This window comes from Choloepus didactylus, chromosome 3 (assembly GCF_015220235.1).
Source record: "Choloepus didactylus isolate mChoDid1 chromosome 3, mChoDid1.pri, whole genome shotgun sequence".
Lineage (NCBI taxonomy): Eukaryota > Metazoa > Chordata > Mammalia > Pilosa > Megalonychidae > Choloepus > Choloepus didactylus.
Genome location: NC_051309.1, coordinates 47,390,375 through 47,534,553, shown reverse-complemented (window position 1 = coordinate 47,534,553; position 144,179 = coordinate 47,390,375).

The following is a 144,179-nucleotide window of genomic DNA, read 5'->3' as shown; positions in this document are numbered from 1 at the left end:
TTAGTAGTGGAATAAGAACTTCAATTTAATAGTTGTGTAATATCATTATAATGGCAAAGGCTGTGAGCAAGACATGTTCATTATTTCACATGCAGAACAAATAGCCTTGAATTTCTTATAGCATGTTTCCATGTGATTTAATTAACATACTCCCCTCAATATGAATGAGCTGCGGTGTGCAGATAAGTCAGTTCTTTATAAATAGGAAAGAATGCCCAATTAAAACAGCCTTATGATTAAGAACTCAATTAGATTACTTTATTTGAAATAGTTTTACTATGGTTAAAATGCAGTTTCAAAGTCACAAACAAAGGTAACCCAAGAAAGGAGATTTTCTTCATTTCTCCAAAATGGAATGTAATTCCTATCTCACAATCAATTACATTCTGCATGCTAGCAGGAAAAAATAATCTAGTAAATCTGGTAGATGTCACATCTTATACGTCACTTTGGGGTTTTATAAGTAATTTCAGGTTTAAACAAAGTCAAATCTTGACTCCCCAGAAGCCATGAGAAAATTTCACTTACTCTATGGCATTTTGCTAGAATCTGCAGGGGGCTTGGGGCTTTCATCAGACCTTCTTCCCCTCACTACGTCTTGCATAGACTTCTCTCCTCTTATGCAGAGGGGAGCTGTTAGGGTTAGGCTTAACATGAAACTACAGCCACCTCCCGTAGTTCTAGCAGTATATACTACACTCAGGACTTTTCTATGTGGCTTGTTATTTTCCCTGGCCTCCTCCCAGAAAACTAGGCAAAGCTTTTCTAGTCTCTTAGATGGCTCCCCAAACTTGATTTTGGTAGGGGGTTAAGGTGTATGGCCCACAATTACATCCAAATATCTGTGTCTGCCTTTACAACTCTTTTCTCCTTTTCCTTCTCCAAGAAATCTTATTTAGTTTGGGGTTGGGGCTGGGTAGATAAGCCTAGTAAACCCCAGTAATATCTCTCATTTTTCTCTCTTACATAAATTTATGCTTTTGGTTAAAAATGTAAAAACATGATATTATTTTCCAGTTATACTGTATTACCCCTTCCTTGGGATCATACAGACTCTGAATGAATGTAAGTTAGGAGGAGGGTCTCTGCGCAACAAAGAGATTATCAAGATTGAAAAGCAAAACCAATATCATAATATTTGCTCCTCCATTCATCTATGGGTTGGCAATTGAGGAGTGGGTATTTGCTTTGTATTTGGCAGCAAGAATTTTGTAATGGAAGGATTCTGGGCTTCAGAGTCTTTGCATCCGAATTTGGCATTTCTAAAATTCGTTGTCACAGTTTTCTATACTTGAACTTACTGAATGATTTCTAAATATTTACCTTCAGGATTGTATATAAATTATTAGCATGGTGATTTAACATACAAACTGTGGACACTATAACTATTGTTAAGAGCATGTGAACTATTTGTTATACAATGAAGTTCAATATTTTTTTCTACCTAAATCTCCTTTGGCTTCTTGAAAAGACTATTTCTAATGTCCTCTTTTTGCTGTTTTAAAGTCTCAATTTTTCTATTATCAAGGATCAGATGGAGTTAAGTAAATTTCCTTGAACTCAATTTCCTTTCCATCAATTTTTTTCTATTATTCTCATTTCACTTTCTGAAAGCTATACTCTTATGGTCTAGGATAGTTAAGTAGATTTATAAAGCCCAATTTTCTTTTCACCAACATAGAAGTACATTTGAATTCTATGAAGCAATCTTTCCTCTTACTATTTGTTTTAGTCTTTTCCTTTCTGCTTCATATGATAATCTACAAAAATGATTTTTCATGGACTTTGAAAATAGTTATTACTCTGAAGTGGTATGAAGTAGTAGATAAAGATTAAAATAAAATAAGGTGACACTGGATCTAACTTCTAATCTGTCACAATTGGTTGTGTAACTTTGGACAAGTCACATCATAACCTTGGGCATCAATTGCCTGTTAAATAACTAAGTTGAATTAAATTATCTCCAGTAGTTTCCTTGCAGATCCAAATTGGGTTCTTTAACCTGTATTTTAGGAAGATAGAATCTAACGGTTTATTAAGCATGTCTGTTTTTAGGTATTATGATCAACATTTCATATGCGTTACCTTGTTTATTACTCACAACAGCCCTAAGATGTAGGTGGTAGCATCTGTATTTTACAGATTAGGAAACTAAGCATCAGTGAAGTTAAGTGACTTGTACAGGGTAATGCAACTAATAAGTGGTACAGTTTTCACTTGAAACCAGGTGTTTCTGACTCTAAAATGGTTTTACATTTACTTACTATTTCCAAGGTGCTTATAAAGGGAGATTGGGTATGTTAGAAGATGAGCACAAGTGCCTGGTTTAGTCATGCAAGTTCCCTGATATTCTCTATTATTCCCTGAAAATAACTGCATATGGAATTAACTAAATGACTGATTTTTTTCATTATTTTCATGAGGATTACATATAAATCAGAGCAATAATTACAATTTTAACAGAAGTATCAAATTATGTTCTATAATAACCTTTCCTAGAAAACTCAATTTTATTCACTATTTAATTTCCTAGGCTGCTCAAAGTAATATCAAGAAACAGATTGGCTTAACCAGTGGGAATACATTTGCCTACAGTTAGGGTCCAGGAAAATGTCCATCCAAATCAAGGCATCATCAGGGCAATGCTTTCTTCCTGAAGACTGGTTGCCAGTGATCCGTGGCTCCTCTGCCACAAGGCAAGGCATGTAGCAGTGTCTGTTGGTCTCTTCCTTCTCATCATGGTTTCATCGATTTCAGATTCTTGCTTCTGTGGCTTTCTCTCTTTGCTCTCTTTCTGTACTCATTCTGTTAATGAAGGACTCCAGTAAGAGGAATAAGACCCAACCTGAGTGAGATGTGTCACATCTTAACTGAAGTAGCCTTGTCAAAAGGTCCTACTTAAAATGGGTCCAAAACTGCAAGAATGGATTAACTTTAAGAGAATGTCTTTCTGGGGTACATACAGCTTCACACTATCACATGTACTATTAACAAACTATGCTTAAGAAAGTTTAAGGAAACTAAGAAGTTAACTATAAAACTTTTAGTTAATACTAAGCGGTGTGTTTTAGGGTGAAGTTGGCAGTGGGTGTGGGGGAAGGTTTGGAAGCAGAGTAATATAAAATAGTGCAATTCTACAAATTTTAACAAAAATCTGGAAAATGGTCTTCATTAAAAATTCTCTGGTGCAAGTAGCCTGGATACCTTTGTACAGATAATTTGTCCTGTTTGTATATTATGTTACCTGATTTCTGGAAGAAACAAACTTAGTTTAGGTGAGTATAAGATGTAACTTCCTGTTAAATCTTCTCAATGTACAAGAGAAGTGGTAGAAGGGAAATGACCACAGAACTGCATAAACAACAACCAAATACACACACAAGAAAAGAAAGGCAAAAACCAGTGAAAAACTTATCTGAAAGGTCACAACTACAGTGGGCTAATGTGTTTGTTTGTTAATTCATTAGTAAACAAGTATATAGGTAGAGATGTTTAGGTAAAGTTATAAAATAAAATGAAATAATTCTTGTCTATCTATTAATATAGCACCTACCATATAATTAGCTTTGATTATTGCTAGTTGTTGAAGATACTGTTGAAAGCAAAGGGAGACAAAAGAGGCAACGCTATTTCTTAGAGCATATGGAGCAACAAATGATAGAAAAATAGAGAAACTACATAACATCAATTTAGTTTCTGTCCTCCCATGAAAAAGAACGTTTTCAAAACTGTAAAGAACAAAGTTACCAATAAAGAGGGCTTTGAAGCCAGTGATCAATGAGGAGCTAATAAAATGGTCAATGACCTCTTTTGGGGCCATCTTCTCCCTTTGTCACAACTTTGGGTTTCACCATCTCTCATCTGACTTATTGTAATTACCACCTGGTCTCTAGTTTCTCAATGATTCCAATGTTCCATTTATGCTACCAACAATCACCAAATGAGAAACCCTCCACAGATCTTATCACAGCATTCTCTTTTTAAAGTTTATAGGATAGACTTGGAATAGAATTCATGTCTCTTAACTAACTGCACCCTATTTAAATATCTAGCCTCATTTTCCTCTATCCTACTTCTGACAGTTTTTCATCATACACTTAGTTAACTATGCACTGTTGCTCTAATTTTATTTCCTTTTTATGTCTAGAGTGCATTTCCTATCCCTTTTTCATGTGATAAAAAATTTGTTTATCCCTTAAAGTTCAGTTTAAATATTACCTGTTTGAAACCTTACTTAAACCTCCAAGGCTTTGTTAATTTAAACTTAATTAATTTAAACTATAATTCTATTATGGCACTCATATTGCATTTGCTCAAAATCTATCTCCTTCCAAATATTTTGAATTCCTCAGGGATAGGGACCATATCTTACATTGATTAATTTTTAATGCAATTTTACTGAGATGTATTTACACACCATATAATCCATCCAAAGTATACAATCAATGGCTCATAGTATCATCATATAGTTGATATAATCCATCCAAAGTATACAATCAATGGCTCATAGTATCATCATATAGTTGTGCATTCATCAGCACAATCAATTTTAAGATGTTTTCATTACTCCAAAAAAAAAAAAAAGGAAAAAAAGAAAAATAAAGAAAGAACGTCCTAAACATCCCATGCTCCTTATACCTCTCTGTTATTTATTAGTTTATTTTTCCTGTATTTTATTATTCATCTGCCCATATACTGGATAAAGGGAGTGTCAGTCACACAGCTTTCACACACACACGGTCATATGATAAAAGTTATACAGTTATACAATCATTATCAAGAATCAAATCCACTGGATTGCAGTTCCAGGTATTTCCTTCTAGCTATTCTAATACACTAGAAACTAAAAAGGAATATCTATATAATGCATAAGAATAACCTCCAGAATGACTTCTCGACTCTTTGAAATCTCTTACCCACTGAAGCTTTATTTTGTTTCATTATTTCCCTCTTTTGGTCAAGATGGCATTCTCAATCCCATGATGCCAGGGCCAGGTTCATCTCTGGAAGACATGTCCCCCATTGCCAGGGAGACTTATACCCCTGGGAGTCAAGTCGCATATAATGGGGAGAGTAGTGTTAATTTGCAGAGTTGGCTGAGCAACAAAAGAGGTTCTTTGGGGGTGATTCTTAAGTATAATTGTAAATAGGCTTAACTTCTCCTTTGCAGGAATACATTTCAGAAGGGTAAGCATCAAGATTGAGGGCTTGACTTATTAAACTGGGAGTCCCTAATGCTTGTGAGAATATCAGGAATTCCACCAGTGGGAAAGTTTAATATTTCCATATTTTTTCCTCAGTCCCTCAAGGGGACTTTGCAAATACTTTTAATTTTCTGCCTGCCCCTGATACTCTGGGATGTATAGGGGTATTACATTAACCTATGCAGAAAAACAAGATCTCATTCCCTATTTTAGGTTCTATGTAATTATGTTGTTTAAATAAACTCACCATACACATTAAATTAGATAGTGTGTTACAAAAAGTATAAATTTTGTACCAAATAAACATTTCATAAATAACAGTTAAAACTGTAAGAGCTTACAATCTAGGAACCTTTATAATAAGTCTTACTGAACATACTGTACTCCTTCATCATCGATTGCCCAGTGTAAATACAGATTTCCAAGCTTTTTCTGTCAAGATTCTTGTTAATTAAGGCCTATAAGTTAAGGCTATTAGGTGAGACTTTTGAACCTTGATTCTGTCCCCTAAAATTTTATCTTCCCTTGCCAGCATTATGTCACTTATAAATTTGACAAAAGTCCCTTCATCCAACTCACTAATGATTTATTAAAATTTATAAGGCTAAATAGAAAATCTTATGACATGTCAGAGGATACCTTTCTCCAAGGTGACAACCATTTATTAAACAACACTTTGGGGTAGGTATGTATTTATTGAGCTGCTCTATCACTTCACATAAATTTCTATAATTTATCTACAACCATGTTATACCCAAGATAATTTATCAAATGCTTTACTAGAATTCTGATAAATTCTCAGTAATATTTCTTTTTCCTCACAGACATATAGATATTCGTGGTAAACCAGAGGATATTTGTTGAGTATTTAAGCTTTCAAATTGCTTTATCTCATTTATGACCACCTTGTGAGATGACGTTTCTATCCCCCAACAAATATGGATAAAAAGCGCAGGGAAGTCAGAGATTCATGATATCACAAAAGTAGAAGACAAGGGCTCTAAATGCTTTTCCAAATCTCACCAATTACTAGCCCGGTGACATTAAGTAAGTCTCTTAATATCTCTGTATGGTCAGATTTGAAGGCCTTACTTCACAATAATCAGTTATACCCTGAAATTTGTTACCTAATTCACAGTAAAAATAACAGAGAACATAAATAAAAATAATGTAAAAGATGATGTTCTAGTTTGCTAATGCTGCCAGAATGTAAAACACCAGAGACGGATTGGCTTCCATAAAAGGTGGTTTATTTGGTTACACCATTACAGTCTTAAGGCCATAAAGTGTCCAAGGTAACATCAGCAATTGGGTACCTTCACTGGAGGATGGCCAATGGTGTCCAGAAAACCTCTGTTAGCTGGGAAGGCATGTGGATGGCGTCTGCTCCAAAGTTCTGGTTTCAAAATGGCTTTCTCCCAGGACGTTCCTCTCTAGGCTGCAGTTCCTCAAAAATGTCACTCTTAATTGCACTTGGGGTATTTGTCCTCTCTCAGCTTCTCCAGAACAAGAGTCTGCTTTCAGCGGCTGTCTTCAAACCCTCTCTCATCTGCGTTTCCTGTGCTTTCTTCAAAGCATCCCTCTTGGCTGTAGCTCCACTTCAAAATGTCACTCACAGCTGTACTGCACTGAGTTCCCTCTGCCCCTCAGCTCATTTATATGGCTCCACTGATCAAGGCCCACCCAGAATGGATGGGGCCACGCCTCCATTGAAATATCTCATCAGAATTGTCACCTTCAGTTGAGTGGGGCGCATTTCCATGCAAAAAACCTAATCCGAAAGTTCCAACTTAATGCCTACTAATATGTATGCCCCACAAGATTGCATCAAAGAATATGGCTTTTTTGGGGGGACATAATACATTCAAACCAGCACAGATGAATGGAGAAATGGGGTCAAAAATTAAATTAAAAATGGGTGGTGGGGGGGGATGGGATGTTTTGGGTGTTCTTTTTTACTTTTATTCTTTTTTTGGAGTAGTGGAAATGTTCAAAACTTGATTGTGGTGATGAATGCACAGCTATATGATGGTACTGTGAACAGCTGATTGTAGTCTCTGGATAATTGTATGGTATGAGAATATATCTCAATAAAATTGAATAAAAAATTTGTTACCAAAAAACAAAAGTGACTTAAAAGATGATAGAAATTTCCTTGTCTCTTAAAAGTTGAATAAAGGTAATCTGAAGCTAATTTAGGTTCTTTGTGCTACACAGTTTGCAATAAACTAGATTCTTTCTATCTTGTTTCTTCACCATGCATGTCCTCCAATCTTAAAACCTGTTTATAGATAGAACCACTGTCCACAATGGCTGCTCCAGTTCCAATATTAAATTCACATTTTAGAAAGAACAAAGACTGTACAATTGGATTACACATTTTGTTTTAGGAACAGATCCTGGAAGCTGCTGCATGATACAATCCACTGATATCTCATTGTCTAAAAGTTAGTCGTACGGCCACATCCAGATGCAAAGAGAGCTAGAAAGTGCATTCTTCATTGTGTTCATCTATGTGCTCAATAAAAAATCAGGCATTCTACTACAGTGGAATAAAGAGAATGGATTTGGGTAGACAACCAGGAGTCTCTGCTACAAGCACACTATAAATACAGGAAAAAAATGTTTGGTTTAATATACTTGTTTTTAGTGAACACCTACTAATCCCTAAAATTTGAACCTCTGTGCTGCTTAAAATACATTCTAGAAATGTTCTAAAACTTAACAGACTCATTTATTCATTTATTATTCAGTCAACAGACATTCACGAAGTGTCCCAGATCCCCACCGACACTGGTGGTTCACGAATCAATGTAGGAGATGTGGCAAGATGGCGGTGTGGGGAGGTGTGGAATTTAGTTAGTCCTCTAGAGCAGCTAGTAAACAGTCATGAACAATTAGTAAATAGTCTGGAACAACTATTTGGGGGAGAATTATGAGAGGACACACATCATACACGTCTGGAATGAGTGAAAGGTCTGAAAATCAGTGTAGAACTGTAAGCAAAGCACCCTCCCAAATGCAGAGGTGGTGCCCCTCCCCCACTGGCATGGCACGCTCATTTGAAACACTTCCCTGTGGGAAAAAGAAGCAGTCTCTGCTGGGAGAAAGGGAAGGTAGCTCAACCTGATTTCAATCTTGCTTTTATTAACAACTTTGGATTATTGAAGACAAGCTACAAGCACAGATAAATCTGGAGCAAGCTGGAAAGTAACCCTGAAGTCTCCATCATCAGAGAGGAGGTGGGGCTGACACAAATAAAATAAAATAAACAAATAAAAACAGATCCTTTTGCAGTTGACCAAGCTCAGAATACTGCAAAAGGGCTGTGCCCCAAAAAAGGGATAAATAAAGCCAGGCAAAAACTCTGGCTTTTGATTGGCAAATCTTGGGGGCTGGGGACTGGCACTGAAAAGGGGATCTTTTCTGTCTTTTTTTCAAAAAAACTATTCTCAGTAGCTCATTAGAGAGAGCCTCAGGCTCATTTTGTTGAAATTATTCAAGCAGAGGCTAGAATACCATCTTCAAAAATGACCTCTCATTCTCTCATTACGGTATGATTTTATTAGATGATACCTAGTGTTTCTTCTTTTTTGTAAACCCTTAGAGTCTTCTAGCTTTTTTATGTTGCTTCCACTCACTCATTGATAGGTAACCCAGGATATCTATACTAGTATTAAAAACAAACCAACAACAAAAAATAACACTTTACTTCTAACAACCCAGTAATTTAGAATTCAGAATGTCCAGTTGAACATAACCTTAAAATTCTCCTAAAATTTCGATGACAGTATCTCTAGATTTGGGGGGAAATATTACACTTGTATTGTTCTTAAAACCTGTTTAGAGATAGAACCACTGGTAAAAGATGTGGTCAGCATTTTCCAAGGAATTCTACAGTGTGAGCACTAGCACTGAAAACAGATGTGGCATGTCCAGTTCCACAAGGGGTGAAATTATTGATTTTTTTAAGCTTTTTCTTTTGATATCTTCAAGACATGCAGAATCTATCTTACTATATCATCTTATGATTGTATTTATTGCCCGTGGAATAAGCTCTAAGTTCAAATTTTTATCATTATTTTTGAAATCAATTAATTTCTTGAAATGTTATATTTCAACAGAACTCCTAAGCTATTAATTTTTCTGATATAAGGGAAACAATATTTGTAGATGATAAATCCCAAAGTGATTTAATACTGTTGGATACCAATTTAATGTATTAAGTATTCAGCAAATAATCATAAAAATATTTATTTTTAAAATCTGTCAATTAATTGAACAGAGTATGTGCACTATAAGTATCTCCTAAATATACAGATGCTAAGCCCCAGAACTTACATTGCTTATTATATAGTTGGAAAGAGAAAAGCTAAGTGACACAATTTGTACATATAAATTATTATACTCCAATAAGTATAGATCATTAATGTATATTAATGAGTTTAAAAATGGTTGTTAAGCAGTAAGTAATAACGAGTAAGTAAGCAAAGTTTGAACTTCTGAATCAGATTTAGCAACTGTTTTTGTTTTGGGGTGGGATGTTGTTAGATTGAACTATATACCCCAGAAAAACATGTTCTCAATGTTAATCCCTTTCTGTGGGTGTTAATTCATTGTAAACAGGACCTTTTGAAGATTTTTAGTTAAGTGTCGCAACTAAATCAGGATGGGTGTTAATCCTAATACTGGAGGCCTTATAGAGAAGGCCACTGGGAGAAAGATACTGCGTTGGAGTAGAAGCTGGAAGTAGGGGAAACCCAGAAAGTAAAGGAGAGAACACCACGATAGTCATTGCCATGTGACGGAGAAATAGAGGATTCAAAGTTTGCTAGCAGGCAGCTCCAGAACACCACAGTCTTCGAGGAGAAAGCATTGCTTTGCTGATGCCTCAATTTGGATTTCTCCTAGCCCCAAAACCATGAGCCAATGAATCCCCATTGTTGAAACCAACCTTTTCTGTGCTATATTTTAATGCAGTGGGGAAACTAAGACAGGGGGATAGTGGGAAATCCTCCAGAAACTTGAAATTAAGTAAATAAGACTAGAAATTTAAAATACGAAAATTGCCACTGATGGATTACAAGCACAGTCTTGCAAAAAAAAAAAAAAAAGAAAGAAAAAAAGAAAAATCACCTCTTAGAGACAGAATGGTTTCCTGTCTTGGAAGATTTGCTATAACCTGATTAATGCATTACAATATCTAAAGAAAGATTATGTCATCTAGGAGAAAGGCTGGCTGGCTATGGAGACCTTCCTGGAAAAGGAAGGTCCCAGAGGCAAAGACTGCTGAAGTACATACACACCCTGTCTTGAGGGTGAAAGGGGATGTGATCCACAGAATGATCTAGTCTGGAGCAGGGACATGAATGCCTCAGCCAAGGCATTGGATCATATTTACTTTTAATCATATTACAAGCAATTTTTACTTTTTCATTTTTTTTAAAGATACGTGCACAAAAGCCAGTTATCTATACAAGGTCCTTTAGAAAAGACAACAATATCTTCTCTGCCCTACTCACAGCCAAATTTTTGCATAATTTTCTCCTTGTCTCCATCTCATCCCACTTTCCGAGCTGGTTCCTTTAGCATTTATATCTACATTAGCTCACAATTCTATTTCTTTTTTGCAGATTTATATGTTATATGTTAACTTCCTCATAAAGATGATGCTGATTTAACTCTCTTAACATACACTTTCCTCTCCCATCCTCCAGTAAAATTATGATTTTTCTTTATATAATATTCAGTACTTGTTATGATATGAAAATATTAACAGCAGAGAAATTAATAATAATAATATTAACAAACCCTTCTTTAGCATTTACTCTGTGCAAGAGTGATTTTCATTTCCTTTCCTCTACATCTTTTTCCTTGAGTTCAAAATTTGTCTCTTACTCTGTTTTGTCATGTCAGCTATTACAGTAAATCTGTCCCTAATTTATCCCCCAAATGTGAGTCTCATTTCACTATATTAAAGAAAAAAATCAAGTGCACTACCAATTTCATTTTTTTCTTGGCTATCACTTCTGGAATCTTCCTTGGAATCTTCCTTCCATCTGTTCCAATCTGAATGTTATCTGGATCCATGTAGCAGCATCATCTTGGTATCCACCTTCATAATCATCCTGGAGATTCTTTTCACAACTCTTCTTGCTAGCATCCCTCTTATGTTAGGGAGCCTACATTATCCTTTTTTTCTTGGTTAAGTTCTTCATTTTGCTAGAGCATATCCTTAAGAAGGGGAATATTTTTGTTCTTAAATGTTGTTAAAATATTTTTATTCTACTCTCATGCTTAAGAATTTTATGATGCATAGAATTCTAGGATGAAATTAGTATTGCCAGAAATTTGATGTTGATTGTTTCAGTTTGCTAAATCTGCCAGAATGCAAAATACCAGAAATGGATTTGCTTTTATAAAGGGGTAACAAATTTACAGTTCTAAGGCCAAAAATGTGTCCAAACTAAGGCATCAACAAGAGGATACCTTCACTGAGGAAAGGCTGATGGCATCTGGAACACCTCTGTTATCTGAGAAGGTACATGGCTGGCATCTGCTGGTCTTTCACTGCTGGGTTGCATTGCTTTCAGCCTCTAATTCCAGTGGCTTTCTCTTTAAGCATCTGTAGGTTCTCACTTAGCTTTCCAGAGCAAACTCTGGGCTTTGTCTCTTAGTTTAGCATCTCCAAACATCTGGTTTCAATGGCTGTCTCCAAAATGTCTCTGGGTGTTTTCTCTCTAAGCCTCTCTAAGGACTAATTAAGTAAGTAAACTAATTAAGACCCACCAGGAATGGCTGGGGTCATACCTCCATGGAAATAATCTAATCGAAATGTGTCAATCACAATAGGTCTGCCCCACAAGATTGTATTAAAGAACATGGCTTTTAAGGAGGTACATAACAGATTCAAACCAGCACAGTGATACTCCATTTGTCTTCTGGCTTCCAGAGTTGCGACTGAGAAGTCCAACTTTCTGAACACTGGTGTATTCTTTTTTTTTTTTTGCTATTTTTTTTTTAAACCAAGTATTCTCAAATTCCATTAAGTAATTTGATCTGGATTTTTTCCCATCTGTTGTTCTGGGCACTCAAAACTCCCTTTACATCTGGAAGCTAAATTCCTTTGGTTCTGTGATATTTTGTTGTTTATTATTTATTTGATAGTTTCTATTTATTTCTTCTGTTTTGTTTTAAAATTCTTATTAATTTAATATTGTACCTCTTGCTAATCTTTTCTATTTTGTCTGTTAATGTGTTTTCTGGGAAATTTCCTTAAATTTTCCATTTTACCCTTTTAAAAAAGTTCATATTACATTTTTAATTTCTAAAACATCTGCTCTCAGAATACTCCTCCCTTAATAGCCTTCTGTGCTTATTTCAGAGTGACAATACCTTCTCATTTTCCCCTCAGATTATTAAATAAGCCTTTAGGAGTCTTATCCTCTCTGCCCTACCCATGGTTCCTCTGGCTTCCCTTTTACTGTTTGTTTTTGTCTATGTTTTTCATGTTAAAGATTTCCTGAACTGTCTACTGATACTTGGTGTGACATGTATGTTTATGACTGATCCGCTAAATCCTTAATCAGAAGTGTTGTGTGTGTTTTGGGAAACAGGAGACTTGTTACCAGATGGGATTAATAGAAAGGTAAGCTGGTAGGGACCCAACATTTCTGGGGAGATCCACATAACTCAGGCTTTTCTCTTGGGAGAGTTTTTATTGATAATGAAGACATCTTTTCTCCTATCTGGAAAGTATACACTTGGCTGCCAAGATAAAGCTGACTGAGGGAAGATGGCTTGGATGGCTGGACTTTCAATATGGTGCATTCTTCCCTCATCTGTTCTGGTGTTCTCAAAGTCTAGTCATTCTAGATCAATGCTTCCAGAAAGGGAATCCTGGAATCCAAGAACTACTCATGTAGACTTTAAACACCCCTCTTATTTTAAACTTTGCTGTCATTCTACTTTCAGTTTCCTCTAATTCCTTAATATTTCTGGATTTATAAAGGTGAACAGCTTGCTTCTTGCTTCTTGTTTTGCTTACTGGGGTTTCAGCTTTATCAAGGCTGACACATTAGTTACCATTTTTCTTTTTTACTTTTCTCACATTTTCTCTTTGCCCTCATGGTTTTGCCTTTCTCTGTAGTTTTAGTAGCATTTTGAAAGTAGACAATGTGAACCAGTCTTCAAAACCATATATCAGAGGAAGTGCTAATCAATTTTATTTCAAGGTTGGCAAAATTAACTCCACCACCCCATCCCGGCTGGAAGATATAATTTTTTATAAAAGGAACCATTGCTAATTCTTTTAAATTTTAAAGTGAGAGCCATTGCCATTGGCTGTGATTGCATTTATGTAGTAAAACCAGAACTTGGACATAGTCAAATGCTAACTTATGCAAGTATTCTATGAATATTGGTGTTGAAAGGGATGGTTAAAGTTAAGAGACTGTAACAATGATTTTACTGGTCATCCTGCATGTATGAAAGGAACACCTTCAAGTAGAAACTAAGAGCTCTGCCATGCTTTGGTTTGTATTCCCATGGAGATCTTTCTTTAAGGCAGGAAATGGATTGCCTGGGGATGCAAGTGTGGTGGGTTCAGATGTTGTCATCACTGTAAACTAATTCATTAACTTTCTGGATTCCCAGTTCAGTTGTTATGAGCCTTACTTTTAAGTCCATACATGATAAACAGAGGCACTCTTGGTGGGCTGAAAAATCAGGTTTTAAATATGTAAATTTGAAGGCCAGAATTTGGGCCAACACAGTTTGAACAAGGTAAATGCAGTGTTGAATCTTCCTGGGAGGCAGCCCATCAGCATTATCAGGCTAGCATATTCTCTCAGCTTCATCTGGTGCCTGTCATCATGTTTTAAAATACAAGAATGACCTCAGCTATGATTTCCTGAGGGCCAACTGTGTGGTGTAGCTCTGAGAACACCTTGACTAGCCTAAGACTAAGCCTAAGAGGAAGCTCCAGTATAAATATTGCCTACAGGGGAGTCTCACGTTGGGCAGGTCTGGCTACATCCTAGCACCCTTACCATGTGGAGTCACTGCCTCAGGCCTGCCCTGCAAAAGAGAGGCCTTGACTCAGTGGCTCTCAGCTAGCTGCAATCCTTGCAACTGGCTGGTAAGTTCTTCCTTAAAGGGAGATTCTAGAAGTTCACATCTATGGCTAACACTCAATGGCTCCTGGTCTCATTTCTGCATAAGCCAATGTTCTTAATTTCAAGCATCAGAAATGATCTTTAGGAGATTTTTTGCTAAAAGAAACTTATTGGCAGAATATTGGGTCACCCCAGAACTGCTTAGAGGGTTGGAAAACAAGGTTCAGAAAATGGATTAGAGATAAGGGAAGTTAGGCAACCAGTATCTCAAACACAGAAATGGTCCAGTGAGGAAACAGAAGCCATTGACATAGCATCAATGGAGAGTGAAGAACAGTACTTATTACCACTGTAGCTCCTGGAAGCTTGGCATGTCAGTCAGGATCCAGTTAGGAAAAGACCCCATATGAGGTAGCCCAATAAAAGTTCTCTATGTTGCATACAGGGGACTCAGTACAAAAGTTTTGGAAGAGTCTGAAAGCCAGACAGGGTTTCAGTGAAACAACTGGGGGTTAGCCACTGCCATCCCCAGGGCAGGAGGGACAAAGGGAGAAAGTGGTTACCAGAGTCTAAGAGCTGGGGCTGCCTGGCAGGAGCTGAAACTAAAACCACAGAGGGGGGAATCCACCACTGCAGTCTCCAGTAGAAGTTTCTAGTTTTTCCTTTCCTACTCTCCTCCAATATCTCACCAATGCATACCATTTGCTGACCCTAACTGGAAGCCTATTGTCATAAGTTCCTAAAATATAAATTTCAGGACCACATTAAGGGTGGTTAATAAAAGCGAATAGATGAAAATCTGGCACTCAGTATGTAGGTGCTCTCTCCATAGGTATTTTATCTATAAGTCCAACAAATAAGCACTGGAGTTGTTGAGAACAGACACACTGACTTTATTGGGTCATTTTGAATATCTGGATATTAATGGCCTCCTCTGAAGTGGAATCTTTGAATATTCATGTGGGCTGAATTATCCCCATGCTTGGGACCATTTTACATATTCTCCACAACTTATTGCACCCAGAACTCTAATCTTGCTCCTGAAAATTTAGAAAAGTTATTAGTCATTGTCTAGAAATTAGTGTATATCTTTATTCAGGCTATGTTTCTGTCATGTAAAAGAGACAACAGTATTTATTTCTGAAACTTTATCCAGTGGGAAGATATCAACTTTTCTCTGCCCTTTTTCTACTCTGTGGATTTGTAACAGTTCCATATCTGGAACAGCTACAATCAGAGGCCCCACTTAATTAAGCTTACAATGATATAGTCATTCTCAGAGACCCATCTATCTTTAAAAGTGGTCAAACCTTAGAGTTCGATGGCTTGTATTATAAATAATCTCTCCTGCATCTTTTGATTTTTTTGATGGTGGTACTTTTTTCTGTGATTGTTCCAGTGCTACAGTATTGCTTTTTATTTACTATTTTGTTGGAAAGGATGGGCTATAACAGCTTGGCTCATCATTTTACAATAACCTTTAATCAGGATTCTGCCAACTGCAGATATTTATTCCAGGAACCATATGCTCTGGAACTGAGAAAGTCAATGACAGGGTGAATTCAGTGTTCCCCTGGGCATACTCTGAGGTGGGTATAGGTCAAAATTGCATTCTTTATTTGATCCTTAACAGCCCATTTTCTGTTTACCCAAAAACTAGTATCAGCTCAAAACCAGTGTCCAAAAGTAGATTTTGCAGCATCTTTCAGAGAAGGCCAAGGGGTTCGTTCATAGTATTTATTTGTGATTTTATTATAGTGTCTTTCTCTGTGAACATCTGACTTCATCTGAATTCAAGAGTACCAAATCCATGAAGGAATTTAGTACTGGAAATTCAATGAGGAATTATGACTCTCCATGGGGGTGACATACTTCACCTCATTTGGACTTTCTTTTTTCAGATGTACAAATCAAGTATGACCCTAGTACACATTCTATATTAACGTTAAGGTCAAGGAGCTTGACAAAAAGTCACTGGGGGCCAAATATCAACAACTGCAATGCTCTGCTGCTTACAATGGTTACCACTGCAAATTTGCTTCTGGTATTTATGCCTTGTCTTTGACTCACCCCACCCTGGTAACTTCCTGCCCCATTGAAATCAGGAAGTTAATTTCAATTGCAGTTTCCAAGCATTTTTCACCAGCATCCCAGCACACAAAATCACATTCACTTAAATGCTTTTAAAACTACTGGTGCTTCCAGCACCCATGCATATCCCAAGGTCTCAGTAAAATATTTATCTTTTGGGAAATAGGAAATATTTCGGCAGAAGTGATAAATTCACTCAAACAAGCTTTTCTGTTTCACAGAGCACGTGGAATCTTTCCTCTACATCGTAACAAGTTGTTTCTCTGGCATCTCAACTCTTTTTAGTAATACCATGTTTTAGTAAAGATTTCTGTTATCCAATCAGGAAAGCCATTGGAAACATTCTCAAATTCTCACAGTAACACATTGTTTCTCAGAGTGTAGTAAGTGCACTCGTATCACACCCATATTAAAAATGTGTAGCTTGACCTAACATTTTTCCCTTTTTCTGCTGGTCTTAAATTAATTTTCCCTCTAATGGCTCAAATTTTGTTGCTATAAAATAGCTAAGTTTTACATTTCTCGGCTTGTACCTCTTGGCTTCCCTTGAGTTGATTTTTTAACTGTCTCCTCGCCACAAAGGAGTAGGCTGTGATATGATTGATTATGAGTCTGGAGATAACAGAGAGGGCAAAGATAGAGCATGGGGAGAAAGGCTTTCTCTTGTATGATGATGGGATCTTCTGCATGTGCTCTAGAGAAACGGGAGACAGGGCTGTTTTGGATGGTTGGATTTGTGGGTACAGAGAACACTGAACCCTCTGAATTTCCCCATACCTAACCTATCCCAATTCTGGATTCCTCCTTCCCTATCAGTGCCATAGTCTTCACATAAAAACCCTGAAAAGCAGTGAATTCATCTGATGTTGAACTTTCTCATTCTGTAGAATCAGACTATCTTTTGTTAATTGTCTTGTGATCTTGAAAATTTAGCAATTCTTCTAACATAGTCATACTCTCAAGGCTTCCACCTATACCTTTAGCCAAAATGGTAGACATTTTGCCAATTTTAGCTTGCCATTCTCTTTACATAAGATATTCAGTGCTGCTAGAGGCAGCTAAAGCTCTGGATGCTGATTGGCTCCCACCAAAACAGTTCACCCATATGAGATTTGGAAATCCAGAATGAGACAGAGGGCATCTTCCTGATTTTTTGACTGTTTCCTGCTGGTAGGCAAGGTCATGGAGATATTAAGTTTTCTGCAACAGTATTCAAGTTTCTCTTCTTCAGCTTCCTGGTTGGTGAGAGGCAGTTACCATGTTCCAGGATTCAGGGATCAGTGTTTCTTTGTGCGTGCTGGGAGGCCTCAGTGGTAGTGGCAGCTCCTTGACTCTGGATTCCTGGTACCTGGATTATGATGAAAGCAATATGATCTTTGTCTCAATAGTTCCAGTGGTGGCTTCAATTGTAGTAGCTCCCTCTGCAGGTCAGCTCTGAGCAGTCATTCCTTCATCCTAAGTGACAAGTTAAACTTATGTTTAACATTTTATTTTTTTAAATCTATCAATATTGATAAATTTCCTTTGAGATGATAATGTAAATAGACATTTTACATGGCTTTTTAATCCTTTAACTTCTTTAAATAACAAAAAAAAGGTCTTGACTTTTTCTAATATTGTATCTGATATTTTTACATGTATGCAAATAAAGTTTTCTTTGTGTTAGCATTATCAGTTAATTACCTGAGTTGAATTCTGAGTATGGCTCTGAAAAAGATACCATTATGCTTAAATAGGAGCAAAGAGCTCTTGGGACTAAACGGTATACATAAATGTATTTTATAGACTTGTAATTAGTAAGATGCTAGGAACAGCTGTATGTTTACCTTTCTTTTCTTCTACTAGAAAAATATGCATTTGAGTAACAGAAGTTGATGCAGTGTCTCTCACCTTCTCACTGAGAATGTTATGTCAAGAGTGTGGAGTTTCTACTCTCTACAGTCAATGGAATTAGTCTTATATAAACATGCCCAATGATATTTGTGGGGATTTTTGGTTAGTTTGTTTTGTTTTATTTTGGGTTTGTCTTCCTATCTTTGATCTCCTTTCCATGAATGTGAATTCCTGAAGTCCCAGACTAAAGCCCACTCTTTCAACACTTCCAATGATTTTTAATCACTTATTTCTTTATATGAAATCTTTCTGAATAAATATATAGTCTATTAAAATTTTCTATTTCTTTCCAAGTACCTTGACTGACCGAGCATTTTAAAATAATTTTACTTGTTCATTTCAGTCCCCCCCCCATGAATCACAGAACCCAACAAAATGTAGGGAGCTCAATTTGAAGATGGACACAAGAGAGGTAGCTAGTCAGATATAATCTATCAGAAGAAATTGCCTTTGCCTGAACCATGACTTCCTTTAGAAAAACTAGGCTTAGAAACAGACAGTGTGGAAGAGAGCATATAGAACAGAATAAACTCTTCATGTCTTCCCTCAAGCCATTAGTTGGAAAAATCAACATCCTATCTCTCTGGCCTTCAACCTCGACCCCTAAATGTTAATCTTTCATTATCTTATTCCTGTGACTCTTACATCTTGATTTGAAAATTGGGGCAATAAGAAATCTAATGTATAGTGATAGGATTCCTTTAAATTTCCAAAAAGATATGGAAATTAGAGATTGGAAAATATATCCATCAGTCTGATTTTCTAGTTAGACTCCACTATATATATATATATATATATATATATATATATAGAGAGAGAGAGAGAGAGAGAGAGAGAGAGAGAGTCAAATGCTGTATTTAGATTATTATGCTACACTCAGATTAAGTGAACTCCATTTCTCAGAGATGACTGGACTTTTACTAAATGATACAGCAAAACATTGTGACAGTTTCCATATATACTTTTTTTTTTCATTTACAATAATTTTATGGAGGTGGTAATTAGTGAATTACTTACTTTACCAAAATATCTTCCCAGTAATTTGGAGTTCATAATTTACAATTAGGAACACTGGGAGCCCTAAAACGTGTGCCATTTAATAAAAATTAAAACGTTGGATTGCCAGAGTATTATACATGATGAAATGTTGTTTGAAGGAAATCCATTTTGCTAGGGATAAATAAACACTGGTGCTAAATAAATCTCTATTTCAGATTGCAAATGCAGCTGTTTACAATATTAAGGGTAAAAAACAAATGAGGTAAATGAATTTGTATATGCATTCCATGATTTTCCAGTGTTATTATAATTAAGACTATAAAACATTGCCTTTAGCAAACAGCTATTGTGGGAATTCTTTCACATAGCTTTATGCACGACTGCCACATTTTGTTTGTCTTGATTTCCTCTGACAACAATTGCAATTGTCTTCTAAGAGAAGGAAAAATGCAATTTTTATATAGAATTATTTACAAGTAAGAAAAATGTTATCAAGATTAGCTCACTCTGATTTGCTTCTGAGAAATAGGGACGCTTTATGGATTAAAATATAAGATTTCATTCATAGACCAGTATATTAGTCAGAGTTCTTTAGGGAAACAGTCAGGATATGTGTACAAATATAAATAATATAAGTATTATGAGTTTTTTTTTTTTTTTTTTTTACTAGGAATTAGCTCATGTGACCGTGGGGGTGGGCGAGACCAAATTCCATAGGACAGGCCACAAGTTGAGAATGCTGATGAAAATTTTCGTTGAATTCCCCGGAAGAAGCTGGCTGGCTAAAGTAAAGATGGAAATTCTCCCTTGACTGCTGAAATTATCAGTTCTCCCTTTAAGGCCTTCAACTGGCTGGATAAGACTATTCTTATTATTGAAGGGAAGTTCCTCAGTTATTATAGATCTACTCAGCCATAGATGCAATCAACTTATGATTTAAATCCATGAAATATCCTTACAGTAAATTCAGACCAGTGCTCACCTGACCAAACAACTGGACACCATAACCTCGCAAAGTTGACATATGAACTTAGCCATCACAACCAGAGAAACAGCATTGCTTTGTGTTCAAGGGAACCAGTAGGCCCTGGTGGCCACTGGTCAGTCTCAGGGTATCATAAATCCTAAGCAGAATTGTACAAATTCTAAGATGCATCAATGGGATTGAGTCCCTATTTTGTCAATATCAGTATATTCTATTTTATACCTAATGAGATTGTATTTACCTCTTCTTTAGCCAAAAGATAGAGTGCACCTACATCTTATTCCAACATTAACACCCTGTGTCTATCTCTTAATGTAGTAAGAGCCAACTTCCAGAAGCCTGTGGATGTATTCCCTACCAGATCTGCATTTCCTCCTATCTCACTAACTGCTCCTTCTGTCTCTTTTTTTTTTTTTTGACTCCTCCCCTATTTTCTGATATTTAACAATTGTCATTTTCCATTGCGCCCTCCTTATGCCTCTTTTTTGTTTCATCTGCACTCATTGCTTGGATAATTTTATTCAAGACCTTGGCTGTAAATCCCATCTCTATGCTTATGATCACCAAATCAATATCCCCAACCCCAATCTTGCCTTTGATTCTGGACTTCTTTGTTAATTTCCTACTTACCATAGGGGTCAAAATTATAACATGTCCAAAAAAGAACTCCTGATTTCTCCTACAATCTTTCTTTCTTCCCTAAGACTTCACTATTACTTTTCAGCAGTTTCTCAGGACAAAACTTTAGGAAACATAATTTCCCTCCACAATCCTCATTCAATCCATAAACACAGTATGTTATAATACAACAAAATATGCCTAGAATCTATCCACCTTGAACACCTCCATTATAATTCTGCACAAGTTGCATCATGTCTCACCTGAACTACTGAAGCTTCTGCCAACTGGTCTCACTGCTTTTACTCCCTTGCTGCCACTCCCATCCTCAAATCTATTCTCCATAGAGTTTTTTTTTAATGCAATTTTATTGAGATGTATTCACACACCATAAAATCATCCAAAGTGTACAATCAGTTGTTCACAGGATCATCATATAGTTGTGCCTTCATCACCACAATCAATTTTTTGAACATTTTCATTACTCCAAAAAATAAAACTAAAAATTAGAATAAAAATAAAATTAAAAGTAAAAAAGAGCACCCAAACATCTCAAACTCCTATTTCCTCCCTATTATTCATTTACTTTTTGTCCCCATTTTTCTACTCATCTGTCCATACATTGCATAAAGGGAGTGTGAGCCAGAAGGTTTTCGCAATCACACAGTCATGCCATAAAAGCTATATAGTTATATGATCGTCTTAAAGAATCAAGGATACTGGATTGCAGTTCAACAGTTTCAGGTATTTCCTTCAAGCTATTCTAATACACTAAAAACTGTAAAGAGTTATCTACATAGTGCATAAAAGTAACCTCCAGAATGACCTCTCAACTCCATTTGAGATCTCTCAGCCACTGAAATCTTATTTTGTTTCATTTCTCTTCCCTCTTTTGGTCAGGAAGGCTTTCTCAATCACATGATTCTGGGTCCAGGCTCATCCCTGGGAGTCATGGCCCATGTTGGGGAAAGGGCAGTGAGTTTACCTGCTAAATGGGCTTAGAGAGAGAGGCAACATCTGAGCAACAAAGAGATTCTTTGGGGGTGACTGTTAGGGGCAATTATAAGTAGGCTTAGCCTCTCCCCTGCAGCAACAAGCCTCAAAAGGGCAAGTGCCAAGATCGAGGACTCTGCCCACCACAATATTGGTCCCTAATGCCCACAAGAACACCAGGAACTCCCCAGGTGGGGAAGTTGCAACATTTCCACATCTTCCCCAGGCCCTCAAGAGGGCCTTGCAAACACTCTTTTTTTCTCTGCCCAAATTACTCTGGGATGTATCAAGGCCCCATGCAAACTTGTACAAACCAACCAGATCTCACCCCCTACTCAAGGTTCCGTGTAATCATAGTGTCCAAACCAACTGACCATTTAAGTTAACTTACATAATGCACTACAGAAAATACAGATTTTGCACCAAATAAACATCTCTTCCTTTTGATCTCACACAGAAGCCAAGGTTCTAAAACAGAGTCAATATCCCTTTCCCTTTAGTCTGGTTTACCTTAGTTCGAATCAAGTCCATTTCATTTATATCTCTAACTGAAGTCTGATCTCCCCATTCAGCTTCTTGAACATTTGCTGTATGGGGTAAAGCTGACATTTGTAGCTGCTGAACTCTGGCTCTGAGTCTCAGGCATCACACAGACACCTGAAGTTCCAGGGCCCAATCAGGCCATACACAAGCAGCTCAGCATCTCAGAATTTAGAGACAGCTTTTACAACTCATGAATAGATGTGACTGCTATAAGAGCTTACAGTCTAGGAACCTTTGCCATAAGTCTTTCCCTGATTACCTATGCTCTCAGAATCAATTCTCAGAGTTTGCACATTATGGTTAGTCCATATGAGTGAGGTTCTATAATGTTTGACTTTTCAGTTCTGGCTTATTTCATTCAATATAATGTCCTTAAGGTCCATTCACCTAGTTGCATACCACACAACTTCATTTCTTCTTGCCACCACTCAGTATTCCATGGCATGTATACACCACAGTTCACCATTCTGTTTATCAGTCGATTTGCCCTTAGGACACTTCCAACCATTGAGAATCGTGAACTCTGCTGCCATAAACACCAGTGTGCAATGTCTAGTCCCATCGCTGCTCTCAGTTCTTCCAAGTATATAACCAATAACAGGGCTGCAGGACCATATGGCAACCCCATAGTTAGCTTTGCGTGAACCACCACACTGCTCTCCAGCTGGGCTGTGCCATTCTACCTCCCTACCAACAGGGAATAGGTACATCCCTCTCTCCACATTTTCTCCAGCACTTGTATCCCTCTGTTTATTTTTTAAACAGTTTTATTCCCACACCATACAATCCACCCTAAGTAAACAATCAGTGATTCCCAGTACAATTACATAATTACACATTCACTAAGACAATCTATATGAGGACATTTCCATTTCTTCCCCAAAGAAAGAGGTAAAGGAGAAAAAATGAAGAATAAAAATACAAAAGATAAAATAAAAATAAAAATAAAATGCAATGAAAAGGTCAGACAACACCACCACCACCAAGAATCCCATATAACTCCTTTTTTATCCCCCTCTTATAGATTCTCTTGCTCCTGGCAAGGACTGTTTCTTTTTCCCGCAGTGAAGTTTTCCAACTCAGCCTGCTGTGCCTATGTGGGAAGGGCACCAGCTCCACAGTTTGGGGAGCTTTAATTACAGTTCTGTGCTGCAATCTCAGGCGTTCCACGCATTCCAGACTGGTATTTGATGTGTGCTCGGTAACAATGTCCCCTTATCAGTTATTCCAGACTATTTTCTAGTTATTCCTGGCTATTCAGTAATTGTCCTAGGGGACTAGCTAAATTCCACAACTCCCTATGCTGCCATGTGTTTATCTGATCACATTAAAGTAAAACCCCTTTAATGGCTTCCATAGACTTTTTTTTTTTAAATACATGTTTCATTGTCAAATTTGACATGTATACAGAACAGTGATAACTTTCAAAGTATGATTTAAGAAGTTGTTAGAAAGCAAATTTCAAAGAATGTTATGGGTTACAGTTCCACAAGTGTATATATATGTATGTAAAGATTCACTTTATCTGATCACATTAAACTCAAATCCCCTCAATGACTTCCATAGACTTTTGAATAATCCAAAGTCTTTTCCCTGGCCTGAAATACCCCATATGATCAGTCACCTAGCTATCTGAGTGGCCTGGGCTACTATGAGTACTACTGGCTCATTCACTTACAGTCCTACTGGATTTTTTTACTGTTTCATGAATACCAAACTTGTTTTGGAGTCTTTACATGTGCTTTTCATTCCCAGTGTCATTTTTTCAAGGAGATAATTCCTGATTATCCTATCCAAAATAGAATATGAAATATTTATACTGTTTTTTACTCTGCTTTCTTTGTCTTCATATCACTTAGTAATTCTTCTTCAGAAGGACTTTTTAATTTAATACTTTCTTTTTTATGTATGAATTTGTTCACTTGTCTCTCTCCCCCAATTTAATATAAGTATTGTAGGTCCATATTATTTGTTTTGTGTACCACCATATCTTCAGTGTCTAGGCTGCAGCCTGACATATAGAAGATGCCCAAACGTTATTTATTAAATAAATAAATAATCCCTTTCATCCAGTCTAGGCCTGCCTCTTATGACTATGCTGAAATCAGCACCTGACTCAATTCACTCTTGTCACACATTTTTGGTACAGCTTACTTAATTCAGTATATTCCACTCTACCTGGAAAACCATGACAGTTTTTTTTGTGTCCTCTAGCATCAGTTTCCTCTCAGATTCCATATTCAACAGTTCAAAAGAGAAGTGCACAAATAGCTTAGTAAATAACTGCTAGTCACTTTGGGGAACTATCAGGGGAATTTTTATTACATATGTTTCTGACAAGCTCTGTGTCTGGGAACTGGCCTAGATATTTTAATTGAGTAAGGCACCACTGTTTTTCTTTGTAATAGCTGATGTTAGCTAGCCCTCAAGGGTTTTTTATGTGTATGTCCATGTGTGTAAGTCAGGACACAACCTAGTCTACTGTCTATAACCACAGCTTCCTGTGGAGCAAGTCTTCCTTATTGTGTCCTAACTTGATTTCTCATTATGATAATTATTACTACTTAAGCTCTGATGATTAAGCGTGGCCACTTTGTTTTTTTGCATTTTGGACACTGTCATCTCCACTGACACTAAAGAGCCCCACTCCATGGCAGTAATTCCTATTCCTACAAACTTAGCCTGCAGAAGAGAATCATTCCTGAGCTTTGCATTAAGACTGCCCTCCCTACACTAGTGAATTCCTTATTGTCTTACTGAATTCCATGTGCCCAAGATCTCTGAGGAACCATAATCAGGGGCAAATTATCTAAATTCATTTTAACATTTCTATCTCCCTGAGTCATCTGAACCCTTCCTCAGTACTATGCCAAGGTAATTCTGGAAACCTTCATTTGCTTTCAGAAATATTTGCATCTAAAACTTATAATAGCATCATGGCTGTGTTCTAGCCTACCTATAGATTTAATTATGAGGATGTTGAACCACAAGTCATAAGTGATCCATGTCAATAATTCTCCCCTACACATCTTTTATTCCACCTCTGTGTTTTAATGTGCTGCAGTTCCTGCTGGTATATATCAGCCAAATCTTCAAATCTTAGGTATATAAGATATTTTATCCTAGACCAGTTACTACATCTTTCTCAAGTCTGTAATGACACAGGACTCTGGTTTTTGTTAATAGGGCATGTATTAACATTCTACTGATGCATAACAATTTACCACAAACTTAGTGGATTAAGAACAACCCCATTTATCAACTCACAGTTCTGAAGTCAGATGTCTGGGCACAGATTGGCTAAGTTCTCTGCTAAGGTTATCATCAGACTAAAATCAAGATGCCACCTGACTGCATTCTCATCTGGAGCTTGAGTCCTCTTCCAACATTATGCAAGTTGTTGGAAGAATTCAGTTCATTGTACCTGTACTACTGAATCTCACCCAAGAGATCCCTCTCCAGATGTTAGATCTCTTTCCTTATCAAGGCCCTGACATTGACTATATGTTCAATCTCCTTTGCAGCTCTGCCACCCTTACAAATAAATCCTGACCTGATTATTAGTAGTATTCTCTGTGTTGTTCTTATAGGAAGTTAGGCTTTCTTGTTTTCATTGATGATCTCTGGCTTTCACAGCCTTCCTTGAGTTAAGAACTATATGATCAAAGATGTATTCTTTATTCAAGGTTTCAAATGTAGTTAAAAAACCTAGTGAACTCCATAATATTCACAATTGCCACTGCTTCCATTCCTCTCAGATGCTACAGCTACTGTGTAACCCAACACTTAACTTTCAACTTGTGCTTCATTCTCATCTCATCCAAATGAGGGTTTTAATTGTGCAGGTGTTACCTGTCTTAATCACTCATTGTTGGGTGATTAAGACAAAAAAAAAAAAAAAAAGAAAAGAAAAAAGAAAACATACTTCAGGTCTGCTTTCTGGTGTTACCGTTGGTATCAACTTTCTTAGAATGGATATCCTTGTAACAATAGACATAAGCAAAGATTTGCATCCAAAGGGTTTATTTGAGAATATGATCCCAGGGAGCAGGAATGGAAGGAGGGAAAGACTGTATAAAAATGAGACTGTATAAACTTTCTGAGGATATTTATGAAATTCTTCTCATAACCATCTTTCTTGAGGACAAAAAGAAGAAATTCTTGGATATTGGTTACCATACCCATTACACAAGGGAGGCCCCATAGGTATTAATCCCCCCTCACTTCTGGTTGTCAATATGTAGTAATCAAGGGATTTCCATCAGTGTCTCATGCTGTGGATCAGAGAAGAAAAGCATATGTGATAAGGCCCTGAGGTAAGGGGCTGTGGGTAGTATGGGCATGGAGCTGGGAAAACCCTGGTATAACTCCCCATCCAGCAGTGATGTAGGTAGGAGTGGTGTAGGTGGCTTAGAAGGATTTGAGGTTCATTTCTATAAGTTTCCATCTTCACAGCTGAGAAAACTGAGAAACTGAGAGGGTAAAAAAGCTTGTCCAAAGTTTTACAGAAGGAGGCAGAGCACACTGTTGGTTTAATTTAACCTACTAAAGTGTTTCTACTCAACAAGTATTATTTTCTATTCTCAGAAAAAAAGGTTTCCAAGACTTAAGAAAAAGGTCTAAGAACAAAAGCTTGAGCAGCAAAAAAAAAAAAAAAAAAAAAAAAAAAAAAAAAAAAAAAAAATTGGATAAATGGTACTTCATCAAAATTAGAAACTTTTTGCACCCAAGGACTTTCTAATGAAAGTTTAAAAAAAAATGAGCCTGCAGAATGGGAGAAAATATTCAGAAGTATTTGGAAAGCACACACCTGATAAGGGTTTAATATCCAGAATATGTAAAGAAGTATTACAACTCAACAAAAAAAGGACAAAAACCTACCTAAAAAATTGGGGAAAGGACTTCAATAGACATTTCTCCAAAAAACATAAATGTACAAATGGCCATAGCACATGAAAAGATGTTCAACATTGTGAACCATTAGGGAAGTGCAAATCAAAACCACAATGAGATACCACCTTACAGACAATAGCATGACTACTAGTTTTAAAAAAAGTGTTGTAGAGAATGTGGGGAAATAGGAACACTTGTTATTTGTTGGGGGGGGGGTGTAAAATGGTGCAGACACTATGGAAAACAGTTTGGCATGTTCTCAGAAAGCTAAGTATAGAATTATCACATGACCTGACAATCCTATTTCTAGGTATATGCCCAAGAATTGAAAGCTGGGATACATAACAATATTATTTATGATAGAAGCAACCCAAGTGCCCATCAACAGATGATGGTGTATTAGTTAGGGCTCTCCAGGGAAACAGAATCAAGAAGAGATATCTGTAAATATAAGATTTTATAAAACTGTCTCATGCAACTGTGGGGATGCACAAGCCCAAATTCGATAGGGCAGGCCACAAACTGGCAACTCCAATGAAGATGTTCAGTGTACTCCTCAGGAAACACTTTTATGGCTAGTGGAAGAAGTGAAGATCTTCTCTCTTCCTTAAATTCTTCAACTGATTGGATTAAATCTAGCTGATTCAATTCTCTCATTATGGAAGACACACCCTTCATTGATGTAATCAGTCACAAGTGCAGCCAATTGACTAATGACTTAATAAACCAGCCTTCTGGTATATTAACCAGCCACAAATGTCCATGCAGTAATGGTTAGGACAGAGCTTACTCAACCAGACACCTGGACACCATCACCTAGCCAAGTTGGCACATAAACCTAACCATCACAGTCCACCCCTTGTCACCTTGGCAGTTATACACATCACCTTAAACCATAATTTATCTCCAAGTGGAACATAATAACAGACATATATTTCACCAAACAATACTTAGCTGTCCTGTGTACAAACAGAAATGCACTAAGTCTCTCCAGAACAGGGTGTAAGTCCTTGGGTGACATTGACTCTTAAACTTGATTTCCTTTAACTTAAATATCATTACAAAAAAAAAACTAGGATGAAATATTCATGCCATCATAGTCTTTGTTTCTGTAACTGGCCATGTGGTTCATATTTATCACTACCTTCTTCCATTATCTATTCCATGTTCCCTTTACCCTCAGCAAGCACTTCAGCTGGTCATGGTTCTTTGGCTGGTGGGGTGACCCAAACCTTCATTCCTGAAGTTTTTTGGCCATTGGTAGTCCTGCCTGGATTGGGTTGTTGCAGTTTTTCATTGACTTTAATCACAGGGCATGGTAGTACCAAGAGATGTCCTAGGGGGTCTCCTGTGTTCCAGGAAAACTCTTCTTTACCTCCGTTGTGTAGTTGCAGTGCTATTTCCCCTTGATAGGCTCAATCAACCCAGCCAGTATAGTAATCCCCTTCCTTGCCAGTTTATTCAGAGGCATGAAAAGCCCAAATTGGCCAGGTGGCAGTCTTAACTTCCAGTTCAATGCAATTATTGTTGTGTCTCCTGGTGAAAGCACTTCTTCTTTTGGAACTAAGACTTGTAGACCAGCAGAACTTAAAGTCACAGGGACAGGAAGCAAAAATTTTCCTAGTGGATCACTAGGAGTGATAGTGAGTGGTACCACTCCTATTTCTACCCCTTGATTCCTGGACTGGTGAATCCTGGCTATGGAAGAAAAAGCCCCATACAGTGGATGCTGATTTAGAGCATACACGACCTCCTGGAGAACACTGCACCACCTCTGTGAGGTATTGCCACCTAGTTGGCACCATAATTGAGCTTCAACAGGCCATTCCGTCACTCTGTCAACAAAGCTGCCTCTGGATGATGGGGTAAGACCAGAGAATTCCATGAGCATGTTCCCATTTCCTCACTTCATTTGCTGTGAAGTGGATTTCTTGGTCAGAAGAAATGCTGTGTGGAATACCATGACAGTGGATAAGCCATGCAGAAGCACTGCATGCAGGGAAGGCAAATGCATACCTGGAGTATGTGTTTATCCCATTGAGAAGAAATCACTGTCCCTTGCATGATGTAAGTGGTCCAACATAATCAATCTGACAACAGGTAGCAGACTGATCACTTCAGGGAATGGTGCCATTTCAGGGACAGAATGTGGGTCTCTGCTGCTTGCAGATTGTGCACTCAGCAGTGGCTGTGGCCAGGTCAGCCTTGGTGAATGGAAGTCCATGTTGCAGAGCCCAAGCATAACCTCCATCCCTACCACCATGACCACTTTGTCCATGAGCACATTGGGCAATGAAAGGAGTGTTTGGGGAAAGATGCTGACTGGTATCCATGAAAGAGGTCACCTTATCCACTTGATTATTGAAATCTTCTGCTGAAGTCAACCTCTGGTGTACATTCACATGGGACAAAAATATTCATGTCTATGGCCCACTCAGAAAGGTCTATACACATACCTCTTCCCCAGAATTCATCACCAATTTTCCAATAATTTCCTTGAAGCCCCTGACCACCTAGCTAAACCATTAGCAACAGCCCATAAATCAGTATACAAATGCACCTCTGACAAGTTCTCCTTCCAAGAAAAATGAGCAGCCAGGTGCACTGCTTGACGTTCTGCCCATTGGGAGGATTTCTCCTCACCACTGTCCTTCAGGAACATCCCAGAAAGAGACTGCAATGCCACAGCTATCCACTTTTGGGTGATACCTGCATATGGTGCAGAGCCATCTGTAAGCCAGGCCTGAGTTTTCTCATCCTCAGTCAACTGATTGTAAGGAACTCCCCAAGATGCCATAGCTGTGGGCTGGGAAAGAGAATGTAGGAGGGGAGGAGTGGGGGCCACAGGCATTTGGGTCACTTCCTCATGTAATTTGTGCCTTTAGAACCTGCTTAAGCCCTATCTTATATGATACCACTTCCATTTTATGATGGAGTGCTTCTGTGCATGCCTAACTTTATGGCTTGGTGAGTCAGACAATACCCAGCTCATGATAGGTAACTCAGGTCCATGGTTAAGCATTCTGTCTCTACTAGGGCCCAATGGCAGGTGGACCATGGTTAAATGTTGTCTCTACTAGGGCCCAATAGCAGGCCAAAAGCTGTTTCTCAAATGGAGAGTACTTATCTGCAGAGGGTGGTAAGGATTTACTCCAAAATCCTAAGGGCCTGCATTGTGATTCGCCTACAGGAGCCTGCCAAAGTTTCCAAACAGCACCTCTATTTGCCACTGACACTCCCAGCACCATTGGATCAGCTGGATCACAGGGTCCAAGTGGCACAGCAGCTTGCACAGCAGCCTGGACCTGTTGCAGAGCCTCACCTTGTTCCAGTCCCCACTCAAAACTAGAAGCTTTTCTGGTCACTAGGTAAATGGGCCAGAGTAGCACACCCAAATGAGGAATAGGTTTACTCCAAAATCCTAAGAGGACAACCTCTTTTTTGGTCATAGGAGGGGCCAGGTGCAACAGCTTATCCTTCATCTTAGAAGGAGTACCTCAACATGCGCCACATCACTGGACACCCAGAAATTTTACTGAGGTGGAAGACCCCTGTAGTTTTGTTGAATTTATCTCCCATCCTCTGACATGCAAATATCTTATCAACAAATCTAGAGTAGTTGCTACTTCTTGCTCACTAGGTCCAATCAACATGATATCATCAATGTAATGGACCAGTGTGATGTCTTGTAGGAAGGAAAAATGATCAGGATCCCTGTGGACAATATTATGACATAGGGCTGGAGAGTTGATATACCCCTGAGGTAGCACAGTGAATGTATACTGCTGGCCTGGCCAGTTGAATGCAAACTGTTTCTGGTGGTCCTTACTAATAGCTATTGTGAAAAAAGCATTTGCCAGATAAATAGCTGCATATCACATACCAGGGCATGTGTTTATTTGCTTAAGCAATGTTACCACATCTGGAACAGCAGCTGCAATTGGAGCCATCACCTGGTAAAGTTTATGACAATCCTCTGTCATCCTCCAAGACCCATCTGTTTTATGCACAGGCCAAATAGTAGAGTTGAATGGGGATGTGGTGGGAATCACCACCCCTGCATCCTTCATGTCCTTAAGAGTGGCATTAATCTTGGCAATCCCTCTGGGAATCTGGTATTGCTTCTGCTTTACAATTTTGCTAGGCAGGGGTAGTTCTAGCAGCTTCCATTTGGCCTTTCCTACCACAGTAGTCCGCACTCCATGATTCAGGGAACCAATGTGAGGATTCTGCCAGTTGCTGAGTATATCTATTCCAATTATGCATTCCAGAACTAGGTAAACAACCACAGAAAGGGTCTAGGGACCCAGTGAACCCACTGTGAGATGAACCTGAGCTAAAACTCTATTGATCACCTGACATCCATAAGCCACAACTCTGACTGGTGGACCAGAGAGACATTTTGAGTCTCCAGGAATTAATGTCACTTCTGAACCAGTGTCTAATAATCCTCCAAATATCTGATCGTTTTCTTTTCCCCAATGCACAGTTACCCTCATAAAAGGCCATAGGTCCCCCTGGGGAAGGCTGGAAGGAAGAATAACAGTATACATTTTTTGGCAGTTTAACAGGGTCCTTCCCCAAGGGTACCTGGCCTTCTCCTTATTCAAGGGGCTCTGGGTCTGTAAACTGTCTCAAGTCTGGGAATTTATTAAGGGGCTATGATTCTATGTTTTTGTAATTCAAGGTAGACATTTGTTCACTTGACCTAGAATTCTTCTGCTTATACAGATCAAACAAGAATGTAGTAGACTGCCCATCTATTTTACTTCTAGGTACTCCATGATCTACTAGCCAACACCAGTGAGGTCTCTGTGAGGCATTAGTTTGACTGTGCTTTGAGCCTGTTTTCCATTATGGTAGCCACACTCACCTTGTTTTTGGTGATTAACTGCTGCCAAGTGGCATCTGCTGACTCAGGATCCGATTATCCACATTGTGTTTAAGGATTCAAGCTCAGTAACAGCAGTTCCCACAGTAATATCTGACCTACAGAGAAGGGCAACTACAGACCTCTTCAGGGATGATGGAGCTAGTCTCACAAATTTATTCCTCACAGTCCTGGTAAAAGGTGTCTCTTCCGGACATTCCAGGGATGTGTGAGCAGGTCTTCCATGATACAACCACACTAACATTCCAACCTCTCTAAGACTTTGAATCCCCTCTTCTACATTATAACAGGGAAGTTCTGGCATTTTGACCTCAGAAAATGTCAGCCACCTTTTGATCCATGTTTCAACCAACCACCCAAACTGTCAACAACCTTTCTAACTCCTCAAGCTACATTGAATACAGAATTTCTGCTTAGTGGGCTCATATCAATAAATTCAGCCTGATCCAACTTTATATTCCTTCCACCATTATCCCACACCCTAAATATCCATTCCCACATATATTCCCCTGATTTCTTTCTATATAAATTAGAAAATTCATACAGTTCTTTTGTAGTATACTTCACTTCCTCTTTGGTCACACTTTGTACACACCCTTCAGGGCCTCTGGGGTCTTTGGTTATGTCTTGAAGCAAAGACTGGTGGTTTGGGTAGGTCATAAAAAGAATTAGAGGTATTCCTCAAGCCAATTACCTCAGAACATTCCATGGCAGTTTCATCTTATGAAATGGTAATAATTTCTCCAGACGGAGGAGTGAAGGATGCTTCCTCAGGGGAGGTAATTATAGGTTTAGCAGGCACTGAAGGTTTAATCTCTTTAGGGCAGACTGACAGTCAGGAAATTGTTTCCTCAAAGCAGGTTAGAGGTTGGGTATGTGTCTCCTCAGGGCAGACTGGAGGTGGGGTTGCTATTTGCTCAGGACAGACAACTATAGGTTTATCTAACAAAGACTCGGTGGAATCCTGGGTTCCAGTGTCCTCACTGCCATTATTACCAATCAATATGTCCCCATCCCAAGTTTCAGGATCCCATTCTTTTCCAATCAATGCTGTTACTTTACCAGCTGACACCTTGCAAGGCTGAGATTTCAGCTGATGTTTTAAATCTGCTACTCACATAATGAGACTCTGGGTCTGGTTTTCAGAAATCTCAAGTCTGCCACCACAGGAAATAAGATTTTCTTTCAGAGCACGCATAGAAACCTTTATATCTGTCATACAGCACTTAAGCTTCAAATTCAAACCCTTTAGCTCATCCCTTTCTCTTATAACTTTATCCAGCATATTTAAGAGCAACCAGCCAACATCATTATACCTCTTAATTCTGCAAAACTCTGTTAAGGTGTCAATAACACTACCCTGAGCCTTGCTTCTTACAAGAGTATGACTAGGAAAATCAAATGGTCCATATTTTGCATATCTCCATTGCCAACTCATGCCATGGACTGTCCATCTTGCTTATTGGAAATGGAGTCATTAGTGCCTTTGAATCTAATCATAGTAGAAAATCAATTGTAAAAGTCATTTTAAGGTTCTGTTTCTCAAAAATTATTCCCTACACCAAGCTGTATTAGTTAGGATTCTCTAGGGAAACAGAATCATCAAGAGATATCTGTAAATTTAAGATTTTATGAGACTGTCTCACACAACTGTGGGGATGTATGAATCCAAATTCCATAGGGCAGGCCTCAAACTGGCAACTCCAATGAAGATGTTCAATGAACTCCTCAGGGAATGAACTGGCAACTCTGATAGAGGAGTTTGATGAACTTCTCAGGCCATGAACTGATGTTTGATGAACTCCTCAGGAAACATTTTTCTGGCTAGCAGAAGAAGTGAAGGTCCTCTCTCTCTCTTCCTTAAAAGTCCTCAACTGTTTGGATTAAATCCAGAGATTGAATTCCCTCATTGTGAAAGACACAACCTTTGTTCATGTAATCAGTCACAGTTGCAGTCAATTGACTGATGATTTAATAAACCAGCCTTCTGGTTTATTAACCAGCCACAAATGTCCTTGCAGTAATGGTTAGGACAGTGTTTGCCTGACCAGACACCTGGACACCATCACCTGGCCAAGTTGACACATGAACCTAACCATCATAACTGAGTAAACAAAATGTATATACGTGCAATGGAATACTATTCAGCCACGAAAAGGAATGAAGTTCTGATACATGCTACATACATGGATGAAATGTGAAGAAATCATGTTGAGTGAAACAAGACAGACAAGACAAATATTGTGTAATCTCACTGATAGAAATACACTATGCAAATTCAAACAGAAACTAGAGTACAGGTTACCAGGGTCTGGGGTGAGGGTAGAAAATGGAAGAGTTAATGTTATTTGGTACAGAATTTCTGTTTGGACTGATAGAAAAGTTGTGGTAATCTATGTTGCTTATGGTAGCACAGCACTGTCAATGTAATTAACATCATTAAATTGTAGTTTTAAAGTGGCTTCACACACAGAAAAATAAGTTTAGTTATAATGGTTTGTTTCTTAATGTTTCTCCTTTATTACCTTTCTTTTTGTTTCTTCTTTATGTTTTCAATAGAGTGGGAGAATGGAGTAAAGAAAGGGAAAATCTATTTTTGCTTTTGTGTTTTAAAATTAATGTTTTACTTTTTTGTGTCCACATTATTTTAATATCTAGAATTTGGTATCTGCGGAAATACCCAAATGATGGTGAAGAAAGTGTCTGGTTTAAGTTTGTAACCCTTAGATCTGAGCACAGTGCATTCGACTGTGCTCAATTAATATTTTTTAATTGAATTAATTTGACTTGCTCATAAATTGTTGGGATCTTAAGCAGCACTTAGAATATTTATTATAATTCTATTATATTTATTGTATAAGCTATTTTCTTGAGTTTTATCCAACAGAATGAATCATTTTCATAATAATTTCAAAAAGGATTTTGAGCATTTGGGTTTTTGTTAGACATCTTATGGTTCTAATAAATGTCTTCTTGTCAATGAGTTGTTAAACACATGGAAAATTAGCATCTTTTCATTATGGTTGAAAAATAATCTCTACAATTTCTAGATTTCTAAATTTTTTTCTGTTTACAAAAAAGTTACAAACATTATTTAAATTTTCGTGACAGTACCACACTAGGTCTCTGGTGAACTACACAACTTCCCAAGGTTACACAGCTAAAAAGAGGCAGAATCAAAAGCAAAAGTTGAGTTCAACTGATTTCAAATCTCAAACTATCTTTTTGTATTGTTTTAAGAGAAAATATCTTGACCATTTTTCCCCTTCATGTTTGCCTCTCTGCTCTGGTTAGATGATAATGGATTATTAATCTAATTTTAAAATTTGTTGTTATAATTAACGTTGAACTCTCCATCAAAACCTACTCTTGGCCATGGGACAATGTAGTTGGAATAAAAAATGCCTCAGAGTATTAATATTTTTCTTCTAGCTAGCAATGTGAGTGAAAAACCAAATATGTTGGATTTGCATTTGATTATAAGCTTTTCTGATACATGCTTAACTGTGTTTTCCCTTATGCTGAAGAGAGCATTTGATGCTCCTATTAATAATCCTGGTACTTTATTTTTTCCAAGATATGTTGGCTATGGTAATTGACTCTTCAATAAATCAGAAAGAAATTGGAAACAAACAAATTAATGCTTTCCACATATATTAATGTAAACTGTTATATATTTTTTAAAATGGCAGAAATTAATTATAAAGCATGGGTTCTCCTATCAAACAGCAACATGTGGGATTGGGTTCCTTGACACATCTGAGCTTTAATCAGAGAAATAATTAGAAATTGCTCAGTGTAATAACTTATTTCTAGCAATTTTGAGTGTGTCATATATCAACAGAAACAGAGGAAGAGAAGGGCAATGGAGATAAATTATGTTCATGGAATGTACATAATATTAGTAAAAGAGTAATATTTCTTTTATACAGATTGAAAAGCAGAAATTATAATTATGGCTTAACTTTTTCACACATCTTAACATAATGAACCTTCAAAAGCTCTAAATAGTTTTCCAGTAGAAGCCTCTACATACTAATTGAGTTTTTTGCAGCTTTTTAAGACATAGGGTCCTTATGACACCAGAGGTGTATTCTTGAACACCAGAGAAGCTGTGCCCATGAATTCAGACTATTGTTTCACAGTGTTTTCTTCAACAACTGAGTGAAAAGGGAACATTGTCTTATTGTAATACCAGGCCCCCTTTTTCATAATGGAGTACTCCAAATTGCTTTTTGCAATGGTTCTAAACATAACAAATGAGAAAAATGGTCAGACAGTTGGGAGGGTGATTTATGAGGTACAGGACAGTGGGGGCTTGAGAAGAGAGATTGAGTGGAATTGTTATGTTGTATATGGTAATCTCCTTAATTATCTCCACCAGAAAACCTTCAGTAACACCTAAATTACTCTTGGGAGCTGGGGCAAGATGGCAGCATAGAGAGATGTGGAATTTAGTTAGTCCTCTAGGGCAACTAATAAATAGCCAGGAACATTAGTAAAAATAGTCTAGAACAACTAAGGGTGGAATATCTGTGACTGGACACACATCATACACCAGCCTGGATGGGTAGAATGACTGAAATCACATAATAGAACTGTGAGTATAGCTTCCCAAACTGTGGAGATGGCACCCCTCTCCTATCAGCATGGCAGGCTGAGTTGCAACACTTCCCTGTGGAAAAAAGAAGCAGTTTACATGGAGCAAGGGAAAGTAATTCAACAAAATTCCAATTGCAGTTTTAATTAACAAATTTGGACAACCAGATACAAGTTACAAACACAGATAAACCCAGAACAAGCAGGAAAGGAACCCTGAGGTCTTTTCTGGCAATGAAAAGGTTGGGCTGATGGAAAATAAATAATAAATAATAATAAAAACATAGGATTTTGGAGGTGGCAGAGCTCAGAATACTGAAAAATGGCTGTCCCCCAAAAAGGACACAGAGAACCGGGTACCAACACCAGTCAACCAGCAAAACTGCAGGACTTGGAACTGGCTCTGAAAAGGGGCTTTATCTCTTTTTCCTTTTTTTCCCTCCCATTCCAAGTAGCTCATTAGAGAAAGCCTCAGGCATTTTCAATTGTCCTCATTGACCCAGGCAAGGGTAGAGTTAAGATAGTCAGAGAGACAAAGGAGGAATTCAATTGTGGGAGATAACTCCCTAAAGGATTATCTTTCCTCAGAAAAGGGGGACAGTGCCTAGCTCAAGTGGCTGGGGAAATTCAGAGAATTCAGAACCAAGTGCCTGGGGAAAAAACAAAACAAAATCAGAAACAACTTAAGCTTGGCTTCTGAAACCCTTGGCCCCTGGCAAGGACAGGGTCTTCTGAGAATTAAAGGGCCCATACCTCCTTACAACAGTGGAGAGCTGCAGGTTGATGAACACCACCTGTTGGACAGGATACAAAAAGCACAGAGTCCAGAGGCCTCACAGAAAAGACTGACAATCTGTTGTGTCTTATCCTCAGGGAAAAGTGATACTGATTAAATCTTCCTCCTGAGATCTGGGCCAATCTGATCTGGGAAAATATGAGTGGGGTAATCAAGGAAACCAGATACCCAGACAACAAAATATTAGGAATTACACCAGGAAAAATGAAGATATGGCACAAAGGAAAAAACCTACACTTCAAATGAGACACAGGAGTTGAAACAACCAATTAAATACCTTCAAATAAATATGCTAAATCAATTAAAGCATCAAATCAATGATTTCAGGGAATATATGGCAAAAGAGATGAAGGATATAATGAAGACATGGGGCGAACATAAGGAGAACTCAAACATTTGAACAAAAAATTGGCAGAATTTATAGGAATGAAAGGAACAATACAGGAGATGAAAAACACAATGGAGACATGCAACAGCAGATTTGAAAAGGCAGAAGAAAGGATTCATGAACTGAAAAACCAGACATCTGAAATCCTACACAGAAAAGAACAGATAGGGAAAAGAATGGAAAAATATGAGCATCATCTCATAGAATTGAATGACAACATGGAGTGCATGAATATACATGTCATGTGTGTCTGAGAAGGAGAAGAGAAGGGAAAGGGGCCAGAAACAATAATGGAGGAAATAATCTCTGAAAATTTCCCATCTCTTACAAAAGACATAAAATTACTGATCCAGGAAGCATGGTGTACCTCAAACAAAACAGATTCAAATAGACCTATGCCAAGATGCTTAATAATCATATTATCAAATGTCAAAGACAAAGAGAATTCTGAAGCAGCAAGAGGAAATTGATCCATCACATGCAAGGGGAGCTCAAAAAGACTATGTGCAGATTTCTCAGTAGAAACCATGGAGGCAAGAAGGTAGTGATATAATATATTTAAGACACAGAAAGAGAAAAACTGTGAACCAAGAATTCTATATCTGTCAAAACTGTCCTTCAAAAATGAGGGAGAGTTTAAAATATACTCAGACAGACACTGAGAGAGTTTTTGAATAATATACCTGCTCTACAGGAAATACTAAAGGTAGCACTACAGGCAGATAGGAAAAGATAGGAGAGAGAGGTTTGGAGCATAATATTGGGTGATGGTAGCACAGTATTGTAAGTACACTGAACAAAGATGACTCTGAGTATGGTTGAAAGGAAAGGTTAAGGGCATGTAGGACACCAGAAGAAAGATAGAAGATAAAGACGGGGACTGTGTAAGTTAGTGAAACCTAAAGTGGTCAATGATTGTGATCAAAGGTACAAGTATAAGAATGTTTTTACATGGGGGAAAGCAAATGAATGTCAACTTTGCAAGATGTTATAAATGTGGTGGTATTGGGAAAAAATACATCAATGCAAACTAGAGTCTACAGTTAACAGTAACATGTAATATGCCTCCATTAATTATAACAAAGGCAATATACCACAGCTGAATGTCTATAAGAGAAGGATATAAGGAAGAGGTATGGGATTCTTGCTGTTGGGGTTGTTGTCTGACTTTTTTTATTGTATTTTATTTTAATTTTATTTTTTGTAATTTATTTTAATTTTATTTTTTGTATTTTACTTTTTTGTTCTTTCTTTTTAGTTATCTATTTTTCTTTTTCTTTTCTTTTTTTTTTTTTTTTACCTTTTCCTCTTTTTTGTGGAAGAAATGGAAATGTCCTTTATAGATAGTGTTGGTGAATGCATAACTATGGATTATAGAGGGAACCATCAATTGTTTACTTAGGATGCAATGTATGGTGTGTGTGCCAGTTTGAATATATTGTGTCCCCCAAACACCATTATTTTTGATGTAATTTTGTGTGGGCAGATGTTATCAGTGTTGATTAGATTGTAATTCTTTGAGCATTTCTTTGGAGATGCGCCCCACCCAGCTGTGGGTGATGACTCTGATTGGATAATTTCCATGGAGGTGTTGCTCTGCCCATTCAGAGTGAGTCTAAGTTGAGTCACTGGAGCCATATAAATGAGCTGATGGACAGGGGGAACTCAGTGCAGCTGTGAGTGACGTTTTGAAGAGGAGCTACAGCCAAGAGGGACACTTGGAAGAAAGCCCAGGAGCTGCAGAGGAGAGACAGTTGGAAGACAGCTGTTGAAAGCAGACTCTTGCTCTGGAGAAGCTAAGAGAGGACAAATACCCCAAGTGCAACTAACAGTGACATTTTTAAGGAGCTGCAGCCTAGAGAGGAATGTCCTTGGAGAAAGCCATTTTGAAACCAGAACTTTGGAGCGGATGCCAGCCACATGCCTTCCCAGCTAAGAGGTTTTCTGGACACAATTGGCCGTCCTCCAGTGAAGGTACCTGATTGCTGATGTGTTACCTTGGACACTTTATGGCCTTAAGACTGTAACTGTGTAACCAAATAAACCCCTTTTCTGTATAAGGCAATCCATTTCTGGTGTTTTGCATTCCAGCAGCATTAGCAAACTAGAACAGTGTGTGACTAAAACCATCTAAAAAATAAACAGAGGGATGCATGTGCTGGAGAAAATGTGGAGAAAGGGATATACCTAATCACCATTGGTGGGGAAGTAGAATGGTGCAGCCCATCTGGAGGGCAGTGTGGTGGCTCCACAGGAAGGTAAGCATGGAGTTGCCTTATCATATTACAACCCATATACTTGGAAGAACTGAAAAGAGGGACATGAAAGGACATTTGCACAGTGGGGTTTATGGTGGCAGTATACATGATTTGCAGTGGATGGAGGTGGCCTAAGGGCATATCAACTGATGAATGGAATGGCAAACTGTGGTCTATACATACAATGGAATATTGAGGTGTTACAAGAAGGATTAAAGTTGTGAGGTGAATAGACATTGAGGACAGTATATTGAGTGAAATAAGACAAAAATGAAAAGAAAAAATATTATAATGCCTCACTAATATGGACTAACTATAATGTGCAAACTCTGATAATTGAGTCTGAGAGCATAGGTTATCAGGGGAAGGCTTATTGTAAAGGTTCCTAGATTGTACGCCTGAGTTGTAATGGCTATTTCTAAATTCTGAGATGCTGAGCTCTTTGTGTATAACCTGGTCAGTTCCTGGGACTTTGGGTGTCTATGTGATACGTGAGACTCACAGCCAAAGTCCAACAGCTATGAATGTCAGCTTTACCTCATACAGAAAATGTTAAAGAGTCTGAATAAAGAGATCATAATTCAATTAGTGATGTGAACAAAATGGACTTGGTTAGGATTAGGGTAAATCATACTAAAAGGCAAAGGACAATATTGATGGTGTTTTAAAAACTTGGGCTTCTGTGTGAAACCAAAGGAAGAGATGTTTATTAGGTGCAAAATCTATATTTTTGTAACACACTATATAATTTAACTTGTATGGTAAGTTTATTCAAACAACATAATTACATGGAATGTTGAATAGGGAGTGAAATCTGGTTGGTTTGTATGGGTTAGTGTGAAGCCCCAATGCATCCCAGAGTTTTGGACAGAAAAAAAATGTATTTGCAAAGCCCCCTGGAGGGACTGGGGGAAAATGTGGAAATATTAAATTTCCCAACCTGGGGAATTAATGATATTCTCACAAGCATTGGGAGCTACCAATTTAGAAGGATGAACTCTCCATCTTGGGGCTTGCCCTTATGAAGTTTGTTAGTGCCAAGGAGAAGCTAAGCCTACTTAAAATTGTGCCTAAGAGTCACTCCCAGAGAACCCCTTTTGTTGCTCAGATGTGGCCTCTCTTTTTAAGCCAGCTCTTCAGGTAAACTCACTGCCCTCCACTCTATGTGGGACATGACTCCCAGGGGTGTAAATCTCCCTGGCAACATGGGGCATGGCTTGTGGGGTTGAGCTTGGCCCTGGCATCATGGGATTGAAAAAGACTTCTTGGACCAAAAGGGGGAAGAGAAGTGAAACAAAATAAAATTTCAGTGGTTGAGAGATCTCAAATAGAATCGAAAGGTCATGATGGAGGTTATTATTATGCACATATAGATATTCCTTTTCAGTTTTTATTGTATTGGAATAGCTAGAAGGAATTACCTCGAACTGCTGAACTGCATCCTAGTAGCCTTTATTCTTGAAGACAATTATATAACCATATAGCTTACACTCTATGACTATGTGATTGTGAAAACTTGGTGGCTCACACTCCTTTTATCCAGTGTATGGACAGATGAACAGAAAATTGAGGACCAAAAGTAAATGGATAATAGGAAGGGATGAGGAGTATGGGATGTTTGGGGTGTTCTTTTTATTTAACTTTAATTCTTATTCTCTTTTGTGTTTGGTAATGAAAATGTTCAAAAATTGTGGTGATGAATGCACATCTATGTAGTGGTACCATGAACAATGGATTGTACACCATAAATGATTGCATGATATGTGAATATATCTCAATAAAATTGAACTTAAAAAAAATTGAAATTATTCTCTACCATAAAAAAGGTCTGTGGCCAGGACTTTTGCACTGAAATTGCAAATAGTTCTGATGTATCATAAGAATTAGAGTGCAGAAATGTGTTACTGTGGTGGGGCATGAATTTCCTTCAGTGAATTTACAGTGTGAACCATTGAATGTGGACATGTTTCTCCTAGTAGGAGAAAGTACCAAAGTTCTGGGATTTTCTGACCTGGGAGATTCTTCCTTCCGTGTTTATCCATTAGGATAAACAAGAACATTGGGGAACTGTGTGCACTCCCTTTTTATTCTTTCCTGCAGACACTTTGAATTGCCTTTTTACAGAGCAAAAGTATTGAGTCAAATAGAGGTCATAGCTCTCCCAAATCCTTATACCTGACCCACCTTTGTGGTCTGGTCTGATCCACATTTAGAGTGGATATTCTATTCTAAAAGATGTTGCGTCCCTGTTTCAGTTTTAAAAGGAGGCTAAAAACAGAGGATCAAGGGCATGATAACTAATATATGGGGTGGAGCTCTAAGGTGAATTGAGCATTTTCAATAGTATTTTCAAAGAACAGTGTAGAAGCAATAAAAATAGAAGTATGAGGAGGAAGGAAAGAAGGAAGGAAGGAAGGAAGGGAGGAAGGAAGGAAGGGAAGTAAGACAGGAGCAAGCAAAAAAGGTGCAGCCTTATTTACGTTAAAAAATGTAGGGGAGATTGAGAAATCAGTGGTGTTTAAGCTTTGAAATTTCAGCACGAGCCATATCAGATGTGCTACAGGCTGAGCTGATTTGCCTACAGGCTGATTACCTCCATATTTTACCTCTAGCTGAAACCCTTCTCTGAACTCTAACTCATTTTTTTCAGAGAACTACATCTCCTCCAGCACATCTAATTGAAATCTCAGTCATCTTATGAATATGCACTTTACATATTTTGATTAATGTGCATTTCTGTCAACTTCTTATTTCCCCAAATTTATGCCTTACATAGTCATTGAAGGATTCAAGTTATAGTCCTGCCACAAATCAAATAGCAAAACAATTTGAAGTGGATCATTGTGTTGACACTGACATGCTTTATAGCTTTTGCATGCTTTCTTTCCTTTTCCTATTACCTTCCCTTTCTTCTTGGTAATCTCCTTCTCCATATTTTTATTTTTCAGTAAGAAATCAATTGATCTACATGTGAAATATTTTAAAATGTATAATGCCTGTGGAATCTGAGCTACCTGAGGTCAGGGATTTGGAAGATTTGTTCAGTGTGTATTTCCAATACCTAGAATAGTGAATGTGTATTTATTGAATGTTGAATGTCTTTCAAATCCACATATTTTTATGAACCGGTTTACAGATGGCATTCTGTTGCCAGCAGGACTTATGTTGAATGAGGAGTTGATGAATATGTAGAATTTTCTAGGATGACCTAAGTTTGGCATGTTTTCATTGGAAAAATTTGAAATTCAAAATAGTGTTATGCATATATATTTTACATATTATGATTAATATGCATTTCTGAGTTTGATTATCAAATTCTTATTAAAATACTATCCAAAATCATGTGAACATTATATCTGGGATAAAATTAAAGTAGAGATAGGTAGAAAAGGCATTTCATAGATTTTCAAAATAAGGGTGCCTTACATTTGATTTATGTATTTTAAAGTCACTAGCAGTATAAATAAAAATACTAATTCAGTTGTTATCTACTTCCTTAATTTTAAAAATAATACAGAAAAAATTAGTGTTTAGAACATTTATCACCTGAAAAGAGCAAACTGATCTCAGAAAATTTCTAGCTAACCTCGGAAAAGAAGTTACAGGAGATAAACCCATGACAAGTGATTGATCCTCTTAGGGCATGACTTGGTTGGAAAATTAGGTCTGTCTTGGTTGCCACATAGGGTTTGGAAAGTAGATTATAACTCCAGTGGAAGGTTGGACACTGAGATCGCCTGTGATTCATGATTATTACATTTTGGGACAAATTTGAGTTAGAAGTAAAATTCAAGTTTCAGAGTATCGATCCATTCTCAACTTGATTTACATTTGAGGATATTTAAAAAAAAACAATTTCAATGTTTCATTGGCCATTAGACTACATAACACAAAATTTTGATGGAATCAGTGAGAGTAGAGCTATGCGTTGAGATTTGAAAATCAAAATTGAATTTTCCATCGACTTAGACCAGTTGAAAAATGCTGAATCAATTTCAACTTTGTATTTATCATGATTTAATCATTCTTTATTTCTCAACTTATTTTTGTTCTCTTTTTTTGTATAAAGGTTATATATATATCAAATAGTCTCATAAAGTTTATTAAAAATAGCAATTTCCACTATCCCTTCCTCATCAATACTGCCCAGAAACAATCATTTTCAACTCCTGTAGGAGTTACACTCTTTACTTCTTGATTTTCAGTCTCAGAGTTCATCAAATTCCTGCGGGACACTGATTACGTGCTTCAACTTGGCGGGCCTGGGCTGGGGGACCTGATCAGCCCCTGGGGAGGGTGGTGGGCACGGGCGACAGCGCCCTCCGCAGCCCCCCGGGCCTGGGAAAGTGAGGCCGGAGGCAGGCTCCATTTCCTCACCCAAAATACCACTGTTAGGGGAGGCTTGCCAGAGGGAACCGCCTTTTCCCCACCCCCTTATCTTGCCCGGACACTCCCCGTTGCCAGTGCAACTCCCATCACCACCAGTGCGCATACATTGTTGCCAGACACCGTTACCGGAGCAACTCTCGCCCCTTTTCAATCAACCTCCGCGCCCTCTCAGAACCAATCCAAGCCTTTAACCTCTACAGCTACCCCGCCCTCTAAACGCCCGATATAAGCTTGTACTCTCCCCTAATAAACTCTCTTGGCTTCTTCACCCTAAAAGAACCGTGTCCTGCTTGTTCCTTTCTCGCCGCCCTCCATACTTTGCACGCCTACGCCGGGGACCGGGCCCAGTCCCCCGCCTCGCCCTCGCCTCCGGGAAAGAGCCCCCGCCGCCGGTACCCTCCAAGCAATCCTGAGAGCCTAGGATTTGGTAACCGGCCGCCACCTCCCCCCCCCAGACGAGTCAACTGCGACCGCAAATTCCCATGATGGAAGACCAGTGTTTAGCTTGATTTCACCAACATGACTCACCACTACATATCTACATTCCTCCTAATATGGCTAAACAATAATTTTGATCAGATTAAGTTTTACTGCTTGCGTAAATATTACTATGTTAAAGCTATTAAGATTTATCTATGTAAAACAATATAATTATTTTCCCTGCAACTTATTAGCCCTTGCATTAATAATTTTCTCATTTTTTTGTTTGCTTGTATTTGTTAATGTCCTTATCACAATTCATCCACCAATTCTCCTCCAATATTATCATATACTTCAGGGATTCTACCAATATTATCTACTCTCCTGAATGCTTCTGAACTGTGCCAGTGTGGACTGGCTACCCCCCAGGGATGCTGCACGGAACTTAGCTTGTTATTTCCCATCACCACCAACCAGGGAATTCTCTTCAACCCTCTCTCTGAAGTTAGGTCACCAGTTTCCTTGATCTCATGTCATTTATTTTGATTAGGTAATGGCATTTTTTTTCATGGAGCACTTCTTCCAGCAGCTTCCTGAGAAAATATGCAAGAGAGAAAAATTTAAAACTTTAATGTCTGAAAATGTCAATATCCCACCCTCACATCTGATTGGAAAGTTGGCTAGGGATACAATTCTGGGTTTATCCAAAATTAAAAGGCATTTTCTTAATTCATCCTAGCTTCTGATATTAGTAGCAATAAATCCAGTGTTGTTCTTACTTTTTATCCCCACAAACTTGCTTGTTTATTTTATTTTTTGTATAGGTTTCTGTTGTTTTATTCTGTCAGGAAGCATATCCTTCTCTAGAGTGTCCTAAAACTCCACCATAATATGCCTTGGAATGGATACATTTTAAATCACACGGTGTTGGACACTTGAAGGGAATTTTTCATGTGGAATACATTAATTTAATTTTTACAATAATTTCTGAAATATTTCTTAGATGTTTTCTTCTATTCCATCTTGTGCTAATTCTCAAGTCTTTCTTTGCTTTACCACTCTTTTGTTTTTTTTCTGAGATTAAAAAAAAATTATAGTTCTCTATTTCTTTGATACCTGTGTGTCAAATGTGTATATTTATTTTCCAAGAGCTTTTGTTTCCTGAGCATTTAAATCTTCTATTCTTTTGAATAATTAATAAGCATCCATTTTAGAAAATCAACAATATAAAATGGTCACCACAGAAAGCATTACTCCTGTCATATTACTCATGTATCTAGTCTTCAATCCTCAAAACACTTTTATTAGTTTCTTATATATATCCTATAGATTTTATTCCAAATTATTTTCTTCCATTTTTACACAAAATATGCACATCATACCTTTCTTTGCTTTTCTCACTTATTAAAACTTGAGTATCTTTTCTGGTATCCATACATAGGAAACTTTGTCGTTCTTTTTTGCATAGCATCATTTATTTGAGTCCTCTCTTGATGGACATTTGATTAACTGCCGTCTCTTTTTCTGACAGCGATGCTGCAATGGATTACCTTGTTCATAGGTCATTTAATGCATGAGCATGCATTTGTAATATAAATGCTCAGAAGTGCAATTTCTAGGTCAAATGTTATGCACATTTGCAATTTGATTGATAGTTACAAAACTGCACACCATAGTCATTGTACCACCAGAAGTACATGAGAGTTTTCAAGACATCCTGACCAATATGATGTGTTGTCAAACTTTTGTATTTTGTCAATATAGCAGGTGAAAAAAGATATCTCCTTGTTTTTTTTTTAAATAAACATAATTTCTCCTATGATGAGCAAATACTGTTATGTTGGAGGCACATTTGTACTTCAAATAAAATTGTTTAATTCTTTTCAGTTCCTACTTATTTTACACATTAGTAAAAAATGTTTGTGATGTGATTTACATTTTTTTCATATTTATCTTTTGAATTTAGATTTTATTTATGGTGTTTTTATCACATTATGCCAGTTTTTATCTTTGTGTGTTCATAAACAAAGTTAAAGATAAATTGTGTGACTTTTGAATTTTAAGTCATAGTTAAAGAACTCTTTTTTACTCCTAATTTACAAAACAATTCTCCAATTTTTCTTCCAGTACTTTTAGAATCCAGTTTTTGCATTGAATACTTGATCCATTTAGAATTTACCTTGCTGTTTTCTGTGGGTTATGAATCCAACTTTTTTTTATTTTCCCAGATGGCTACTCATATGTCCCAACACTGTGTTTTCCATCTTTCTATACTCATTTGAGATGGTGTATTGAGTTAATAACATCCTGTTTCCTTTCATGAATTCAATAGCTACTCTTTCTTTCTGAGGCTATTATTGATAAATTTAATGATTTTTTAAAAGTAAACTTTTTATTTAGAATAGTCTTAGATGTAAAGAAAAGCAGCTAATATACTAAGACAGCTTTCATATACCCCAAACCTATTTCCCTTATTGTAACATCTTACATTAGTATGGTTAATTTGTCACAACCAAGGAACCAAAATTAGTACATTGTTATCAACAGGTGTCCTTACTTTATTTATATTTCCTTAGTTTTTACCTAATACCCTTTTATTCTGTCCCAGGATTATATCCAGGATGACATTACATTTAGCCATCATGTATCATTGGGCTTCTCAGTTTCTCATACTTTCCTAGTTTTTGATGACCTTGACAATTTTTGAGGATTAACGATCAGGTTTGAGTTTGTCTGATATTTTTCTCATCATTAGACTGGGGTTATGAATTTTGGGGAGGAAGACCACAAAGGTAAAGTACCGTTCTCATCATACCATATCAAAAGGACATCCTATTGTCACGACAACACTATTGTGACCTTGATCATCTGGCTAAGATAAGAGTCTGCCTGGTTTCTTTGCTGTAAAGTTACTCTCACTGTATTCAGTGGAAGGATGTCCCTATGCAAAGCTCACACTTAACAGATGGAGAATTATTCTCTACATTCATGAGGGAGGAGTATCTATGGAAATTATTTGGAATTCTGCACCGAAGAATTTTTTCAATGCTTCTGTCTACTGGCATAAACTTTTTAATCTATTTGCTATGTTCTATTTCTTTTTAGTTCTCGCTTTGAAGAATAGAGTTTTTCCTTTTAAAGCTGGTGAACCATGGCTGTCTTCTCATAAATGATTGTTGGGGGAGAAATAATTATAATCTTTGCATATACAGGCTTATTGCCTATGGGCTTCACTGTTTTGGGTTATATGGATGGGCCCTATGTCACTATCAGTAGTCACTTTGTTCGCTTATCTGGGTATTATTTGGGGATGATCAGATTCTCCAGTTAATAAACCAGTAAGTTTACCTTCTTCTTCCTCAAGTGAATAAGAAAACCTGACTACCAGCATTCTGGGAGCTGAGTGTGGGGGGAAAGCTGGGGGTGGGGGAAGTGTTGGTCTGTGGGGGTGGCTCAGCCTTTTTTCTTAAAAATATGCCAGTCAAACCAGGTTTTAGACTTGCCATTGCCTCCAGTTCCCAAGGTACCTGGCTTCTGGAATCTTGAGTCTTTGCCGGTTTTGAAATCCAAATCACGTAGCAATTTTTTTTTCTTAATTTCCCCAAAACTGATTTAGGATTTAGCTTTCTAAGTTGTGCCAATCATTTTCATTTGTTTCAAGTTTCTAAATGTTATTGATATATGTTCTTGTCCATTTTCTCCTAAGGAATTTATGACTTAATCTATTTATTATTACTTAACAGGGCTTTGGCAACAGATGAAGGCAAATGCATGTATAAAATCTCTTATCTTTAATTAGTTAGCTTTTAGTTTCATGTTGATATAATGGGATGAAGTATATTATTATCCAATAATGTTTCACTTTTTCTTTTAAATACCTTCAGTAAAAGTAAGGAGAGGGAACATAGAGCGGTCTAGTCTGGCATCTATCTGGGAGAGAGGTGGGGCTGCTAACCTTTGGAAGCTGATGTACAGGGGGCCACATTCAGTCAGAAAGAAATGAAATTACTTCAGGGCTGGGGACAGGCTGGAACTATGATGAAAGGGGAGTGTAACAGGATAAGACAGAGCAGCAGAAAGTGAGGAAATCTGAGAGATTAGAAAAAGTTGGCAAACCTCAGTGTGTGTTTGTGTTTGTATGCATGTGCACTGTGGATCAGTGTTTATGAATAATTCCTGTGATTTTTTTCTTTAAAGTAGTTTATTTGATGTCCCAGGATTGACTTTTTAGTTACTCAGAAATAATGGCTTTCACTGTTCTTCAGGATAGTTGGAATTGCATTTTTATGTGATTTTGTACAGAGATTAGATCACAGTTGCCTCATTCTATAGTCAAGAAAATGCATACATTTTGTTTTTATTGCCCTTGCTTTTTTCAAAATCATTCTGAAAATCGTATATTAAAAACACTGATATATTTGCATACTATATCTGCAAACAAAGAATAAAATTCAAAACAAATGGTAAAGAGATGGGAAAAATTTGAGACAGACATTGTAAAACCTTTCTTTGAGGAAGGCATTATATATATTGTAGCTCTTATTTCTTGGTAATGGAAACACAATGCTCACCAAAATCTTACGGTGAAGTGGAAAAGACAGCCATGTTTTGGAAGGATGTAAAAAATGTTCATGGATACTGGCATAGTTTCCAATTGATGCTACAATAAATTATTACAATGTGCCTTGAAACAGCACAAATATATTATCTTACAGTTCTGGAGATCACAAATACTAAAATCAAAGTGTCAGCAGGGCTGAGTTCATTCTGGAGGTTTTAGAGGAGAATCTGTTTATTGAGAAGGCTTGAGTAGCATTTGTTAACTCAATTTGATACAAACAGGATTTGTAATTTATTTCTATTCTGAAATTATGTAGGACAGGCTTAGACCTGAATATGGATGATTTATAAATATAATCTTCTAACACCCAACTGCAAGTTACTTATGGAATACAGTAGCTTCATATATAAAGTCAATAAAATAACTCATAATTTAGAATGAGTAATGATTACATTGTGCAATGACTTGGCAAATATATGTGTGGTCAGATGAGTGCACTAAGATGAAAACATGATTCAACAGCAGTTGCATTGATCTAGAGTCTTACTTTCAAAATAAATATAAAATGTTTTTCATTAAGTCCAGTAAAAAAATCAGTTACTGAATTGGCTTCAAGAGCTTTGTTCCAGTACTTACTATGTAGAAAATGGAAGAACGTTTGCATTCCATTCTGTTTGTAATAAAACGTGGTTTTATAGGGACTGTTTTATAGGGAACATTTCCATAATGTTTATGGACAAATACGAATAGATGTATGCCTTAGACATAGAGCCTTATTCCTGGCCATGTGTGTGCAGATAACCAGAATAGAGAAAGAAGATATCAGAAGTCACATTCGATCTACCCATGACAATCTACATGCAGAGAAGTTGAGGCGTATCTCCTATTTTTAGTCATCTGTGGTCCCCGTTTATACTACAAGCAGCCAAATAAATGTAGGCATTTTCCTGTAAGCTCTTTCCCAAAATAGAGAGGATCTATAAATTATTTATTAGTTATTATACAACAGTTTCATAACCCAAACTGATCAAACTAAAAAGTTTTCAGAGTGATGCAGCTGTAAACTTGACTATGCCACACTAATCAATAATGCTATAGTTTTCACATTTTACTTGGATATTCAGATATGATACTTGATATTACATTCAAAATTGCTGTCAGTGTAAGGAATTAATGAATCTGTATTTGCCATCTCTGGCACATTTTTCATGAGGGCAATAAACAGTTGTGGGTGTTAACTCCCTCCCTTTGTTACATAAAGCTATTTAAATATATCCTTTCTTTTATATATTTCTTACTTATTTTATTTTCCCCTTTGGCCCTTGTACAGTGAATTGAATTAAGCACATTCCCCAGTAATTATGATGTTGTTATTATAAGTTCATCTGAAGAAATCTCATTGTTTTATCTTTGTATTATACTGTACTGTATTCTATTGAATTGTTTTGCATTGTGTTATTTTCCCTTTCTTCCTGGACTTTACTCCAATTTTCTCTCTCCAATAGCACCCACTGAATATTTTTGACACACTAATATTCTTAAATATTCCTCTGTGTGTGTTTGTGTGTGTGTGTGTGATATGTTCTTAACTAGGAAGGACACCTTGTAAATTAAACAGTTTTCTTCATGCTATTTTCTGCTTTTTCACCATTTCACTCTCTCTGAGGACACTGGCCTGTTCAAGAATTTCCATTTCTTAAAATTTGGCATTTTATAGTGGTTCCTTTGAGTGATATATAAATATTACTGTTATTTCATAATTCAATTTACCTTAATTATTCCCTCATTTTCATTTTGCTTTGTTTATTTTCATTTTTCTCTTCTAATTTTACTATTTCCCAGAAGATTGTCTATACTATTGATCTTTCCAAAAGTTTGACTTTGCTATCCTCTTAAAAATAGATTTAATTAATGTGTTCTCATACTTATTATTTAATTCTTTACTCTTCTGAGTTTCTTTGTTGCTCTCTTCCTGTTTTCTTATGTTGAACAGTCATTTGTTCTATTAATTTTAATTTCTTCTGATAAATGAATTTAAGGCTACAAATATACATGTAACCAATAACTCAGGTATATCCCGTATATTTAGGTTTGAGTATTTTCATTGTAATACATTTTTTTAGTATTTTGCAATTTTTTCTTTTAATTTCCTCTTTAATATAAACTTTAGTAGTATATTGATTAGTTGCAAGGTATGTAGTCATTTTTTAGTTCCTCTTTTAACATTTATTCATTATTTATTAGAGAATTTGAAGGTTTACAGAAAAATCATGTGGAAAGTATAGAGTTCCCATATATTACCTCCTCAATTTTACCTATTATTAATATTTTGCATTAGCCTAATACATTTGTTACAATTGATGAAAAATTTTATTATAATTGTACTATTAACTATAGGCCATAGTTCACTTGGGGTTCACTGTGCATGTTAATACAGGACTATATTTTTATTTTTATTTCACTACTACATCTACAACCTAAAATATCCCCTGTTAACTACACTTAAATATACAGGTCAGTGATGTTATATAAATAACAAATGTAATTAAATAACACCATCCATTACCCCAAACAGAAATTCGTAACTTCCTTTTCTTTCTTCCTTCCCAATCCCTGGTAACCGGCATTCGAATTTCCGACCCTATGATTGCCTTATTCTTATTATTTTATATCAGTGAGATCATACAATATTTTTCCTTGTGAGTCTAGCTTATTTCACTCAACATTATGTCCTCAAGGTTCATCAATATTGTCGCATGTGTCAGAACTTCATTCCTTTTTATGGCTGAGTAATATTCCATTGTGTGTTCATACCACATTTCATTTTCCCATTCATTGGTTGATGGACCCTGGGGTGCTTCCATATTGTGGCAATTGTGATAATGGCTCCAGAATATTGTTGTGCAGATAACTGTTTGAATACCTACTTGCAATTCTTTTGGGTATATAGCTAGTAGAGGGATTGCTAAGTCATGAGGTAATATTATACTGAACTATCTGAGGACCAAACTCTTTTCCACAGAAGCTGCATCATTTTACATTTCCAACAATTAACAAGTGTCGCTATTTTTCCACATCCTTTCCAACCATCATTATTTTCCTTTTTTTTTTTTAAATAGTAGCCATTCTAATAAGTGTGAAATGGTATCACATTGTGGTTTTGATTTGTATTTCCCTAATGACTAATGATACTGAGCATTCTTTTATGTGCTTTCTGGTCATTAGTATTTTTTTGAGAAATGTGTATTCAGGTTTTTTGCCCACTGTTAAAAGTTGGGTTGTTTATCTTTTTCTTCTCAAGTTGTATGACTTTTTTATATATTCTAGGTATTAAACCCTACTGGATATGTGGTTTTCAACTATTTTAAAATATTTGAATTAGTTTTCAAATATTCAAAAAATTTAAGTCTTTTTACTTTCATGTTGAACTCTTTTGATGCACAATATTTTAAATTTTGAAGGTGTCTCATTTATCTGTTGTTGTTGTTGTTTTTCATCATGATTTTGGTGTAAAGTCTAAGAAACCGTTGCTGAACACAAGATCCTGAAAATGTTGCCTTCTAGGAGTTTTAGTTTTGGTTCTTATACTTACGTCTTTGATTCATTCATTTTGAGTTAATTTTTGTACATGGATATCCAGTTTTCCCAGCACCCTTTGTTGAAGAGACTATTCTTTCCCCATTGAGTGAACTTGGTACCCTTGTCTGAATTAATTGGCTGTAGACATGAGGGTTTATTTCTGAACTCTCAATTCAATTTCATTGGTGTAATCATTTATCATTGCTCCAGTACCATCTTGTTTTGGTTATAGTAGCTTTGTATTAAGTTTTAAAATCAGGAAATGAGATTCTCCAACTTCATTCTTCTCTTAAAATATGGTTTTGGCTATTCAGGCCTCCCTACCTGTTCATATAAATTTGAGGATTGGCTTTTCTATTTCTGCAAAGAAGGCTATTGGAATGTTGATTAGGATTGCAGTGAATCTGTAAATCCCTTTGGGTAGAATTGACTTCTTAATGATATTTAGTCTTCCAATCCATGACCATGGAAGGTTCTTATATTTATTTAGGACTTCTTTGATTTCTAGCAATATTTCATAATTTTACATGTATAAGTTCATTACACCCTTGGTTTAATTTATTCCTAGATATTTGATTATTTTATTTGCTATTGTAAGTGAAATTTTGTCTTCATTTCCTCTTCAGATTGTTCATTACTAATGTATAGAAACACTACTGATTTTTGAGAGTTGTTCTTGTACCCAGCCACTTTGTTGAATCTGTTTGTTAGCTCTAGTAGCTTTGTTGTGGATTTTTCAGGATTTTTTTAATATTTAGGATCATGCCATCTGAAAATAGAATTTTATATTTTCCTTTCTAATTTGGATGCCTTTCATTTACTTATCTTTCTAATTACTCTGCTATAAAGTCCAGTAAAATGTTGAATAACAGTGGTAACAGAAAGCTTTTAGTCTTTCAACATTGAGTATGATGTTAGCTGTGGTTTCTCATAGTTGCACTTTATCATGTTCAGGGAGTTTCCTTGTACTCCTAGTACTCCTAGCTCTAATTCCTTTTTTTTTTTCCCCTCAAGAAGGGTGCTAAATTTTATCAATATACTTTCTGTCTCAACTGAGATGATCATATTTTTTTTCCTTCATTCCATTAACAGGGTATGTTATTGATTTCCTTATGTTGAGCTTCCTTTGAATACATGGAATAAATCCGTCTTGGTAATTGTGCTGGTTTGAATGTGTTATGTACCCCACAACACACTATGTTCTTTTAATCCACCCTTGTGGTGGCAGACCTATTGTGGTTGGGAACTTTTGATTAGGTTGTTTCCATGGAGATGTGACCCTGCCCATTCAAGGTGGGTCTTAATCATCTTTACTGGAGTCTTTTATGACAGGGATAGAAGACAGAGACATTTTGGAGAGAGCTCAGAGACAAAAATGCCCCAGGAGGAACAAGCAAGGGCACAAAGAAGCCCAGAGACATTTTGGAGAGAAGGATCAGCAGACATCACCAAGTGCCTTCCCATGTGACAGAGGAATCCCAGATGCCAGTAGCCTTTCTTCAGAGTCGACATATCTTTCTCTGTATGCCTTCACTTGGACATTTTCATGGTTATATTACTGTAAGTCTGTAACCTAATTTTCATTGAAAAAACCAATCTATTTCAGGTATATTACAAACAGCAACTTTAGTAAACCAGAACAGATTTTGGTACCAGAGAAGTAGGGTGCTGTGATTTGCAAACACCAAAATGTTGAAATGGCTTTATAAATGTGTAAGGGGAAGATTCTGGAAGAACTGTGAGGAGCTTGAAAGAAAAGGCCTAGATTGCTTTGAGGAGACTATTGGTAGAAATATGGAGTGTAAATATACTTCTGATGAGGTCTTATATAGAAATGACACATACATTACTGCTGACTAGAAGGAAGGTGATCTTTGTTTTAAAGTGGCCGAGAATTTGGCAAAATTGAGTCCTGCTATCGGACGGAAGGCAGAATTTGAAAGTGATGAGTTGGGGTACTTAGCTAAAGAGATTTCAAGACTAAATGTGGAAAATGCAGCCTGGCTTCTCCCTACAGCTTATAGTAAAATGTGAGACAAAAGAGATAAACTGAGAACTGAATTCTTGAGTACAAAGAAACCAGAAATTGATGGTCTGGAAAATTCTAGGCTTCCAGAAAGTAAGACCCCAGAGGATAGTGCCCCATGTGACAACTTAATGAAACAGAACCAGCCAGACATTTCAGTGTAAGCCAGGATTGGAGATGGATTTGTGGAAAGTCCTGTTGTCTGATGGTTTTTACTCCTGTGTGCTGCATGCCAAGACAACAAGTTTTTTTGTGAGGTCTGTATAAATGGAACCACTGCCAGTTTGGACTGGAAGGGATGGAGAAGGGACAAGTTGAGGGATGGGTGACTTCAAGGACAGAACCATGGAAGCTAAGGCCTGGAGTCAAGAAACCTTGGGCCAGCAGAGCAGACCCACCCATGCATGTGGATAGGATGAGTTTAAGAATGCCCTGGAGTTTAAGATGCTGATGCCTAAGGGTTCTCAGATGCCTGGGGATTTGAGGGAGCTTGGCTGCTCCATTGTTCAGAAAGAGTATTGGTGCCCTAGACCCCAGAAATGGTGGAGCTAACACATGTACAAATAAACACTTCCTAGGTGTCTACATTTGTGTGTGTAGTGTGTTTGAGAGGCTAATAATCCTCTAAACAATAATTGCTAATAACCCAGATTCTAATTTAGAATCATGATTCAAATCCAAGATTTCCATTTGACATGTGTGAAATTAATGCATGTTTCTTAACCTTTTTCATTATCCCCTAAAATTAAAGGACTAAATGAGTATCTACTAGAGTAGTTGTGAGGTTAAATGAAGTATCTGGAAAGAGTAAGTTATATACAGTAATATTTAATGTTTTTAATGTAGGATTTTATTTAATGTTTTCAATGTAGGGTTCTGTATTTCTCTCCTAGGACAGGAGGTACATAAATAAATTCCCATTCTCTTCTCCTAGAGCACGTTTAGAATCCCTATAAATAATTTCTTTGCTGTGTTAACACCCTAGCGTCACTATCTGAGGTGCAGCCTCAGCACAACAACAAAACCATAAGGGCAAAATCACCAAAATTGTTTTTTGTGTTGGTCATTATATAGGTATTTATTAATTTTTTTAAACTTGGGTTTTTGTCTTGACGTTTTCTTGTTTCTGTAGTGCAGTGATTTGTGTGATTTATTCTAAACTATATTAATGACAGGTTATACATATATATGTAAATAATTAGCTTTTTAAGATTATAGATAACAAAGGTCATGTGTTTAGCTTGCAGTGTATGCTATCCAGTGAACATAGAATTGATGTATTTGATAGATGTTATTTAAGAGTGAAAACTGGCTAGCACTGGTGATTACGTTTCTCAAATCAATCATATTAAATAAACAGAACTTTGAATTCATTTATTATATGACATTGAAGGTGCACCTTAGCTTTATAGTGCTCTAAATGTAGGCAACTTTAAAACACAGTTTTATGTCATTTTAGTCACAGGACATTCATTTTCTAAAGATACAAATCATTATATATTACTTTCTATTGAGTTAAAATGGAACAGTAAGAAAAGATTTAAGCTTTACCACCATATGGAATTTTGTTAATTTTACAAGAGCTGGGGCATAATATGAGTGTGTGCTTATGAATACTTATACTCATGGCATAATTTTATATATATGGACTTTTTTTGTAAATGCCTTTTAGGAAGTTTAACATAAATCTGGCTAAATTAAAGAAAGCATTAGATGATTTAGTTAACTAGGGAATAACAAAGAAAAAAGGAGCTAAGAAAAATGTTTAAGACTATTTGGAGAAAGAAAGAGAAATAGAATCAAGGAAAATTCAGCAAATCTATGACTAAATGCCTCATGATTAGTGTTGCAATGTTTGGAGAAGGGGTTTATGGAGTCAAAAAATTAGAGATTTAGTGATCAGGATATTGAGTGATCTGATTTGTGTCCTTCTCAAAGTGAGATTTGAACATGGAAATAAACAACTAGTGAAATATAATAAAAGAACTGAACAGATCAGATCAGAGTTTCATGGATTTAACAATGGAGTACCATTTGAGAGATGAGTCTATTTTTAGCAGAGTGAAACATGCCTGTTTCCTTTCTTCATATTTTCAGAGAAAACACTCAAAATCCCTTAGATCTTCTCCTTACACATAAGTGGATTTCAGGTCTCCTCATTTCAACCACACACACTTTCTATTAGTTTCCTTTAATATTCCAAAAATAATTTTGCTATATATAATCCAATTATTTTAGCTTGAAGTGATATTAGTATATGACAGAAAACTGCAAAATTCCCCATTCCCTCTTTAGGACATATAATCTTCAGTGAATTTTAAAACGCATTTGATTTAGAATATTCTTACCCAGTCATATCTGATTTTAACTTTTCCAACATACTTGGCATGCCTGTAACACCCCATGTGATGAGAAAGTAGAACAGTGTCTACAGACCTGAGTTTAAAAACTGCCTGTCACTGTACAGGCTGGAGTGAAGATAATTGATGCTTGTAGGGCAAAAATAAGAGTAAGTCCAAATACTAAATTATGCATTTGTTGCTGCTGTGCCATAAAGTTTGAACTATCAGGTGTGTTTATAAATTTTAAATTCTACTTGAAAGGAAGATATACTTCTAATAATTCTGCCTTCATGGTGAAATTAGGCTTTGGAAACATGATTCAAATATGTACTTACTTTTGACTGTGCATAAGAAGATAATCTTTCTGTATCCTGGGATGAATATTTTCTGAGTAAAAAGTATTTAAAGCATTGCATTTCTTAGTAACACGGAAGGATAGGAAACAACAGCCAACAGTTCTGGAATATTTTCATATGAATGTTTAGTTCCTTTTTCATCACTAAATTAGAAGTTGACATGGGACATGCCCATTGGTGCATTTAAATTTTAACTCATGAAAATGTAGAGATAGTGAAGAAAAACACACAGGGACAGATGGATAAAAGGAAAAGAGGGAAGATATTGTACATGATTTTAGGATATCTTAGATCTAACACTCTTTCTAGCATGTGAAGTTTTAATTAGAAATATGGGGTGAAGGAGAGCTAGAGGGAAGAAAGTACCATTTAATTTTTACATCCCTAACAGCCACTACTGAAACCTCTTCAAAAATGCATTGCTGTCAGTTAGCCTCAAGCATACAAACAGGCTGGATTATGAAAATTCATTTCTGTATGTTGTGTGTTTTGGAAGATAAAATACATTTTCCTTTGAAAATAATAACAGTGTTATAATGTTAAAAGTGACAATTAAGTTTCTAAGCCAGATAACATAATTTTACTTAATCTGCTATATGGTTTAATAATGTACTAAAGAATATTATAGAACCTAAAATTTATAAAATTAATTCTACAGGAAGTATTTTCAACTAGATAGTTGCAAAACATATCTTCCCCTCACACTTAGGAGTGAGACTTCCACAATCGGTGGTTCCAATGGATGCTCTGTAGAATTGTATGTTTAAAATGATTTAGAGCCAGAGTAACCATGAATCAATCAATTCAAAGGCAACTATTATCATTGATATTTCCTATAAAGTTAATGACATTTCCTGTGGGCATCACTGTGTAACAGAAAACAAAATCCACAGTTTTGAGATGAAGAAACAAACTTAAGAGAGATCAGGTGATTTGCCCAAGATCATACACCTAGTAAAGGGATAGTTTTGGAATCAGGCACAGCTACCTAATCTTCAGACCACAGTGGAAAGTGAAAATGCAGAGCTCCTTGTTTGAAATGCAGGATGAAAGTATTTTCCTTTCTTCCACAGTCTCTCTTGACCTGTTTTGTCTTCTATATGCTATTTAATATCATGCTTCCTCTGTATGGTGATATTTGTGGGATGAGTTCAGACCTTCAAAGGCACCTGGAGTTGTGCATCACTTCTCTGTGTGTGTGATGTTGCTGACCACGACCCTCCCAGTGCCTGTTCCCAAAACCCCACCATTGGCAGAGCATAGTAGCAGCTGTTGGCTGGGTATGGGGGAGCAGTAATGGTGGAGAACCCATCCAGTGGAGGCAGAGAGGCAACGGGAAGCCAGGACACCTGTGAGCTGAGGCTGCAAGTCCCAACGCACACATGCTCCATTGTCTTATTGGATTTCACTTACAAAACACAAATTCAAAGCTAAAATTATTAAGACTTTTGAGAGGGCTGTTTCAGAGCATTAAACCTCAAGTTTGTGTGTGATAGTCAAAGGTACCTTTCTGATTGACAGTCAAATGCACTAGTAGTTTAATTTGTTCTATGGGACACCAAACCAAGTCATTTTATTTCAGAATTTTGTATTTGTTCAGTATATTTTACTTCCTTTCTAGATTGAAGTTTATCTGTAAGATGACCTTCTTACAGTGTGAAATTTCCAGGGAGAGGGTCTGAGATCAGCAATGTTAAGAAAGAGAACCCTGGGCACAAGGTTTGTAGGTTTTGGCTTTTGAAATGACTCCAAAAATATGTCCAAAGTACATGAAATTTGCATCCTTGGCCCCAGAAACATTTGTCTCCTCTGAACAGAAACTCTGTATTCTTGATATAATAAAACTCACCAGATATAAGCATTCTCACTTGAGAATGTTTGGTTGCTGAAACTGTTAGAACTAGAAATCAGCTTTTCAGTTTCATGTTTAATGCTTTTCTCTCTTCACCATGCAACCCTTATCTCAGCTAAGTTTGAGCACTTATTAGCTAGTTCACTCTAAGATACTAGATCCATCGGGGACTCTATCCATTTTATATTTGTTAGTTTTATTTTTATTTTAGGAACTTAGGTGCAAATTGAGAGAAGGAATATGAAAAGGAAATATTATTCATATAAATCTTAAATAAATGAATAAATTAATATAAATTAATATACTTTCTGAAGTAGGTACTGATGAAATTTATATTGTCACAGATATTTTGTGAGTTGGTGTTCAAATTCTGATAGAAAGGATTTAAGATAAGCGCTCATCTTTGTTTTTATTGTGAGGGTGACAGGCATTTTAATGCTCCTGGCTTGATCTAGAATGATAGTTATAGCTTTTCTTCAATGTCTCAAAAGCACTCTAAATCTTTGTAAGTAAAGGAAGATAGTTAAGATAGACTGTGTTTTCCAAATACGCTGAGATAGAAATTTCTGAATATTTTATGTACTCAAGTACACATGAAAAGTTGTAGGACTGCAGTATTTATTTGGGAATGAATTCAGAAGTCAGCTGCATGGATGATAAACTCCAGTTATTTCTACTTTAATGGAGTGAATATGAAGGTACTGCTTTCTTATCTTTCTGCCTTTTTCCCCCTAATTACCCAATAGATTTAGCTTTGTATTACAAGAAAGAAGTCTCCATTTTGAATCTCAATTCTGTCTTCTATTTTCAAGTCCACCAAAACAAATTGGTAGGGTAGAAATGATGAAGTATAGATGCATCTTATCGTTTCAGACTTATTTAACCAGTAAACCAAGGGTAAGGAACCAAGAATCAGCACATGAAATGTACTCCTTGATGATTCTTATGTAGTCAACAGAAGTCTAAGTTATCTTCATTCAAACTCCAGGATTCCTTCTGCTTCTATTTACCTCCCAAGACCATCAAATTATTGCTTTCTTATATCATTCAGGTCTCATATTACTTGTCCCTTTTATAGAGGAACCTCTCCTGGACAACCTAGCTAAATTAGGCACCTTCCTCCATAACCTATCCTGGGTACTATTCATCACCTTCATTAATTTTCTTTATTACATTTACATGAAATTGTATAATTTACTTATTTGTGTTTATTGATGTTTTAACTGTATAAATCTCAGTAGAATTTAAATCTCGTGGGGTCTGTCTCTATTGTTTATTCCTGACTTATAGTCATGATTTGTTTAAAAAGTTAATGAATGAATAAACTGTAGAGCTGTATTATATTGTCAACAGTCATAAACAATTTTTAACATTCAAACAAGGTTAACCCTGCTTTATTGATTTTTTCTTCCTGGAAAACTGTGCATATGGGTAACAAAAAGTTTCTCTAATACCATCTCTCCAAGTTAGCATTTTTAGCTCAAGTCAAAACGAAGGCCAGATAAAAAACGGCATTAAAGGTAGATTTTTAGAACTAAAAGGGAAATTAGGAGATAAATTATAATATCTATAACATTTCTAAATTTCAATTGATGATAATTCCAGGTTGAATGAGTGACATTTAAGGACACAAAGATCTAAAGGGTCACTAAATCCAGAATTTAGATATACCAATTCTCCAAACCAGCAGAATTTCCACAGCTCTCTGTTGTTTAATGAGATTTCTTAGTATTAGAAATACAACTAAAACTACCTTAAAATAAAGGGAATTTGTTTACCACAAAGAGAAAAACAGAACTGATTGGCTCCTGATTGAGACTAGACCTTACACAGGGTTTTATGTGCTTTCTGTTTCTCCACCCATCTCTTTTCTGCTCTTTCAATATGTTTGTCTTATTTTCTCCAATGGCAGATGAAAGCTTCTTTAATTGGCTGGTGATAAGACCCATGGGCACTCCATTCTACAAGATCCCAGGTTAGTAATCCCAATGAAAGGCAGTCAATCCTTCAAAAGGTCCCTGAGAGTCCCTGCTTGGTTCCACATATAACTTTGAACCAATTACTGTGGAAGACAGATTGTTGATGATTAACCCCTGCATCCAGGAGAACATGATTTATTAACAGAACTAGGAGAAGATAGTTTTTTTATTGAGCAGACAAAAAGCATAGCTACCACAGACACCAATTAAACCTTATTTTTCTGCATCTACACAATATTTTACATATATAAGATTTTTAAAAAAGGCCATTGCCAAATGCCTTCTGCTGACACAATGCCAAATGATAGAATTTCCCAGTGTCACATGATGGTGGTAGATGAGCAAGGCAGGGAGATAGTACCTTAAGGATCCCTGTTCAGGTTTGCTAATGCTACCATTTTGCAAAACATCAGAAATGGATTGGCTTTTATAAAGGGGGTTTATTTGGTTACAGAGTCTTAAGGCCATAAAGTGGGTACCTTCACTGGAGAAAGGCTGTTGGCATCTGGAAAACCTCTTTTAGCTGGGAAGGCACATGGCTGGCGTCTGCTTGCTCCTAGGTTGCATTTCAGCTCCTCTCTCAGCTCCTGTGCATTCTTCAAAGTGTCCTTCATGGCTGCAGCTCTCAGTTCCTTCTGTTTGTCAGCTGTTTTATATGTCTTCAGTGATTTAATTAAGACACATCCTGAATGGGTGGGGTAACACCTCCATGGAAATTACCCAATCAAAGGTCTTGCCCACAGTTGATGGAGTCACATCTCCATGGAAACAATCAATAAGTGCCAACCTAATCAATACTAATACATCTGCCCCCACAAGACTGCATCAAAGATAATGGTGTTTTGGGGGACATAATACATCCAAACTGGCACAATCCCTAAAGGCAGAACTTCTGCAGTAGTTATAACTTGGGTTTTACATCTATGCCATTTTATTTCTATTTATGTGCTCTATGATCAGTGATTATTTTCTATTTAAAACTTCTTCTATCTCTTTTGTAATTATCATATACTTGTTTGGTGACCCATTCTGAATTACACCTCCAAAGGGAAAAAGGTTAGTATTGTTTTAATATACACCATAATTAAAAGAGAAATCTAGTGTCTGCACAGAAGAAAACATTTTAAAAATTAATTTCAGCTAATAAACATTAATACATTTTGTGAACAACTTTATCCGTATATTCATAGTTATTATGGAGATTGCCCTTATTGTTTTTAAAATATAACTTCTAGAGAAATCACCTGGCCAAAATATGCTCATAAATTTTAAGAGAAAATTATTCCATGTGAAAGGCTCTATTCTCTTTTACTTTCTTGCCATGCCAGATCTCTGGCCTAGCTACCTCTGCAAATATTGCCTTTCCCATAAGTAAAGGTGACCCCACTATTTTTGGGGAAAGGGAATATTGCCCTTCTCTTTGAACTATATTCCAAACAAGGGATAGACAGTTTTCTCAATTCTCCACAGTTCAGTCAGTTCTTGTCATTAATCACGGACAAGAATTTTCCAAATGTTTAGAATTCTGGGGTAGAAGTAAAACACAAGTTATAGCTACTGCATAACTTCTGCCTTTGGGGATCCTTAAGGTACTACTTCCCTACCTTGCTCTTGTGCCACCACTATGTGGTGTTGTTTTAGAATCCAGAGACAGAATGACGCTAATTCTTAGAAAGAAATGACATTCCCTCCCTCTTTTGGATGTCTCCTTCCTGAGTCTTTAAGTTCTTGATAATTACCCTGATAATTTGCAATGGGTAAATCTAGTCCTTTCATAAAACTTTCAGCTCCCATCTACATGGTTGTTAGAGATTCTGTTAGCCTTATCCAGAGCCCATGTATGAATCTGATAAAGGCATCTTCTGGTAAATTGAGGAGGGTACCATTTAAAGGACCAGACCTACAGGATTCACACCTCAGTGAGTAGATTACACTTCTGTGCAAAAAACTAAGGGTGTCCCTTCCTTTGGTGGGAACCAGTCTTATGCCAGGCTGAATTTTAGCCTGTATCTTTCCCCAGCATGTTGATTTTCACAGTGCCCAATTTGACAGCCATCCATAGCAGCATGAGTATGTTTTCGGCAGAAGTTTTCAGAGAACAGTACTTCAACATTGGTATACTTCCCTCATATTAATAAATTTAGTCAGAAATAATAGCACCAGTGGCTTCTGAGCCTACCAGCTCATCAGGCTGAGCCAGATTGCCAAGCCCACAAAGTCATTTACATCCATTCTCCCATAATAGGAGCTGGAGATACACCTTATTGTTTTAAGGGTCTACACTGCTGATCCCACAGGAGCAAATGTTTGAAGAAGCACATGCCCAACTCTACAAGAATAAGCAATGACTTAACAACATAGAAGAGTCTAAATTCTCCTTCAGAAAAGACATTTAGCTTTAGGAATCCTGTGCAGGGATATAAATCTGCTGCAACAGTGAATTTACATTACTAAATTTAACACTTAAATATTTGATCCATAAATTCTTCCTTTGGGCTGCTTCCCTGCATTCAAGTCTTGCTTAATTCACAAGGTTCTCTTGAATGATTTATTTTTCATTGTCCAAGGGGAAATGGCACACAGATAAATTTGCTTTAACACTTAAACAAATTATTTCAGGTGTTCAAATGGCAGTTTCCCTAGCTTCTTTTAGGGAAATCTCTATACTGTCAGAGCAAATCTTGATCAGAGAAGTAAAGGAAGATAGCAATGAATTAATTAAGTTCTAAAATAATCTTGGACAAATAGAGCTTGTGGTGGTTTGAAACTGTGTGTACCCCAGAAAAACATGTTCCTAAATTTAATCCATTCCTGGGTGTGTGGAACCTTTGTAAGTAGGGCCTTTTGATGAGGTTACTTCAGTTAGGAATGTGTGGCCCACCTCAATCAGGTTGGGTCATAATCCCAAAGCAAGAGTCCATTATAAGCAGAGTGAAATTCAGGCAGAGAAAGAGGAACCCACAGGAGGCAAGAAGCTGAACCCAGAAGAGAAGGGAGAAGCCAGGGGATGCTGCCACGTGCCTTGCTGCATAACAAGTTAAGGCCCCGAGGATCACTGGCAGCCAGCCCCAGAATGCAACAATCAGTCTTCAGGAGAAAGCACCATGTTGATGATGCCTTGCTTATGACTTTCTTTTAGCCTCAAAACCATAAGCTAATAAGTTCTCATTGTTTAAGAAAACCCATTTCACAGTATTTGCTTGAGCAGCCTAGGGAACTAAAACAGAGTTCTCTCTCTCTCTCTCTCTCTCTCGCTCTCTCTCTCTAATAGCCATTAGCTAGAACAGCCCTTTCTAAGTTTTCTCACCTCCTAAATTTGCATAAATGTGCACCCAAGGGAAAACATCCAATATAATCTTGAGTTCAATAACAAGTGAGAAGGTAATCCTCAGATGTCTGATCATGTAAGTATCAAACCTTACTAGATCAAGTGGCCTCTATTTGAAACTTAAAGAAAAATGACTGCGGAGTTTGAATTTCCCTTAAAATATAGCTATTTTCCTCTCTTTCAATTCATGCATCCTGCTAACTACCAAATTTGTACACGTTCAATTAGAATTTAATATTTCCAGCCAAATTTTCAAAAAGCATTACCTTGGGTAACTAATTAGTTCTATAATATAAACATCTAGAGGAGATAAAATTGTTAGTCTTTTAACTTAGTCTTCAATTATTTAAAATGGTAAAATAGTCTCTATTGGTGTATCAGAAGAAGGGAAGAACATACAGAAGTTTAAGAGACTTGATTTTATGAGATCATTGACTATTGATCTGAATTTCTATTTATTCATTGACGTAAGATCTATACCATATAAAATTATTGCCTTACTTCTGTACAGACAAGTCACAGGTTGGAATTTATTTTTCTAAATGCAAAATGAATTATTTATAAAGTATAAAGCAGTATTCAAAGAGAATTACCAAATTACATTTAACAAAATTACCAAATTACATTTAACAAAACCAAATATTGAAGATGTGCCAGTTTCAGCAAATTCAGCCTCAAGCAATTTTAATGAACTGCATTAATTCATTAAACTAATAAACTGCATTAGCTCATTAAACTAAGAAACTGATGACTCCATTAGCGTTACCTCACTTTCCTTATCTTTATAATAAAAATAGTAAAGCTATTGTTACTAAAAATGTATAATACAGAAATATAATATTTCCCAATTATTTTCTTTATTTATCCAAATTCTTTGTTTATCCCAATTTGTTGCCTCATAAATTTTTCATTAGCAGAGATCCTTTCCTTTTTCATTAGCAGAGATCCTTTCATTTATTGATTGTGTGTTTGTTTATATTCTGCTTTCACCAACTAAAATATAAACTAATAGGCAGTTTTCGGCTCTTTTCAACAAAGTGTTTCTAGTACAAGTCTGACACATTATAGACACCTCATAAATATCTTTTGAATAGAATAATTGATAATAAAGTATACTATATTCTGGATATATTAAAATATTCTTTCATTAAATAGTTATTTGCACTTACTAGATGAAAAATACTTTTGTAAAACGTGATAATAGGTAATCCTACAATGACGTGAAGAATAATATCAGATACACATATTCTTCCTTTCCAACTCAGTAAAGTCTTAGTTTACTCGGATTCAAGTTTAGACTTCTATTTTAAGACTCAATAGAGCAGGTGGGGCCTAGGTCAACTGGTGGCCCTCCTTCAGAGAATTCAGACCCCAGGGGCCAGGATAAAAACAAATAGAAACAGCTTAAGAGCTTAAGCTTGCTTAACCAATTCCCCAGTGGGGACAAGGTCTGCTGTGAATTAAAGATACTGTACTTCTTTACACTGGTGGGGAACTGTGGGCTGACGAGCACCACCTGCTGGGCAGCATAGGAAAAGCACAAAGTCTAGAGGCCCCACAGAAGAGTCTAACAACCTGTTAGTTCTCATCCTCAGGGAAACGTGATGCTGAATACATCTTCCTCCTGAGACTTGGGGCTGTCTAGTCTCAGAAAAACTGTTTGAGGTCAATCATATTTGGGTAGGCCTTCCTAAAAATAAATTCAATATAGGCAGGGTGTTCTAGTTTGCTAATGCTGCCGGGATGCAGAACACCAGAAATGTATTGGCTTTTATAAAAGGAGGTTTATTTGGTTACACAGTTACAGTCTTAAGGCCATAAAGTGTCCAAGGTAACACATCAGCAGTTGGGTACCTTCACTGAAGTCAGGAAAATCTCTGTTAGCTGGGAAGGCACGTGCCTGGCATCTGCTCCAAGTTCTGGTTTCAAAATGGCTTTCTCTCAGGATGTTCCTCTCTAGGCTTCAGCTTCTCTCCAAAATATCACTCTCAGTTGCTTTTGGGGTGTTTGTCCTCTCTTAGCTTCTCTGGAGCAAAAGTCTGCTTTCAAAGGCCATCTCCAAAATGTCTCTGTAAACTGCAGTTCCTCTGTCAGCTCCTGCACATTCTTCAAAGTGTCCCTCTTGGCTGTAGTAAGTTCACACCTCCTGTCTGAACTTATATAGTGCTCCAGTAAACTCATCAAGGCCCGTGATGAATGGGCAGGGAAACACCTCCACAGAAACTATCCAATCAGAGTCATCACCCACAGTTGGGTGGGGTACATCTCCATGGAAATATTCAAAGAATTACTATCTAATCAACACTGATACGTCTGCCCACACAAGATTACATCAAAGATAATGGCATTTTGGGGGGAATGAACTAGAATAACAAGAGCTGAAAAATTCTGATCAGTTAAACAGAAGCTATGCTAGAGGTCTAGAATAAGTTGAACTGAATGCCAAAGAACAGAGAACAAAGCCAATCAACAAGAAAACCCTAGGTAAAAAATTGAAATTGACCTCTAGAATAAACTAATCAAGGAAACCAGATGTCTAGACACCAACAAAAAATTATGAGTCACACTAGTAAAAGAGAGAGAGGAAAAATAAAAACAAAAGAAGCTATGACATATAAAATCCAAAAGACAAAATGGTAGACAGTAGCACAATATTGTAAATATACTGAATAAAGCTGAGTGTGAGTAGGGTTGGAAGAGGAAGCTAGGGACATGTAGGACATCATAAGGAAAGACAGAAGATAAGAACAGGGACTGTATAACTTAGCAAAACCTAGAATGAACAATGTTGGTGATTAAATGTACAAATATAAAGAATATTTTACATGAAGGAGAACAGATGACTGTCAACATTGCAAGGTGTTAAACAGGGGATAGTATATGGAGATATATAATCAATGCAAATTAGAGTCTATAGTTAACAGTAACATTGTAATATACTTCCAAAAAATGTAACAAAGGCAAAATGCAAAAGCTAAATATCAATAAGAGAGGTATATAACAAAAGGGCATGGCATTCTTGGTAATGTTGTTTCTGCTTTTATTTTATCTTATTTTTTATTGTTCATATTTTTTTCCTCTTCTTCATCCTTTGAGGAAGAAATGGGCATGTCCTCATATAGATTGTGGTTGTGAATGCATAACTGTGTGACTATATCAGGAAACATTAATTGTCTACTTAGGATGGAATGTATGGTGTGTGACTAAAACTGTTTAAAAAATAAGCAGGTGTTGCTCAGATGTGGCCCTTTCGCTCTAGCTAAGCCAACTTGAAAGGTGAAATCAGTGCCCTCCCCCCTACGTGGGATCAGACACCCAGGGGAGTGAATCTCCCTGGCAATGTGGAATATGACTCCCGGGGAGGAATGTAGACCCGGCATCATGGGATGGAGAACATCTTCTTGACCAAAAGGGGGATGTGAAAGGAAATGAAATAAGCTTCAGTGGCAGAGAGATTCCAAAAGGAGCCGAGAGTTCACTCTGGTGGGCACTCTTATGCACAATTTAGACAACCCTTTTTAGGTTCTAAAGTATTGGGGTAGCTGGTGGTGGCTACCTGAAACTATCAAACTACAACCCAGAACCCATGAATCTTGAAGACAATTGTATAATAATGTAGCTTATGAGGGGTGACAATGGGATTGGGAAAGCCATAAGGACCACACTCCACTTTGTCTAGTTTATGGATGGATAAGTAGAAAAATAGGGGAAGGAAACAAACAAACAAACAGACAAAGGTACCCAGTGTTCTTTTTTACTTCAATTGCTCTTTTTCACTTTAATTATTATTCTTGTTATTTTTGGGTGTGTGCTAATGAAGGTGTCAGGGATTGATTTAGGTGATGAATGTACAACTATGTAATGGTACTGTGAACAATCGAATGTACGATTTGTTTTGTATGACTGCGTGGTATGTGAATATATCTCAATAAAATGAAGATAAAAATAAGCAGAAAGATACAAGCACTGGAGAAAATGTGGAGAACAGGATGTAACTATTCACTGTTGGTGGGGAAGTAGAATGGTGCAGCCCATCTGGAAGGCAGTGTGTTGGTTCCACAGGAGATCAAATATAAGGGTTACATATGATCCTGCAACCCTGATATTAGGTACATATTGGAAAAACTGAAACAGGGACATGAATTGACATTTGCTTACTGGTATTTATGGCAGCAGTATTCACAATTTGCAATGGATGGAGATGGCCTAAGGGTACATCAACTAAGGAACAGGAGGGTGAACTATGGTGTATGCATACAATGGAATATTGAGTGGCTGCAAGAAGGGATGAAGTTGTGAGGCATGTAACTATATAAATGAACCTTGAGGACAGCATGTTGAGTGAAATAAGCCAGAAACAAAAAGACTAATATTACAATGCCTCACTAATATGGACTAACTATAATGTGCAAACTCTGAGAATTGAATTTGAGAGCATAGGTAATCAGGGGAAGACTTATAGTAGAGGTTCCTAGACTGCAAGCTTTTATAGCAGTCACATCTATTCATGAGTTGTTATGGTTATTTCTAAATTCTGAGAATGCTGGGCTTTTTGTGTACAACCTGGTCTTTCTCTGGAACTTTGGGTATCTGTGTGACCCCTGAGACTCAGAGCTAGAGTTCTGCTGTTGTGAAAATCAGTATTGCCCCACTCAGCAACTATTAAAAAAGCTGAAAAACAGATCAGTCTTCAATTAAAGATATGAATTAAAGAATCTGGTTGGGACTAAGACAAATCAAATGAAAGTATAAAGGACGATATTAATGGTGTTTTAAAACTTCAACTTCCTTGTGAGACCAAAAGAAGAGATGTTTATTTGGTGCAAAATTTACACCTTCCATAGCACACTAATTTAACTTGCATTGTGAGTTTATTTGAACACCATAATTACATGGAAACTTGAATAAGGAGTGAGATCTTGTTGGTTTGTACAGGTGAGTGTGATGCCCTGATTCATCCAATAGTAATTTGGGCAGAGAACTGAAAAGTATTTGCAAAGCCCCTTTGAGGGACTGGGGAAAAATGTGGAAATATTACTTCTCCACCTGGAAAATTCCTGATATTCTTACAAGCATGGGGGACTACCAATTTAATAGGCCAAACCCTTGATCTTGGTGCTTGCCCTTAAGAAATGTATTCCTGCAAAGGGAACCAAAGCCTATTTCTTATACCTAAGAGTCTCCCTCAGAGAACTTCTTTTGTTGCTCAGATGTGGCCTCTCTCTCTAGACCAACTCTGCAAGTAAATTCACAGCCCTGTACCCTACATGGGACATGACTCTTAGGGGTGATCCTGGCCCTGACATCATGGGATTGAGAAAGCCTTCTTGGACTAAAATGGGGAAGATAATGAAACAAAATAGAGTTTCAGTGGCTGTGAGATTTCAGATAGAGTTGAGAGGTCAATCTGGAAGTATTTCTTATGCATTATACAGCTAAACATTTCTAGTTTTTAGTGTATTGAATTAGCTAGAAGGAAATACCTGAAACTCAAACTGTAATCCAGGAGCTTTGATTCTTGAAGATGATTGTATAACTATTTAGCTCTTAATTTGTGACTATGTATTGTGAAAATCTTGCCACTGATACTCCCTTTATTTAGTGAATTGACAGATGAGCAAGAAAACAAGACAAAGGTTAAATAAATAATAAGTGGCATAAGGGGTATGGGATGTTTTGGGTATTCTTTTTAATTTCAACCTTAATCTTTATTTTTTTGGAGTAATGAAAATGTTCAAAAATTGTGATAATGAATGCACAACTATATGATGAAACTGAACAATTGATTTTACACTTTGGATGATTATCTGGTATATGAATATATCTCAACATGTTTGCTTTAAAAAAAAATCAATAGAGGTCTAGAAAAAAAATGTTTATTTCCAGGTAAGCTAATGTTAACTCTGAGTTGAAGATAAAAAAAGGATTTTAAAAATATTTAAAGTGTTATAAAAAGTTTAATGAAAAAAAAATACATCCCCATATTGAAATGGTAAAATCTCAAAAAATGTTACGACTGCCAACCTTTGAAAAAGGACTAAAAGCTATGTCTGTTTTAAAATAGTGCAAACAAAACTGCTTTCTACTGCAGTTAGTTTCAATTCATTTCAATTCATTTCAACCCCTATCATTTGGTGAAATCACAGGTAACTTCATTTTGTTGTTCTCCTAGCAGTAACTGTGTGTGTGTGTGTGTGTGTGTGTATTGACATAATATTCCCTTAAGAGTAAATAATAAATATTGTTCCTTCAACTTTCCGAATCTACAACATGGCTAAAAGTAATTTCATGCTGATTTGGTAGTGACATGAAAGCACTGAAATAAATGTTAACATATGTAATTGTGACTGTGTTCTCATTCATCATTCATTAATTCATTGTCCATGCATTTATTGAGTAACTGCTCAATATGAGAATTGTAAGGTTTACTATGAGCAATACAGATGATAACTATTTCTTGCAACATGGCTCCAAGTCATATATAAATTGATGATTAAAATAAAACTCTGGAAGAAGGAGGGGATATCTATTCACAATGAACAATTTCCTCCAATGTGTTGAGATACGGATAAATTTATTTTAACTCTGAATATTTTGGATAAAAGTCAGTGAAATAAATTATATAATCCTAGATAAGTGACTGTATATGAAACCATACTACATAAAATTGTTAGGTAGATTTTTTCTTCATTAAGCTTTCCTCAATTAGTAATTATTGAATAGCTAGCTAAAAGTACCATTCAGTTCAAAAGCATACGTCAGTTATAAATTACTTCATTGAATGTAAATAACTCCCTCACATTGAGGTTTGTGATTTGCAATGACTTAGTGAAATGTATTGTCAAATGATGTCACCAGATACTTTTATAATTAGGATTCTTGGTAGACAGAGTTTATATGTGATATTCTGTGGGAGAGGGAGACATCCATGTTATTTTTCAAGGCCATGTCTTCTATCTGTTGTATGGCAGGTACATTTGCAATATACTATAATTCTTAAAAGTGCTAGATCAAGGTTTTAACAGGTTACAATTTCGTCATCTAAAGTCAATGGCTGCTTTCTAAAGATTTGCAACTGCAGCAGAGACATTGAAATTTGTTACAAATGTCTAACAGTTCCCATTCCAACGTCTGCCATATGAAAGGATTAATGCCGTGCCATTAAAAAAAAGTTTTATGTTGCATTACATTTCTTAATGATTAGTGGAGCTAAAATCAAGTGGGATAGAAAGACCAGCTTTTCAAACTACTGAATACTGAAAAGGTCACAGCATTGCAGCACACTCCCATAATTTTCTGTCTCCTATTACTCTAAAAGTGATCACATTCACTTCTCAAAGGCAAAACACTAACTGTTTGACACAAAGTCACTCTGCTCACTGATTCCAGATCCAATTTACCCAAAGCTGATAACATTATGTTACCTGTATAAAAGCATTACTCTGAAGAAAATAGAGTAGTAGAATTAAATCAGAACATATAACATTCAATTTACAACCATAGTGATTTTCACAACATATTCATGAAATATTAGAGTACAATTTGTGACTAAATATTATTAATTTCCAGATTCATAATCTCATATCTTAATGACACTATTTTGACTTTAAAAATTACCTCTTTTTCTTTACTCCCAGAGTATCTGGTTATTCCACTGAAGGATTTGGGCTGTTTCACCCTTTTATTCACCAAGTACAACCATTGGTTTTAGCTGTCCCGAACATTTTATGGACCCAGGCTGTGAAGTTGAATGTTTCCCTTGTTACCTCCTCCAAATTTTTAGCATATATGTCTTTCTTTGAGACTATAATTCTGTAATATAATTGCAAATAAAATATTTTTCATATGTCAAGTAATTTAAGAAAAAGTTTAAGCATCACTACTCTCCCTCATGTTGTAAACACATTGGGCGATAGAAATAGATTTCTTTCTAAATGATTTTATTTTCAGTTTTATCAAAAGTTCACAGAAGGCTTATAAGTGAAAAATTCCAGTCCTCTCTCTCACCACAAATCCCACTGTTTCAAACACACTTAATCCTCTTAACTCTTCTTGTTTTGTCACCTGCATATCTCTAAATAATATCCTATATCACTTTGTTGATTTATTAACTTTTTACATTGTTTATTGACTTTTCACTACGGCAGATTAAAATTCAACACACTTCTACACCCTCCCTCTCTTTTCTCCTTCTGATAATATATTATAAACATTTTAAAACATTTCTCTATGTTCTTCTCTAACAATGAAGAATACATTTATTCAAACTGTATTGAGCCATTGCCACTAGAGAGCATCTCTTTACTCCTTACATTGTAAGATTACTTGGTTATCTCATGTACTACCCTTGCATTTTCCTTCATTCCACTTAACTTCTCAGCTTTATGTGCATCTATGTATATTTGCAATACCATAATATAGCTTCTCATGCTTAAGTATTCATACTTTGACTATATGTTAATTCCAAACATTTTTATAGTTATAATCATGTAAATATAGTTTCTTGTATATTCAATTAATGTGTCTACATTTACTTTTTATTATTTGTTTTGGTTTGTTTAGTTTTCCTGTGTTATAAATTAGATAGTAGAATCTTTCTGTATCTGTTTCTCTCTCTTTTTCCCTCAATGATAAATCTCTGATGGTTAGAAGCTATATGTACCCCCAGAAAAGGTCATGTTCTTAAATTAATCCATTTATTCCTTCATGTTTAAACCGACTGTAGGTGGGACCTTTTGATTGGGTTATTTCAGTTGACACTTGCCCCGGGTGGGTCTTAATCCTCTTACTGGAGTCCTTTATAAGAGGATGAAATTCAGAGAAAGACAGGAGAGAAAGACACAGAGGCTCAGAGAAAGCCACAGAAACAGAGAGGAAGGCACTGAAGCCAGAAGCTGGAAGCAGTGAAGCCCAGAAGAGAAGGGAGAGACCAGCAGATGCCACCATGTGTGCCTTGCTCTCTGACAGAGGAGTCCAGGTATCCTCTTGACGCTTTGATTTGGACATTTTCATGGCCTCAGAACTGTAAGCTTGTAAGCTAATGAATCCCCATTGTTAAAAGCCAACCCATTTTATCGTGTCTGATTTCAGCAGTTTTAGCAAACTGAAACAATCTCCCTTTTGCTTTTAATTCATCCTCTTGCTCTAATATGGAGTATTTTCTTTTTTGACTAGCTGTACAACTACATAATTTTCTATATCAACTCATCTTTATTCTCTTGTGATAGCTTCTTAATTCCCAGACACCATGTTTCTTCTTTCCTGTATAATCCCTCAATTTCCTGTTATTTTAATATAGCATTTAAATAAAACAGTATATGAGACCCTGCTTTTTTGAAAGTCCTTATTCTACCTCTCTCAACTGATAATTTAGCTGAATCTTGAACTGTCTCACTTGGCTTACATAGGATTCATGGGAATCCTAAATATCATTGTCTTCTTTTGTCAGTGTGTGGTGGGCCTGCTCCAAATTGGAGGCTTGTTATCTTTAAAAAATAATTCCTTATTTACTCTATTATTTACATTTTGAAGTGTAAACTCTCTAGCATTAATATTGTTACATTATATTTCTTCTATTTAGTATTTTCATGCCATATATTTTCCCATCTCTTTAAAACTTTCCATGCTTTTATGCTTTTGTTGTGTATTTTATAAAGATTATAGACCTGGATTTCCATTTAATCCAATTTGAATCCTCTAACTTTGGCAATGTTAATCCATACAAATTTATTCAAATTACTAACATATTTTTATTTATTTCTAGCTTTTAATTTTGCTTTTACCTATATAGTTTAGTTTGGTCTCATACACATAGATGAGAAAATATGGCATGTATATATTATGTTTGCCAGTATCATCTATATTTATTGTGCTGTATAGTATTTGTTATAAGAATATGTCTTAATTTATTTATTCATTCCATAGTTGATTGATAGCTGGTTTGTTTCTAGTATTTTACTATTACAAATAAAGCTGTTGAAAAATTTCCCATATATATGCCCAGTGCACACATGCAAAATTATCTCTAGGGCACATACCTAGTTTTGGAATCCCGAATCTGGTGTATGTACATCTTCAATTTTCCTATATATTGCCAAATATTTTCCATGTGATTTACCAGTTTTGCAACAACCAGAAAAGTAAGGGACTCTGGTTGTTTATATATTAGGTAAAATCTGATGTTGTCAGACAATTAAAATATTTTTGCCAAACTGGTGGGTAAATAATTGTGTCTTGTGATTTTAATTTGCATTTTGTTGATTACTAATGTGTTTGAGCCTCTTTTTATATTTATTTGCTCTTTGGATTTTCTGACTTGTATTTATTTAAAAATTTTACTCATTTTTCTACTGCATTTTTGTTTTCTTACTGATCTGTAGGAGTTTTTTTTATAAAATATATTTGGCATATTAGTTCTTGGTTGGGTAGGTGTTTGGAAAATATCTCTTCCCACTCTGTAGTTTGCCTTTTTACTCCATTAATGATGTATTTTAATATAAAAAAATTCTTCCATTCAATTTAAATTTCTCAATATTTTCTTTTAGGTCTAATGCATCTTTACTCACTCTGCTGGCACAAATTCTGCAAGTTATTTTATAAATTCTTTAGAGTTTTGATATCATATGCTCTTAAAACTAACCCATTCCATTGGGTGTAAACCTATTGTGGATGAGACCTTTTGATTAGGCTATTTTGTCCATTGAGGTATTCAAATTGCCTTGTAATTGATTTTTTTGTGTGGTGGGAAATAGGGGACATATTTTATTGCTTCCCAATATGGATACTAAAGTAACCCAGAACCATTTATTTAAAACTCTGTGCTTTTGCCAGTAATCTATAATGTCAACTCTGAAATAAATCACATATTTATTTGCATGGTTCTGTCTCTGGCCTCTTTACTCTGTTCTGTTGGTCTGTTTGTCTGTCCCACAACCTATCCCACACTGTCTTCTGCATCTTTATAAACAGTCTTGCAGTTTCGTAGATCAAGGTATTCCACCATTTTCTTCTTGGAAAATGCATTTTCTGTTTCTGACCATTTGCATTCTAAAATACATATTAGAATTAGTGTTTTAGGTTGCACACACACACAGATGCACACACATCTTGTGATTTTACTAAATTTATCAATATTTCAGAAAGAATTGGGAGCTTTAGAATATTGAGTTTTCCATTTCATAAACATTATAAATAGCTGCAATTATTTGGATCTTCTTTATCATCATAAACACCACTTAAAAATTTTCTCCATAGATATATTTGATACCTTTTGTTACATTTATCTTAGATATTTTAAATTTTTGAGCTATTTGAAGTGATATATTTTTCAAATTATGTTGTTTAATTCTTTAATCCTCATATATAGACATGCAATTGATTTTTTAAATATTAGTTTTGTAACATCAAACTTAATAAATGTATTAATTATAGTAATTTATGTGTATATTCTTTTGGGAATAAATTTATTACTATAATAATTTATCTGTATATTCTTTTGGATTTTCTATGTGTACATTTATGTCTTCTGTGAATAATGAGAATTTTGTTACTTCCTTTCTAATCTTCATACATTATCTTCCTATTTCAATGCTTTACTGCTCTGGCTAACACTTCTGGTACTATGTAAAATAGAAGTGATGAAGCATGAATCCTTGTCTTTTTCCCAAATTCATAGGGAAAACTTTCAGTGTTTCTCAATTAGTATGAACATTGCTTTACATTTTTGTGTCGTCTCTGTATGAGATTAAGAAAGATTCCTTCATTTTTTCATTTGTCTGAGTTTTACCTTGATTCTCTGCTGCCCTTACACATAGGGGTGAGGAAGGAGAGAGCAATGAAACTTGAACAACTGCTGTATTGACAGATGTTTAGTTGAAAAACTTGATTTCTATCCCAGTTCCTATTCCTGCCTCTGTACCTGCTTACTCCAAACTAGGAGCCATGTCACTCTTTTGGCAGAAGAGTGACACTCAGCTGCTGCCAACTTCTCTTCTATGTGTTTTGGGCTGCAACTGTCCATACGAGAGCATTCATATTCCAACTTTCAGAAAGTCCTCAAAATCCTGATTCATCAGTATCTTCCTGTTCTAGTTTGCTAATGCTGCCAGAATGCAAAACACCAGAAATGGATCAGCTTTTATAAAGGGGTTTATTTGGTTACAAAGTTATAGTCTTAAGGCCATAAAGTCTTAAGTTATAAACAATCAGGTACCTTCACTGGAGGATGGCCAGTGGTGTTCAGAAAACCTGTTAGCCGGGAAGGCACACAGCTGGCATCTGCTCCAGAGTTCTGGTTTCAAAATGGCTTTCTCCCAGGATGTTCCTCTCTAGGCTGCAGTTCCTCAAAAATGTCACTTTTAGTTGCTCTTGGGGTGTTTTTCCTCTCTTGGCTTCTCCAGAGCAAAAGTCTGCTTTCAATGGCTATCTTCAAACTGTATCTCATCTGCAGCTACTCTCTCAGCTCCTATGCCTTCTTCAAAGTGTCCCTCTTAGCTGTAGCAAGCTTGCTCCTTCTGTCTGAGCTTCTATAGTGCTCCAGCAAACTAATAAAGGCCCATGCTGAATGGGCAGAGCCACACCTCCTGGAAATTATCCAATGAAGATCTCATCCACAGTTGAGTGATCACATCTCCACAGAAACATCCAATCAAAAGTCTCCAACCCAATCAACACCACTACATTTCCTTCCCACACAAGACTGCAGCAGAGATAACGGCATTTTGGGGGACATAATACATCCAAACCATCACACTTCCATTTCTGTTTCTCAGTGCTATTATGAATGATATTTTTTTACAATCTTATCACTAGTAATATATATTTCTCAGTACTTAGTAACAGGGACTATTCTATGAGTTTTATATATACCAACTGATTTAATTTTTGCTCATTGTTATGTCTTTACTATGATTTTAACTGGATTCTGGCAAAGTGACTATCTTTAAGCCATCTCTTAAGCTGGGAGCCCATTTCAAATTTAAATTATAAGTATATTTCACTAATAAATTTTTACTTTGGTGGATTGTTAAAATCATTTAATTTTTTTACCATAACAGTCATTTTGATCCTAATGTGTTTTACATTTATATATTTGTTACTCCTCTGTATTTATTGCAGTTTTTTCAACAGTGAAGCATTCTAGGTCATCAACAGTCCCAATCTACAATGTGTAATTAATTTTCACCTGCATTTAATAATTGTCATATTGAATGCTTTTCTTAGCATTTTAATGAGAATTATTATATGTAGAATTGCATAAAAGATAATATTTTGCTTTGAAAAATTAAGAAATAATTATTGATGTCACCAATCATGATCAAATTAATTCTAAAAATTAACTTTTTATAGGGAAGCCCTTAAATTTTAACTAAAAATGTAAAACCAAATATTAATCCAAAGTAAAGGTAGAAGTTAAATAAAACTGAATTGTATAACTATGAATGTGATTCTCAACTCTGGTTGTACATTTGAATCACCTAGAAAATTTTAAAATGTCTGATGACCTGGTAACACACCATATCAAGTTAAATCAAAAGCTCTGGGCATTGGATACTGGCAACAGTATTATTGAAAGGTCCCAAGTGATTCTAATGTGCAATCATGTGTACAAAACCTGACCTCAAAGAATTAACAAGGCAGGAAAATGTCCAAACGCTGTTGCTCCTGTATTTCTTGTGTAGTTCCACCACAATCACACTCCTCTTATGCACAGACTGACTCATTGATGTGATAATGCCATTACAATTTGCTCCCCCATGACAGTGCAGAAGAAAATTGCCCCCTTTTAACTCCGTAAGACCATTCACCATAGACCTGCCTCCTTCTGAGGAGAGGATCTTCTCCTTTTAAAATTTTACAGGAAATGTTTTGGTCCTGTGTGAGGAACAATTCTGAATTCTGAATTCTAAGCAGGGCTGATGGCCAATAGCTGAGCACAATGATTACAAGCTCTGTCCAGTTCTCCTGGGCTTCCTTTGACAGTTTACAATTCAGATAGCTTAAGGAAAATATAAAATATTTCCAAAGGTCCTTTGGTGATTATTTGAATAGATATTAAGGTATATAATAAAATCCAAGAAAAAAGAACACTGCTTTTCATATTGTGTAATGAGATAAAATCCTATGAAGATTAGTATAAAGTCTTGTTGGAAAAAACTAGGATTGTGACAACTATGAACAAAATGTCTTGTTTCATCATACTAAGGACAGCAGAATTCATTGTTACTGTTTTTGGCCTTAAATCCTCAGGAATATTTAGAAGAAATTAAAAATAAAAAAATATTTTATATGTACCCATATATTCTCCAATTCTGTCACTTTGCTCATTTGTACAGATTTAAATTTACATCTGGTATCATTTTTCTTGTTCCTGAGAACTTTCTTTAATATTTCCTGTAGTAAAAGTCTGCTGGCAATGAATTAGGTGAGAGTTTTCTGTGCTTCTCTATTTGTTCTTCAGTTTTGGAATATGTTTTGCTGGGTAAAAATGTATGGTTGACTTTTTCCTTGCAATATTTTAATTATGTTGTTCCATTGTCTTTAGCTTGCATAGTTTTTAATGAGAAATGTGCTGTAATTCTTATCTTAGTTTCTTGGTACAGGAATGTAGAAATACATGTTTATAAATTTTTCTCCTCATCAATGCTTTTTAACAGTTTTATTATAGTGTACCTAGACTTTATTTTTCTAATTGGTACTTTGATTTCATTGAACATATTGTCTTTGTCAATTTGTAGTTTTTATTAAATTGAGGAAATATTGACCATGTTCTCATCAAATATTTTTGTTTATGTCATGGATTTCTCTTTTGTTATTCTTGGACTGCTTTATACTGTCCCAAAGGTTGAGGTGTTACTGATTTTTGTTAGTATTTTTTTTTTCCTGTATGTTCTTCATTTTTGAATGTTTCAAAAGTTATGACTTGAATTTCACAAATATTTATTTGTTCAGACTGCTAGATTTTCCACTGTATTTTTCACTCAGGTATTTTTTTTTTTTTTTCATTTCTACATGTTCTATAGTTTCTTCTAGCTCAGTTTTCATTGCTTTTTTATTTTTAAAATTTATTAATGAGATGTCAGATTTGATTCCATATTCTCTAATCATAACACGTTTAGTATTTTAAGCTGATTTAATTTTTTTTCTTATTTGTCTTTAATTTTTGTTTACTTTTCATAATTTCTGTCTTGTTTTCATATATGTTTGATTTTTATGTTGATATTTAAAACTTTTAAAATATCTTTCCTTTCAAAGCTTCATCATTTAAAACCTTTTCTTTTAATCATATTTTTAAATTATATATTACAGTTTTCATTTGTTTTCATGTGCTTGTGAAGAAATTTTGTACTTTATTCTCATTGCTGATCAGAATATCAGTATATTAATTTTTATACTTTAAAAATATTTTATAGCTTTAAATACATTTTTAGTTCATATATTTAAATAACGTGGCCTTTCCTATTAGAGGGGGATGTCTGGAGTAAAGTCCCCAGTTTCATGACTCCAGATCCCTTCCACCCTTCCCCTGCCCCAATTAATATTTTATTTTTGCATACTGTGCCAGTTTGGATGTATTATGCCCCCAAAACACCATGTTCTTTGATGCAATCTTGTGGGGGCAGATGTATTAGTGTTTATTAGGTTGGAATCCTTTGATTGAGTGTTTCCATTGAGATGTGACTCAATCAACTGTGGATGAGACCTTTGATTGTATAGCTTCCATGGAGGTGTTAAACCACCCATTCAGGGTGGGTCTTACTTGAATCACTGGAGTCCTATAAAAGTGTTCACAGACAGAAGGAGGTGCTGCATCCAAGACACACACTTTGAAGAATGCAAGGAGCTGAGAGTGGAGCTTGAACACAACCTGGGATCAGCAGACACCATCCACATGCTTCTCAGCTAACAGAGGTTTTCCTGACACCATTGGCCTTCCTTCAGTGAAAGTATACTTGTGTTGATGCCTTCATTTGGACATTTTCATGACCTTCAGACTGTAAGTTTGTAGGCAAATAAACCCCCTTTATGAAAACCAATCCATTTTTGGTGTTTTGCAAAATAGCAGCATTAGAAAGCCGGAACAGATATTGGTACCAGAGAAGTGGGGTGCTGCTGAGTTTTCAAATACCAATCATGTTGGAACAATTTTTAAATGGATAAGGGGAATATTCTGGAAGAATTGTGAGAATCTTTATGAAAAAGGCCTAAATTGCTTTGAAGAGACTGTTTGTGGAAATATGGACTCTAAAGGTACTTCTGATGAGAACTTGAAAAGAAATGTTGAATGTGTCATTGCAAACTGGAAGGAAGGTGATCCTTGTTTTAAAGTGGCAGAAAATTTGGCAAAATTAAGTCCAGGTGTTGGATGGAAGGCAGAATTTGAAAGCAACAACCTGGAATACTTATCTGAGGAGATCTCCATACTATGTGTGGAGTACTTAGCCTGGCTTCTCCTTGCAACTGACAGTAAAATGTAAGCAGAGAGAGATGAACTTAAAAATGAACTCTTGGATTCAAAGAAACCAGAATCTGATAGTTTGGAAAATTCTGGGCTTCCAAAAAGTGAGACTGCAGAAGCTACAGCCCCACATGAGGATTTAACAAAAAATGAAAATTTAGCAAGAAGGTGGTCTCCCCAATGTGTGAATATGTTGGAGCACTTACCCCAGCATTTGGAGAAAAAAGCTGCTGTGAAGTCCCTTAGAAAGGGTTGGACTCCTGCTCTCTCAAGCCCCAAGGATAAAGTGTCATTCTCTAAAAGACTCTCAGGCTTTGAAATCTAATGGAGTTTGCCCTGTGGGTTTTAGGAACTGTTTTGGTCCTGTGAAGCCTGTTTTCCTTTCAGTTTCTCCTTATGGCAATGGGAATATTTATCCTATGACTGTCCCTCCTTTGTATATTGGCAGCAGATAACTTGTTCTAAGTTTCACAGATCCACAACTAGAGGGGAAGTTTGCCTTAGGACAGACCATGCATGTAAGTGATTTTGATGGGATCTTGTACTTACCTATTGTTACTGAAATGAATTAAGCTTTTTTGATATTCTGTGGGGATGAATGCATTTTGCATACGTTCATCATGCAAGACATGGGAAGACCATGTCATTTTGGAGTCCAGGGGTTGGAATGCACCAGTTTGGATGTATTATGTCCCCCCAAACACCATGTTCTTTGATGCAATCTTGTGGGGGCAGATATGTTAGTGTTGATTAGGTTGGAATCCTTTGATAGAGTGTTTCCATGGATATGTGACTCAATCAACTGTGGATGAGACCCCTAATTGGATAGTTTCCGTGGACGTGTTACCTCACCCATTCAGGGTGGTTCTTAATTGAATCACTGGAGTCCTATAAAAGTGTTCACAGACAGAAGGAGGTGTTACAGCCAAGAGAGACACTTTGAAGAATGCAAGGAGCTGAGAGTGGAGCTGGAACACAACCTGGGATCAGCAGACACCCGCCACATGCCTTCCCAGCTAACAGAGGTTTCCCAGATGCCACTGGCCTTCCTTCAGTGAAGGTATACTTGTGTTCATGCCCTCATTTGGACATTTTCATGGCCTTCAGACTCTAACTTTGTAACTAAATAAACCCTCTTTATAAAGGTCAATCCATTTCTGGTGTTTGCAAAATGGCAGCATTAGCAAACTGGAACACATGCTATACTGTTTCAGGAAGATTTTCTGCCTCCAGCCCTAAGTGGTGATTTTAACCTTAGACGTTATATTTGGTTTTTACAGATTTTGCAGGGATCTGCTTCTGCTCCCAATTTTCTCTTCTCTTTCTTACCTCTAGTATTTCTGTGTTTCTCAATTAAATTTCTGTTTACAGTGATATCTCTTAGGGTCAAGCTCTTCTCTTTTGAAAGAGATTGTGATGATCAGTTTTGTGTGTCAACGTGGTTTGACAATAGCCCCCAATTGTTCAAACTAATCTAGCCATTGTTGTGAAGGCATTTTGTAGATGTGATTAATGTCTATAACCCACTGACTTTAAGGAGACTATCTTAGATAATCTAAGTGGTTATGAGTTAATCAATTGAAAGCCCTTAAGAGCAGAACTGAGATTTCCCTAAAGAAGAAGAAACTCCTTCTGTGGACTGAAGCTTCAACTTGAGTCCAAGAGTCCCAACCTACCCTTCTGATGGGCTGCCTTATGGATTTTGGACTTGCCTAACCAGACCCCACAAATGCATAAACCAAGTCCTTGCAATAAATGTATACACACACACACACACACACACACACACATATATATTACTCAATTCTATGGATTATTTTTTTCTAGAGGAATTCTGACTTATACAGATTGTGTTTGTTAAAATATCAAGTTTCTTGAAGTTCTCCCATGCACCTTATAGCCCATGAGGATTTTCTCAAGATTTTTCAATTATTCTTGGCGCCATCTTCTCAATTTTGTACTCAAATTAGGGTTTTTACTTTCATGGGTATGTTAGCCTTGGAAGTGTTTTGCTCAGATCTGCTGCAAGGAGTGTAGTGAATGGACATCCTTCAGTTGTCATACCTTTGGTGTATACTGCTGTGTTCCTGCCAAAACCATGATCTCTGTTTGCTGCTTCCCCAAAAATGATTAAGCATAGTGTGGGGGGGGGGGTAATAGACATGGGCCATTCCAGCACAATATAGACTAATCTGTGCTCTTTGGCTACCATTGACCTTTCTCAGAAGTGAACTGCTCCAACAATTTCACCATTGCCATGTCTGATATTTTTAATTCTCATTCTTTATTTCATATTTTCATTTAATCCCTATGTAGATTTTTCAAAATCTGGTATCTTCTCAGCATACATTATCTTAGATATTTGTAGACACTCCTCAACCAGCTTCTGACTTGAAAGTTGTCCTAGTCCTGTTATAGGAGCTTCTTTACATGTATTTTGTTTGGTTAGAATCCACCATTAAGTAGTTGTTTTGTTTCATTTGCCTGCCTACCTTCTTCTCTCCTTCCCTCCCTCCCTCCCTTCCTCCTTTCTTCCTTCCTTTCTTTCTGTCTCTTACTTTCTCTGTCTCTCTCTCTCTTTTACCTCCATTTTGGTATTGTCATTTTAAAGTATTCACTTTACTATTCCTCCTGTGTTTTTCCATGCTCAAGAATGTCTAATTACTGACTTTGTGTTTAAATGATGTTTGTATAAAATATTTTTGGATACTTTCTTTCCCTTATAATTTATTTTCCAGGTTTGAATATTTCTGTTCTAGCAACAGTGCTTTTATTTTTTTTTTCTGAATATCATGGTATTTTTAATTTTGGATATTCATATCTTCCTTTACTGCAGAATATTGCAGAATACTTTACTTCTATTATCACTGAATACTTCCTTGGTTTTAATTATTGATACCAAATATCTTTATATTGAATTATCTTGTCACCTAATATCTTACTTTCTTAATTCCTTTTATCTCTTTTCTTTTCACTGAATTTACTGTGATTTTCAAGACTTTTTCCATGGCAATATAATTTAATCTCCAGCCATGTCTATATTTTTCCCTTGGCACCTTGAATTTCTTTATAAGATTATCAAATCACTGTTTGATCTATCAATTGTTTTTGTTTGCCTGAAATTTTCATTTTTGTGATATCATTACCAAATAATTCCTCTCCTAGTAAGAATTCCTCTGTGCATATTGCCATTTGACTTTCATTGCCAACCAGTGAATAGAGTATAATTCATAGCCTCATGTTCACGCTTGTGATTTGCTTTGGCTAGGGAAGTATTAGTGGAAGTGGCCGTGTGCCATTTCTAAGCAGATTTACGGATCATTATATTAAAGGGACATCATGTGTTTTGACCAGGCTCTTGCCCTTTCCGTCTATTTTATGAGCACTATGCCCAAAATAGAGGCTACTCCTTCAGTCTGTGTCCTGGGATAAGAAAACATGTGAATTGTAACCAAGCATGATCAGACAAGTCCAGTTTGGTGTTACTGCGGCAAAGCTAACTATTTCTCTTTTTGTCACTATGTTTTGTTTTGTTTTTTCTAAACTTAGTTTCTTATTTCTGTTTTAAATTCTATATCCCCCTTTTGCTTTACTTCTTATTTTTATTTTGGCTGTTGTGATTTTATATTCACAGTGCTATTTTCTTTTTCTTGCTGACTTTGAATGTGAATATCTCCATGCATTTGTTTTTCTTGACATTATTCCTACTTCTCTTGTTTGCTTTCTTTCTAAGTTATAGTTTTAAGGTTGTGTTTTTCATTGTACATACTTTTCCATAGCCTGAAAGATGCAGGATGGAGAAACAAAATTAGTTTGGGGGTTCTTTCTGGGAATCTAGACTCTATTCACTCTTTTCATTTCCATTAAAAGTTTTTTGCCCCAACTTATTCTGCTCCTCTAGGAAATAACCTCAGACTTTTAATTGTTCTTTCTTCTTTGGAGAGAATTCTGGAAAACAAGCCCTGATAGACTTTCCCACCTCTGAGATAACACAGTGCTGTATAAGGGAAGTTGGTTGCATGAATTTTCCTTGCCTTTTGATTTCTCTCATTAGCAATTTTCCTCAAAGCATTAATGGTAAGTCTTAGAATTTTCTCACTCAACTTCTTTCCTCAATACAATTCCCTGTTCCACAGGAGTTGGGATGACATTAAGATTAGTACCAAACTATAGATGAAACTTTTGTCTCTGTCCTTGAATACAAGTTTTTCTAATTTTTAAAATGAGTTTGTACACCTTTACAATTCATTTATTGTTGCAAATTTATGTTTTACTATTCAGTTTTTTAGCTCTTGGGGGAAAATTATAAGCCTCTCTCATCTTCAACTAAATTGTTTCCACTAAATATTCTCAATTTTTAAAAAGCTGACTACGGAACTACAAAATGAGATGGCTTCTTCGTGTGTGTGTTTAAATATTTAATGAGAACTTATACCAAAGTCATTTTTCTAAGTTCAGACTATTGTCTTTATGTAGTTAATCTTCACAAAAATGCTATGAGTTGAATGAAGTTATTATTACAAGGCCATACTGTTAGTGAGTGGTCATGGCAGAACGTGAACTCCAGAAATAAAACTACAAGCATGCACACTTAAACTGTACACTCTGCTCCTTCCCATTAAAAAATAAGGAGCATTCATGTGGCATACTAATAAAACAGTGGTTATGCTGTGTGGAGGAATCAGGTGATTTTAGGTTAAAATTTTATATTGCACATGTGCTACTTTTTTAAGTAAGAAAAATTATTTTTTATATATGAGAATTAATTCTGAAAACAGGCTTCTGAGAACAATTCCTCTGGCATGTGACTAAATAACTTTATCTTGCTAACATTATCAAGAATTCTCAGAGGTTAAGATAAAACAGATATTATGGGCTAAGACAGCAATCATACATAAATCTCCACTCTAGGGTTGACTTGGAAAGGGAGGACTCAGACGAGTTTTACTCTGAAGATCCAAAGGATGTGGGGAAAAAAAATGTTTAGTTAAATAATATTCTGACAGTTTTTTCCTAGAACTTTTCTATTATGATTAATTATCTTGATTTTTTCAACTTTTGTTCTTTTCTTTATCCTTTTCATAATCATATATCTTTCCTTCCTCTCTTACATCTTTTGAGATGTGCTAAATGATAAACATTTTAATTAGAAATAAAACGTTAAGAAAAACCCAATCAAGCAATGATTTACCAAATACCTACTAAAAAGATAAAAAGCTACCATTTATTGATTGACAATTGTGGGTAGTTCCTGTGCTAAGAACTTGACATACTTTATTTCATTTAATATTCACATAAATCTTCCAGTTTGATGTCTCCCATCTAAAAAGGGGAAAACTGGTTCAGGTAATTAAGTAACTTGCAAGGTCTCTTGCATCTAATGAATAACTGGCTTCAAATTCAAAATCAGATTTACCTAGTTACAAATATTATGCTCTTTCTACTAACCAATTTCCAGAGAGTAATAAGACACAGTCCTTGCCTTCAAGGAGATTTCAGTCAATTGGAGCATTAAAAAAGCAATAAAAATGATTATGATAGTTAAAAAATCTGTAAAGGTGTCAAATAGTAGCTGAGCTCCTCACTTTCAATATGCTGACCCTTCATTCTGCACTTAATCACCTTATTTTCCCATGCTTTCTTGCTGAAGCACCTAATAAACAATTCATTCTTCTGACTTATTTCTGAGATTCCTCTTCTTAAAGCATCATGTCATTTCCCTGAAGACATTACTTTTATAATATCTAGAAGTAACTCATGAATAACACATACTGTTATGAGTTCCACTTGAATGGTTTCCTTTGGCAGTTCACCTACTGTTTGCCAGAAAAAAATATCACTTTTTGCAGGACAATTGAAGCAGCATAACAGATAACTGTCTGGTGAAAACCAAGTTTTATTTATTTGTTCATTTATTTTTAAGCACCTAAGTCAGTGCTGTGGAGCCTTAGGGAAAAAAATGTTAGTGAAAAAACTGCTGAGGAGTCATTAAAGGTTTCAAACAAGATTTGATCAGATTTGAAGTTTAGAATGATGAGTGGACAGGAGGAAATTCTGGAAGAAGGGAAGACTGGAGGCAGAGAAGCCCATCCAACAAAAATTGTTATGTTCTGGAGAGAAATGAAGAATGCAAGAGGTAAGACAGTTGTGAGGCTTATGAGAAAAGGGTAGCTGGGAGAGATGCAAAGGAGGTAGAAAAGGCAGCACTTGGTAACAAATCAAGTCAGTGGTTCTCAACTGTGTGTGAATATAATTTATTTGTTAGAGAGAAAGTGGTAGAGAAGAAACTAAAAATTGTACACCATGTGCAGCCTTTTTTTTTTTTTTTTCTGTTTTGCTGCCCATAAAAATTGGAGCTGTCCATGAGAAATCAAGCATTCTCTCTAACAAGTGTATCTGTGGTGTAAGAGGAGGAGGGAAGGTGAAACAGCTTGATCATGTGTGGTGGGAGATGACTCCCTAGATTCCAACTTCAGTGTCTAGATTGTAGTGCTAACATTTACCAACCAAGGAATAATAGAGGAGAAATGAGGTTGATTGGGATGGAAATTGAATTCCTCTTTCTGGTATTAGCAGCTTGAATAGTAAATAGACTTATGGATAAAAGCAAAGAGCTAATTCTTAAGAAGGTTTCCATCTTTAAGAATTGTGTTGTTTTCTTCTGAAAAGCAGAATAGAAAAAGCATTTGAGGAGATGATGCCTAAAATCTTTGTGACGCTTTTCTTATACCTTTTTTCATCCATCTTATAAAGATATTTTATGGCATTTTCCTTTGGAAATACATACTATTTATGAATTACATTTCATATGATTCTTCCACATTGTTCCTTCAGTAGTACTAAAATTGTTTAACTGCAAGTGCAAAGTGCCCAATTTTCTTAATTACTTTTTTTAGAGGGCTTTCCTATTCCATACTGGGGGGGTTGAAGTAGTCTCTTTTGTGGATGTGAGGGTCAAATAATTTTCTCTGGGACTTTTGAAAACTTGAAATTGTGTACAAAGGAATATTTTTCTAAAATAGTTTTCTAAAACTGTTTAAAACTGTTTCATATCTTTTTTTTCATTGAGACAAAGCTCTGCATTAATATGAATTCCCAAAATGTGTAGCAAAAGCAATGTGCAATCAAAACTAGTGATAAAGGATAAAATCCATAATATTAGTTATTTTATCATTTATTGACTATGATTAGTTCCCCATATGCTCTTACATTTTCTACAAAATAACCACCAAGGTATAAACAAAATTCAAATTTTTAAAAAGTGATACAAATTATACCTAAGCAAATATGGATATTTTGCATAAAAAAGTATAATTTTAGAATGTTAATTATTTAAAAGGAGACAAAGGAAGATTATAATATGTCTTCCTATTTAACTCACATCAACCATAGTTCTCAGAATTAAAGAGACCTTAGAAGTCTCCCGGTATAACTCTCTCCATTTAAAATAATAAAAAATTTAGAGATACAGAAATTTACACTGAGGAGTAATTAATGTTTGGCTAAAATGTTTTACTCATGAGGCATTATGGTGGTCTGACCACAGCAGATATTCTGGAATCAAGACTAGGTCAGAACCCAGCTCTGTCACTTATCTGGCCTTGGAACCAAGAAACTTACTCCTCTGATCAACATTTAAAATGTTTTTGAGGCAATTTTTCTGAGAAATAAGTAAAAAAATGTTCACAGAGTACCCATAACTGGAGAATAGTAAGCCCTCATTTCATGAGAGCTAAAACTATTTTTACTGATTATTTTTCAGAAATTGGAAAGTTACAAGTGAGAAGAAAGTGGTTTTGAATTAAATTTGATAATAGAGTCATAGAAAAATTTGCCTACATTTGAGTAGGCTGGAGACTTTCAAGAAGGGTTACAGAAAAAGACAATATTTGATATCTTTAAAGATTTTGAATTATAGTTGTTTTTATTGCTTTTAAAATTATCCGTTTGATTGAAACCTCCTGAAGATAAGGAATGTGCTCTATTCCTCTTTGGATGGTAATGGATATTATGTAATGGTTAGAGCACAACATTTGCAACCAGGTAGCACCCCTCCCCCAAGTTCATTTATAAGTGCCTTTGCCTTTTGGTAGTGACAAAATCTCCTAAGGGACAATGTGTTTTCAGACGTCTACTTGAAACTTTTGTTTCTCTTTGTCAGTTCAGTAGCAAATACAAAAAGTCATTTTGCTTATTGACTTTCTGCATTTCATCAACTATTTTTGCAGCCATTCAGCAAACTCTGATTACACCCTTCATGTAAGCTAACATGGATACTGAAAGTATCACCTTCTCACCAGGGAGCCAACTCATTTACTAAACCTCCTACTTGGGAATAAGAGGCAGGAGTTGTCCTTAGAGTAGGTTAGTGATTTTCAAATAGTACGAGATTAAGTAGTGGCAACAGCTTTCAAAAATACTGAAAAAAAAAATCAGAAAGTAGCAGAAAATCAAGAGTAATAGTTTAGTCATAAGGTGAACAATGTTAATTCGTTAAGTCTGACACTTTCTGTACATCAGAAATTTCATGTTCCACTAAGGACCCTGAGATTAATTGAACAGAAACATTAGTCAACAGACTGCCTTTCCGTAAAAATCACCAAAGATACAAACAATTCTTAAATGTCTTCTTTTTGTTGATTACTTTTTAAATTAAGTCTTCGATATAAGTTCAATATAAATGCACTATTAATTCACTTCTCTCATTATTTTGTGAAGCTTTTAAAAAAATCTCTCCTGGATATATATTTTCCTGTCCATTTTCCTACTTTTCAGAGAGTATTTTCAGTCAACTTTCAAGTATCTATTATCCCATAGGTATTCTTCATTCAGTTCAGTTTTTTTCTTGTTTTTTTTTTTAAATAAGTCACAGAGTAAATAAAGCTGTAAACATCTTTGAAGTACAAATGGTACTGGGAAAATAAATGAAACAAGGGGCACTTGCAAGTAAAATATGGAGAGTCTAAGAGATTAAAAGGTGAGAACCAGAAAATACTTACATCTGATGTCCAGGGTAAGCCTAAGAATCACATTCTAGAAGCATGAAGTTCTCCTTACCATCTGTCCATGCGTCTAAAAAAAGACTTCTCTGGTTTGATGTAGTCTGCAGGCATCTCATCATCATCAAAACTTGAAAGCACTTACAGCACTAAGTAACTACCTTTGCAGATCATAAAAAAAGATGGAATCCTACTTAATGTCTAGATCATATCTGCTTAGTTTCAAGGTCGTCTTACTGCAGGATGACAGCAGGAATAAACATGAAGTTACATTCAATAAACTCCATACCTTATGGCTGATTCTAAAGGCACCTGGCTCTACTATCATCTTCACTTAAAGCCCTACTGTATGTTCAATAAATGACTGTTTATTCTCATCTTCTTACAGCCCACGGTGGTGGTTTATGAGGCACTATGTTATTTTTGCTTACTGGAATAGATTTTTATACACATGCTCTTTTGGCTTCAGGTACTTCTGTTTTGTTGTCAGAAATTTTGGTCTGCATGCGCAAAGAAATGCTGACAAATTGCTGCACTTATCTGTTGCTCAGAGAGATGATGATGGGTTATAAACTCAGAAACTGAAACAAACAGCAGAGCGTTAATTTCTTTCAGTCTGGATCCTTAATGTTTTTCTTACTTGCAAATGAAACAAGCAACAGAAAGGAGTCAAATTCATACCCCCTCTTACCTATCATGCTGATATATACCATTGTTATGCCATCAAGTAGGACTAAAAGTCAATATAATTGCTTATATTTATTGTGCACTCACTCTGTATCAGACAGTCTTCTAAATGCTGAATGTGAGTCAGTGCCTTTAATCTTCTACATCACCCTATGAAGCAGATATTAGAATTTTCAGATGAAATAATTTGCCCAATATCAAGCAGTTGGTAGGTGGTAGAGTTGAGATTTACGTCTAGAAATTTTGGTTCTAGAATCCACACTATTAATTACCACAGTATTCTGTCTCCCAACGTAAGTTATTACTTGGAAGATCAGAATGATTTAATATTGAAGGGATGATTTCTCAGCTTGCAGAAATTTGTGAACATTGTCTAACTTTATCAATTAGTAAATAATGAATCTGATTTTTAAAACATCATAAAATTCAGGGATTGGTAAATTGAAGAATTGGTTCTGAAAAAAAGAAAAAAAATGGGAAGGAAGCCATAAAGATTAAAAAGAAGAAAAATTGCTAATGGATACTACAATTATGTAGTTTAGTTATATACTACAAGATTGAATTGAATATTTCCTTAAACTAAATTGATATGACAGAATTATAGAGTGTAGTAGACAGTGGCTTATGCAAAAAATTGCCATAAAAATGAAAATACTACATTAAAAAGCCACGATGTCTTTCCATGTTCACTAGTGAAATATTTCAAAGTTAGAAGAGAAATATGTTTCTCAAGTTACATTATCGGCTCTATATCACAAAACACAATTGATATCAGCAAATTCGACACATAAAATTATCTTAATTCAAATCTTTGTAATAAAATAGTAAAAAACAGAAAACTCCAGACTTATTTCACACATGAACATAGCAAAAGTTTAAACAGATATTTTAACAATGAGAATTAGAAATAATTCAACAATACCAATAAGGATTTGATACAAGAAAGCAAGTAAAGGCAACATAATAAATGCATAATTATTAAGTCAATAAAAACATACTATCATATTATTATATACAAAAAATAATAAATGACTAGTTTCAAGTTTCAAAATTGAATTTAATAGTGTTAGAGAATGATACTTCTTTAATAACATATTTTAAACCAAAATTTAAAAACTTTATCTTTCAATTCAGGAAAAATGATTTCTGTTTCACCATTTTTAATTAGTTGAATTTGGAAATTTTGGCTTGGCCAATGATACAAGTCAGAAAATAAAATTAAGAGTAATAAGTAGTAAAAGGGAAGAGGCAACTATATTATGCAAAGTTGATATTATTTTATCTCCAGGAAATCCAAAACACATCAGCTTAAAATTAACCTGAATTTAGTAATGTAGTGGACAATTTTATAAAAGTCAATATGCCAACAAAATAATTACACTCATCTATGCATAGTGGGGAAGCTGAGATGTGAGATACTCACATCACACTGGAAGGATTAGGAGCTTCTTGCAGGAGATCACCATTGAATTGAAATTTGAGATTAAAAAAAAAGGAGTGAACTAAATGAATGAAAAAAAGGAGAGCGTTCTTAGAAGACAGAATGAAAGCAAAAATTTTAATGGAGTTGAGGGGTGATTTTAACACTGTTCTTTCTCTGACTTTCTGTTGGAATTCTTTCCTGTTTGCTCTCACAAATGAAATATTCTATCAACTTCTGTATTCCACTCCTGTTCCAACAGTGTAGGACTTTATATTCATTTATTTAGAATTAATATATGCCTGACATTTTCTAATTAATAGAACATTACACTGTGCACTTCTCCATATAACTGCAAATAAGATTTTACATTTTCTTCACTACAATCAGAGCCCTGGATGAAAGGATGATAACCGAGGCTATGACTGGACAGGTACAACCTAGTTATTCTTTTTAATTTAATTCTGTTACTACTCATAGGTAAAAATCCTCCATTTTGTTCCCTGCCTGTGACAAAGAGCTTGGGGTAGATGGATAAAGGGTGGAATAGAGATTCTTTTTTCTTTCTTTTAATCCCAGTTCATGCTTTTTAATAAAGAGCTACTCTAAACAATGTGAATTTTTCCTTACTCTTTTCAACAAAGAACAACTTTTAAAATAATAGTAAACTGTAATGTCTAAAGTAAAATGTGTGTGTGTGTATGTGTGTGTGTTAGTCAATTGAGTGAATTGCAATCCAACTCAATTCTAGGAATTCCAGGAAGGAGAAAGTACCAGGAATCATTAAAAGAAACCAGGGAAAGTGCTAAGGAAGGTGGGCAACAGGTCACACATTTCTACCACTACTTTAGTTGATTTGAGTCACATAGGGAATGTTTTGAAATCAGCCAATTTCAGAAATACCTCAAGAATTTGGAAACAACAAACAAAACAGTGTGCATAATGCCAGGACACTGTGCACTGTGAAAAACAGAACCCTTCCTGAGGGCACACCTGACTTTGTCTTTCAATAGACACTCCATCTATAAACTCAATGGACCGAAATGAAACCACTACTGGTCAGACCAGAGGTCATAGAGAAAATAAAAAACATTGACAAACTCTAACAAAAAGTTGCCAAGATTCCAAATTGAAATATATTTGTTTCTGTATTTACATCACTTCTAAATAGCTAAATGTGCCTTAATTTGCCTTTTGTAGAGAGAGGCATGTTTGGACTATTTGAGACTCTTTACATATATGCCCAGGTAGAACACAAAAGCCTGCAACACCGACTGATTGGTCCATATTGTGACCCTCAGATCACAATGGTCTGTGTCTACAGAGGTTCCGAAGAACACATTTTAAAAAGCACTTGATTATTCTATGTGAACTCGCCAGTAAGCTTCATTTGGCATGTAGAATTATTAATAGGAGTAATCTTAAAAATTCCCTTACAGGCTTTTTTTTTTTCAATTGGGAAAGAAACATCTCAGTGAGCTAATCAGAAGAAACTGGAAATTTGGTTAATTGTCTCATATATGGATACCCATAAGTTGGAACTTAAAACATTGCAGGAACAGAGGCATCATATAAACCAGATTTTTGTAAGCTTGTCTCTCATTTGTGGTGTGGACTCTTGGCATCTCAGATTATCTTCTGGTCCACTCAGTTCTCTTCTTGCTATAAATTAGCTTGTTATTTCCCTATTCTCTATATTGTCCTAACCATAGATTCAGTTTCTCATGATTTCTGCTTCCTCACGTTGTTGACTCTCTATAGTTCCACATGGTCGTCATTGTACTTCAACCCACTTATCTCAAAGCATCTCTCCAGCTTTATTCCCTGACACTAATTGCCTCATTATCTTGATATTTGCTAGACAGAATCTAAAAGACAGAAAGACTATGATTAGGTTATTTGAGCTTTTCTATGATATGCTACATCATAGGACTCTGAGCATCTAATGGATTGACCATTTTTGGGTTACATAGGGAATGCTCCTAGTCTAATCAGTGGTGATCAGAGATAGGAGGATCAGTGGGAAAAAAGGCCAATGATTGTTGTGTGTTCAGTTAGGTCTGTGTCTATTCATTCAGTTAGTTTAACAATAAGATTTAAGTGCCTACTGTATATTATGTTCCGGACAGTTTTCCAAGGTCTAATTTACAACTGTGTTCGAAACAGACTAAATTTCCTCTAATGTTGGTTACAATAAAGAAGGGAGAGGCATTCAGTAGAGAAAAAGTACATAAATATTCAATATGCCAGGAGGTAATAAGGTTTTTGAAAAAAAACCCACAAAACATAAAGCAGAACACATATGAGAAAAATGATAGGGCTGCTACTATTGTTTCTGTACTCAGAGATGACTTCTCTGATAAAGTGACACTTGGAAAATGGCATTAAGGATGAGATGGAGGAAGCCAATAGATGTCTGGAAGAATGGTGTATGGTGTTCTGGGTGTCCTGTGATGTGAGCATCTCTGGAAAGTTTGAGGAAGAGACAAAGTCACAGTCCCTATAGCAGTGAGTGATAGGAAAATTGTAAGTGATGAGTTCTGAAAGATAACAGGGTATTTAGGCCATGGAAAGGAATTTGACTCCTAACTTTTTTGAGATATGGAAATATATTTGAGCAAAGAAGTGGCATAAACTGATTTATGCTTTTAAAGAAACATTATAGTAGCTGAAAGTGAAATATTTAGTAGAGAGGTAAGAATGAGAGCAAGGAATTTCTCTTTAAAGTAGCTGTTAATAGTGAGATACCATGGTTGATGTATGTCTATATTCATTCCATAGGAAGTTTGATCAAATACAGCAAACATAGTGAAACAACCTACTATATTCAATACTTATAGAGGAAACAGAAGTGTATCACACTTTTAGAAATTCATGTTCTAGGAGAAAATTAACAGTATTAGGAGACTTTATATTCATGCAGAGCTCTTCTGTATAGCGTTAGAAAGTTCAAAAATCGCCAGTGCTATTTTTCACTTAGTTCCTTTAGCTAATGCATTACAAGGCTTCTGTGTGCATGAGAAGTATGACCTTTTCATTTCATACTCATTAAGAAATCAATGTTTTTAGAGCAAATGTTACAAATGAATATTTAATTTAGTTACAATTAAGAATGTGTATTTACAGAACATTTCCCATTAATTAACACAAACCCAAATGGCTAAAAACAGAAAAGTTTGACCTTCCACTATAACCATTCACTTGGCTTTGTCTTATTATCAAAAGCACAAGTACTTGAGCCAACTTGTCATGTCTCCTTCTGTAAATACATCCCTTCCTAATGAGGTCCCCCTTCCCAGGTGGTACGCAACAGGTTCAGCTCTTTGAATTTCTCTGAAAGCAGTCAAAACATCTACAATCTCCAGCTGATTCTAAGGGATGTTTAACATCTAGAAGTATTTCTGATAAGCTGGTGTTACAAAGTGCCTTCCCATTCTTGCTTGAAATGGGAAAAATTAGTGGCTTTCCTCAAAATGAGATCTCCAATACAGTGATTGAAGACCTAGGAATCCCAAATTAGAGGAAAAACTGCTGTTTAATTTAACTTGCACTTTCTTACCTTTTTCTTCTTGGGCTTTTCTTCTCATTAAAGCCAAGACTGACATCAAACAGTTGCAAATTGCTGTAAAAATTTACAAAACCAGTGAACTAACTTTTGAATGCATGTGCTCATTAAAGCCAGAGGAATAAAGAACAAGTCATAGCCTGATCCTAGTCACAGCCTGATCCTATTAATATTACTTAATATCCTATTAAGTAATATTAATAGAATATTACTTAAATTCAATACCTAAGTCAATAACTCCCAACCTTAGATGATGATTTTGCAGTTCACTTCAATTGCTTAGGAATAAATACCCAGCCCATTTCAACTAACATTTCTTATAATTTTGATACATTTGTAGTCATTTTGCTAAATATAGAGACACAAAGAAATAATTGGGAGTTCCAGGTACTGTTTTATCATCTCTGAACAATGTTTTCTGGGATTTTGAAATTGATCTTTTGTCTGCTATACATTAGCCATGTGTAAGAGGATTAATATGACAGAGTTATTATGAATGTTTTGCCTTAATATTTTGAGAAGATTGGCAGAAGGCTGGTGTCTAATATTATTAGAGCTAGTAGAAAATTAATCACTGCAGATTTATGTCATAATGTACTTAAGTGGCAACAAGCTATTTTATTAAGTGTTAATTAAGGACTTTCTCAATTTATGAAACTCTATGCTGTTTCTCTGAAGCATTGAATTAGACCACTTATATTGCCAAATAAATTACTCTAAATAAATCAGGTCTCAGTAATGACCATTTTGTTTTTTGTCAATGCATGATAGCTTAGGGAATACCAAGCCTGAAGACACCATGCAGATCAGACAGTCACAGAAGATCTCTTCTCACCTTATGTTTATTGAGAATACGTATGGTATTTCTCTCTTGGTATGAGGCAACTTGTGTTTCTGCTGGAAATTATTTTTATGAGACTCAGTAATGATTTATCTTTCATTTATCCTAATTGCTCAGGACATATGAATTTTCATATGTATGAATAAACCACCTACAGGGGACCTTTTTGGAATGTTGTTTGAGCATTTTATGATATGTATTTTTGGTAGGCACTAAAATGAATCCTTAGGAAAAAATAAAGAGTTCAATCAAATTTCAATCATGGAAGACTCAAAAAGGGACAATGGTATTCTTGTTTTGTATTGTCATAGCAAACACTTTTATAATGTCACTATATGACAGGTACTATTTGCTGTGTGTGTGTGTGTGTGTGTGTGTGTGTTAGCATGTGGGAACCAAACTCCCAACACCTTTATAATATCCTTTCACATCTATGTCACAAACCGAAGGACACAAACTGATGTAATGATGTATCTTTGCACCTAGTTTTTATCTTCAGATAGAAGGTATGAGGATTACAAAATCATAGAAAAAGTAGAACTGTGATTGTATTTTGCAATCATTCAACAAATTTTGTATACTATTATGTTTTGTAGTCTGTCAGATCTAAGACAACTATATTTCTTGATATTCATATTTTAATTTGTTAGTGAAAATTATTTGGAGTTTCTTTGGCAGTCCCTGAGTTCTAGGGACCATATCTTGGTTACATTGAGTTTTGCACATCAGCAGTGACAATCAGTGATTCCTCATTTTAATCTGTATCTAATAAAGACCTAGAAGGATATTGAAAGCCTATAAAAAGAAGACTTGGTTTTCCTTTGTTTCAAACTGGTAGATTTTCAATTTTTGTGAATAATTGGACATTCTCTTTGAATTGATTTTATAATTCTTGGAATTATTTTTAATACATTACCCAGTTTTACCATGCTTTTCTTCGTGGAGCATATTTTGGTCTCAAAATACATTCATGTAATTATCCAATTACTATTCAAAATCCCTTGATATTCACCAATCTCTGTACTATCAATGAAATCTTCATTTAGTAAAATGAATTCTTATAAGTGGAGGCTCCAAAATTACATATATAGAAGGTTTGGAACATATTTGGAGAGTAATTATGTTGTAGATGAGAAAAATGAGTTTTATTGCTATCAAAATTTATGAATATTAAAAAACATAACTTCCCTGTTTCCCTATATCTGGATATATGATAGCATGGTGGGGGTGGGGGTATTGTGTTTGTTTATTTGGTTACATGCCTTGTGTTCTATTTGGTTCCTCAGGATAGCATATTGAAATATAATGTGGTCAGGGCAAAGGTTTTATATACAAGAAGACAAAGGAGAGTCTGTTTGTGTTTATACAATAGTAACTACATCAAACAACAACAAAACAATGTCATCTAGCATTTACTGATGAATAACTATGAGTTAGTAAATGGTGGTAAGTAGTTTACAGGCATCAACATTTAATTCTCATAGTCCTAGGAAATGAATGTATACTTGTGATCTCAGTTTCACAGGTGGAGTTACTGAGACAAAGAGAAGGTAATAATTTGACTTGATTGACTCAGTAAATGGCAGAGACAAGTTCCAAATCAGGATCCATTCTCATACTCTTAACCTTTATAGAATATTCCTTCCCATCTAATTTTAAACTTCTGGGCTGCCATGTTATTTTATATAACAGGAATGCATACACCCCAAATTATTATTGTTTCTTTTTATAAAAAAGTGAATAAAAAGATATGGGAAAACATTGCACAGCATCTAAATGTTAACATACAGCCAGCTGTGGTGTATAAACCAAAAACTAGACCGGGAGTTAAAAGATTTAAGTTCTTACTCTGGCCTTTATTATAAAATGTTTGAAATTTCTGAGTGCTATTTTCTTCAACTGTCAATAAGGGGTAATAATGGTTACTTTATAGGGTTTTTGCATATATGATATTTGAAATATATTTTTAAATTAAGCTTTTTATAAATGTGAAAATTCATGTGTGAATTATCTAATATTGCTATAACAACTAGAGGCTCTTCTATTGTTTCCTCCCCTGATATTAATGGTATGCATTTGGAAAAACATCTATAACAGATTTTAGTGATAATCTATTTAAAACCTTTTTTGACACATGAAGAAACAGATCCTGAAAAAAATGTCACTTGCAGCAGATTTGATTAGGGGCAGAGATTTGAAGATCAAGCTCTGTTTCTGACAACCAGTCTGACCTTTCTCTCTAAATGACCTCTTCCTGGTTGGAGCACTGTCTGGCTATGAACAAGGAAGACATTAATTGGCCTTTACAAGATAGTATTAATGAGTTAACTGACAAGTCTTCTGCAGAGGAAAGCAATTATCATCTATGAGATAAAAGGTGCCCTGGGATGGTTGCAAATATCATAGCATCCTTTCTCTAGGTCTCCTTGCTTAAATGCTGTTCTTTAACTGAGGTTGCAGAACTTTCATTAAAATGTTATTCTCTAAATACATTCCACAAATATAATTGTGCAGGGCTTTATTCTAGATGCTTAACTAGATTAAATGACATTAACATTATAGGGTATTAATTAAAGTGGACTTTGGTTTTTAAATTAGATCAGTGTTTTAGGTCTAATTCTACCATTAATCTGCTATGTAAACATCATAGTAACAATTAGCATCCTTAAATGGGCCCAATCTATTACATGTGTATGTAATATACTGAGGGTACATTACATTGTCAGACATTTTTATAAGTATTTTTGTGCAATAATTTAATCCTAAAATTACCCAGCATGGTGTTATTATTACCTCTGCTTTGCAGATCAGGAAACTGAGAAGTAGATAGTTTAAACAACTTGCTCAAAAATCACACAACCAACAAATGTAAAACCTGGGATTCCAACCCATGTATCTTTCTATAGAGTAGGTTTTTACTCATTCCTTTATACTTATTAGGTTGCACACACAATTTAAAAATTGCCTGAGATGCATGAAAAATACTTAACCTAATGCACATCTCATTCTGAAGTTTTCAATAAAAGGTTATCTACTATTGTTATACACTGACGACATCTCACTAATCTTATGTATCATAGAAAGTCAAATTATAAATATATAGGGCCAGATGCATTTATACCTTGGTTTTTATAATCACAGTATCAATAATCTATATCTTAAAGAGCAAATAAGGCTGAAAGACAAGGTCTGTCTTCTGAATCAGCTTCTTCATTCCTTTGCTGCTTTCTCTCTCACTATTTCACTGTTCATTAACATCTCCACACGAGGGTGGGATAATCAGGGCACCTTTACAGAATTCAATCATTCAATTTAGAGCATGTATAGGAGACATAGACTTAAAAGGAGAAGGTGGACATGAAACATATTGTTTAAAATGAACTGCGGGAGTTTAAAGATTCCAATTATTTATGCTACTTTCCCCTGTAGCTATATATAATAGAATCTTTATTTGCCTCCATTCCACTATATCATTCTTGGCCATCTTTGACTATAACCTGTCAAAGATATCATATTATTTTGATGTTTACGTGAATAGAATATTCAGATTTGGAACGTGTAAAAATCACCAAACCCATCTAAGTATTTTAGAAGCTCAGAAAACATTTATCTTCCAGCCTGTTTTATAGGCTCTCATCTTTTCAGTGGTAGTTCTTTATACATATTGGACACAATTGCTGCAGAATATTCATTTCCCCATGTTTGCAATACATTAGAAAGGTGCCACACTTTCAAACTATGGGATAGAAATATGTATCTTCACTTTTTTGATGGTCCAGCCTGCTGTATTTCAAATGGATGATGGGACTGTTTTAGAGTTTTCAGTGTTTTGTTTATTGAAGATCAATCTGTTTAGAATGGGAGGAAAGCTGACCTAATCTGTCTTCTTTACCTTATTCCCCTCTTTAAATTTTTGTCAATGATGGCTCATCTTATAACAGCAAAGCTACCCTCAACGCTATAAATGCATTTGCAAATAAATAAAGGAACAAGGTTTTTATAATGTTCTCAACAGGAGTTCCCTATGATTCATATTGAAAACTAAAACTAATTAGCTGAATTTAGACTTCCAATTAATGCTAGAATAGAGCTGTACAGGAAGCCACAAAACATAAAAGAGTACATGATGTTTATATAAAAGTCATCACTTATTTTTTATATTGGTGGAGTAAGCTGCTATAATACATTTCTCAAAATTCTGTTGTAGTTAAAAACAAATAAAACATCAACAACTGCATTCTTCAATGGTTTCTGTAGGGGATAGGAGGTGAAAGGTGGGGGTAAAAGGTGGAGGAAAAAGGCCTTGAGGATCCACTTACCTGTGTTCTCCTGTATTCTCCTATAGGAATCTGACTTTTGTAGCATATTAGCAAAGATCACTAGCCAAAAAGAAAATGGATAACAATTTTATTTCTGCATGCAATACAACACAAGCCTCTTTCCTAAAAGCCAGAATACAGACCTCAGCTTAAACTGAGGATATAATAGGAATATTCTATTTTCCACTTGCATCTAAGTCTTAGGACTGATATGCTTATACATATTGGCTGAAACATGACTGAGACTAGACACCACTTTCTCTTTACCAAGTAGTTTCATGGACTAGGATTTGAGATCTGATTTTCATCTTCACAAATGTAAGAGACAGACTATGATATGGGCCATTCTGCTAGGCAGTGGGGAAGAGCATGTTCAGATAACACCTTCCAAAGGGAAGAGAAATTCAAAAAAGTTAGTTGTGCCTGGCAGGAAATTGAAAAGAATTGACTAGAAGCCCTAGTAAAGCTGATTCAGGCATTTGAAGCAGAGGTACAAAGCTCTCAGGTATACAGAAGGACACCAGCAACCCAGTTTCCATCTGGCTCTTTTGAATTAGCTCTTTTTTGTTTTTTCAGTGAGTGCTGTTTAATTAGTGTTCCAGTTTGCTAGTGCTGTTGTTTTGCAAAACACCAGAAATGGATTGGCTTTTAAAAGGGGGGGTTTATTTGGTTACAAAGTTACAGTCTTAAGGCCATAAAGTATCCAAGATAAGGCATCAACAGTAGGTTACCTTCACAGGAGAAAAGTCATTGGCATCTGGAAAACCGCTGTTAGCTGGGAAGGCACGTGGCTGGTGTCTGCTTGCTCCCAGGTTGTGTTTCAAAATGGTGTTCTCCAAAATGTCAGTGTCAGCTTTCAAAGGTCATCTTCAAAATGTCTCTCTAAGCTGCTCTGAGTTCCTTTTGTTTGTCAGCTCTTTTATATGGCTCCAGTGATTTAATTTAAACCAACACTGAATGGATGTGGTAACACCTCCATGGAAATTATCCAATCAAAGGTCTTTCCCACAGTTGATTGAATCACATCTCCATGGAAACATTCAATCAATAGGTTCCAACCTAATCAACACTAATACATCTTCTGACAAGACTACACCAAAGAATATGGTGTTTTGGGGGACATAATACATCCAAACAAGTACATTTAGGGAACCAAGGGAAAGTGGAAGTTGTTACCCAATATTTTCAGAAGGGTAGGATTCCAGGCCCCATAAAATAAAAAACAAAAAAAAAAAAAAGAAAAAAAATGAGAAGAAAGAAGTCTTTTATCCAACAGTTTTCATTCTTATTTAAAGTATTCACTGTACATTTTTGTTGAACTTCAAACCAGTAATTCCTAGAGCAATATTTACCAAAGTGTATTTCATGGGACATTAGTATTATGAGGCATGATGTAAGAAAAGGATTCCAAAATCATCAAACCATATAGTTATCCCTGAAGTGCCTATATTCATTAATGCCTTAGCCCAGACAGAGGGCCTTTTTATTCATATTCTATCTCTGGCAAATATATTCTTATATGTCTGAGCTTAGTAAAATTCATTCTTCCATTCATTTATCATTGTCTTCATTCTTTCAACAAGTGTTTACTGAGTGTCTACTGTGGGTTGGGCATAGTACAAATTGCCCAGGACATGGTGCTAAATAAGACATAGTCCCCACATTCATTGAACATTCAGCAGAAGCATGCATCAACCGTTCCATGGATCACACATTAATCTTTCCGTAGAATTTTATACATTTTAATCTTGGTAGAGTAAAATTTTAATGCTTTCATAAGTGATCTCAAGGAATAACTGGGAGACTGAGAAGAAGCTTTGATGGGATAAAGGAACTCACTAATAATAGAGAATACAAAGGAAGCAAAATTGGATGCTTCAAACTGGTCAAAAAAAGCCATAAATTCTTTGTAACACAGTCAAAGTAAAAACAAAGAAAACCCAAATTATCAATATCAGAAATGAAAAAGGACATATCCCTATTTATTTGGATAAACATTAAAGGAATATAAGGAAATATTATAAGCAAATTTATGCCAATAAATAACACTTTTGAAAATTAATGAAAATTTAGATGACATGAGTAGAAACCTTGGACAAAGGAGAAAAAATCTGAATGCCCCCTACATCTGTTAATCAAATTAAATTAACATAAAAAAATTCCTTTCCATAAAGAAAACCCTAGGTCTGTATGATTTAATTGATAAACCCCAGCAAACATTTTTAAGGAATAAATTATACCAAGTCTACAGATTTATTTTAGAAAATAAAGAAGAAAGAAGATTCTAAATTCATTTTATAAGTTCACAATAACCCTGATATGAAGTCCAGGCAAGAATGATACAAGGAAAGAAAACTATAGACCAATATCCCTAACATAGATGCACATTCCTAAACGTAGATGAAAAATTCATTTAAAAAATATTAATGAGTCCAACAATTTATAAAAAGTAAAATGGTACTTGACAAATGGTGTTTATGACAAGAATTCAAAATTGGTATGATATTTGAAAATAATCATATTTTTACCACAATATAATAATGAAGGATGTAAACCAGCTGATCATCTCAGTAGATGCAAAGAAACATTTGACACAATTTAACACACTTCACAATAAAAAAAGACTCTCAACATGTTAGAAACAGAAGGGATGTTCCTCAGTATAATAAAGGATATTATGAAGAATATACAGTTAATATCATGCCTAAAGGTGAAATATTGAATTCTCTCTCCCTAATATCAAGAAAATGTCAAAAGATGTTTGCTTCTACTACTTTTATTCAATGTTGTACTTGAAGTTATAGACAGCCAATAAGACAAGAAAAATAAATGAAAGATATAACATTAGGAAAGGAAGGAATAGAACTCAATTTTTTTTCATTGACTTTACTTAACATATAGAAAACCTTATGAATCTACAAAAAAAGATACTAAGGATACTAAGTGAATGCAGTATACAAGGTCATATACCAAAATCAACATTGTTATGTACTTCAAAGAACAATTGGGAAATAAAATTATAACAAAGAGTCATATACATTTGCACCAAAACACAAAACAAAAAACAAAATAACTTATGCCCCTTGAATTGGTGCAGGAAGTATACAAGATTGGTCTACAGCAGCTTGTAGTGCCAGAAAGTAAGGAAGTGCCCACCTAAAAATACCTCAATGGTGTGAGTATATGAAAGAGATATAGGAGCCAACTGAAAGAGCTCTCAATGACCAAAGCTGGAAAAATTGGAGGAATATCAGTTACATAGTATTGAAAATAAAGTAAATATCCATGAGCCAATACTGATATAAATAAATGATTAAATAAATAATTGGGGAGAATAGACAAATCCCAGTGCAGAAGAAGTCCAAATAATTTATATAGCTAGTCTACCCTTGAGGAATTGAAGCATAACTCTCCAAAGAATACAGTATGGATTTGGAGGTGGGTAACTTTCCAGGGGAGAAACCTGACAAACATTTCCTCAGTTAGGTAGCCAAGGTTAAAGTCAACATTGATAAGTCATGTTGACAGGATGTACTCTTGATATGATGTGATGAGAATGGTAATTTACCTCCATGGTCTTCTTTCCCCAAATCCATTATCCCAACCTAATAATGAGAAAAACAACAGACAAATCTTAATTGAGAGACATTCTAGAAAATACCTGGCCAGTATGCCTCAGAACAGTCAAGGCCATCAAAACTTTCTGTGAAACTCTTGCAGCCAAGAGGAGCCTAAGAAGAAATGACAACTAAATGTGATATGGTATCCAGGATGGGATCCTGGGACACAAAAGGCATCATGTAAAATCTAAGGAAACCTTAATAAAGTATGGACTTTAATTGATAATAATATATCAATATTGGTTCATTAATTGTGAGAAATACACTGTATTATTGTAAAATGTTAATAATAGAGGATACTTGGTCTGAGGTATATAGCATCTCTCTGTACTAACTTCAAAATTTTTCTGTAAATCTGAAATTATTCTACAATAGAAACTTTATTAAAACAGCATTTTGGCTTGCTAAAACTGCCAGAATGCAATATACCAAAAATGGGTTGGATTTTTCAATGGGGGTTTATTAGTTTGCAAATTTACAGTTCTAAGGCAATGAAAATGTCCAAATTAAGGAACCAAGAGGAAGAAACCTTCTCTCAGGAAAGGCCAATGGCATCTGTAGTTCTTCTGTCACATGGGAAGGCACATAGAGATGTCTACTGGTCCTTCTCTCCTGGGTTCTGGTTTCAAAATTGCTTTCCCTGTTTCTGGGCTTTTTCTCTCTAAGCATTTCTGTGCTCTCTGAGTTTCATTTGTCTCTCATCCTCTCCTAGAAGACACTAACAAGGGGATTAAGACCCACCTTGAATGGGCTGGGTTACATCTCCATGGAAACAACCTAATCAAAAGGTCTCACCCAACAATAATATCTATCCCCACAAGATTGGATTAAAATGACATGGCTTTTCTGGGGTACATAACAGATTCAAACCAACACATTCCCCAAAAAAGACATGTTCTCTCCATATGCAAAATGCATTCATTCCATCACAATATCACAAAACATTAAATCATTTCAATAACAATAAATAAGTCCAAAGTCTTATCAAAATCAATTACAGGTGTGGTTTGTCCTAAGGCAAAATTCCCCTCTGGCTGTGGACCTGTGAAACTTAGAAAAAATTATTTGCTTACGATATGCAAAGGATGGATAGTCATAGGATAAACAATCCCATTTCCATAAGGAGAAATTTGAAGGAAAACAGGGGTCTAAGGTCCCAAACAGTTCTGAAAACCTGCAGGGTAAACTGCATTAGATTTCAAAGTCTGAGAGTCATTTATAGAATGACATTTCAGCCTTGGAGCCTGAGAGAGTGGCAGTCCACCCTCTCTAAGGGCTTACACAGCAGCCCTGTTCTCTCCAAACTTTGGGGAAACCACCATATTCTCAGCTCAGCCCTCTTCAAGCATTGGGTTGGTATCCAGATCTCTGCCCTCTCTGGACACACATGTAACCCCTTTTGAACAGTGGCATGATGGCCAGGCTCTGCCCAATCCCTGGGAAATGTGCTCCACCCACTACAAACTCCAGGGCAAACTAACCCTCACCAAGGTTTCTTTGCTCCAGACCTCAGCTTCTATGATTCTGCCTTTGAAGTCATTATTCTTTCAATCTGTCCCTTTTCTGCCCCTTTTAGTCCAGACTGGCAGTGGTTCCATTTATACAGATCTTCAAAAAAGTTTGGGAATTTAGCATTCAGCATACAGGAATCAAAACCATAAGACAATAGAACTTTCCACAAATCCTGGCTCATTCTGACATGGCTGACTGGTTCCATGTTTGATTAAATCCTCATGTGGGGCACTAACCTCTGGAGTCTCAATTTCTGGAAGCCCAGAATTTTCCAGACCATCAATTTCTGGATTATTTGTACACAAGAGTTCAGTTTTCAGCTTATCCTTTCTTGTCATATTTTACTGTAAGCTGCAAGAAGAAGCCAGACTGCATTTTCTGCATTAGTTTGGAAATCTCTTCAGCTAAGTATCCCAGATTGTTGCTTTCAAATTCTCCCTTCCAACGAACACCATGCACAATTCTGCAAATTTTCTGCCACTTTAAAACAAAGATTACCTTTCTTCTAGTTGGCAATGACACATTCATCATTTCTATCTAAGGCCTCATCACAAGTATCTTTAGACTCCACATTTCTACTAACAGTCTCTTCAAAGCAATCTAGGCCTTTTCTATCAAGCTCCTCACAATTCTTCCAGAATATTTCCCTTGCCCAATTATACAGCTGTTCCAGCATTTTTGATATTTGCAAACACAGCACCCCACATCTCTGGCACCAAAATCTGTTTCAGTTTGGAAAAGCTGCCACTATGCAATATACCAGAAATGGGTTGGATTTTTCAATGGGAGTTTATTAGTTTGAAAATTTATAGTTCTAAGGCCATGAAAATGTCCAAGTTAAGGCATCAAGAGATAAATGCATTCTCTGAGGAAAAGCCGATGACATCTGTGGTTCCTCTCTCACATGGGAAAGCACATGGTGAAGTCTGCTGGTCCTTCTCTCCTGGGTTCTGGTTTCAAATTGGCTTTCTCCATTTCTGTGCTTTTTCTTTATAAGTATTTCTGAGCTCTGCGAGTTTCATCTGTCTTTTATCCTCTCCTAGAGGACTCTAGTAAGGGGATTAAGACCCACCTTGAATGGGATGGGTTGTATCTCCATGGAAACAATTAATCAAAAGGTCCTACCCAACAATAGCTCTGCCCCCACAAGATTCAATTAGAAGGACATGGCTTTTCTGGGGTACATAGCAGATTCAAACCAGCACACTTAGTTATGAATTTAGGGAAATATGTACTAGAAATCTACTTCACGCATCCAGCATCTCTTGGTGAATTCATTGAAAACCTTCAAGGAGTTGCTAACTTGTAGCCTGTACTATGGTATTTGGACTCATGCCTCCCCACCCTCTTATAAAATCTCATATTTACAGGTATCTCCTGTTGGTTCTGTTTCCCTTAAGAACCCTAATACACCTGGCAATGTTTTGTATCTTTATTACTTATCCACTTTCCTCCAATATTATGTACTCCTAAGTACACAAATGTTTCTCTCCTTTTCACAGTTCTATTCCCTGTGTTTAGGAGAATGCCTAGCACTTAATAGATACTCAGTAGATACATGTTGAATAAAAGAATGAATGGATGGATTTTCTGTATGTATTTTTCTACATTTACTTGAAAATATTATTGTCAATACAAAAAGTTGTTTTCCCTCTAATTTCACGACAGGAACTCACCAACTCCCGGAAAAAAAGGGCTTATTATTTGTGAAGTTGAATTAAACCTATTTTCAAAGATTGCATTGGCCACTTGAGGACTGTATGGATAAGACATACTGAATCTGATGAAATTAATAAAGAGCCAAAACATTTATGTGATTAACAACACATTCACTAGGGAAAAAAAGCAGTGATCCAAACATACAGGAATGTCAGATAATGGAGAACATTTAACTTACCCTCATTCTTCAGTGTTCTTAACTGGATTTAACTCCTTTCCACTGAGCCAAATTTATACTAGTATTTGCCCAGGATATTTTTTTCTCAACTGTTATTTCCTTATTTAGTAAATTAATAGAACTTTTCTCTCTACAAAATGTCCATCTTAGACCTTTCTACAACCTGAAATAAAGTAAGCAGTAAGCACTTTCTTGAAAGGAAAAGAATGGGCATTTGATGACAGTGATAATAACTTTTGTACATTACATTTCTGTAGGATTAATGATTAGCTATTTGTCCCAGGAACATGGATGCCTCCTGAACAATCATTAATCTCTAAGAACACACCAGCAGTTTGATCATTTTCCTTAATTTAAATCTGAGGGAGAAAATAGAGGACAAAGCAACTGATTGCTGTTCTTTCAAATTCCAGTAACAGATTATGTTCTGATAAATGATTCCAGTCATTTGAATCTGATAATAAATGACTAAAGAAAGTAAACAGATATGTTTTTTCACAGGCCTAAGCCAAATGATTGAGGAGTCTTGGTACATGTAAACTTCTAAGCAATAGCATGATGTATGTGCAGGTATTTTTAAAAATTATGTATATAGTTCATTGGCTGTACGTTGACTTGGATACAAATAATAGGATATATATTTTTACCTCTACTTTACTTAATTTCAGGCTTTAACAAAGTCATATCCATACTGGAAAATATGTTTGAATGATGGATATGAGTAGAGTTGTGGGGTAGAGTTAAATCAAAACAATTTTTAAAAGTTAGGAGACAGAAGATGAAGTAGTACTCAACTTTTTGAAAGTTCTCAGGGCTAAAAAATAATTTCAACAGGAGGGCAAAGCAGTTTCTCTAGATAATCAACAATTGTAAAGCATACATTAAAATTACACTTGTGAACCTCATATCAGCCATGGATGAACAGTCATTTAATTCAATGTGAAGATACTCTGCAAAAGCAGGAGTTGCCAAGGAGTGGTTTATACGGGTTAGGACAAAGACATCCAAATGGGTGTGAAGCACAGAAGCAGGAGGGATCAACCGTAGTCAACAGGGAGGAGAAGAGGATCACAGATTATCTTGTAGATAATAGTATCTCAGGGAGTTTCCGGGAGAAGGTGGTTTCAGGAGGGAGGTAAGCTATAGATTACATTTAGTGTTGGAGGCCTGATCCTACAAGGGGAATAGGTGAAACCTTAAACATCCTAGGTCAAGCAAGCTGCTGTGTGCACATTCTTCAATGCACTTGAGGAAGGCCCTGGGCCCTGGGCTACCAGACTGATTCAGAAAGCAACTGGAAATCAGATGATTTTTAACCATATATACAGTGGATTACTACTTGAGTTTTCAATAATCTTAAAAGTATCAGTAAAATTTAGGGAATCTTCCATTATCTCCTTGTCCATTTAATGTCTTTTCTTTCTTGGTTCTCTTAAGGAGATGACCCAGAGCTGAGTCACTGGATCTCTTCTCTATTTAAATCACCCCCTTGATGGTAGCTTGAAATGCAGATGCACGTATCCAACTCCTTACTAGATATCTTTACCTGATTACCTAACAAGCATTTGAAATGCAATATATGAAAATGAGTTAATAATATTTCTACATAAGCTTATTCTCTTTCAATCATTTATCAGTCATAGGCAATTCCATTATAATGTTTGCTCAGGCTGAAACACGTAGAGTTGTTCTTTAACTTCTTCCTTTTTATCATACCCCATGTTCAATTCATCATAAAATCATTATAGCCATATTTTTAGAACATATATGCAATTTGACCACTTCTCACCATCTCTTCTGCTATTCCCGTAGTCCTAATCACTTTTTTTTTATCATCATTTTATTGAGATATATTCACATACCATGCAGTCATACAAAACAAATTGTACTTTCGATTGTTTACAGTACCATTACATAGTTGTACATTCATCACCTAAATCAATCCCTGACACCTTCATTAGCACACACACAAAAATAACAAGAATAATAATTAGAGTGAGAAAGAGCAATTGAAGTAAAAAAGAACACTGGGTACCTTTGTCTGTTTGTTTGCTTCCCCTACTTTTCTACACATCCATCCATAAACTAGACAAAGTGGAGTTTGGTCCTTATGGCATTCCCAATCCCACTGTCACCCCTCATAAGCTACATTTTTATACAACTGTCTTCGAGATTCATGGGTTCTGGGTTGTAGTTTAATAGTTTCAGGTATCCACCACCAGCTACCCCAATTCTTTAGAACCTAAAAAAGGTTGTCTAAAGTGTGCATAAGAGTGCCCACCAGAGTGATCTCTCAGCTCGTTTTGGAATCTCTCTGCCACTGAAGCTTATTTCATTTCCTTTCACATCCCCCTTTTGGTCAAGAAGATGTTCTCCATCCCACGATGCCGGGTCTACATTCCTCCCCGGGAGTCATATTCCACGTTGCCAGGGAGATTCACTTCCCTGGGTGTCTGATCCCACGTAGGGGGGAGGGCAGTGATTTCACCTTTCAAGTTGGCTTAGCCAGAGAGACAGGGCCACATCTGAGCAACAAAGAGGCATTCAGGAGGAGACTCTTAGGCACAAATACAGGGAGGCCTAGCCTCTCCTTTGCAGCAACCGTCTTCCCAAGGGTAAAACTTATGGTAGAGGGCTCAACCCATCAAACCACCAGTCCCCTATGTCTGTGGTCATGTTAGCAACCATGGAGGTGGGGTAGGCGAATACCCCTGCATTCTCCACAGGCTCCTCAAGGGGGCACTACATCTTTTTTTTTTTTCCTTGTTTGTCTTTTTTCTTTTTTTTTTTTTTTTTAACTTTCCCTTCTTTTTTAAATCAACTGTATGAAAAAAAAAGTTAAAAAGAAAACAAACATACAATAAAAGAACATTTCAAAGAGACCATAACAAGGGAGTAAGAAAAAGACAACTAACCTAAGATAACTGCTTAACTTCCAACATGTTCCTACTTTACCCCAAGAAAGTTACATAATATAGCAACATTTCAGTGAACTTGTTCCTACTACATCCATCAGAAATTAACAGACCGTAGTCATTTCTGGGCATCCCCAGAACGTTAAATAGCTTATCTGTTCTTGGATTATTGTTCCCCCTTCCTTAATTGCTCTCTACTGCTAGTTCCCCTACATTCTACATTATAAACCATTTGTTTTACATTTTTCAAAGTTCACATTAGTGGTAGCATATAATATTTCTCTTTTTGTGCCTGGCTTATTTCGCTCAGCATTATGTCTTCAAGGTTCATCCATGTTGTCATATGTTTCACCAGATTGTTCCTTCTTACTGACGCGTAGTATTCCATCGTGTGTATATACCACATTTTATTTATCCACTCATCTGTTGAAGGACATTTGGGTTGTTTCCATCTCTTGGCAATTGTGAATAATGCTGCTATGAACATTGGCGTGCAGATATCTGTTCGTGTCACTGCTTTCCGATCTTCCGGGTATATACCGAGAAGTGCAATCGCTGGATCGAATGGTAGCTCTATATCTAGTTTTCTAAGGAACTGCCAGACTGACTTCCAGAGTGGCTGAACCATTATACAGTCCCACCAACAATGAATAAGAGTTCCAATTTCTCCACATCCCCTCCAGCATTTGTAGTTTCCTGTTTGTTTAATGGCAGCCATTCTAACCGGTGTTAGATGGTATCTCATTGTGGTCTTAATTTGCATCTCTCTAATAGCTAGTGAAGCTGAACATTTTTTCATGTGTTTCTTGGCCATTTGTATTTCCTCTTCAGAGAACTGTCTTTTCATATCTTTTGCCCATTTTATAATTGGGCTGTCTGTACTATTGTCATTGAGTTGTAGGATTTCTTTGTATATGCAAGATATCAGTCTTTTGTCAGATACATGGTTTCCAAAAATTTTTTCCCATTGAGTTGGCTGCCTCTTTACCTTTTTGAGAAATTCCTTTGAGGTGCAGAAACTTCTAAGCTTGAGGAGTTCCCATTTATCTATTTTCTCTTTTGTTGCTTGTGCTTTGGGTGTAAAGTCTAGGAAGTGGCCTCCTAATACAAGGTCTTGAAGATGTTTTCCTACATTATCTTCTAGGAGTTTAATGGTACTTTCTTTTATATTGAGATCTTTGGTCCATTTTGAGTTAATTTTTGTGTAGGGGGTGAGGTAGGGGTCCTCTTTCATTCTTTTGGATATGGATATCCAACTCTCCCAGCCCCATTTGTTGAAAAGACCATTATGGCTCAGTTCGGTGACTTTGGGGGCCTTATCAAAGATCAGTCGGCCATAGATCTGAGGGTCTATCTCTGAATTCTCAATTCGATTCCATTGATCTATATGTCTATCTTTGTGCCAGTACCATGCTGTTTTGGCAACTGTGGCTTTATAATAAGCTTCAAAGTCAGGGAGTGTAAGTCCTCCCACTTCGTTTTTCTTTTTTAGAGTGTCTTTAGCAATTCAAGGCATCTTCCCTTTCCAAATATTTGATAACTAGCTTTTCCAAGTCTGCAAAGTAGGTTGTTGGAATTTTGATTGGGATTGCATTGAATCTGTAGATGAGTTTGGGTAGAATTGACATCTTAATGACATTTAGCCTTCCTATCCATGAACATGGAATATTTTTCCATCTTTTAAGGTCCCCTTCTATTTCTTTTAGTTGAGTTATGTAGTTTTCTTTGTATAGGTCTTTTACATCTTTGGTTAAGTTTATTCCTAGGTACTTGATTTTTTTAGTTGCTATTGAAAATGGTATCTTTTTCTTGAGTGTCTCTTCAGTTTGTTCATTTCTAGCATATAGAAACATTACTGAATTATGTGCATTAATCTTGTATCCCGCTACTTTGCTAAATTTGTTTATTAGCTCTAGTAGGTGTATTGTTGATTTCTCAGGGTTTTCTAGATATAACATCATATCATCTGCAAACAATGACAGTTTTACTTCTTCTTTTCCAATTTGGATGCCTTTTATTTCTTTGTCTTGCCGGATTGCCCTGGCTAGCACTTCCAGCACAATGTTGAATAACAGTGGTGACAGCGGGCATCCTTGTCTTGTTCCTGATCTTAGAGGGAAGGCTTTCAGTCTCTCACCATTGAGTACTATGCTGGCTGTGGGTTTTTCATATATGCTCTTTATCATGTTGAGGAAGTTTCCTTCAATTCCTACCTTTTGAAGTGTTTTTATCAAAAACGGATGTTGGATTTTGTCAAATGCTTTTTCAGCATCTATTGAGATGATCAATTGATTTTTCCCTTTCGAGTTTTTAATGTGTTGTAATACATTGATTGTTTTTCTTATGTTGAACCATCCTTGCATGCCTGGAATGAACCCCACTTGGTCATGGTGTATGATTTTTTTAATGTGTCTTTGGATTCGATTTGCAAGTATTTTGTTGAGGATTTTTGCATCTATATTCATTAGGGAGATTGGCCGGTAGTTTTCCTTTTTTGTAGCATCTTTGCCTGGTTTTGGTATTAGATTGATGTTAGCTTCATAAAATGAGTTAGGTAGTGTTCCATTTTTTTCAATGTTTTGAAAGAGTTTGAGTAAGATTGGTGTCAGTTCTTTCTGGAAAGTTTGGTAGAATTCCCCTGTGAAGCCATCTGGCCCTGGGCATTTATTTGTGGGAAGATTTTTGATGACTGATTGGATCTCTTTGCTTGTGATGGGTTGGTTGAGGTCTTCTATTTCTTCTCTGGTCAGTCTAGGTTGTTCATATGTTTCCAGGAAATTGTCCATTTCTTCTACATTATCCAGTTTGTTGCCATACAGTTGTTCATAATATCCTCTTATAATTTTTTTAATTTCTTCAGGATCTGCAGTTATGTCACCTTTTTCATTCATTATTTTGATTATATGGGTCTTCTCTCTTTTTGATTTTGTCAGTCTAGCTAGGGGCTTGTCAATCTTGTTGATCTTCTCAAAGAACCAACTTTTGGTGATATTTATCCTTTCTATTGTTTTTTTGTTCTCTGTGTCATTTATTTCTGCTTTAATCCTTGTTATTTCTTTTCTTGTACTTGGTTTATGATTGGTTTGCTGTTCATTTTCTAGCTTCTTCAGTTGATCCATTAATTCTTTGATTTTGGCTCTTTCTTCCTTTTTAATATATGCGTTTAGTGCTATAAATTTCCCCCTTAGCACTGCTTTTGCTGCATCCCATAGGTTTTGGTATGTTGTGTTCTCATTTTCATTTGTCTCTATATATTTAGCAATTTCTCTTGCTATTTCTTCTTTAACCCACTGATTGTTTAGGAGTGTGTTGTTTAACCTCCAAGTATTTGTGAATTTTCTAAGTCTCTGATGGTTATTGACTTCTAATTGTATTCCATTGTGGTCAGAGAATGTGCTTTGAATAATTTCAATCTTTTTAAATTTATTGAGGCTTGTTTTATGTCCCAGCATATGATCTATTCTGGAGAAAGTTCCGTGAGCACTAGGAAAGTATGTGTATCCTGGTGATTTGGGATGTAATGTCCTGTAGATGTCTGTTAAATCTAATTCATTTATCAGATTGTTTAGGTTTTCAATTTCCTTATTGGTCTTCTGTCTGGTTGATCTATCTATAGGAGAGAGTGATGTGTTGAAGTCTCCCACAATTATTGTGGAAACATCAATTGCTTCCTTTAGTTTTGCCAGTGTTTCTCTCATGTATTTTGTGGCACCTTGATTGGGTGCATAGACATTTACGATTGTTATTTCTTCTTGCTGAATTGCCCCTTTTATTAGTATGTAGTGGCCTTCTTTGTCTCTCAAAACATCCCTGCATTTGAAGTCTATTTTATCTGAGATTAATATTGCTACACCTGCTTTCTTTTGGCTGTAGCTTGCATGAAATATTTTTTTCCATCCTTTCACTTTCAGTTTCTTTGTGTCCCTGTGTCTAAGATGAGTCTCTTGTATGCAACATATTGATGGTTCATTTTTTTTGATCCATTCTGCGAATCTATATCTTTTAATTGGGGAGTTTAATCCATTTACATTCAACGTTAAAACCGTGAAGGCATTTCTTGAATCGGCCATCTTATCCTTTGGATTATGTTTGCCATATTTTTCCCTCTCTCTATTAATATCCTTTATTGTACCCATACCGAATCTCTTTAGTACTGAACCTTTCTCCAAGTCTCTCTGTCCTGTCTTTGTTTCTCTGTCTGTAGGGCTCCCTTTAGTATCTCCAGTAGGGCAGGTCTCTTGTTAGCAAATTCTCTCAGCATTTCTTTGTCTGTGAAAAATTTAGGCTCTCCCTCAAATTTGAAGGAGAGCTTTGCTGGATAAAGTATTCTTGGTTGGAAATTTTTCTCACTCAGAATTTTAAATATATCGTGCCACTGCCTTCTCGCCTCCATGGTGGCTGCTGAGTAGTCACTACTTAGTCTTATGCTGTTTCCTTTGTATGTGGTGAATTGCTTTTCTCTTGCTGCTTTCAGAACTTGCTCCTTCTCTTCTATGTTTGACAGTGTGATCAGTATATGTCTCAGAGTGGGTTTTTTTGGATTTATTCTATTTGGAGTTCGCTGAGCATTTATGATTTGTGTATTTATGTTGTTTAGAAGATTTGGGAAGTTTTCCCCAACAATTTCTTTGAATACTCTTCCTAGACCTTTACCCTTTTCTTCCCCTTCTGGGACACCAATGAGTCTTATATTTGGACGTTTCATATTATCTATCATATCCCTGAGGTCCATTTCGAGTTTTTCAATTTTTTTCCCCATTCTTTCTTTTATGCTTTCATTTTCCATTCTGTCATCTTCCAGGTCACTGATTCGTTGTTCAACTTCCTCTAGTCTTGTACTATGAGTGTCCAGAATCTTTTTAATTTGGTCAACAGTTTCTTTAATTTCCATAAGATCATCCATTTTTTTATTTAGTCTTGCAATGTCTTCTTTATGCTCTTCTAGGGTCTTCTTGATTTCCTTCATATCCCATACTATGGTCTCATTGTTCATCTTTAGTTCTTTGAGTAGCTGCTCTAGGTGCTGTGTCTCTTCTGGTCTTTTGATTTGGGTGCTTGGGCTTGGGTTATCCATATCGTCTGGTTTTTTCATATGCTTTATAATTTTCTGTTGTTTTTGGCCTCGTGGTATTTGCTGAACTTGATAGGGTTCTTTTAGGGTTTGTAGACAAGTTGAAGTCCTTATCTCTAATTTATCAGATCTACAGCTTCGTGGAGTACACTTTCTCTAACTAACCAGCAGGTGGCGTCCACGAGCCACCTGTTCTCCACAAGCCAGATCTCCCCTGCTTAGCCTTTTTGGTGAGTGGGGGAGTGAGTCTTGTGGGGCCCAATTGGTGTACCAAGCTTGCGTGTGTAGTTGGTGTTGCCTGCCCTGTATGTGGGGCGTGTTTCTGGGCAGTTGGGGAGGGGGGGTGGCCCTAACAATCAAATCTCCCTGATGATCCTAGAGTTTTAAAGCTGCTGCAATAGTCTAATCCTTCAGTTCAGTCCTGCCACAGTTTGTCTCTGCCACTGACCCACAAGTCTTTGGTATTGGCGTATGGCTCCTGAGACTTGCAAGTGGGCCCCTCTTCCAGGCTGTGCACCCCGGGTCCTCTGTTGAGGGATGACTGTGCTATGTCACAGGTGAGTGCCATCCCCCCAGGGCAGTTCTGGGCTGCTGGGCTGTGTAGGGAGGCTCCCAGTCTGTTCAAATGATGGCTGAATGGGGCTTTGTTAATTCACACTGCTCCACCTTCCCAGCTCTGGGACATTCAGCTGAGGTTGCAGGGAAGGCTAATGTCCACGCCCAGTTTTGTGGTGTGTGCCTGTTATTTGAAGCACTTCCGTCAGACTGGGTTGTCTGGGGCAGCTCTGGGCTATGGGGCTGGCGATGGGCAGGAGTGTTTCCTGTCCACCAGGATGGTGGCTGTGAGCGGACACCCCCCTTTTCTTGGGAAGTTGTGTTGTTTAGTGAATTTTCTCAGCCACTGGATTATTGCCTTTTGTCTCAGAGCTCTCTTAGTTCTGCTCTTGACTTGACGTGCCCAAATTGCAATTCTTTGAAGCTTTCTGTATTGAGCTTCTTAGAGTAATTGTTTTAGAAAAAGCAAAAAGGATTTAAAAAAAAAAAACAAAAAAATAAACGGCCCTCCTCAGAGATCTAATGGGTTATTGAAATGCTAATAGACAAAGCAACCAGGGCCATTAAGGAAAGGTGCACAGGGCAGAGAGATCAGCTTTGCTTCGGGATTTGCATATGTGCCTCAAGGCCTGAGCTCCGCCCTTCCCCTTTCTGTGTTCACCAGAACTCCAAAAATCCTCTGCTTTTATTTTGGAGTTTTTCGTGTTGTTTTTTTTCTATGCCTGTCTCCTCTCTGCTGGGCTGGCTGCTCTCAGAGTCTCTGGTGTCTGGTCTCAGTCTATCTATGGTTGGAGTTTGAATCAGTAGAATGAGTTTCCGATAAGAGCAGCCACTGCAATTCTCCCTTCTCCTTCCCGGAGCTGACAGCCCCTCCTCCCCCGGGACTGAGCCTGGCAGGGAGGGGCGCGGGTCCCCTGGCCGCAAAAACTTACAGATTTCGCTGATCTCAGCAGTTCCACGTTTTCATGAGTGTTGTATGAAGTATGCCCAAAGACAGATTGCTCTGTGGTGTCCAGTCCACGCAGTTCCTGGCTTTTTACCTACTTTCCTGGAGGAGTAACTAAAACTTAAAGCTCACCAGTCTGCCATCTTGCCCCGCCTCCCCTAATCACTTTTATGATATCTAACTAGTGTTCTTGCTTCCACTGTTTTATCTCTACAGTCTGTTTCAATAGCCAGAAGCATGCTTAAGATAAAATTATCCAATAGCTTTCTGCTTCAATCAGGGTATGATCCAAATTCTTTACAATGAGTTGCAAGACACTGCTGTGATCTGACTGCCATCATTTGCCTATCTCATCTTCTACTATTCTTTCCTTCTCTCTCTCTGGTCCAACCTTGATATTCGTAGGCCATACTAGGTAAGTTCCTACTTCAGGGCCCTTGCATATACTGGTTCCATGTTTTGGAAAGTTGCTCCTTCAGATTATTGAATTACTAGACTTTCAACTTCAGATATGTCATTGAAACAGTAAGACTTTCCTTGAAAACCTATTTAATCAGTGAGCACTTACTCCCACCTTTACTCTAAACTCCCTATCTCCTTTTCTTGGTTTCCTATTTTTCCAGAATTCTTTATCACCATCTACATATTATATCTTTTATTATTCATTTTATTTGACTGTAAACTGCTTGGTGGTGATGTTAATTTGTTCCCTGCTGTTTCCTTCACAACTAGAACTTGAATGGCATTTAGTGGGAATTCAGTAAATATTTGTTGGATGCATTAATGAGGAATGATATTTGTCAATTGCTACCACTGTTCAAACTCTGTACCACAGCATTTTCCTTAAGAATAATATAGGCAAGGGGTTGATTATTAACAAAATTTAGAAACATAGATGTTAACAATATAACATTTGGCATTTAAAATTGTTTAATAAATTCTTAATCTTCACTAAAAAAGAAAGCTTTCCTAGTGCTCTAAATTTTTTTTTAATTTTCAATCAATTTTTCAAAAAGTCAATAAATATTTGAAAAGATGCTTGACCTGATTATATAATTATGGATATTCAAATAAAACAACAAATGGAATACTATTTTAAGCCCATCAGTTTGAGAAAAACTAAAGACAGACTTAGGTAGTTGGTGAACATGCATATTGGCATAAACATTTCAGAAAATAAATTGACAGTATATTGTGATGTTGAGGCACACACCTGATAATCTGAAAGTTCCAATCCTAGGTGTGTGTCCAAGAGAAACCTTTGTTTATGGGCACAGGGAAATATTTACAAGTCATCATGATGTTTAAAATAACAAATAGAAATGAAAAATAATACAGAAATTGCTTGTAGTCATTTGTATTCTTCATTTAAAGTTATTTTTCCTTCTTACTCCTACCATGTTTCCCTATAGGTAGAGTTGACATCTCCACACTACTGACTTTAGGCTTTCCCATGTGATCTTTGTCTAGTCAATAGAATGTGAGCAGATATGACATACGTTTGTTGAAATCTGTTTGCTCAAACCATCTGGGGTGAATTCTGTTCCTGGCTGATACCTAGGCTTGGTCACATGCAGTGTTCCTGAAATGCCATGATTTGTTCACCCACAATAATTGCACCATTCATGTTTGACTAAAATATGAATAAACATTCCTAAACTGAACCAGGCACCCTATTATGTAAAGTTTCAGAGAGATAAGCATGTGAAAAGACTAAGGCAAGGAAATAAGTGATTTATTACCTTGTAGCATTTAGTGATTAGTATTTAGTCCTAGGAAGCTAAGGTGGATCATGTGCAACACTTGTTTCTCCCTCAATCTCCCCCATCTCTAATGTTTCCTTTGAAAAGTAGCAAGTCTGAGACAAAAAAGCAAAACTGGCTAATTGGCCTCTTTTGCTCTTCCACATAAACCCATTTTTTTGGTTATTTTTGAGTAAGATGAAACTGGTCAGTGAGTAGAATAAATACACGTTGTCTCCAATGCCCGCCAAAGAGCTGCCATTATTGACACAACCCTTGCAGTGGTAATGCTCTGTCTTGTGACCCAGATGGCTATGCAGGGAAGAAAGAATTAGGGATAGACATTTACCCCATTACAGTCACAGGGAAAGTGGGAGGAATCAAGAGAAGCCTTGAAGTGTGACAATAACTGTTCCTTGGTCTTTGTTTTAAAGAAAATCAACAAATACTTTAAGGCTAAGTATATAGCTACCAAACATCAATCCAGGCCAGTGGAGTTTCCTCAGCTAAGCAACTCATTAAATAGTAAAGTTAGTAAAAAAGAATAGACCAGGTGATGGAAAAGCAAAACTTCAGTTTCAGCACCACAGTCACCTGCTTAATCTCATGCACAAATATCTCTTAAACAGGTATAATAATATACATTACATATGCTTTATTCTACATTCAGAATAGAATCAGTTTGCAGTCAAAACTTTTTAATCCTATGTACACAGACCAGTCTGAGACTTTGAAGTAGGAAAAAGTATTTCCTTATACTTAAAACTTACAAATTCATTTTCTATTCTTTTTTTTTTTTATCCTGATTCTTGTTAATCTGTATTTCAAAGGAGGAAGACAGGACAGATTTTGAATCACTTTAAAGACCCCTGAAAATGCCACCAAAACAAAATTGGTAATTTAAGAAAGGACATTAGTAATCTTTGGCCATAACAATAGTAAATAAAGCAATAACTAAATTTGCCAGTTCATCTTAAAAATTATTTGGGGGAAAATATGTTTTCCTTAATTCAGCCTAATTTTTTATTAGTACAGAAGAACTCAATACAGTTTCAATAATATAAGAAGAAAAAAGATGAAGAAGAAATACAATTCACCTGGACAAATAAATATGCCTGGATTCAGTGCTATGTGAGAATTCACAGAATAGCTATTATATCTATTTCTACATTCAGTGCTGTACATACTACATTAATGGGGTCCACTAAATATTAGCAGTAAAATGTTAGGATTGTGTGAAGGTGTGAAAAAGAGTCCTTGGAAGTGGAAGTACTTGATTCTCTATGTTAACATTTTATAGAATAGTGACTGTATTATACCTCCTGTGCTGGTTTGCATGTATTATGTGCCCCAGAAAAAGCCAAATTCTTTAAGGCAATCGTGTGGAGGCAGACATATTAGTGTTGAATGGGTTGAATTCCATTGGTTCCGTGTTTCCATGGAGATATGACTCAATCAACTGTGGGTGAGACCTTTCATTGGATCATTTCCATGGAGGTGTTGCCCATCCATTCAGGGTGGGTCTTTGTTGGATCACAAGAGTACTTTAAAAAGAGCCAAACAAGCCCAGATGCAGAGTTGCTGCAGCCTAGAGAGGAATGTCCTGGGAGAAAGCCATTTTGAAACCAGAACTCTGGAGCAGATGCCAGCCACATATCTTCCCAGCTAACAGAGGTTTCCAGACTCCACTGGCCTTCCTTCAGTGAAGCTATACTTGATGCCATAGCTTGGACACGTTTATGGCCTTAAGACTGTAACTTTGTAACCAAATAAACCCCCTTTATAAAAGCCAGTCCATTTCTGGTGTTTTGCATAATGGGCAACATTAGCAAACTGGAACACCTCCAGAAAGGATTTAAAAAAAACACTGGTGCCTTGCATTTTAAAATGTTTTTGCATTAATTCATACATGAGACATTTAAAGAACAAAGTTACTATAATAAGCATTTCACTTACAATGCAACTATTTCTATGAAACTGGAAAAATCAGAACTGAACAGCTATAAAAAGCTATAGCATTAATGATGGTACAAAATTCAAGCTTATGTAGATAACTAAAAATGGATTCTGGCAAATTATAAATCCACTCAACATAACCTAAAAAGCAAATATAAGTAAAAATCATTTTGTTACTCAGAGCCTGTATTTCTAGTAGTGCCACTGAAAATCCAACAATGCTTGAACTCAGAAGAAACAGTTTCCATGTTCATAAACACTATCTCATCCCATATCAGACAGATAAAGAAGTAGATTTTTTAATTGGAATATTAACTTGAAAATATAGAATAGAAAAATAATCTATTCTAAATGAAATACAGAAAGAGGTAATTTACAATTTTTAGAATCAGAAATTAAATTGCAGCAATTTTAAATGATTTTATTTTTAAATGGCTAAGTTAAAAAGAATCTTTAACACTATTCTGGCTCCAAATGTGACATAAGCTAATGACAAATTTCCTTATTAAGAGATAAGATGATTTTCCAAATTAAATCATAACATCATCAGCAAAGTGCCTCATGTTGGCTTATATTATAAAAGAAATACATATTTTTCAATTATATTTCTTGATTAGGCAAGCATAGAATCTGCACATTTATTTCAAATGAGTTTCTTGAACACTGGAAAGTATATTTCAATGGTAGAGGAAATACTCCCTTTTGTAGAGCAGTTGATTCTCTAAAGATAGTTATTGAAATTGCCTGTAATTATTGAGATGCAACAGCTCAGAATAACAAGCTCATATCCCCCACTGCATTGTATACATGCTTGTTATTTCTTACTTAAATAGATGCAAGTACCTTAGGTGCCTTGTTGGTTATAATAGATTTTCCCATAATTGCATAAATCAATCAATAACTGGTCCAGTAAATAATCATAAATAAATATAAACCAGCCAATTCATGAAAAAATCCAGTGATTTTCATAAACACAGCATTGGAACATGTACTAATGTACAGTTACCAATACAATTCTTCCATGCCTTGGATCATGCTATTTTTCTTTTTTTGTCTTAAATGGCTTCTTCTCCTATTTCACCCATGTTCTTTCTCAAGTGTCAACTTCTGTGTGACAGCCACTCTGAATTATACCCAACTTCCTGCAGCAGATTTGCTCTTTCTTTCCGTTTTCCTCTTAAAGATTCTGTAGCATCCATCATGTTATATCACTCTATTTTGCTTAAAAATCCAAATCTAATGGATTAGGAAAACTTAAGGGCAGTGACCCTGTTAATTTCATCTTTGTAGCCAAGATTCCTAACATAATGACCAAGTATAGATATATCCAATAAGTACCAATTAAGGGATTGTTTTAGTCAGGCCTTTTGGAGCATCACAATCAAACCTAGTTTATGTATTTTATGGTCATAACAATTATCATACATGTAACAACTCTCCCCCACTGTTTCTTCTAATGATATATATATAATTCAATTCTTAATTTTCATCCTCAAAGACTAGCAAACATAGACTAAAAAGGCCACATTAGGTGACATCAACTTGGCAACAAAAGGCATTCCCTAGAAATTTTTTACTTTGGAATAAGCTAATAAAAGGATAATCCCACTTGCTTAGAACTTTGGAGGAGAATGAATACTGGAGAAAGACTCTACAAATGATGAATTGAAGAAAAAGAAGAATTGACAGGAGCAGGTAGGAAATTTCCATTCCAGACCCACCAAGGCATACCCGTCTCTTTCACATGGTCCCTTGAAGCTTGGGAGTCTCATGGAGGTGGCATGGCCTGGGTCCCTCCCACCACAGACACAGACTATAGAGCCACTTACAGTAGCAAGTTAGAATACTATGCATATCCAAGTCCACAGAGACTCACAGCAGAACACAAGCCACTAAGTTGTGCTGCATACAAATGGGCCTCTTCAGGAAGGTGTAACTGGGTCAGAAATGTTTGCAAGAGATGCACTTACTAAATCCAGTCTCTGTTGACTGGACCATGTAAACCCAAAATGGACTTTTCTGGAATGACTCATCCTTTCTTCATTGACTCCTTCTGGCAACCAGGTAGGGGAGAAACTGAAGGCAGAAAACCCTCACAGGAAAAAAAGGAGGAGGGGTAAACTGAACTGCTGTAAGACAAGAGGGTCTCAGAACTGAAAAAATGTAAGAAAAAGGGGGGCATGAGTGAGGGGGAGAATTTAAACAAATCATAGGAGTGGGAGGAGAATACTGCACAAAAACAAACAGAACAGATGAAGATTCCCAGAGAATGAACAAAGGAAAGGAAGTTTTCTCCTGAAGGTGAAACAACTGCACAAAAACTGCAATCTTAAAGATCATACCACATATCCAGGTCAAGAATCAGATGAAGAAAAGCTGAGAAAATCTGAACAGTTAAGCATGGACTACACTAAAGGTCTAGAATAAGTTGGACCAAGCAACAAAGAAGAGTCTTAACAAAAAGCCAATTAAAAATTAAACCCTAGAAAGGGGATGGGTGTGAGGGGGAGAAACTGACAGTGAGCATGAAGTCATCAAGGTAATCAAATGCCCAGATATCAGCAAAAAGTTACAAGCCATACTAAGAAACAGAAAGATATGACTCAGTCAAGAAACAAATTAAAACTTCAAAGGAGACACAGAACTTGGAACAACTCATCAAAGCAGTTCCAACAAATCTCCTAAATCACTTCAAGGAGATGAAGGGAAATATGGATAAAGAGCTGAAGGATATTAAGAACACAGTTTGTGTATATAAAGAATTTGAAAGTATAAAAAGAAATATAACAGAAATTACTTATGAGATGAAAGGCACAATAGTAGAGGTTAAATACATTAGAAGAATAGAGCAGGAGATTTGGACAGGCAGAAGAAAGAATCAGCAAACTAGAAGACAGGAAAATCAAAATCATATAGTCAGAAAACAGAGAAAAGAATAGGAAAAATTGAGCAGGATCACAGGGATTTGAATGACAGCATGAAACACATAAACATATGCCTCAAGTGTGTCCCAGAAAGAGGATAGAAAGGAAAAAGGGCAGAAAAAATATTTGGGGAAATAATGGCCAAACATTTCTCAACTCTTGTATAAGATATTAATATACATGTCCAAGAAGTGCAACATACTCCAAACAGAATAACTCATAATAGATCTACTCTGAGACACATACTAATTAGAATATCCAAATGCCAAAGATTAAGAGAGAACACTGAAGGCATCAAGATAAAAGAAATTTGTCACATACAAGCGATCCACAATAAGACTAAGTTCCAATTTCTCATAAAAAACCATAGAGGCAAGAAGACAGTGGTATGATATATTTAAGGTCCTAAAAGAGAAAAACTGCCAGCCCCAAATTCTTTATCAGGCAAAAGTGTCTTTGACAAATGAGGAAGAGTTTAAAATATTTACAGATAAACAGAAACTGACAAAGATCAACAACAAAAGAAGAGTCCTACAAGAAATACTAAAGAGAAGTCTGCAGGTTGAAAGGAAAAGACAAGAGAGTAATGTGCTTGGACTAGCCTTGGAGCAGCATGAAGAAATGAAGATCTTCAATAAGGGTAACTAAAAGGGTAAATACAAAATCCAATAGTACATCCTCAATATACAACTCAACTCTGTTTTCCTATGAGTCAGAATACAACTGAGCAAGATATAGGCTTATTTCCTGATATGCTAAAGTAGTAAAGTGGGAAAAAACATAAAGTGGGGAAATAGAAGTACACAGGAACAGAGAACATGTATGCTATTGAAGTTAAGTTGATATCTTTTCAAATTAGCAGGTTATAAATATAAATTGTGTAATAAAAACTCCAGGATAAACAAAAAAGAAAGTATTTTAACAGTGTAAAGAAAAAAATGAAATGGGGGCCAGTCACATACATCACAAAGTTCAACTATACAGAAAAAAAGTTGCAACAAAGGAAAAGGGAGAGGAAAAAATATGTGGCATATAAAAAACAAAGGACAAACAAAATATCTGAAGTAAGTACTTCCTTTACAGTAACAATACTGAATGAATTAAACTCAATCAAAAGGCACAGATTGGCAGAATGGCTAAAATAGAATGAGCCAGCTATATTTATTAATAGGAAGCTCACCTTAGACCAAAGGACACAAATAGGTAGAAAGTGAAGGTAGAAAAATACATTCCATGCAAAAAGTAACCAAAAAAGAGCTTGGGTAGCTATATTCATATTGGGCAAAATAGATCTTAAATGCAAAAGCTGTAGAAGAGAACAGAAGGATCCTATGTATTAATAAAAGGGAGAATCAACCAAGAAGAAATAACTATCATAAATATTTGTCCACCTAACTATGGTAACCAAAATACATAAAGCAATCACTGGCAAAACTGAAGGGAGAAATAGACACCTCTACAATAAAAGTTGGAGACTTCAACACACCACCCTCATCAATAGATAGAACATTTAAGCAGAAGATCAGTTAGGAAAAAGAGAACTTGAATTATATGATAAATGAATTTGACCTAATAGACATTACAGAACATTGCACCCCAGGATATACTCCTTTTCAAGTGCACATGGATCATTCTCCAGGACAGACAACATGTTCTGTCACAAAACATGTCTCAACAAATTTAAAAATATTAAATTATACAAAGCATCTTCTCTGACCATAATGGAATGAAGCTGGAAAGCCATAATAGAGAATTGGAAAATCCATAAATATATTGACGTTAAATAACACATACTTAAAAATCAGTGGGTCAAAGGAGAAATTGTGTGGGTAATTAGTAAATATCTTGAGATGAATGACAATGAGGGCATAGCATGTAAAAACTTATGGGATACATAGAAGGCAGGGCTGAGAGGGAGATACATAGCCCTATATTTAGTTGCTTACATTAAAAAAAGAAAAAGCTAAAATCAAAGCCCTAACTGCACACTGGAAGGAACTAGAAAAAGAACAGCAAACTAAATGCAAATCAAGTAGAAGGAAAGAAATTACAAAGATTAGACCATAAATAAATAAAATTGAGAATTAAAAAAACACAATAGAGAGCATTAGCAAAATGAAAAGTTGATTCTTTGAAAAGATCTGTAAAATTGGCAAACTCTTAGCTAGACTGACAAAGAAGAGAGAAGACACAAACAAATAAAATCAGAAGGGGCACATTACTACTGACCCCCACAGAAATAAAATAGATCATAAGAGGATACTATCAACAATGGTATGCCAAAAAACTAGACAACTTAGAGGAAATAGAAAATTTCCTGGAAACACATGAACAATCTAGACTGACCTGAGAAGAAATAGAAGACCTCAACAATCCAATCAGAAGTAAGGTGATCCAATCAGTCATCAAAAACCACCCTACAAAGAAAAGTCCAGGACCAGATGGCTTCACAGGTAAATTCTATCAATCATTCCAAGAAGAATTAATGCCAATCCTGCTCAAACTTTTCCAAAAATTGAACAGGAGGAACACCGTCTTACTCATTGTATGAGGACAACATCACCCTTATACTAAAGCCAGATAAAGATACTACAAGGAAAGAAAGTTATTGGTCAATTTCTCTAATGAATAAAGATGCAAAAATCCTTAACAAAATATTGCAAATTAAATCTAAACATTAAAAGAATTATACACCACGATCAAGTGGGCTTTATCCCAGGTATGCAAGGTTGGTTCAACATAAGAAAACCAAATAATGCAATACTCCATATTAATAAGAAAAAATACATGGTCATCTCAACTGATGCAGAAAAGGCATTGAGCAAAATCCAGGATAGTTTCTTGATAAAAACAATTAGAAAAATAGGAATAGAAAGAAACTTCCTCAACATGATAAAGGGCATATATGAAAACCTGCAGTTAACATCACAATTAAATGGTGAAAGACTTACAGCTTTTCCTCTAAGATCTGGAAAAAGAAAAGGATGCCTACTGTCACTACTGCTATTCAACATTGTACTGCAAGTTCTAGCCAGAGGAATCAGGCACAAAAAAGGAAATAAAAGGCATCCAAATTGGAAAGTAAAAAGTAAAAAGTAAAAGTTTCCTTATTATCAGATGACATGATCCTATATAAAGTCTCCAAAAATCTGCAGAAAAGCTAGTATAGTTAATAAACAAGTTCAGCAAAGCAGAAGGATACAAGATCAACATGCAAAATTTAGCAATATCTCTATGCACTAATAATGAGCAACCTGACGTAAATCAAGAAAAAAAAAATCCATTTCCAATAAAAACTCAAAGAATCAAATTCCTAGGAATAAATTTGACCATAGATGCAAATAACTTGTGCACAGAAAACTATAAAATATTGTGAAAATAAATCAAATTATGGTTTGGAAGTCTAAACATTGCTAATTTATCAATTCTCCCAAAAATGGTTTACAGATTCAACAAAATCCCAATAGAAATTCCAACAGCCTATGTTTCAGAAATGGAAAAGCCAAGTATCAGATTATTTGGAAGGATAGGGAAGGGGCCCCAAATAGTCAAAAACATCTTGAAAAAGAAGAATGAATTTTGAGAACTCATACTTCCTGACTTAGTACAAAGTGACAGTGGTCAAAACAGCACGGCACTGGCACAAGGATAGATATAGAGACCAATGGAATAAAATTGACAGTTCAGAAATAGACCCTCACATCTATGGTCAGTAGATTTTTTTTCACTTTTTATTTTTAATTCAGTTTTATTGAGATATATTCACACACTACACAATCATCCGTGGTGCACAATCAGCTGTTCACAACACCATCAAATAGCTGTGCATCCATCACCCCAATCCATCCTTCAAAAATCTTCCTTATACCAGAAACAAGTGAAAATAGGAATAAAAAATAATAGTGAAAAAGAGCACCCAAATCACCCCCACCCTATTTTTCATTTAGTTTTTGTCCCCATTTTTCCATTCATCCATCCACACACTGGACAAAGGGAGTGTTATCCATAGGACTTTCACAATCACACCGTCACCTCTTGCAAGCTACGTTTTTATACAATCATCTTCCAGAGTCAAGGCTACTAGGTTGCAGTTTTATAGTTTCAGATATTTATTTCTAGCTATTCCAATACATTAAAACCTAAAAAGTGTTATTTATATAGTGTGTAAGAGTGCCCACCAGAGTGACATCTTGACTCCATTTGAAATCTCTCAGCCACTGAAACTTTACTTTGCCTCATTTTGCTTCCCCCTTTTGGTCAAGAAGGTGTTCTCAATCCCATGATGCTGGGCCCAGATTCATCCTTGGGAGTCATATTCTGTATTGCCAGGGAGATATACACCCCTGGAAGTCAGATCCCACATAAGTGGGAAGGCAGTAAGTTCATCCACCGAGTTGAGTTAGAGAGAGGGCCACGTTTGAACAACAAGGAGGTACTTAGGGAGAGAATCCTAGGCACAATTATAAGCAGGTTTAGCCTCTCCTTTGCAGTAATAAGCTTCATACGGGTAAGCCTCCAGATAGAGGGATCGCATACCAAACCGCCAGTCCTCAATGTTTGTGAGAATATTAGCAACAATCCAGGTGAGGAAATCAAAAACTTCCACATTTTTCCCAGCTCCTCTGGGTGGCCCTGCATATATATTTTTATTCTCTGGTCAGTTGATTTTTGACAAGTCTGCCAAATCTTCTTAATTGGGAAAGAATAGCCTCTTCAACAAATTGTTCTGGGAAAACTGGATATCCATATGCAAAAGAATAAAAGAGGACTCCTGTCTCACACCATATGCAAAGATTAACTCAAAATGGGTCAAAAAGCTAAATTTAAGAGCCAGGACTATAAAACTCCTAGAAGAAAACATAGGGAAGTATCTTCAGGATCTTGTGCTAGGCAGTGGTTTCTTAGGCTTTACACCCAAAACACAAGCAACAACAACAACAAAAATTAGAAAAATTAGACCTCCTCAAAATTAAAAATTTGGTGGCCACAAAATTACTTTGTCACAAAAGTGAATAGACAACCTACTCAATGAAAGAAATTATTTGGAAACCAAATATCTGTGAAGTGTTTAATATCCAGAATATATAAAGTAATCATACAACTCAACAACAAAAAGACAAACAACTCAGTTAAAAATGGGCCGAAAACTTAAGCAGGTATTTCTCCAAAGAGGACTTACAAATGGCTAAAAAGCACACGAAAAACTGCTCAAAATCATGAGCTATTAGAGAAATGAAAATCGAAACCATGCTGAGATTCCATTTCAGACCCATTAGAATGGCTACTCTTTTAAAAATACAGAAAATTGCAAGTGTTGGAGAAGATATGGGAAAAAAGGAAACACTCATTCATTACTAGTGCAAATGTAAAATGGTGCAGCCACTATGGAAGACAATATGGCAGTTCTTCAGAAAGTTAAGTATAGGTTTACATATGATCCAGCAATCCTTCTGCTAGGTATATACCCCTTGTAACAAAAGTATCAAGCTAATGTAAAATGTCAACAATCGGGTCGGGGGGGGTCTATGGTAGTGCAGTAATTTTTACATGATTTTTCTGTGAACCTACCCCAAAGTATTGAAAGCAGAGACTTGAACAAATATTTGGACACCAATGTTCGTAAAGGCATTATTCACAATTGTCAAGAGATTGGAGCAACCCAAGTGTCCATCGACTTATGAATGGGTAATAAAATGTGTATAATTATTATATTATAAATAATTATGTATAAGTAATTATTTAGCCATAAAAGTGAATAAAATCCAACACATGTGACCATGTGGACAGACTTTGGGGACGTTATGTTGAGTGAAATAAGCCAGACACAGAAGGACAAATATTGTATGATTTCACTGATAGGAAATAATTTGATTAAGCAAACTCATAGAGCTAGAATCTACAATATTGGTTACTAGGGCTTGGGTTAGGGGTAAAGCATGGGAAGGTAATGCTTAATTTGTATAGAATTTCAATTTAGGTTGATTATAAAGTTTTGGAAATGGATGGTAGTGGTAGTAGCATATTATTGTGAGTGTAATTAACAGCACTGAATTGTATATGTGAATGTGGTTTTAAGAGGAAAAGTTAGGTCATATATGTGTTACTAGAGTAAAAATTAAAAGATAAAACAGGACCGTATAACACAGTGAACCCTCTTGTAAATGATGGACTTTAGTTAATAGTATAAGTATAAAAATGTTCTTTCATATATTATAACAAATGTACCAAACTTATGCAAGGTCTTAATAATAGGGTTGTATGTGGGGAAAAAATACACTTAATGTAAACTATGGACTATATTTAATAGAGCAATTTTAATATTCTTTCACCCATTGTAACAAATGTATCAAGCTAATGTAAAATGTCAATAATCGGGGGTGTCTATGGTAATGCAGTAATGTTTACATGATTTTTCTGTGAACCTGCAACTTTTCTAATTAAAAATAAATAATAAATGTCAGGTTGGGCAATAGTAATTGCATAATATAAATTTATTCTAAAAGATCTTGTAGCTAAAGCCTTTAAATTTTGTATTTTCTGTCTACTGAGTAACTTTGACACCCAAGATGTAAAGCATAGTTTTCAAATTTCCTCAATTTCTATTGTAAGAATTTGGTACTTCATTTGCATTATCATAAACCTCAAAGATTTAGAAGTTATCTTTGGGGTTAATCTAAAGTTGCAGTGATTTATTTGCTAGCATTTATCTTCATATTTAAGAAAATGCAAAACCTCCATGGGTTTATCATTAGCTGTGTTTGCTCAAGTACCTAATTCTGTTTTAGGAGTTTTGTGGGGGAGGAAAGCAGAAATTAAAAGGAAACTTGGCCACTCAAAGTCATTCAGCACACTCCAGTGACTGTATACTGAAATTCAAAGATAGGCTGCAATGCACTCTTCAATGTCAAAAATTCATTTGTTTGTAAGTTTTGTCCCTCAGAGACCTTTGATCTGATCCTATTTCCCATCTTGCAACTTCAATATGTATAATGTTGATTCATTATTTTCTGACATTTTGCCTTTTAGTGAGCAGGTGGAACTCTAAAATGGAATATAAAAGCAATTTCTAATGGTGTTTCCAATACCTTGGAGGCAATCTATTTCTTACTGGTTCATTTGAATGCAGAATCTCAAGTCTGAGACTCTGAATTGAATATTTCATAAAAATGTACACATTTTTAACATTACTACTCAAAGACATTTTGATAGTTTTTAAAAAAGCTGCTTTAAGTGTATGTGTATGTAAATTTTTATTATGAGAATTAGAAAATTAATTAAAAAGGAAATTGGCTGACATAAAGTTTGGGGATACCTCGCTATTGCCCTGAAACATGTTTATTACTTTATAGTGAACAATACTGAACTTTATAAATAAACTTGTCTAGATTGCACTAGTTACAAAGAAAATGAAAGGCAAATCATACTTGATTAAACATAAAAATAAAAATTAATGGTGGCTATTTAGTATTATTGAGAGAAAAATATATACAACTTAGAAATCAGGCAAAGAGATGTCAGCAATATACTTTCAATGTCATACTTCGACATTGTTTAACAGGTCTCCCTGAGGTTTATTTAACTTTCTAGGAGACTCTATCCATGTTTCTTTAATTTGTGAATTAGGGAACTCTGAGTAGGGGCTTATCTTCCATTGCCCCTTTGTGGTCTTATAGTCCGTTCCTTCTCACCCTTTTAGTACATTACCAATAAATTAAAAAAAACACATACAACTAAACAAGGTTGAGTAACTGTCATATGGGAATTCCAGGGAGAGTTCTGAACTAGTATTAGAACTCTATGCCCCTGAAGGTACACTGAATGTTTACTGCCTCCTTTGGAATTTGTAGAATGCACATGAAAAGCAAAATCCAAGTTCTTTTTCTGTAGCCAGCTGACCAAAGGTTAGATTTAGAGCTATAGGATTCTGTAAGGCCCTTCTGTAAAAACATTTCTAAAATTATTGATACTTGTTTTTGTAACTGCCAGTGTTTGTATATTTTGTTCTAAAAATAATTAAGCAAATGTTAGAATACATTTACTAGTGCTGGAAAGACAGTAATCAATCAAAAAAGAGAAGCTCTTTTTTGATTCATTCTCCCAGTGTCATAACATACACAGTATGATGTGTCCAGTTTGAGCAGACTGCAGTAAAGTCTTGGCCATGTTGCAGCTACTCACATATATTTTTATAATATCTACTGGTTTGCAGTAGCATCTATGTTCAAAGCAAAATCGAGGTGGGCGTTTGGTGGGTGGGTCAACTTTCCTTGATGCAGTAGGAATAGGAGGACAATGCCCCAACCCCCCGAGGCAACTCACCCCACCACCAACTGCCAGTTGCATCGCCATGCTTTTCTTAATGTGTTTATTTCATGGAAAATAGTCTAAGGGAAGTTTCCAGACAGAGGAGACGGTGAAACAAAAATTTTAAATCAAGAGTTCCAATACTTGGGTGTCAGTACCTGGTATTTTGCTTCATTCTCAATGAATCTGAGTTTATTTTTTTAAATGTTAGAGATAAAAAATAAGGACCTGATCCTTCTCACAAAACACTGAACTCTGCAAATAGAAGAGCAACTCTGATTCCAAATTTGAAATACTCATCTCCCATATGCCAACTAAGTTATCGACAGGTTAAACCGAAAATGGAGGGCTTAATTAAGCCTCTTTGGGTGACGTGTAATAGAAAGCCAACCCCATTGATTTTTTTTGTTATTATCTGTTTTCATTTTCATTTTGAATTTTTACAGATTTATTGAAGTATTATTTGCATAAGGGTTCAATTAACTGTTTTTCATGAATTTATAGGGTTGTGCCACTATCACTGCAATCCAGTTTTGGAATATTTCAGTCACCCCCAGAATTTCCATAGGCTCTATTGCAGTCAATCCCAGATCCCAACCTGGGCTCCAGGCAACAAGTGATCTGCTTTCTGTCTCCATCAATTTGCCTTTTTAAAATATTTCATATAAACAGAATCTTTTGCAACTGGCTTCTTTTCCTTAATGTTGTTTTTGAAGCTCATCCATGTTGAAGCACAGATCAGCATTCCATTACTTTGTATTGCTTTTCTGTGGATTGTTCCCGTAAGTAGGCAAACAAACATGCTAATAATATGCTTGCATATAATTTCTCCAGTATTAAAGCACAAACGAGCAAGCTGCCTATCTTAATACCACATTCTGGCCAACTACTGTTCTGTTCACACAAAAGTCCTCAAAAGATATGCCATACAATCTTCTCCACTTTTAATTTTCCTTTTGAAATCCTTCCAATGAGGCCTCTTCTGCCACCTGTCCAAGAAACTGCTGTTTTCATAGTCCCCGATGACCTTGTTGCTATATTCAGCAGTTACATCACAGTTTTTAATTTTACTTCTACAATCTGTTCCCAAGCCAGCAGCTACAAAATTTCCTTTTAAAATGTAAGTCAGATCACTTCAATCCTCTGTTCAAATCTTCCCAATTTGCTTCCGTTTCTCTCAAAGTAAAAGTCAAAAGCTTCAGGATACTTTATAATGCCCTGTATGGTGTGGCCTTACGTTCACTCTCTGCACTCTCCATCCTCATTCCTTTCTCCTGGCCTTTTTGAGCCTCCATGAGAGACACAGCACCTCCTTGCTGTTTTAGGAAGATGCCTAGAATTTGCTGTTTCCTCATACTGGAAGGACATCTATACTGATATTTTCATGGCTTGCTCCTCTTTCCTCTAAACAATGATGATTTCCCTGAGTGCATATTTAAAATAGCTCATAATCATAATCTTCATTTTTCTACTCAGCACATCTCACCATCTGACAGGCTATATATTTTACTTATTTATGTTGTCTTTCTGCCTTTCCAATTAGAGTGTACACTCCATGATGACACAAATTATTAGGTTCTTAATAAATACTTGTTGATTGCATGAATAAAGTTCAGTCAGTTAACTTTTTGCTGTAAAAAGGCAATTATTGAGAAAAACAGAAGAAAGAAAAATTCTGTTGAAAAATAATATGACTGTGGAAAATTATTTTCAATAGTGACACTGATTTTTCATGCTTCTCTATATTGTTCCCCTTTGATGGTTGCCATTCATACTGGTTCTGTGCTTGGCCATGTGAGTAGTTGTGGTTGATGATAATGTAGCCCCTTTGATGCAAGCAGTACTAGAAAAAGTGCTTCCTGCCTTCTCTCTTGTCCCACTGCTTCCTCCATTAGAACATCTTCAGGCTGGCCCTGCTCAAGGGTAAGAAATAGTGAACAGAGTCATATAAACCCAAAAGTCCCAGCTAAAGCCCTAGATATGTGACGAAGTCTAGCCAAGATCAGCTGACAGAAATTGCATGAGTGAGTGAGCCGAATTGAGCCAAGCTCAGATAAGAAGAACTATCTAGACAACCCATAGCTCAGGGATCAAATATAAATATTTATTTTTGTATTTCATGGGAGGCTTTATGGCTATTTGCTGCACAGAATTATCATGACAATAGAACTGATTCAAAAATGATTTTGCATTAGAATATCTGAGATGTAACTGAATACACCAAATATTGATAAAATAATGCTGACTCACTAGAAATGAGAACATAATAGAAATAAACTTTAAGTTGAAATGCATAAAGGATGAAACTTTAAGGCAGCTTTCAGGATCATGTGGTGAGAAAGAAGGAAGGCACTAAAGCACCACCCTCAAAATTCAAAATTCAAAATGGAAGTATCTATTTTTGGACTTAACTTGTCCAAAAAAAAAAAAAAATACTTTCCAAATACCAGTGTTTGTGCTGGGAAATACACATTAAACCTGAACTATACAACTAATATATTATTAATTGCACAAATTTATTTCTTCTTTTACAAATAAACAGGAATATAGCCTTCAATTTAGATATTTATCATACTATTAATATTAAGAAGAAAATAAATAAACAAATAAAAGGTAACAGATGATGGGATGTTACACTTGAAATGATGACCTGATATCTTAATCAAGGGAAGTGCAGAAACCCAAATCTCAAATGTCTTAAAATGGTTATACATATAGGGAGTTGTGAATACAAGAGCAGCACATGAATAATAATCCTAACTAGAACAATCTGCTAATAGAATACTGATCTGTACCAAAATGGCCCAGAAAATGAGCTATCAACCGTAGGGAGAACAACACAAATGTGTCCTTTAGTTGATTAATCTTTTTTACATGGAAACAAAAAGAATCTCAAGCTAAGTAAGTACGTCTCTGTTTACTAGAATACATTACTCATTTCTCATAGCAATATTCTGCTAATGGATGACAAGTTGGGAATTCTTACACATCATGTTAACCAACATTCTGGATAAAATTAGGAAAGGTATCATGATCAGTGTGATTTATCACCATATGAAAGTTAAAAAGGATGGGATAAAAATGAGGAAGAAAAACAGAAATTGGGACTGAGGGACTCACTTTGAAATATGTTCCCTGGCTCATTTCTTCTTTTAGCAATAAAACTCAAACTTCAGACAGTTAAAAGATTCAGGAAACTTCATGTAAAACCAAGGACTTCAGAACAGCAGGTGGCCATAGTCTACTGCTTTTGTATCTGTAGCATCCTCCTCTATCAGTCATACTTAGTATCAGGTATTAGAATAAATTAAGTACACACTAAGGTCCTAAATGTAGGTCAATTTACTATTTCAAGGCAAAATTGTGACGTAGGTAAGATTTGCCTGTAAAACTCTCTCAAAGTTCTCCAACTCTTCCTTTGGGTGCTCTTGGTATGGATATTCTCTATTTTCTTCCTGTAATAGTTAATCATGTCATCTCTTAAAAGTCCTGTAAATTGCAAATACTCTGATAAAACAATTCAAACCAAGTTCTTTAGGATTGACAAAGGTCAACTATTCTACCTTTCATACACAAAAAAATGTCTTTTTGACATTTTTTACATTGAATTATTTGGCTACGATGTGTTAACCTGAAGTGTAAGTAATTTGGGAATTAAAAGCACTTTACTGGAGCTAATGGATCAACCACTTTGTGGTAGAGAGGTATCTTTTGTCCATTAATCAGACTGTGTAACCATTTTGAGAAAGTGGGTAATCCTAGAGAATACATGTGAGACTGCTAGAGAAGACATAGAAAGCACATGTGAGAATATATGTGAGATTCATGTGAGAATATATGTGAGAATACATGTGAGATTCCTAGAGAATACATAGAGATTGTTCGTGGCAAATAATGCAGAGTCCTAGATGAAGAGGGTGTCTTTACAAGTAATAACTCTGTTGTAATAATAACACATTCCAATAGCCTGCTACATTCTTACAAAACAGCAACAAATAGTGAAAAAAATTTTCCCTTTAAAAAATTTTTCATTTCAATTTATTTTTTTCTCATTAAACTGCATTAATTAATACTTGTTTCATTTATTTACTTTTGTCACTTTGCTTAGTAGAGAGATATTAAAGGAAAAGTCTATAGTTACCATAAACTTCCATGAAACTAATTAAGTCATTTCATGTCCAAAATAAAAACCTTTCTAATATACCCCAATTATTTTAGAAATTCCTTTTTGAAAATAAACCTCCAGAATAAATGGAATATATAAAAAGTGAAGAATAAAAATAATTTAACTTTTACATACCTAAGCATATTTTAATCAATTAAAAACATATAGAGATTCGTAATTTGCTCACCTTTACATAATGAAAACTACTTTGGTTATTTAAGAAAGCAGGGACACAAATAAGTATTTGCATACTAGAGTTTATGGCAGCATTATTCATGATTTGCAATGGATGGAGGTGGCCTACAGGTGTATCAACTAAAGAATGGAAGGGCAAATTGTTAGTATACATGCAACAGAATATTGAGCAGCAGAAGGAAGGAATAAAGTCATGTGGCATGCAACTAGGTGAATGAACGTTGATGACATTATGTTGAGTGAAGTAAGCCAGAAATAAATGGACATATAATGTATAATTTCACTAATATAAACTAACAATAATGAGCAAAAGCAGAGAATTGAATTCTAGTGCACAGGTTATCCAGGGATAAAAAGTGGGCAGAGAATGGGTAATTGATGATTAAGAAGTACAGAATGTTCAAATAAGGCTCATTGTAAAGAGTCCTAGATTGTAAGCTTTTATAGCAGTCACCTCTATTTCTGAGTTTTAACTGTAATTTCTAAATTCTGAGACCCTGAGCTCTTTGCGTATAATCTGGTAGGTCCCTGGAACACAGGGTATGTGTGAGACACCTGAGACTCAGAGTTAGAATTCTGCAGCCCGGAAATTCAGCATTACTCCATACAGCAACTGTTAAAGAAGCTGAATAAAAGATCAGACACCAATTAGAAATATGAAGGACCTTGTTAGGAACAAGGTAAATCAGAATACAGGGTAAAGGATGATATTGTCTGTATTTTAAAACTTCAAATTCTGTGAAAGACCAAAGGAAGAGGTGTTTATTTAGTTCAAAATTTAAATTTATTGTGTAGCACACTATCTAATTTAACCTGTCTGGTTAGTTTATTTAAATGACCCAAATATATGGAACCTAGAATAAGAAATGGGATCCCATTATTCTTTATAGGTTAATGTAATACCTGGATGCATTCCAGAGTATTTGGGGCAGAAAAAAAAAAAATATTTGCAACGTCTACTTGAGAGATTGGGGAAAAATGAGGAATTATTAAACTTCCCCACCTGGGGAATTCTTGATATTCTCTCAGGCACTAGGACTCACAAATGATTAATCCAAGCCCTGGATCTCACAGCTAGGCCTGCATGTAATTATGCCTAAGAGTCATCCCCAGAGAGTCTCTTTTGTTGCTCAAATGAGGCCTCTCTCTTTAAGCCAGTTCTGCAAATAAATTTGCTACACTCCCCCTTAGGTGTGGCATGATTCCCAGGGGTGTAAGTTTCCCTGGCAATGTGGGACACGACTCCCTGGCATGGTGGGATTGAAAATGCCTTCTGAATGAAAAGAGGGAAAAGAAATGGAGCAAAATAAAGTTTCAGTGACTAAGAGATTTCAAATCAAATTGAGAGGTCATTCTGGAAGTTACTCTTATTCAAGATTTAGACAGCTTTGCAAACTACCACAGCAAGTCAAGCCCCAACCAACAGTATTCCTAAAAACCCTAGGGAGTGTACTGGGCTCTATCTAAGTCCCTATAAAAGCTTTTCTTAGTAAGATCAGTTTTTCAGAAACTTAAGGCCTCCACATTTATCCTATACCAGATAAGCCCTGAAACCCAGAGGTACCAGTCTCTTCAAGAACATGAACCAGTTTCAAACTTCTACCCCATGAAAGTTCAACACCCCTTTCTAGCATGAAGTTTAAATGGTCATTGCCCAGACAGCCCTGGAAATTCAGAGAAAGATCAAATGAGAGGGAGGAGAAGTAACTGGGAAATTTGGATTTAACAAATGACTGCCAATACTGACTCACTATATACATATTTCTTTTTAGTGTCTTGTGTTTTAGAATAGCCAAATGGAAATACCTGAAGTTGTTGAACTATAATCCAGTAGCTCTGATCTTTGATAATGATTGTATAACTATGTAGCAAAAAAAGAAAATAGTCAATTGCCTGTGTTTATATGGATCTACTTCTGGATGTTGTGCTCTGTTCCACAGATCTATATATCTATCTCTGACAATACTACACTTTTGTAGTTAACCTACCTCTATAGTAAGTCTTAAAATTGAGTAGAGAACAATACTAGAAATCAATAAGAGGCAGGGGTAAGGAGTATGGGATGTTTGGGGTCTTCTTTTGTCTTTTATTTCTTTTTCTAGAGTAATGCAAATGTTGTAAAAATGATCATAGAAATAAATTAACAAATGTGTGATGATACTGTGAACCATTGATTGTATATTTTGGATAGATTGTATGGTGTGTGAATATCTCAATAAAATTACACTAAAAATGAGATTTGTAATTTGCTCAACTTTGCAAAAGGAAAATACTTTAGTGATTTAAAAAATGTATGGTAATTTATAAATATAAATTGTGATATTACATACATATGAAATATGACAGCTTATTATTAGGATTAATATTCATGTCTGGTTTTCCACATAATATCATGCAAACACCTTTTATAATTCAGCCCGATTTGCTTACGTAGATTCTCAAAATGGATAGATAATGTCTTGCAAAAAAATAATCTTACCAATTAAAAGATTTCGCAATATAGAATTTATTTTGCTGTACCTCTGCCACTCCATTGAAGATAATATCTTTTGTTATCTCTGCTTTAATATTCTCTCAACATTTTTCATTTGTAATAAATCAACTCTCATTTTTAAAATAAAGTATATGAGTTTGCATGTGAATTTATATTAAGAAAATTCAGAAATATGTCCTCAAATGAGCCACTTTTAAAGAAACCTTTTCTAGTTCAGTAAGTACCACTAAGGCCACATTTATTTAAACTCACTGTTGGAGTGTTCCAGAGGGACAGATTACATGCAAATTGGAACTGAAATGCACTCTAATAGGGAAATGTAAGAAAAAAATCATAATTCCCTCTGTCAAGAGAAATGTATCTTCCAACATATTTTTATTTCTTTTAACTTATTTGGAAATAATTTTAAATGTAATGAAAAGTATGGGGGAATGAGAAATGTTCATATTCTCTTTACCCAGATTTACTACTGTTAATATTTGTCTTAGTTTGCTAAGACTGCTATAACAAAGTATAACAATCTGAATGACTTAAAACAACAGAAATTTATTGTCTCACAGTTCTGGAGGCTGAATGTCTAGACTCAAGGTGTCAACTGTGCCATGCTCCACCTGAAACCTTGCCTCTTCTAGTTTCTGGAATTTGTCATCAATCCTTGGTCTTCCTTGGCTTGTAGATGCATCCCTGCCTCCATCTCCACTTGGCCTTCTTTCTCATCTGCATCTTCACATGATGTTCTCCCCTATGTCCTTGTCTGTGTTTCTTCTCCCCTTCTCATAAGGACACTGATCATATTGATTAGGTCCTGCTCTAATCCAGCTTTGCCTCATCTTAACTAATGTCTTTAAAGAGTCCATTTCCAAATAAGGTCACAGTCACAGGACTGAGTGTTGGGACTTTAACATATTCTTTTGGGGGACATAATTCAACCCATAACAACACTATATGCCATTTGCTTTATTATTTGTCTTTCTTTATAAACAAGACTTTTCCCAAACCACTTAAGAGTGTTTATTTTATAACTTCAATATAATTATCAATGTTAGTAAATTTAACATTGCTACAATACACCTAATCTACCACCAATATTCCAATTATGTGAATTGATCCAATAATGTCCTTCATATGACCAATCTGATCATTTAATAACTGATCCTTTATGATGATCAAATATTACATTTAGTTTCCTAGCCATCAAGTCAAATATCATGCAATGAGTTTGCTAAAAAAAAAAAGAGAAAAGGAATTTATTGGCTCACAGTTTTGAAGCTAGGGGAAGTCCAAAATCAAGGTGTCATCAAAGTGATGCTTTCTTCCTGAAGATTCTGGCATTTGGTACTGGTTACTGGCTATCCTTGGTCCTTGAATTTTTTGGTCACATGGCAATGCACATGGCAGGATCTCCTGGCTTCTCCTTTCTCTTTCAGGTTCCATCAACTTACTTTCAGCTTCTTGTGGCTTTGTCCTCTATGTGTCTAAATTTCATTTGCTTATAAAGGACTCCAGTAATAGGATTAAGGCCCACCCTGTGTAAGAACCACCATGGGCCACAATATAACTGAAGTAACCTCATGAAAATGTCTCTATTTGCAAGAGTTCACACCCAGAGGAATAGAGAAAGTTTAAGAACATGTTTTTTCTAGGATACTTATCTCTAAACTAACACAGTTGCTGTGTCTTTTTGGTCTCTTATTATGGTACATTTCCACAGCAATGCTTTGTCTTTAATGACATTGATAACATTTTTGAGGAATACATTTTCTTTGTTGTTTGTTTATTTTTAATATAATGTTCTTTCTTCATTTTTGATTGTTTAATTTTTCCTTATGATGAAATTCAGTTTATTCATTCATGGCTGGAATAGTACAAATGTAAGCTGTGTCCTTTTGTGAATATCACATCTAGAGGCACATGGTGTTTATCCGTCCCTCACTGGTGATGTTAATTGGTCAGGGTGTTCTCTGATTTCTCCATGGTATAGGTATGATTTATTCTCTTGTCACTAATAAATAATCTATGGGGAGACAAATATCGTGCTCCTCATCAAATTTCTCTCTAGACTCATCATTAATCAATGATCCTTTTCTTAATGAATTTTAAAAATAATGGATGTGAAATTATTTTTGAAATTTCCTTTTTTTATTTCATAAGAAGTAGCACTCAGCATTCTCATTTAATTAATAGTTCATCTCTCTCCTCTATGTCTCTCATCTATGACTGTCTTCTATGTATATATATATATATATATATTTCTCTCTATATATATGTACATATATATATATGTATCTATTAATAATCATTATATATCTATATATCATCTCTCTCATCTATCTATCATCATCTGTATGGACTCAAGGAATTCTATTTTTCAGCTGTTTATAATTCATTTACTCTGCTTAACGATTTTGGTGTTTAATTTGATGTCTCATATTTGGCCATTTGGGGTCCCTTTAAGCTGCTTCAAGTATCTGTGTGACATGTCTCCATCATTTTTGAGCATTTCTTTAATTCTGATACAACAAATATCCCAGGCTCTTCTTGTATATACCCTGCTCAGACCTGAAATCAGCCATTTTTGGATGAACCCTGGTTCCTTTTTGTTGAAAATAATATTGGACACCTTGATCTGACTGCTAGGTTTGCTCATTACTACTGCAGGAATTTGGCTATTCAGTGGACAGTACAAGGTAACAAATGAACATATATTAATGTAAACTTATACATATATGTATACATACATATGTATGTGCACATTGGTGAAATGAACATTTTCAAATATTTGCTTTATTAACTAATGAGGGAACAGGTAATATGTAATAACTGGTTCAAAAGAGAATTCAATGAGGAAACAGATAACAGAAATAAGTACATTTTTAATGCAATTGTATTGAGATATACTCATCATATAATCTATCCAAAGTATGCAATGAGTGGCACACAGTATCATCATATAGTTGTGCTTTCATTGCCACAATCAATTTTTGAGCATTCTCAATACTCCAAAACAATAGAAAAAAATACAAAAATCATTTAAAAATAAAAACCCTACCCTTATCCCATACTCCTTATCCCCGTACCCCTTACCCCCCCCTATTATTTATATATTTTTTGTTATTATTTTATTACTTATCTGCCCATACACTGGTTAAAGGGAGTGTCAGTCACCCAGTTTTCACTATCACACAGTCACACAATAAAAGCTTTATACTTACTAGATTTTCATCAAGGATCAGATCTACTGGATTCTTGTCTACCATTCAACAGATTCAGGTATTTCCTTCTAGCTTTTCTAATAAACTAGAAACTAAAAAGAACTATCTATATAATGCATAAGAATAGCCTCCTGATTGACCTCTCAAATTTGAGATCTCTCAGCCCCTAAAACTTTATTTAGTTTCAAGAAATAAGTACTTTTGAAATCAAGTTATAAATATATGCAAAATAGGAATCAATTGCATTCTACTGGACACAATGAATTCACGTTTCTGTGGACAAGAATCATTCACATTATTGGTTTCCAAAAACTTAGAGATTTTTTTAAATGCTCAATAATTAAAGGTGGGAGTAAGCTAGATGGGTAAATTAGACAAGAATGCTACGCAAGTATTTTGCCGATTTCAAACTCTTTCATGGTTTGCATATACACATGCACATATACACACATGCACACACATGCATATGCTTTTTACTAAATCTCATAGTGCTATGTATTATCTTTCTTTCTACATACACATATGCATGCATATGTACATGTATACACACACACACACATATAGCAATTTAGAGTACTTGAAAATAAGTAGCACACCAATCGATACACTATAAAATTATATCATATTTTAATTCCCCAGTTATCCAAAAACAAACAGGGAATCATGGTGAATTAAGACTTCAATATTTACCGAGTCCATGTCATCTAATATTTTTGTCCTGGGAAATTATTTTAACCTGATTTAAGAGTAATTGGTAAAACAGAATGTTACCAAGAGACTTTATATAGATTACTTCTAAAATGATTTGATGCTTTGCAAGAGAGGATTGTGCTACTTATGATTATTATATTTTTTGCTCCAGGTAAAGGCAATCTTGCTTTGCTATTTCTCTTCTCTGTGAGGTTTACACAAGGCACAAGCTCCAAAAGAAAATCATCCTTGTAACTGGAGCTGTTTCTTCACAGAAGTGTTGTCATTCCTGTTTTGCAGAACTCAAATTAATATATATAAGTTATTGCAAAGTTTCAGGCCATTCAACTGGCAAGAGAAAATGTGTCATGGCCTTAAGGGAAATTTTTTTATCAAAAATCTTTTTTTCCATAAATCCTACCTGTGCACAAATGTCTCAGTAGAGGAGAATTGAATATGTTATCGATGTTTTGTGTATTATAAAACATATATGATTAAAAATTCAAATAAATCAGAAGAAGAAAGACTTCAGAGGCACAAGATGAGGCTCAAATAGGTACAGAAAACTTGGAAATACTTCACCAGAATCAGAAAA